Genomic DNA, 116,991 nt, shown 5'->3' with positions numbered 1-116,991 from the left:
TATTTCAAATGTTATCACTTCTTATTTTAGTAATTTTTAAGTTTAAAACGTACACATAGTAACTAGATAAATAAATATTTAAAAACCTCCTTAATTAAAAAAATAAACTTTTATAATTTTTTATCATTTATTTCAATGAATACCGTAAATTTTTAACGTGCGTATCTTAACTTATGTACTTTTTACTTGAATTCTTTTGATAATATTTCTAAAAAGCAGTTAGTATTCTTGATAACCGAATTCTTTAACTTCAACTTGAACATTGAGTAAAAATAAACTGGTAGTAAGTAAATAAGTAAAAGTTCACAAAAAATAAGGTTTAATATTTACATTTTATAAAAGTCTACTGGTAAAGGTTATAACTTAAATTGTTATTAGCTTAAGTGTCAAAAAAGCGAGTGAAAGATAATTTGATAAAAAATAACGTATTAAAAAAAACTTTTTTGTTATTTATCAATAAAATTGTTAAGCATAATGTAACACTTTAGATAATGATAAACTATACTAAATATACGTTTAAAAAAAAAACAGGTTTCTATTGGTGAACAAAAAGTATTTTTAAATATCATGGTTAAAATTTCAACATGAATGTTTAACTAAACTTAAAACTGTTTTTACTTGAGAAAAATATATCTAATGAATTGTTTAATACTATAGATTTAAGCCTCATATTGTATTGAACTTCTTTTTATTTATTAGTTTTTATCTGAATCAAAAAAAATTATATCTATTGTTTAAGATAATTAATTAATCGTCTTTAAATATTTATAACGCTACTAACTGCTAATAATATTTAACAACTACAACAAATTTGTATTATCATCACTGATTTAGTCACTATGTTAAAATTAACAAGTTTTAATAAAAACTAACATAGTTATTAATATAATTTTAAAATTTTGTAATTTGATTTGTAAAACCAGTAAAATCTCACTACAGTAGGCAAATAAGTAAGTAAAGCACCTTGAAATCAAGACAAAAAAAGGATACCCTACTGAACACTTTTTGCATTTCAGTTTATTCTTTAATAACTATATGTTTTGTAGTCTACAGGGTTGCCAAAAAGCTGGTTTTGATAATTTGTGCAAAGAAAACCTAGAATTTGATAAACTTTGAACAAAAAAAAACTAGAAATTTAGATTATATACAAAAAAATTGTATTACTTAAGTTTTTAATAATATTAAATAACTTAAAGTAAAATAACAGTATATTTTTACATAATTTAAGACGGAGACGGGTCAGTTTTGCACAAATGGTCAATTTTACACGAGAGAAAAAAATATCGACCAACGGTTAGGAGTAACAGTGAAAGTTTAAAATAGAAGAAAAAAAAATACTGACCAAGAGTTTAGGGTAAGAGTGATAATAAAAAATAAAAGTTTAATTAATAGAAAGTAAGATAAGTTTTAACCCGTGCAAAAACGTCTCTTCGTGCCTTTTTGATACGTATCCATTTAAGACAGTCCTTTACCTTAAATTTAATTTTACACTAAAAATAGACTAAAATACTACTTTCAAAAACCTGAAAAAAATTGCTATCGTATCTTTTTTATTTATTGTAAAGAATTAACCGTATTGAGACCATGTTTTTACTTGTTATTACTTTTATATATGTATATATATATCTGTTGTATAAATCTAATTTATGCTTTCTAATAATGGAGTCTTGAATATAGTAAATTATGGTTTCTATAGTTATTGTTGTTAAAATACTTTCCCAATTTATGGTATAAACATCTCAGGACTTTCTACAATAAATAGTAGTTCTTTTTATATAGAATTTGTTTAAATTCAGTTTAATATTTTTTTTTATAAATAACAATTTAAACTAAGTTTTCATACTGAATCTTAGATTATTTTAAATGCAATAAAAACCTATGTTTTGTGAGTAGTTTTTTTTTTGAGTCTTTGGTTTATTTTACATTTATAGATTAAAGAATTAAGTTTCGATTTCAATGTTTTTCTCTTACGTGTTTTCTAAATAAGTAGCTCGGGTTTTGAGTAAGCTGAAGTTTTGCAGATATTCAAAATCAAGTGCTCGTGTATTTTGAACATTTATTTGCAATAAACACGTTTTCGTAAAAAAAAATAATGGAGCTTAACACTAGAAATCAATAGAACAAGAATTATAAGCTCTATTTTTATTTTTAATTTATTTTTTTAATATAGAATAAACAAAAAAAAAATTAATTGGACTTTTAGGTCAAACAAAGTTTTTGGTGTTTTGTATTGAATCTAAACGAAAAATGTCATACTTAAAAAGCAAAAAGAATCGTGTTTAAAATTTTTTTAGTCTAAATTGAATAAGAAATGTAAAATCGATTAAATTTAAAGAAGCTTGTTTGTTTTATATAGAATAAGCAAGAAAAAAAACTAGTTAGACTTTTCGATCAAAAAAAATGACGTTTTTGTTTAATCTAGACTAGACAGAAACCTTAATATCTATATAATAAGATTTTTCAACTTTATTTTTCAACTTCACCCACAAACAGTCGCTTCAGTACTTTGTAATTTTGTCCGCTTGGTATGATCTCACCAGCAGTTTTTCGCGACAATGCCTGCCTGATGAGTCCCTTATCAGGACGAAACCGGTCGTAAGTTGTCTTGGATATCGCTGTTGATAATCGTATGGTAAAACCTTTAAAAAAATATATATTTTGTGACCTAAAAATTCAACTAATTTTTTTCTTGTTTAATCTATATAAAACAACTAAGTTTCGTAAAAAAATAATGAAGCCTACAATTCTTATCAAACTTAGACAAAAAACATCTTAAACGATTCGTTTTGCTTTGTAGATATTACATTTTTGGTTTAGATTGAATAAAATCATCAAAAAACTTTTTTTTTTGACCTAAAAGTTGAACTAATTTTTTGCATGTTAATTTCATATAAAACAACTAAGTTTCGTAAAAAATTAATGGAGCTTACAATTCTTACTAAACTTTGACAAAAAACACCTTAAACGATTCATCTTGCTTTGAAGATAGTACATTTTTGGTTTAGATCGAATAAAATCATCAAAAATAAAAATTTTGACCTCAAAGTTCAGGAAAAAGATCACGAAGTATATCGTTTAAATTTAAAGACTCTTATCTTTTTGATTAAAATAGATAGTTCTTTAAATTTAATTTTAATATTTATTAATTCGTTGCAATATTTTGATATAAATAAAAACGTCATAAATATAATGACGAATTGTTTAAGATGTTTTTTATTTAAAATAGATAAGAATTGTAAGCTAAAAGAAACTTAGTTGTTTAACAAAAGAAAATAACAATATTTTTGAAAACATTTTTTTTTGATGATTTTATTCAATCTAAGCCAAAAATGTAATATCTACAAAGCAAGACGAATCGTTTTGTTTTTGTCTAAATTTAATAATAATTGTAAGCTCCATTAATTTTTTACGAAACTTAGATGTTTTATATAGAACAAACAAGCAAAAAATTAGTTGAACTTTGAGTTCAAAAAACCCAAAAAAAAATTATGATTTTATTCAATCTAAACCAAAAATGTAATATTTACAAAGCAAAACGAATCGTTTAAGATGTTTTTTGTCTAAATTGATCAAGAACTGTAAGCTCTATTAATTTTTTACGAAAACTTGTTTATACCGAACATCTGTTCAAAAATGCAAATATCTGATTTTGATATCTTCGAAACTTCAGCCTCCCCTGCTGCGCAATTACGTATTTTGAGTCCGGATTTCGCAAAGTAGTTTGTGGCAGTTTTAAACTTTGACTTTAAAACTATGTTTTTTTGGGCCAGTGTAATTTACTGTATAAATAAATTTAATTAACACAAATTTGGATGAACAGATTTACAACATCAAAAAACTTATTAACCAGAATTACTTTAGTAATATGTATTCAGTTTATTTGTTTTATAAATGTTTACAAAAACAAAAGTTCAACAAATAAGTCTCCAGAAAACAAATAATAAGTAAAAAAAACTAAACTGTTTTTTTCTAAGATGAAAGTAAGTAAATGAAGTTAACTCGTTTTTATTTGAAAAATGTATTTAAGACTGGTCTGTATTCGGATAAAAACTAGAAAATCTCACAATACACCTTAATATATATTTCGCTGATCATAAATTTCTAAAATTTAACATTAAATAAAAACAACCAATAAGTTTTTTTAAGTAAATTTTTTTTAAAGTATATTAAATTGGATTTTTGCTGTTTAAAATATACTACGCAAAAAAAAAAAAGAAGTTTGTACTTAACTGTTAGTAAATTGCAAGTCTAAACACACTTAAAAGGTAAGGAAGTACAATATTCTTTTTACAAAAGTTGAAGTACTTGTTGTAAACTTTAATAAACGATTTAAATATTGTAACTAATTATTTTAGTTTGTTTAACATGTTATTACAATTAAAATGCTATCCAATCTTTTATGATACTGTAGTTGTGTCTAATAAGTTAATGTTTATTAACTTGTTAGAATTATAAGTATCATAAGCAATTAATACTATTTGTGATTGATAGTTATTTTCGAACACCTATATTTTATACATTGTTTATACTTAATGAAACTACACATTTATCTTCTACTCTTCATCTTCTATTCTTTGAAGTACTTGTTTTTTTATAATATAGTAAAACTGTGTTATTATTTCATTATTATAAATATAAATTTAAGCGTTTGCTAATAAAAATCCTAGCGAAACAAGTTCACTGTAATATATAATAATAACAAATTCAAACAGTACTCTTTATTTATTAAACCAACAAATGTTTCTGTGTGTTAACAAGTTAAGACACTTAAACGGAGCTCTGTAAAAAACAAAAACTGTGAGAAAGAATATAAGCTAAAGTAGGTAAACAAAAGAAAATAATGCTCGCTTAATATATACTAGTAGTTGCTATTTAAATATAAAATATGCAGTAAATTAAAAACAAGTTTAGAAAATATATTCAACATAAAACTACCTTATATTTGAACAAAATAAATTTAAAAGTAAATACATTTGTAAATAGATAGAAATAGATGTAATTAGATAACAAACAAGTAAAAAAAAAATACCAAATGTTTTATTTTATAAATTGTTTTGGTGTAAAGGTTTATATACTGTTTTGATATTATTTGAAAGTCGCAAAAAGTAAAATTTAGTATTCAAAACTAAAAAGCTTTACTTTTAATTTATTTCGATATTATTTTTTACCAACAAATCATGTTATGAGTTCATGTACTAAATTTAACCTTTTAGTTTCTACAAAAAGCTATTATATGTAATGACGTCTTGCTTAAAAACTGTTTAAAATGTTATCCAACGTAAAACATACAACACCAATCGAACCAAACTATCGTTAGTCAACATTAAACACATTAAGTCGAGCAACAAATAACCTTGAGCTCAATAGAGTTAATTGGTTTCAAAAATCTATTGATCTTTATCTGTAGAATAGCATTTCCCATTAATAATAAAATGTCTAATATTTATATCAAATGTCTCTTAAAAATTTGTTATTTTTCCATAAAACTTAAATTATAACTTAATGTACAGAAAATTAGTTCGTTACCAAGTAACAATAAAAAATTAACACTAAATAGCTCAAAGTTTGATTTATTTATTTTTTGTCAAATTAAACTTTTCTTGCTGGGTTTATAATGATTTTACGAAAGAGTAAAAGCTAAAAATACAAAACTTTCAAACAACGATGGTCACATGCGTATCGGATCTAAAATATCAAGAGTCACGAACCAACGAAAATGCAAGCTCTCGAGATCAACAGTTCAACTTTATTCGAAAGGAGATAGACGTAAATGTCGATTTTTTGAATGTTGTTGCTGTGCCAGGCGAAAATTTCTCGGAAAAGTCAAGAATTTCAAACAAAAGTTTGACTTATTTCTTGGATTTCTGTGCTTGTTTGGTGGACTTTCGTGTGCAATTATTTGGTTGTACGATCTGGCTCAGTGGATTCTTGAAAACCCGGGAAGAACCAGCCAGGAATTTACAACCACAACAATGGTTTTTAGTTTACTACTAAATTTAAACAAATAATTTAAATTTACTTTAAGTTGTTTTAAAAGCTTACAAGAATTTTTTTCAGAACTTTTTTGTTCCTTTTACAATTCTAAACAAGTATTTAACTGTTATTTAAGACAAAACAGTTGAATTAAAAAACAACCATTTGATGTTTCTGTTAAGTTTTGAAATTTTAAAATTTTTATTTATCAAAAATGCTTTATTTTAGATTTTAGATCTGTTTGCACTACAAGTTTTTTTTAAGTAATTGCCTTATACCTTTTTGAATAAAAACAGACTAAAAAATTTGTTAGTTTTTCATTTAAAAAAGAAGCTTCTTTTCATAATAGTTTTTAAAATATAATTAAAAGTTAAATATGATTAAAAAAAAAATTTTTTTGTTGTAAAAGTATAAATATAATAATTAAGCTTTTAAAACTTCTAATAACTTTTTTTATTGTACCTTTTGTTATGTGTTAGTATCACTAATGCGTTTTAGGTTTATTTAAAAAATTTTAAGGAAATATGATATTAAAATAACCATATTTTCGATAGATTTTGTAGATATTGGAGTAAAAACTTTAAAATAAGATTTTTTTTTCTTTATTAGTCGGCAATATGTAACAAATTAATTGCAGACTTTTTCCTTACAGGCATTCCATATTACAACCATATATGCATCTATACATGAATACATCACAGCCTTAATTCGACCAAACAGAAATCAGTACAAATTGTTGTTTTTCGCAATTAGTAAGTTTTTATTTTTAGCTTATCAAAATTTACTTAGTCTTTGAAAATGAAGCATATAAAGTATAAACTAATAAAAATTAGAACGCTGTGCACACTATACACACCGTTTTTTTAGGTACAAGCTCATTGTTTTACTTTTTTTAATGGAAATTAAACTACAAGTTTGAAACTAATTTTTACTAATTGTGGTTATCTAATTTTTATTTAATGTTTTGTTTTAAATTTAAGTGCTCTTAACAAATCTGAAAAATACGTTTTACTTATATATAAGAGAAAAATATTTAAAAAAGAATAGAACCAAAAGTCTATAAAAGACATCCAAGTTAACTAAAAATTAATAAAAGTATACTAAGTTAATAAAAATACAAAGTTGTTTTTATTTTTCAAATTTATAGCGAGTAGGATGTCTTATGTCAATATTAACTCATTAGTTCGCTTCATTTTTCCTTTATTCTTTGTGTTCAAACATTATTACATCTTTAAGAAGTCTGAAAGTTTGTTTGACCGGTTTTTATTTATATTGACGTTTTTTGTTTTTTCTATAAACTATCAGCCAAAACAAAAGTATACATTATGTGTGCTAGTTTTGACAATTTATTTTCACTTACATACTAGCACTAATGTTTGAAGTCGTTAGGATCTCTTTTCATTCTTGTTTTTTGTGTTGATATACGATTTTAAATTACATACATTTAACCTCAATCCCAGTATAAGTTTTAGTCATATTCTTTATTATTATTTTTTTAAATAGCACTTTCTATTACACAATTCTTTTTCTTTAGAAGGAATTCGTTTTTGTTTCTACAATTTCCAGTTATACTTTTGATGTTTTCCTTCTTTGAATTTTCGAATACTTTTGTGCTGTTATTCTTTAACTCGTTTTTAATACAGCAGTAACTAATTCTAATGTGTTTTGTTCTTTATTTTTTTAAATTGCTTTTTATTTAAATATTATCCAATCAAATTATATTGTCTGCTTATATTGGTTTTAAATTATTTACAAGTAGAACCAAAAACTTTTTTTTCTTAACCTTTCTTCTGTTTGAATCATAACTCTTAAGTTTGATACGATTTATTAAAAAAACAATAAACAATAAAAAATATGCTAAAGTAAAGTAGCTTAAGCTCAAAAGTAAAAAAAACTAAATTATGAGTGTTTTTTAATGTAAAGACGGTGTATACCATGGAAACTTAAGTTGTTATAAACCTATATATTTCCTAGGTTGTTATAAACTAATTTAAACAATCATTTTTTAAGTTTAAAACATATTGAAGCTTAATACTAAAACCTTAAAGAAAGCTAATAAAAGCTTTATATAAACAAAATTAGTGAAATTTTAGTGAAAAAAAAAAAACAATTATAAAATAAACATTTTTTAAACGGTAACAAATCAAAGTTTTGTTTGCCCGATTAATTAAAAAAAAAGTACACCATATTTAAAAGAACTAAAACTACTATCTTTCTTCTAAACTTTATTTTATTTTTACTAGTTATTAAAAGTAAAACATAGCTTTTTTTAAATCAATACTTTACGTTTCAAATTTACACTTTGTTTTTTTTTAGTTTAAATTATCAGTGTACTAACGGCTCCTACGTAAGATTCTTTTCTATTCAATACGTTTTTCATTCCTTACTTTTCGAAATAAACAAAAGTTAATCGTGTAGTACTTTTTGGTATGTTAAAAATAAATTAAACTTTCGAGATAGATGTCTTATTTCATTTTATTTTGATGAAAATATAAAGGTTTTTCTTGATAAATTTTTTTTGATACTTTTTCTACTACTTATAATTATAGCATACTTTACAATATAAATCTTAAACATTATCTAAGTTATAACTTAATCGTTTTTACAAATGTGGAGATAAACTCTTTTGCTTTAAAATCTCACATTAGATTAAGCTCAAAAAAAAAAAACTTTTATATTAACTTTAAAAATGTAGCCTTAAATATTAATCAATAAACTAGTAAATAGTAATACAAGTAGTTTAAATACTTTTTTTATGTACATTAATATGAAAGTGAAGAAACAAAAGTTACTATTTTATTACAGTGTAAAAATTTGTTTTTGTGATTTTTTTTAAACTATTGTTTTAATTAAAAACTTTTTAAGTACATTTTTATCCTGTTAAATCTTATTACTTGTTTTGTCTTTCGACATTTTTTACCACTCAGGCTTTACATAAGTTGCGATAAATTCCAGTACATTTCAGTAAAAATAAAATTCTAAAATTTATATTTTTCACAGTTTTCAACATTTCTTTCTTTGTGATGCGTGTAATTTTGGAGCTTAGTTTCATCAACGTTCGCTATGAAAAGTATTATAATTGATATGGTTTGAATTAGTGGTAATGAAGATAACTTAAACTTATTGATTACGTTTTCAGTTTTATGAGAACTGCTACAATAAACAAAAACACAAGTTTTAAAAAGTTTTTCACATTAAAGCTATTGAAATGATTAAAACAAAATTAATCATAAATTTATTGAATATATAAGAAAATGAATATTCTTAGTAATTGAATGTTCAGTAACAAATTATGCTTCTAAAAAGGTTAGACTACACAAAATCCAGTCTCTTTAAAGACTGTACAACTTATTAAATATTTAATTTAAAAAGTCTTAAAAATGTATGAGTTTCTAACTTATTAATTAAGATTTCTATAACTTCGATCTAAAAAACTACAACATTTTTTTATCTACTGATACAAGTTAATTTTTCTAGGTTAAAAAAAACAACAATATTAAACATAAGTGTTTATAAGGTTTTAACATAATCAAAAGTTACAATTTTTTATCTATATGGATTTGTTAAATTTGTTTTTGTGATTTTTAAATACTTTAGGTTAGTTGGTAACATACTATTTCAGTATTTGCTGTTGTTTTTTTTTACGTTATAAATAAGTTAGTCTTGTATTTCTACGTTTTAAACTATCTAATTTTTGAAAGTAATACTAAAAGTTAATCATACACTACATGTATTTTTTATTTTGAATCAAAAAAGTTTTAGATGTTTTTAACGTATTAAAATATTTCAGTGTGTATTTGAATTACTTAAAATAATTTGATGCAACAAAATAAATAATATTGCTTTTTAAGTTTACACAAACAAAACTATTGCAACTTTTTTTAAAATAGCAGTCAGATGATTCATTGCAATTTGTTAAAATGTTTGGTATCGTTGAAATACTAAGCTTTAGTAGTTATAAAAATGGATTTATATGTATAATCTGGCTTAGAAAACTATAAAGTTTTATAATCTTAATTTTTAATATTTAACTTACTTACTTCTGAAAAATATTTAAGGAAAAAAATTAAAAAAATTTTCTAAAAACATATAATTAAAAAGTTAAAATATTTTTCTTTCAAAAAAAAAACTTTTAAAAATGGCAAGCCTGGAAGCATAGATGCCATAATTTGAGTTTTGTTATCTAGCTACTGTAATGCTATGGGTTTTTACACTTTGATCGACATGTGTCTAGTTTTGAAAAAAACCTATGAAGAAGTTTTAGTTTCACAAACGCTAAACTTAGATTTCGTTATAACGGCTTTTCTTTAGGCAAGTTTATATTTGTCTCAATAGAGTGGCCAAGTAGCATCTCTGCCTAGAAGTACTTAGACACAAATATTTGTGCAATTTAAGAATAGAATTCATATAGTAAGACTCTTTATACTAATATTTTCTTAAATTGTAAACATATGCATGTACAAATTGCATGCAAATAAAATTAAAGTTTATACATTATTTAATATAGTCGTCATAAATAAAGTTTGGGTTAACTTAGAAATTGAGTTTGTTAAACGATAAAAAAAAGCGTTCAAAATGTGTCCTAGGACAAGATAGGTGAACGAAAAAAACCATTCGGTTAGCGAGGTTGTCCAGAAAGTTGTAAATACTATTATTTCTATCTTCGGCATAGTTCTAGTTCTACAGTCTTGACAATAAATTGCAAACAAAGAAAAATTTTTTGAGTTCATAAACTTTAGTAATTCTTATTTATAACGACTCTTCTTTTAGTAGAATAAACATTTAGCTGTGAAATTGCAAACAAATCGCAACTATGGTGTACACAAAGCTCTCAAAAGGAAAAAAAAATCTTTAAAATAAAGTTTGTAGTTAACCTTACACTACTTTTGAAACTTTAAACGAATAGAGATTTAACGCATAATTTATATTAGGGAAAACATATTTAAATAAACTTTTCTTAGCTAAGTTAAATTATACTCATAATAACTTTTAATTAACCTTAGATAATATTTACCACTAGATGAATACTATAATTTAAACTTAAATCCTAATGTATGTTAGATCTTTAATATCAAAAACTTAAACCTAACTCAAATGTTATCTTTGTTAGCAACACTAAATTACCCGCGATTAAAAATAATAAAACCTTGGAAACTATATAGCTGAAATTTAAAAGTGGAACCATCATATTAATCTAAATAAGTTTCAGGAGTTTGATTTTACCAAAATCTAATAAGTTTCCAAATTAATAAAATTACCAGTATGACAATTTTATTTACACCACTTAATAACTGATATTTAGTGTTTATTTGCGTACTAAGCTGAAGTTAAACACTAAAATTTTGATTTACATATATTTGATATTTATAAATATAATCATCAAGTCAATACAAAAAAGTTTTGATTCTTTAAATGTTATATTTGAAGTATACTTAATCTAATATATTATGTTGATAAAGAGTGATTTAACTTGGTCAAACATTTTTGAAATAAGACAGGATTGCCAAAAGACCTCAAATAAAACAATTTAAGCAAAAAACCAGAGTTTGAGAAATTTTGAAAAAAACTAGAAAAGCTTTAAATTATGAACCAAAATCACTAAAAACCCATGAAAACATTTAATTATAAACATTTAAAGTAATGAATTTTGGATTAAATATTAAAAATTTATCATCTAATATAAATTTGTTGTGTAACATTTATATTTCAAAACCGTTATTTACAGGGTTGCCAAACTTTCTTCAGGTTTTCAAAACTTCCTCTAGGTTCCATAAGTACACATTTTTGGGTCTACTTTCTATTTAAAGTTAAGTTCAAGGTAAAAAACTGTGTTAAATAGTACCAAAACATTGAAAATATACTGAAAAGCTACTTCAAATGTAATTTTTAATAAAAAAAGTTATTGATGATGAGAAAAAAAAAATTATATATGGTAGATTTTTTGCGTCAAATCAAAATTTTTTTACTTAACATGTAAAACTTGTTTAAAATTCCAGTTTTTTTTTCAAAATTTCTCAAATTCCAGGTGTTTTAGCCTAAATTGTCAAATTCAGGTTTCCAAGTTTTTTGGCAACCCTGTATTTACCTTAAACTCAGTTTTATACTAAAATAGACGAAAAATTGTACTTTCATAAATCTATAAAAAGTCAAAAACCTTTTGCAACCCTGGTACAATAATTATACTTATTTACTTTTTTAAACTTAATAAATATATAATAATAAATCAACTATTTTAAAATAGTGTCCATGTTTGTTATAATTTATGTTGCAGCACAAATTTTATTATCAGTAAAGATTAGTAATTTTAAAAAGAAACTACATAATTTATTATAACGATATTATAAAAAAAGATATTTACAAATTAGAATTCAAAATGCAACATTAAATAGTTTAAAGAAATTGAAGCATTGTAATAATATGGACTTCTTTTAAACCTTTTAAAAGTAGTTGATGAATTAAAAAAAAGAACTGTTAATAAGTCTTTGTTAAGTGCATATACATAACTAATAGCGCTACTTTTGTTCATAAAGTGTTGATGATTTATTATTTATCTTTTCCTAATGATTAAACCGTTAAAAATCAAGAGACAATAAAGTAGCACTTGTTACTTATAATATCAAACTGAAGTACCATTTATTTTGAAATTAAAACTAAAAAGAAAGCTAGTTGACGAATTTATAAATACATTTTTTACATTTTGATAAAATTAATTTTTGGTAGTTTATTATCACTTCATTATAATGATACTATAAATAACTAAGAACAGAGCAAACAAAAAATTAACTTTGACAAATCAATTGATAAAACTTAAATTACAAATTGCATAATGTAGTTACAAAAAACAAAATTAAGTTTGATAAACATAAAGCATAAACAATAACTAAACAGATAAAACCAAAATAAAATTAGAAACTTTAACAGCAACAATGAAATAAATCATTTATAAAACGTATATATAAACTTTAGCAATTATTTACAAATTCTCAAACAAAACTTTTAAATAAGGAAAGGGATAATTGCTTTTCTAGCACGAGGATAACTTGAAAACTCCTTTTTGTAATTTCTGTGTTTGCCAATCGCCCACATTGTCATTTGGTATAAGCCCAAAGCAGCAAATATTCCGGAAGCCAAGCATGACGTCATAATTGTAAAGCACACCCATGAACCGGCTTCATAAGTGTAGTTGGGACAAGACACAAAGTTGAACAAGCTGAACGTATTATTCAAAATATGATGTTAAGAGAAAAAATTCTCAAATTTACTTTATTTTATTACCAAAAACTAGAAAATTACTACTTTATTTTCAAAAAAAAAAGACTTATAACACCACAGTAGTAAAATAATAATTTTAAAGTAGTTATTCAAAGTTTTACTTTTTGTAGTGTAAGCGGTGTATATAATTGTAATTATATAAGACAGCTTTTAAACAATAAACTAATGTGATTAAAAAACGAGCTTAAAACATGGATTCAAATATACTTAAATTGAAATGCAATGTATGTGTTACTTAAATTTTATTTACATACTAAAATAACCTTGAAAAAGGATTTCCATTAGGTACAGGTATCTGTCTTTGTTTGGTGCCTTCCTTGCGCAGATTTTTGAAAAGCATATGGATAGAAAAGTTACCAAGTTGACAAAAAATAAAGCAAACCAAAGCCACTTTAACCTTAAGTAAACAGTTAATAATTAAAATTAGTCAAAAGCATAGTAAGTATTTTGGCTATGAACAACAGAAGTCAAATTTTACCTGAGTATCACAAGGAGCAGTGTAAAGAGGATGATTTATCAAGTACGATTGCCATGCTGCAAATGTCCAATAGTATGTACAATTTTTAAACAAATTAGCAATTGGCATTGTTCCATGGGAAAACCTTTTTCAATTTAAAATACATTAAACATACATACAATTTAAAATAAGAATTGCAAAACAACGAAGGAAAAAATAAAAGATAGCAAATGAAAGAAATCAGTAACAAAAAATTATTATGACTATCATTATAAAATGATCTAATTTAATGTTACTAAGTATCTAATTTATCTCATAACAAATAAGTATCAAACTAATATCAAAAATCTTTTCCAAAATGTACGTTGAAAAAGTAATTATTTATTTAAAAATATAAAAAAATTACAATGTATAAGAAGAACAGTAAATTTATTAGCAATTTTTTTTTTTTAATTAATATCTTACTTCTGATATTTTTAAATTTTTTAGCTTTTTCCCATGTGTGATAAAGTAACCATAGTAGTCAAGCATTACATAATAACAGTATTGTACTTTGCAACTGTTAGTATTTTTGCGTCTGGAGACCCTTAACCCATGTAGAATTATTTGATAATCTTAGTAATTAAATAAAAAAATTGAGAGCACTACTTATCAAGTATAACTTTTCAAAAATACTTTGCAAAATATAACATATTAATATTTATAGTTTCTTTATGTAGTTAACTATAAAAGTACAAAAAATATTAGTTTAGTTACACAAGAAAAATAGTACTTATTTAAAGATATGACATTACTCATTAAATCATCTCTAAACACTAAAAATATGGGCTAACTTTGAAAAACACTGACCTCAACAAATAAAATAACCTGCGAATTAAAATATTTAACAGTAATTATTTAATAATAAAGAAAATAAATAAATCATTATAGTTGCTTTTTTTTAACTTAATTATTACAAATAAAATGGTTTTCAACAAAACACCAATTTATAAAACAAATTTGAAAAACATACCTATGCACAAACTTAGTTTCCAAGAGTCTTTTTATGTAGTGAAAAGAGTGACACAACATAGCTATATAAGCTGCATAGGATACATTAGAAGACTCAGTTCCATATATGAAGTTTGGGCGAAAGTAAAAAAACAAGTACACAAATAAGGGACCTAAAAAAGACATTAAAAAAAGTATATAAGTAAGCAAAATTTTAAGAAACTTTAGAGCTCACTGAAACTAAACTAAATCAAACAAATACTATCATTTCATAAAGTTAGTATAAAATATTAAAACAAATATCATTTATAGTTAGGTTTAAATCTTTCTTTTTGCTTTGATTTTTTTTTTACAACTACACAACTCAACTTCATAAAAATTAATCTAACCAGTTTAAAAAAATAGTAACATTTGATTACAACAAGTATTTGACACATGAAAAAAAATCAAACACATAATAGTAAAATAACCTGCATATTCAGCGTAAAAAACAGTAGACCACCCAATCTGGGGACCTAGATCTTTGAAATAGATAGACTCATCTTCAATGACATTTTCAAGAACATCAGAATCCTTTAACGACTTTCCTCTGAATAAACAATAAACTAAACATTTTAATATAAACAGAATTTTAACTACAGCCTACACAATTTTTTTAACTTCCATTTAAAACACAAAAATAAACAAATATGAATATTCTCATAAGCTATTTGCATGTTACAAACTAAGTGAGAAAAAAAGTAACTAACTTTTTTTTTGAAAAAAAAAAAAATAACACAACTTAAAATAAACTTAACATATTTGATTTGTAGTTATAAAATTACATACAAAAGTTTATTTATGTGTTTAAGAGAATTGTAAAAATTAAAAACTTAAGAAAAGTAAACATTCAAAGGTATGCAAGTTAGTTTGATATCAATACAAAACAAAAGACTATATATCTAATAGAAATGGTTATCAAAACATAACTTGTCATGTAAATATTAACATAAAAGTAACATATATAACTAAGCACAAAAAAGTAATTAGAATAAACTTTTATATCTTTCATAAATTGTTTACTTATATGTTTATTTGAGAAGTGACCCATTAAAATCTTATAAAAGAATTTGAGTTGTCAGAATTTTAATTATCAAAATTTAAATAGTCACGTAACCAAACTAATGATAATGTGTAACATATATAAGTTATTTAAAATATATTTTTTAAGCTTATATCAAAAACTAAAACAAAAAAAACTAACCTAATAGAAGACCTAAAAGACTGTCTACTTATATATTTAGATGGGAATTTTTTTTGATACAATTCTTTTAATTGACTGATTGTTGTTTGTTTTTCAATATCATTTAAAGTAGTAATTAGCTTTCTTGACTTAGCATTAAAAACTTTTAATTCCATTATAGTAATTTTTTCAGAAAATGACTGTATAAAATATGCAATATTAAAATTGGATAAAATATAAAAACTATAACTAAAAAATTGATATTTGCTACAATTTTTTTTATAAAATACAAAAACCTATTTTACTGGGATTAATTAACCAAATGTTAATATTAGATTACAACTTCTTTACAAATTTCAATAACATTATGACATTGAAGTCTTTTTTTTTTTTTTTTTTTAAGGCTTCAATTTTGTAAGCAACAAACTATAACTATTATGGTAAACTTAAGTTCAAACAATTTTAAATTTAATAAATTTAAAGTAATAGTTGAATAAAATAGTATTTTATGACTGTATAATATATGGTGTTAAACAAAGTGTCTGCAAATCTTTAGTTGTTTATATAAAGAAATATTTTTATAAGAAATTTAATGGTAGTAGCTTATACTTTGAAAAATGCAATTATACATGCTATTTTATGGTAAAATCAAATATTTGTTAATGCAAAAATTAAAACTAAAACAGTATTGTATCATTATGACTGTACTACAATGTACAATATGTCTCTAAAGTTTTAATTGTTTATACCAGGGACCAGCAGGTCAAAAAGGAATAATTTCAATATGCTTAAAAAGCTTACTTACTACCGAATTTTTTAAACAAATAAATTTTGACAATAGATTTTTTTTAAGATAACACTAAAATTTAAAATATAAATTTAACAAATTTATATTAAATTACTTGCAATAAAAGTTTAATTGTGTCCCATGGTTTATACAAAAAGTTGTTAGTATTGAATTTCAGATAGTACTAGCTTACTTGTAACTAAATTTTTGAGTCTCAGAAAATGGAGCTGTAGAAGACATTATTTTAGAATGACAAGTAATGTTTAGTAAGTTGACAGCAGTTTGTAACTAAGAATTGTACAGTATATTTTAATTCAAAAAATAGTTAAAGAAAAAAGATCTCAATTAAATTATACACAAAAATGTTGAAGATTTTTTTGTTCACTTTTAAAATTATCAATCATGTTTATTTTTAATCGGAAAACTAACCTTATACTTAAGAAAAAATATTCTAACTAGCACAAGTTTTGCAAAAAAAAAATCAAACTAGCATAAGCTTTCCAAAAATTAGTTATCCTGAGTTACCTGAGTGTGTAAAGAGTGTTTTGTGGAGAACTGAGTAACTTTCAATGCTTTTACCATAAATAGTTCAAACTTAAAGATAACATAATTGCTATTTAGTTAGAAAATTTTAAATGGCTACTTAACAAATAAAAAACCTGATTTAGTAGTAACCATGTATTCATAATGTATTGTCATAAATTTTTTTTTAATAAAGTTTTATAAGAAGTCAGGAAAAGGTTAGTTAAACTGTGTAATTACCATGAATATTATAATATAAAAATAATACTAAGTAGACACTTAGTACTTTACATAAGTTCAATACACATCAGGAACATCGTGTTTTTCTTAAATATTTTGACAAACTATGCTTGTTAGATTTAGTACTATAATAACAGATATAAAATTACTAATTTACAGATATAAAGATAAAAAATATACTTCTCAACACTTAATTATCTAGAATACTTAACAAATTGATAATACTACTTTTTAAAAATGCTAATATAACAAAAGATAGATGATGTGCAGACGAACTGTATGCATATCAAAAATAATAATAATACTTTTGTTGTTCAGATTAAAACAATAACTGCTGAGTATTTTAACTACAATAACTTGTATATGTTAATTTGTATTGTTTTATGTTCAATTTTTTATTTATTGATTCCGTATAATTTATTGTGTATGTGGATTTACTATTGAATTATGTTATATTACTTAACTTTATACTAGTTTTAAGCAGTATAATTTTTGTTTTTATTTACAAATATATGACATAATCATATTAAATTATTATTTGTGCTAACAAACATTTAGTGCACTGTTTTAAATAACAGCCTGTTACTTTTTAACTTGTGATTTGAGTATTTAATCAGTTATAATTTAGTCTATCACAAAGATTTTTGCAGCAATCACATAATTGAATAGCTAGTGTAGTATTTAGTTGCACTAAACACTTGTTTGGATCTTTAGCTTTTCCCACATTTTATGTTTAAAATGATGAGATTTAACGCCATATGCTAAATAACACCATTAAAGGTTTATTTATTTAAAATAATAGCTTTTTTATAATTAACAGGCAGGTGAAACTACATATGTTGAATTATGCTTTCTTAACTTTTGCACAACTTAATTAAGACTAAAAAGTTATGTATATAAAATTTCAGAATTACAACTAATTGTTTGTTAATATACATCCTAACAAAACATGTTTGCTGGAGTAGAAAAAACAATTTGCTCATTTTTTTTCTTTAATTAACTAAGATATGTTTATATCTCTTATAAAAATTAATACAGTTCACTGCAATTTGTAGTGTATTTATTTTTCAAATAAACAACTATTCTTTAATTTTAAATTCAAAAAATTTTTAATCAATATTTATCCCTGCAGATTCATAGAAAACTTTTATATTTTTTAATTACCACATAATAATTCCTAACAGATATTTTAATAAAGATATTCAGCAAAAAAATTGGGAAAGTCTACAGAACCAAAGCCTGGACTTTCATATGCTCAAGTTAACAAGGTTTGATCATACCAATTCGATCATCACACCACAAGCTTTTGGGTAGACTGAGACCTGCTTCAACTCATTAGTCAGTCACAACTGAAAAACTCTAACTCTAACCACAAGCAGTTTATACATTCAAGAAGCAACCATTTGCTGGCATTGATCAGCGACATCTGCATTCTCTTTTGCTGTCCAGCGTTTAATAAATTGTCCACTAGACAAGACATCTGGTACGCTTGTTCAACAAAAAAATCAATCAACAAAAAAATTGGTGAAAGTCTACAGAACCAAAGCCTGGACTTAGTCAGCAAAAGAGAATGCAGATGTCACTGATCAATGCCAGCAAATTGTTGCTTGCATGTATAAACCGATTGTAGTCAGCAAGTTTTTGGTTGTGACTGACTGATGGGTCCTATTAAGGACAACACCATTCTCAGTTTACCAGAAGCTTGTGGTCTGATGATCGAATTGGTGTGTTCAAACATTCTAAAGATATTCAGAATATATATGTTTTATAAACTGAAATTTATTTTTTTTAATCAAATAATTTTAATATAAATATAATATAGTCATTACTGAAATAGTTTCATTAAAAGATCTTGAATGATAAAGTACAAATAAATTTTCTGATAAATTTACTTTAAGTTAAACAATGGTAATTGTTAGCAAACTGTAGATTATTTGTATGCTCTAGTAAACACAACTGATACAATTTAAGTTTGTATTTTCAGGGCAATAAGTTCATAATTTATTTTAAAAATAATGATAAATATTGAAATTACAACTAAGCTTGGCAAATAGGTCATGATAAAGAAAACTACACTTGAAATATTTACAGACTTTGGACTTTTAGAGTACTTAAAATTAATAACTATTATTTTAACTAATGTTTAGTTCGGACGAAGTTGTAGATTAGCTAATAATCGTTTTCTTGTTAACAAATAATACTATTTTAAATATTTATAAATTATAAGAAATAAGTAGGAAGTGTAATATCTGTTTATATTTTTTTGTGCATAATTTAAACATTATGCGGTACAATTAAATAAAAAGAAATTATTTTTAGTACAATACTCTTCATTTGAATTACACACTTTGGAGTTTGGACAATGCTTTGTGCTCGACGGGGGTAGCTTCAATTTTCACATTATAAAATTGGTAACTTTAAACAACATTAAATTATTTTTTTTTTTTGAAACGTGTTGAAATTCCACTACTGTTTTTAAATTACATTAAAATCATGCAACTAATTTGCATATTTGCTGAGTCAGCAAAATATTTTTAAAGCTTTTTTCAATATTTTTTTTATATTTATACCCTTAACCCTAACCCCCATTACCCAAACATAAAAATAAAACCAAATTTTTTTTTTTTTTATTAAAATAAAAAGATATACAAGAAAAATATTTTGCTGACTCAGCAAGTATGCAAATAAGTTGCATGATTTTCAAGTATCAGAAACAGTAGTGGAATTTTGAAGCTACCCCTCGACGGGAAGTGCCTAACTAAAAAGTTTCAACACGTTTCAAAAAAAAAAATTAATGTTGTTTAAAGTTACCAATTTTATAATTTGCTTTTGAAGGATATACTATAACTATAGTTTAATGAGCTTAGCAATAAAAACGAATCATTTTTGAAACTAGAAGGACTAACTACAATTTTGCAAAGTCTCTGTTAATTTGTTTTACAGTAAACATGTTACGATATTAGGTAGATGCAGATAATTATGCATAAGAAACACGGGAAAAAGGCGACCGATTATATTATCAAAAATTTATTGAGATAATTTTTATAAAGGCATATTTAGTAATCATTTTTAATATGGCTAAAGCAAAGAGAAGCTTTCTTAAATTTCATACATAAAATTATCAATAGCTTCCTGTAGAGGACAAAATAAATTTGTTACTATAAATGATAAAATTAGTAATGTCTTTTAACATAAAGTTCAAGATAAAGCAAATCGTTTTTGTATTTTTTAGGAACAGTAAGTATAGCATAAAGAAGAATTTCATTAGATGAAGACGAAAAAGTTGATGTTAAAAAATTTTTTTCTTGAAGTATTCTTAAACGTATATATATACTAAGTTTTTAGCCGTAGAAAGAAATGTTTAGCAAAATGAAAGCTGATTTTAGTAAGTAACATTTTAAACTACAATTAAATTCCGATAATTATCAAAATGTTTAAAAACTGCTTTTCAAAAACATCAATAAGCGTCAGTCAAATTTAAAAGACAAGCTAATATTATATTACAGAAACGTTCTTTAAACATCTACTTTAGTCTAACATTCAATAATTGTTATTTTTGTTTTATAATTGTATATAGTTATTGCTTTCTTAAGTATTTTTTGTGATGCTAATGTATACTATGATGCATTTTGTTTCTAAAGTATTAAAACTTTTTAAGAGGATTTTGAAATATTTTTTTTTATTTTTGTTTCAGTCATATGCTTTATAGTTATAAACTGAATCGTTTATATTTTTGTATAATTTTTACTGTTTGTTTATTTTTTTATCGTTTCTTTTTACTTTTGGTTTAGTTTTACTAAATATAAGTAGGCTTAAAAAACAAATTTTTAATGTGAGCCCCACTGTAAAAGTTTCATACTCAATGAAGTGGGTACCTAAAAAGTCCGTAACAGGTCACTTTTGCATGAGCGTCACTTTTGCACAGCGTTACTTTTACACGAGTGGACACTTTTGTATGTCGACTCTTTTGCACAAGCTTTATTTTAGCACGACGGAGTACTTTTGTACGGCGTTACTTTTGCAGGGAACAATTTTGCGCGGCGACTATTTTACACGTAGGGTCTTTTGTGCGTGGCGTCATTTATGCTAGGCATTACATTGTTACATTTGCACGGCAACATTTACTTATCGCACTTATACTTTTATATTTTATTCTAATTAAGATTAAAAACATGATTAAATTGATTCGTAGTATGTTGTTATAATATTCTAGGTAAAACTTCGTGCAAAAAGTGACCCTAACGTGCAAAAGTGACGCCTTGCAAAAGTGAAGGTTTTATATTTTGTTTTCATTAAGATTAAAAGTATGATTATATTGATTGTTGTTACAAAGTTCTAGGTAAAACTTCAAATAAAAACCAAAACTTTCCGTTACGATTTCTTAAAAAAATCATCACATTTTATTCTAAAATAATTTGCGTTTAAAAGCGAAGTTTATATAAATTGATGAAAATAAAACTTTAAATTTAACTTATTTAAGTTTTCTTTTTAGGAATTAGACGCTGTGCAAAACTGAAGCTTTCAAATTTTATTTTAATTAGGACTTAAAGTATGATTAAATTGATTCGTAGTATGTTGTTTTAATGTTATACGTAAAACTTCAAATAAAAACAAAAACGTTAAGATTTCTAAAAATCACTAAATTTTATTCTAAAATAATTTGCGTTTAAAAGCAAATTTTATTTAAGTTTATGAAATATAACTTTACATTTCATTGATTAAAATTTTTGTTTTAGAAATTAGAAGCGTGTAAAACGGACGCTCGTGCAAAAGTAAAACTCCGTTCAAAATTGACCTTCGGTTTAAAATTTCGCTGTGCATAAATATTTCCGTCTAAATGTAACGTCTTGCAATGAGGTCTCCGCGCAAAAATGTCACCGTGCAAAGATGTTGTCGTGTAAACGTGAACCTTCGTGCAAAAGAGTCGCCATGCAAATGTTTCCATTTGTGCAAAAGTGACCCTCTGTGCAAAATTGTTTACTCGTGCAAAAGTGAATTCGAGCAAAAGTTTCTTAATTCAAAAGTGACACCCACCCAAAAAATACATACTAAGAGAATAATGATTATATAAAACTTCTTCAAATACCGATATTATGCTATGCAATATGGTTTAAAAAAAAACTTTTATGTTTGTTGTTTTAAGTTCTAAAATTTTATCATCATTAAAATTAATTTCATTAAACACAGAAAAGAAATCGACGCTTATAATAATGAATATAACTTTTAACATATGTAAAAAGATCTCTTGGTAAACGAATCACATGCCATTTATATACTTTAGCAATTTTGAGCTGCAGAAAATTTATTTCTAAAATTAGAAGTACTAATATTTTTAAAAAGTAACAATAATAAAAAAACACAACACTTAACCCAGTAGAAATTTCGCATGATAAATAATAGCATTTAACTGGTAAATGCAACAAGTTTTTAAAAGTTGTTAAATAAATATTATTGCTAAAAAATTAAAAATTAAACTAAATATATATATTTATACATTAAATTAACATAATTAAGTATAGCAAAAAATTGCAATTATCGAGACTGAATCATTGAGACATAAACTTATTTACTGTAATTTAAGGGTCTTCAAGATATGCACGAAGTTTTAGGGTGCAGAGAAAAATTATTAATGTTGTTTGTTATTTTTATTTATTTTATGCGAATTAAATAAATCTTAAAGTAAATTTTAGCCCTGGTAGTTTATTTTGTTTTTCGTTTATTAACCATTTTGGTGAGAGCCGATCATTTCTAACCCGCCTTCATTTCTAACCCGATCACTTTTAAGCTGATCACTCCTATCCCGATCAATTCTAACCCGACCTATTCAAATTAGATCATTTCTTACTCAACCAGTAAACTTTTTATCTATTTTTAGATTTCTTTGTTCAGATTTTATTACAAGAGTGTTCTTTTTGTGAAATTTAATTTTTCTGTCTAAAACATAACTTAGTGTTTATGTTAATCTACTGAAAATATACTTTTAATAGCAATTTTAAACTTTTTTTAAGGTAATAATTGTAAAAAAAATAATATATCAACTTAAGTACTAGTTCAAGTCGTAATTAAAATACTTTGGATATAATATAAACTTCAGTAAACGTTTTAAAAAGATTAATTAGATGATATTTGATAACCTTCGAACTTTTAACGTTAATAAACAAATCTGTTTAAGTGATTATATCTAAAGATTAACATTTTTCACTAAATAATACAGAAGTGTTCTAAATTGTTTAATGTTTGTTTTTATTCCATTATCTAAATAGGTCTGTACAAGTTGTAGAACAATTTGTGCAGGTTTTTAAGATTAAAGTGAAAACTTAAAGACTATAAAATGGTAATAGATTAGTCAACAACTATACAACGCTTGCGCTAGACTTACAACAAAGCTTATGGACTGTAATATGAAAATATTTGTATCTGACCATTAAATTTGTAACAGTTTAATTTTTAAAACTTACTTGCGTTAAAATGACATTCTAGTTACCTAAATGAAAAGAATATATAACTTAAATGTAGTTAAAACAGCTTACTTTAAGAATTCAGCAAGGTAGAATTTCAAAAAGAATTAAATAATCTATTAAGTCATATTAAATCAGAAAATAATGTTCGATTTAAGCAGGTTTATATGAAGAAAAATTCAAAATAAGGAAAACAATTTGAAACTACAATAAGTCAAACTACAATTTATTTAAATTAAATCTATATAAACTTTGAGTTTTGGTCAAGATGAAGTAAATATATTTTGATACAAGAACAATTTTATTAAGATTAATTTGGTTTTAAAATAAACAATGATTAAAATAAATCTAAAATACAACAAATTTTTACTGATCGGGTTAGAAATGATCGGGTTAAAAATGATCGAGTTAGAAATGATTGGGTTAGAAGTGATCGGGTTGGAAACGGTCGGGTTAGAAGTGATCGGGTTAGAAAATAACCGGGTTAGAAATGATAGTATACCCAATTTGATACACGTGGTCAATTTTACCCAACAATTTTATTTTAAGCTGTCACCCTTAAGCTTTCTTAACAAAGCATATTAAATAAAAGAAAAAAAAAATTAATAAGACTTAAAAAAAAAAAACATATTCAATCAGAAGCGCTTTGCTACTGCGGCTGATATGGCAACATTTGACCATCTTGACATTTTCTTAAGAATTGAAAAACTTATCTAATCTGCTAAACGAGAAGTAGTTGAAATGCATATTAGATGTTCTGGGGTTTGTAAAATAAATAAAACCATCTCAGGCATAATTCACTTGAGATTTAAAACTTGCACGAAATAAACTTGGGCTCATAATGAAAACAACCACTAAATTGAATATTGGGATGCACATTTTTTTCTAGTTTAGTGTGCACAGACATTTATCAGCTGAAAGACCAAGGATGTAAATAATAACAACAACCAAAGATAAAGTTGTTATAAGTAATTTGCTAATACATGTAACAAGATGCTATTTGTTTATAACAATAGTTTATTGTTTTTTTAGTAGCACTACCTCATTTAAACTGGGAATATTTTAGGATCGCCCTGCTATTTTAGGTTGTAAGGTGTTCTAATTATTGTAATTAGCTAGCGGCTATTAAACTCAAAAGATGTTATAGAGATATTGACAATGTAATGTTTGTAATTTTTTTTTTGCAAAAAAGACCCTAAGATTTCTTTTTATGCATCTTGAGTCTTGAGCAGTCATGTTATAATCAAGATGCCAGTTAATTACAGCTGTTAATATCAGCTGTTTACTATAGCAACTAAAATGCTAAAGTAACAATTTGTAGCTAACTTTTTCACATTTTTTACCTTATATTAAAATTTCATTAGTTATTTTTATATTTTTTGTATTTTTTGTATTTTTTATTTTATTTCTTTTGTTTTAATAAAATTAGTAAAAAGTTAACTTTTAAAATTTTTAATTTACATTGTACTATATTATTATAACATTTTGTTTGTAAAATTAAAACAGTATATCATATTAATTTTATACATAAGCTCTTTCTTTTATAACAAAAATAAAGTTCTTTAACTTAATGCTTTAAAAAAAAAAACTTATAAAGTACAAAAAAAATTTTTCTGTGATTTTAAGTTTTAATTAACATTTTTGTTTACTGACTATAATTTTTTGTATCATGTGTTTAAAAAAATACATAATTTCTTCAAGGTACCACAAATTAAAATGTTTCAACATCTTAATATATTTATAAAAGTTTTTAAATTTTAAGTTTTAAAAATTTTCAGGAAAAGTTCTTTGAAATATTAATGATATGGTTATACTTAATAAAAAAAACAAATTAATATCAAAATGTTAAAAAATATATTCATCCTCCTATGATCTTAAAAATCAATTTTTTTTTTCTTTTATTTCTCATTAACAACAACTTTTAATGGGCCATAATAATTTTGGTTAAATTCAATCTATAAAAATAGAACAATTAAACCAACGCCAGGCTTTAAAAACAAGTTTATTGTTAATGAAAAATTGTTTTTAGATTTTTAAATGTAGTTAAAATTTAATAATATATATTATTTTTATAAATAAAATTTTCAATATAATGGTGAAACTATTTTTCATCCTTGTTATTAGTGCAACATAAACCTTGGCAAATTATTAATTTTTAATTTAAATTAATTTATTTTTAACTACATTTTAAAATCTAGAACAGTTCTATTTATTAGAGAAAAGATTAAACATTGCATGTAACATATTGAGGTGAATATTTTACCCTTATTTATGTAAAAATATTAAAAGACAGCTATTCTACAATATACTATAAATAATTAAACTTAACTATGAAATTCACCTCTTTTATAATTTTTTTTAAAATATAAACAATTTTGAAAAAATTATAAACAGGTAAATTATACACATAAACTTATTACCCAAAACACTAAACCTAGTGTTAAATTAAAATGAAATAATTCATTCACCTAAAAAAAACAATTAAATTTTAAAATATGCTAGATAAACTTATGTGTATTATCATTGTTTTACTAAGAAATGCTACAGATTATCAAACTGCATACAAAAACTGCTTGTTCAAGTAGGGTAGTTTTAGAATATTTTAATAGAAACATTTAGCAGTTTTATAAAGGATATTCATTTAATTTTACAAGATGAAGGCATTGATAATTAATTAATTTTGTAAAATTCTTGGAAATTTTTTCAATTTTAATCACACTTTAAAGAATTTTAATTAACCTTTTACCATTCAAAGACTTGTTTTTAAATATAAGGAATTTAGTAAATTTAAACTGACAAAATCTGGTATTTTTTTTAATTTAGTCAAATTTCCTGACTGTTTTCAAAAAAAGATTTACTTTACTATTCCTGTTACTTGTTTTTATTTTTGCTTTTCCTGAGTTTTCTGACTTTTCCTGACCTTGTTGCAAGTCTCTTAATTTACAAAACTAGTTGTATAAACCTTGAGTTGTATACTAAAACTTTCAAATATAATTTTTTTTTTTAATAAATTACCTAATTATAATAAAAAAAGACTCAATGAATTTGCCATATCAAAAATTTAAAATAGAATTCATCTAAGCAAATATTAGTTTCAAGTTTGTTAATAAAAATATTAAATTATATTAATAAAAGGAATTAATAAAGCTTTCAATTTTATATTTCATCTTATCAATAATTATAAAATTAGTAGTAAATATTTTACTCTTATTTATGTAAAAAATATTTAAAAACAACTATAATATAACTACAATAAACTACAATAAACTAACTACAATAAACTAACTACAATAAACTACAATAAACAATAAACAACAACTACAATAAACAACTATAATATAACTACAATAAACTATAAATAATTAAACTTAACCATGAAATTCACCTCTTTTATAATTTATTTAAAAAATTTAAACAATTTTGAAAAAATTGTAATGAGGTAAATTATAAACATAAACTTATTACCCAAAACACTAAACCTAGTGTTTAATTAGAATGAAATTATTTATTTACTTAAACAAAAAACAATTCAATTTTAAAGTATGCTAGATAAACTCTTGTGTATTATCATTGTTTTACTAAAAAATGCTACAGATTGTCATACTGCCTACAAAAACTGTCTGTTCAAGTAGGGTAGTTTAACAAAATTTTAATAGAAACATTTTGCAGTTTTATAAAGGATATTCATTTAATTTTACAAGATGAAGGCATTGATAATTAAGTAATTTTGTAAAATTCTTGGAAATTTTTTCAATTTTAATCACACTTTAAAGAATTTTAATTAATTCTTTACCATTCAAAGACTTGTTTTTGAATATAAGGAATTCAGTAAATTTAAACTGACAAAATCTGGTATTTTTTAATATTTAGTTGAACTTTCTGACTGTTAAAAAAAAAAACCTTACTATTCTTGTTATTTGTCTTTTTTTTTCTGCTTTTCCTGAGTTTTCTGACTTTTCCTGACCTTGTTTCAACTCTGCTTAATTTACAAAACTAGTTGTAAAAACCTTGAGTTGTACACTAAAACTTTCAGGTATAATTTTTTTTTAGATAAATTACCTAATTATAATAAAAAAAGACTCAATAAATTTGCCACATTAAAAATTAAAAATTTTAAATAGATTTCTACTTAGCAAATAGTAGTTTCAAGTTTGTAAACAAAAATAATAAATTATATTCAAATTACTTTTAAGTGAAATCTATGTCTTGATAAAATAATTTATAATGAATCTTAAAAAATTATAATAATCAAACTTTATTTTCAAGTTTAAAAATTCAAATAATTTGATAAAAGTAGGATATAAGAAAAAAAAATTTGTCTATTTCATCTAATTTTTGGAAAAAAAAATCAAATAATAAATTAACTTAACATCAATTAGTTCCAAAGCTACAATGTTTTTAGTTTATTAACCATTTAAATAAGTGGAAGATACTTTTCTTTAATTTTTCTAACCAAACATTACCTACAACTATAAGGTTAAAAGGTAGTTATGATTAAATTAACAATAAAGTGACTAAAATTAACCTTATGAAAATAAAAAACATAAACTTACATTTAAGGCATTCATATTTATAAAAACAATATGGTTTTAAATATGTTGGTGTAATTGAATATATGAAACTTTTATGTTCTCAACTTGTAAAATACAGCTTTTTCTTTCATAAGAAATTTTAATTCTATTGCCGGGGATTTTATTTTTTTATTCTACTGCGGGGATTTTGTGCTCTCCGATTTAACATCTCTGGTCTTGAGTATAAAAAGTTATTTTAAGTTTAGTTTTTATTTTCTCTTATTTTTTTTTAACTATAGCCGTTATAAGTAAACCTTTTTTCAGTCTACCTATTTAAAACATTTCCTTTTAAACTTAATTCTTCAAGACTAAACGCTTGACAATAAAATCTTAATAATTTGTAGTATTTTACTCAGTTAGATTCATATAGTTCTGAACTTTTGATATTGCTGGCTAAAGTTTTTTATCTTAAAGTGATCTTTATATAAGCTCTTATAAATCATGTTACTTTAATTCAGTCTTTGTAGCTAAAACTCACCACTATTTTTTAAAGAACACAGAGAAATTATCATAACATTTGAAATTATGTTATCAGTTTTAAAAAGTATGAACTATCACTAATTTTTATTGTCTTAGGAAAAATAGTTTGATATTTTTATCTTTTTAAAAGAAAACATTTTAATAAAAAATAATGGCGTAGCGTATCTAAAAAAACATATGCTTTAAGATATTCTGAAAAATTAATGCTAATCTAACCACATTTGACTTTAAAAAAAAGTTGAACAACTCCAAATGCAGTTGATTTTTATTTGGTCAACCTAATAAAATTATATATGTTTACTTGGTTGTAGCGCTAGTAAGTTTTTAAAAATTTAGTTAAATTAAATGCATATAAAACAGTTTACGTCTTGTCAGTTTTTAATAGTAAACTGTTTTGAAATGCTTGAATAATTATAAGTTTGATTTTTATGTACAAATTAAAATTAACAAAAAAGAAATGTAAGCATTATAACATAATAAATGACCTTTAATCTGAAAATGATAGGTTTTAAAACCTTAGAAAAACTAAGATATATATCTAAACATACATAAAAAAATTACTTCAAGTAATATATGTACTGAGTCATACAAAAAGTTTGACAACAGTTCATATTAATATTAATTTTTTTTTTTTGTGTATAGATCAATTAACTTCAATAAATTTAGCAGTCTTAAAAATTCCATTTAATTTTTTTTAGTTGCTGTGCCAATAAATTACATATTAGAAAATAAATTTATAAATAAATTTAGTTATTATTACTTTTTATATATGTTTGGACCACTAGGTTTTGATCTTGCAATGTACAACTCAGAGAGTTTTCAAGGCCGTCATTAGGATCCCTAGGCCATCAGATCACACGGTTTTTTTATTAATCGTTTCTGAAGCTTTTTTCAATCAAGTGCATAGGTTTATAAAAATACAACAAGTTAGATAAATGAAAATATGATAATAAGTTAGAAAAGATGTTATTTAATTTGGAATATAATTTTAATTATTTTTTTAATTCTTGTCTTATGCAAACATTTAAAAATATGAAAATAAATCTGCAATGTTTTGTACTATAATATATTTGTCTACTTATATTTATAAAAGAAGATAGTATAGTTTATTGAACCTCAAAATATTTGGTCCTAGGTCCTGGTGCACGAAAAAGTCCTTTTGGTTATCCAGTCCTCACCACGGATATATTTTTAAGTCTTGTCCAGGTCAGATAAAATTTGTTTAGAACTGTATAAATATAGTCTTTCTGCCTTGCAGCTAGCTTTACTTAAATGTAGCAAAATATTTTTCATAGCCTATATCAATGAAAAGTTCTCTTAAAGCAGGGGTCTGCTGCCTTTTCTAGGTCACAAGCTACTTTTTCTATAATTTTTTATTTAGAAGCTTGCACTATATCAGAGGTCAGCAAACTGTGGCACACGAGTCACACAGAATTTATTTTTTTCAACTAACTTGGTATAGTTTTGTTTTCAAAAAAATATTTAAAAACTTGTTATACTTAAAAGGTAATATATTGCCGAAGTTTTTTGTTGTTCAAAAAAAAAAGTAAAAAATATGTTTTTAAAGCATATTAAAATTGTTTCCTTTCGACCTGCAGACCCCTGCACTATATGTATATAAAAAAAGAAGTCTTCATTGGGCCTCAAAAAGTGTTGACCCTGTATATTATTAACATATAAAACAAATAGATAGTTCATCACATTCACTTAACAAACAAAATAGATAATAAAGATGAAACTATACTACTAGATTTAAGATTAAAATAAAAACTACAAAACAGAAGTGTTGATCATACTTACTTAGTAGGCATACCAAAAAAATAAGACTTAACAAAAAAAAAAGAGGACTACATACAAACATTATGGAAAATCATTTTAGTTTATTAACAGTTTAAAAACAATAACCTACTTGTTTTTGTTTAAATTTAAGTGCTAGAAAATAGACCTAGTCTTGAAGTTAATCCGTATATAATCCAACACTTTACAAGCAAGACAAAATAAGAACTTAAGGCGATAATACTGTTAATGCTAGAAAAATAAAACTCACAGAAATCTTGCTAGGTTAGAATAAATTAAGGTTAGAAACAAACTGGTATAGTATACTAATTAAAAGTTCGTCATAAAACAACTAAGGCTGTATTTTTTTATAGAGTCATAAATATATAGCAATTATCTTTTTTTAAATTTTTTATTTTATTATACTTTGGAAATAAAGTTATGTAATTTATATTTTTTTTAACTAGCATGTGTTTGTTTTTGTTTTTTCTTCAAAGATAATTTATTTTATGAGCTTTTTTACTTAATTGTTTTACTTTAAGTCATTTGATTAAGTTTAATACTTTAGCACTATAATCATATTAATGGATAGTCAAGATTTTGATCGTCAAAAAAAATTGGATGCAGGAAGAGTTAAGGTATATGTTTTAAAATAACTATTTGTAAAAGTAAATAACAATTTAATATCTGAACTCTAGCTTGCACCAAGTAGTATGTACAGGAAGAAATCTTTAAATTTTTATACTGTTTTTGATGACTGTTATTTAGAATTCATAAAGAAAAAATCCCAAGTTGCATTATAGTTTTTCTAAAATTTTTAAACTTTATTGATATGCCTTTATAAACTTAAATGATAATATTTGTTGAATGTTTTAGTTTAAGAAATACCAGAAGAAGCAGTCAAACAAGAATGCAGTAAAAAAGTGTGAAGACGAAGAATCATCCTTTTCATCAACTTCAAGTTTGTGTTTTTGTATTTTTATAACACTGTATATTTATTTTAAAAAAGTTGAAATTGTAGTTTTTTGATGTTGAAATAAACTGTTTTAGTTTATAATAGATACTTTACCAAAAAAACAGTTTAAATTTAATATAATTTACATTAAAAAGTTAGTTATTAAAAAATATTAAAAACTATTTTTATAACTACTCAAATTATTTTATTCATTGTTTTTTATTTTTTAAACAAACTATACTACATACTATACATCTTAGTTAATTGTATTTATACTGTTAAGTTAATTATATAATAGTTTGTTTAAATGTTTTTTTTTTGGAATTAAATGTTACTTGTTTTTTAAACTTTAAAAAAGTTATGAATTTAAAATATTTAAAACTTCTAAATCCTCTACAGTTTAAGGAACCTAAATTATATGATAAATGAAAAAAAAGTTTCTCGTGTGATTTTAAATTTAGTTTTTTTTTGCATTGTTCTCCATATGTTTTAATAAAAACTTACTCTATACTTACTATGTAGAGTTTGTACTTATGTTTAAGCTTAAATATGGGATTCAATATTTATTTTACTAAAATAACTGTTTGGACTTCACAAAGGATGTTGATTAAATATATTATATATATAAGTTTACAATACCGTAAATGTCTTTGATTTAAATGTTAAATATTATTATTCTTCTTATTATTTTACTTGTCATTATATTAATTTCGAAACTTAAAATTTTAACTTTACAATAAATTCAACCTCTAGATTAAAATTTAGTTTGTTTTGTTTTAAAGTAAAAACATGTTTTTATTGAATTGTTTAAATACTATTTTCCATGACATATCTTTTTAGACTTTTTATTTAAGAACTGACAAGGTCTTTGAACGATACTTAGTTTGCATAATAAAGTCTTGAAAGAATGAATATATTTAAATTTTTAATGTGAAAAAATATTAGAATACAAGGCAAAAACAGCACTTTTTTCAGGTAATCAGAAGTTGAACAAAATAATACCTCCTAGATCAGATGAAATTGTTACTGATCATTCCTCAGATACTTCCATTGATATTGTAAGTATGATTTTTGTTGTTTTGTATTGGAACCATGTAGTATACGAAATAGTTCATATAAAGAATAACTAACTATTAAAACTATCTAGTTAACAAAATATTATTTTGATCAAGTTAAAAAAAACGTTAGTGAAAAAGAAAATTTCAGAAATTCATGATCTAAATGCCTACAACTGTAAATTAAGCTTATATTGTTTTTAGAATATTGATAGTTATTAAATTATTATAAAAAAATATTGTTAAACTATTACAAATGTTGTTTTATGAGCACTTTGAACAAAATGCAATGATTGTTATAAGTAAGAAAACAAGTTGTTAATAAAACAAATATGCTGTTGTTAAAATTGTGTTAGTGATCTTATATTTAATTTAGGATCATTTTGAATTGGATACAAATTTGATAAATTACAGTAAACTGAAGTCACAAAATGAAGCCCTTTTGGGTAAAGGTTAGTTTTTACTTTTTATTTGATAAAAGAATCAATAGTTTAATATCTTTTAAAAGCAATAGCAGTTTACATAAAGTTTCTATAATATATAACTAGTTTTTTCGCCAATAAATAAAGTAGTATTTTGATTAAACTTAAATTTATTAGTATTATTATCTTTAGTTTACCATTCTTTATAAAATGCTTAATCATAGCTTTCATTTATATTTTTTCTATATTATATGAATTTTTTTTTTTGTTTGTTTCAGTTAGTTGAAAATTGATAAGCTAAGATTATTAAATATATAATTATAAGTTAGAATCCTTAAAATACATCTTTATTTCTAAAATAGCTATGGTGTTTGTGTAACATTAAAACTTTTTGAGCTATTATGTACTTAAAAAGTAGCGAAAGTCTAAAAGAAATCACCTAATTTTTAAACTAACTTCAAACTGAGTCAGCTACAGTTGAAAAGTTAAGTTTAAAATATTTTTCATTTTTTTACAAAAGGACTGTGTGTATATTAACTTATTTAAGCTAATTTTTGTTGAAGTATATAATGTAACTTGGTTTTAGCGAAGAAAAAATAACATCATAAATTTAATTTTATAAAGTTAACATTATTATAAATTTTTATGTTAATTTTGTTTTTAGTTAAGGCACTAAAAAGTAACAACGATATGAGGGAACGTGATTGGGTGAAAAAGTTTGATGAGGTAAGAGAGAAGATCGCAGAGCAACATATTTACACTGACAAAGTTAAATCTGAAGTTGAAAAAAAGTTGTTACAAGTTTGTTCACATTAATTTCACATAACGAGTTATAACTTGAGAAAAATCTTTATGTTTATAGGTCTTCCTACAAAAATAAAAGTGTATATAGACTTTTCTAGTACTAACTAATTTTAAATTTTTATTCTATTTTTGAATCTTGTATATTATGAAATTGAAAAAGGAAATTAGATGCAAATGGTTTTCATTTAAAACTGTTTACAATCGTTGTAATATGATCAAAACGTTTTTTAGTTATTAATTTTGTTTTTATTTTTTTACTAATTTAGAATTTCTACGAAATAAAATAAACTCAAAATATGTTTTAAATGTGTTAAATTGTTAATATAAAAAAAATCACAATTCATTATACCCAAATTCGTATTTAAGTTTTAAAATTAGTTCATTTAAATTGATTTTGTTTATAAATCTTTACTTTAAGGATTTAGCAAATGTTCATATAGTTTTTTAGATATTTATTATTAAAAGATTAAGTGTACATGTAAATATATTTTGCCGTTGAAACCTGTTTTGTAAAATTAGGAATTATTTTTTTAGAATGAAGAAAACTTATCTGAGGCTCAAAAAGCATTGGAGCTAAGTGAAAAAGAGAAAAACAAATTAAAGTCAGAAATAAGCAAATTTGAACAGTCAAATATAAATCTGCAAACTCAAGTTTGTCAATCTATTATATAAAAGTGTTTTTTAGCTAAAATAGAAGTCATAAAATTGATTTTAATTTGGAAATAATCATTTGTAACCTTAAAAAGATTTTAGGTCATGTTAATAAAACTACGTTATATGTTTTAAAAGTTTTACAGTTATAATCTTTTGATGTTATTTAGTATTAATCTTTTTCGAAGTTTTTCGAAACATTTTTTTAAATCTATTTAATTAGTTGTTATAACATATTATAACATATTATATTGCCTGCTTTATGTTGTTTTAAAAATCCTGTTTTCCGATCGTAATTATGTTTTATTGTTTAAAGTTTGAGTTATGTAATAAGGTAGTTGTTAATTAAGATTATTCACTGTAAACTGTAAGAAAATCTCAGTTATCAAAAATTTGTGTAACTTTCATGATTTAGTTTATTGTTCACTTCAAACCGTTTTCTCCATTCAAACAGTTATTGTTTGTATATCAAGCAACGAACCTTTTTCATGTGCAAAATCGTATAAACTTTTTAGTTAGTCTGCGATTAACTTAATTTCTACCTATTTTAATCCTTTATAAATTTTCAGACTATTTTTGTGTTTCTAGTTTTTCTATAAATGTCTTTTATAAATGATAACTTTATATAGGTTTAATTTATGGTGTTTGTTTATTTTACAAAGAGAAACTATATTTCCAATTTTTTTTAAAGCGTAGAGTACTCTTATCAATGATTTTTCTTTATTTTAGAATTTTGTACGAAAAATAAAAGTTTGAATATAAATAAATATGTTAGATAAAATTACAGGTAAAGGAATTAAGTTTTAATATTACACAAGAAAAAGTTTATAAAAACAATTTACAAGAAGAACTAAATAAAGCGAATGACGAAGTTAGCCGACTTCAATTTGATAAAAAAACTTCTGAGCAAGGTTTATCGTGATATTCTTTTATTTTATTTTAATTGAATATTTAGTTTTTTAATTCGTTTCTAAAATCAACAGTTAGTCAGCTGTTCCAGAAAAACTCGGGCAAGCAAATTTCAAACCTCGAAAATGAGAAAAACTTACTCAAATCACAAATGACTGAGATGAAATCAAAATGTGAGAGCTTTGAGTCACTTCTTTCTAAAAACAAGGTTTGAAATTTTAAACGGTTTGAAATAAAGATAAAACTAACAGCTGCTAAAAACAAAATTAAAGTAAAAAAAGAAAACTAAGGCGATTTATATGTTATGTTTTAGTAAAAAAAAAACAGTTTAAATTTGAACTTTTACATCCTCAATTAAAATAAATTAGTGTTCAATAGTATTTTAATAAATTTTATTTTTTTAATCTATATATCAGGAATATGAGCTTACAACGCAGAATCTTAATGCTCAACTTGCTTTGTTAAAAAGTCAGCTCAAGGACTTTAAAATATCGAAAGAAAAACTCATTATTGATAAAAACAAACACTTTGATGAATTGCAATTACTTATTAAACAGGTAATTTTTCTATACTAATCATATTTAGGTATATAATGAACTAAGCTATACTACTATTACTTTCAGTTGAACAAAGTTTTATTAATTTTCGTTCTTACTTTTATTGTATAAGAACTATAACAAATTAGTTATACATTATTTTAGGCAGTGTAGGATAATAATTGTATACTTTAATTTTACTCAGTAAAATATTATTAAGTATTAAATGTTTTAGGTTTTAGTTTTTTCCCAAAATAATAAATAAGTTTTTAATTTTGTTATTTTGTTTTTTATATTTTATTAACACATAAATTTATATTATTATAAAAATTTTACTTCAGAAGTTTTGAATTCTAAATACCAATAAAAAAGTTTAAGTTATAGCGCCAACAAACATAATAAACTTAAATAATATTTTAGACTAGCGGTTCTCAACCTTTTTTTTATCTTTTAACCCTTTTCGGAAGGTTATTACCAAATATAACTGTTCAAAATATAGTTTTAATTGTTTGCTAACAAAAGACCCTAGTAAAGTAACTTCACTGGAATATAAGTAAAAACAAATTATACAGTTATCTTCCTTTATTCTACCAACATATGTTTCTGTGTGTCAACGAATCAACACACTTCAACTGGGTTGTTAATAGGAAAGATAACTCTAAAGAGTTACTAAATTTACCCTCAATATACAAAGTAGTGTTCAATTTTGAAGATGAAAACTATATTTTTTGACCTTTAAGCTTATTAAATATAAAAAGTTGCAAATTTTCAAGAGTTTTTTAAGCTAAAAAATTAAAAACACAGTTAATAAACACTAACTTACATAACTTGTAATAAAGAAAATTTACCACTAGGGGTAAGTTTACCCCAGGTTAAGAATCGCTGTTTTAGACCATAATTAAAAGCCTCAAGTGGTAAAACAAAAACTTGAGTTCTTTTTTAATGGTTGAAATACTTTTGTTTACTAAGTATTTTCAAAAATATTAAAGAGCTTCAGCAACAATTGTAAACAAAATAAATAAATGTTGGTCGTAATATTAATTATATAGTCTAATATTTGAAAATGTTTTATATTTTTTTGCATGTAAAAAATAAAAAGAGCATTTCTTATAAAAAAAAACTTTTGCATAAGCGATAGTGAAATATATATATTTAGTTTTTCTTTAATTGATTAATAATTAAAAATATATTTTATTAGGAACGTGTTAGCTTGAAGAAAATTTTTTGATTTTAGTTTATTTAGTGGATATACAAAAATTGAAATTTTATTGTTGTTAAATTTTTTTTTATAAATAGTTTATTTTATCGAAAAAAAAAGTAGTTATTATATACAAACATTTTGCACAGTTATATAAATGTATTTATTTAGAAAATAACCATCTATATTTTAATAACAAACAAAAATTTTTCTTCTTAATTTTTTTGTGGACCTAAAAACTTTTGGTTAGTTAACAATTATCTAGTTATACCTCAATCTTCTATAGAAATACAAGTGTTAAAATATGTACGATTACTTATAAAAATAGTATTTTATTTACAGCTATAAAAAGTTTTACCGTTAGATGTTGCTGTAGGTCTCTTTTCCATAATGTTTTATGGAAGTCTAACAGCACTTTGATCTCTTTACCGGACTTTAAACAGTTTTACGTATTTTATTTTTTTATTAAATTGTATTTTATTATTATAAAACTGAAATATAACTGATTTACTTAAGACTTACAAATAAAATGTTCAAGTTAGACACAAATTATTTAAAGCTATGAAAAAATAAGGTGATCTATTTATAAGTAAGCAAATAAGATTTATAACTTTTGTATTTAGTTTTAAAAATTTATTGTTAGTATTTTTTATATACTAGTTTATTACTTCATCATGCGCAACTTTATCTCATTTAAGTTAAAAGTAAATTTAAACTTTCTATATAAATTTGTATTCTCAAAAAAGTTAGTTTTGCGTGAAATGTAGTTTGCAAAAGTAAATTTATTTAAAAATTGTTTTAATGAATTTTTATTAAACTGTTTTAATATAGTTTTTAAATGGCTACATCAAAAAAATGTATCAAAATAATTAATTTAAAATACTCAGTTTTCAAAACATGATTAAAACTATATAGAAGAAACATGGTTTATAAAAGGTTTTTTCAACTAATAAATTATTTTAAATTTTTGAAAATAAACTAGAACGGAGAAAAAAAAGCGTAATTTAAAAATATGTATAAAAAAAAAAGTTTATACAAATTTTGTAATTGAACTAAAAATAAATTACTCCAACCTGTTCTAAATAAGCTTTTTGGATTTTTCTCGATACTAACCAGTTTTTATTATTGTGGAAAGACAATGGTTGTTTATTTACATCCTAATTTATTTATTCATATTTTTAACAATATTAATTTTATCTATATCATAAAGTAATATTTGAAAAGTATACATATTAAAAAAAAAAAACATGTGTTTTAATTGTTCTTTATGTGTATTATTCCAAATATAATATGTACAAAATATCATTAAATTAGGCCACTATAAAATATTTATATGTTATATGTTGAAAAACGTGCAATTATATAAAAAACAATTAGATGCTGTTTCAACAAGTTTTAATAAAAAAAAACTAACTTATTTAAATCAGATTTAAATTTTACCTCAATTATTGCATAGTAAGTTGTTGAAAAAATAACTTCGGTAGGGTTTGATTTAATTTATAGTTGTAAACTTTATAAAAAAATTTTAAAAATTTAAACAAATTCTCACAACAGTAGATTAAGAAATTTTAATTTTTTAGGAATTTTTTATTTTAACACTTTATTTTTATTGTCGTTCATAAAAAGTTAAGTTTTGGTTAATATTTGTTTATAAAATTTATTTTATTAAATGTTTAGTATGATGTAGGAATAGTAATAATAGTTTTTGAATTTTAATACATTTATACATAAATTAGCAAACTATATATTTGTAACATTATACTAATTTACATTTAAATTAATTTAGCAAACTTTCGATTAAAGTATTATAATGTAAAGTTTTGACTTGCATATCGTATGTGAATTGATTACTTAATCAAGTTAACGAATAATGTTTTGTTGCACAAAAAAAAAACAAAGTTTAAAAAGAAATTATATCTCATTATTATAAAAATAAACTAGTGTTAATTTTTTATGTTAAAAACGGTTTTTTAAGTTTCATTTTTCTCATAATGTATTGCAGTTATTAAATTTTATGATTTTTTGCTCTATAATTTTTGTACTATAATTTTTAAAAGTTCTGTAATTAATTTCAGAAATCCGAAGATTTGAACAAGTTACAAATAGGTAATCAAAAATTACTTGAAAATGTTCATTTGAAGGAGAAGTCTTACGAAGAAAAAATAAACAATTTGCTTGCGGAAAATGAAATTAAAATTGACTTAATTAAGAAAAAAAAAGATGACAAAATTAATGAGTACAAAGTAAATTTTACACAGCAAAAAGAGTCAATTCTAGCTAAGCATCAAAAAGAGGTTAACGGTTTTTTAAATTCGTTTTATATTATTATGACAATTTTTCGTTGCTTTTAAGTTTGTTTATATTAAAGTTTTAGGTAAATAGTTGTTTTATTTTTCTTACATCGTATACTGAATTATTAAATACTTATAAATTTTACATGAGTTACTTCGCTGTTTAGCTGTTTAGAAAAAAAACTTTTTTTCTTAAAATTGCATTTTATGCAATCTTTTTACAGTTTATGAAGAAATATTTTCATTAAGCTATGAATGCAAATCTAGCTTTTCAAGTGTAGTTTGAGTAGTTGATAAGTTTAAAAGGAAAAGCTTTAAGTATAATATAAGTAGACAAAAGTTCTCGTTGTCGTTCTAATTATTATTTATTAGTTTTCAAAATGTCAGCTAGCGAAAGTGTGGTATCAGTTAAAGTTTCTACATCGAAGGAAAATTCACATGAAAATTCTGATGACGAAAAAAGTTCTAAAAACCTTTTTGCCTCAACGTATGATAGTTCTTACGGTACTAACGAATATCTAGCTTCTGAGTTTATTAACAGTATTGTTGAAAAGGTTGCTGACAATCAAGAAAGTTTAGTCTCGAAACAAATTGTTAAGCCAGCTTTCGAAACAAATATTGCTAGCAAAAATTCTGAAAATACTACAGCTTCTTGTAGTTATAAATCGGAAAGAAGTCCAAAATTTGTTCTTTTAAATAAAGCATTATGTCCTTTGACTAGTAAAAATCTTTTATGTTCCACTAAAAGTTCACTTGAATTTGATCCTTTAATGAAAAAACATTTAGAAGCTGTACAAACAGAATCCGAAGTAGATATTAGTTTATCAAGCGATTCTGTTGATGAGTCTTCAAGTTTCGATTCTGAAGAAGAATTAAAGCCCTCTAAAGGTACTTTACAGCGTTTTAAGGCTGTATTAAAGGAACTGAAAGGCTCTACAATTACTAAACATCAGACAGAAACTTCTTTAGCGACCAGAGAAAAAAATAAAAGTTTTAGTTTGACTTCTAAAGAAGAATTGTCACTTATCGATTGTAAAAATTCGGACAATTCGATTTCATCTCTAAGCTGTACTGACCAACTTTATAGTTGTGAAAAAGTTACTTCTTTTGAAACTTCCCAAAAAGGTTTCAAAATTACGGTTTTGCATGAAAATGTTGATAATAAAGAATTATCGCAATCTAAGAATAAACATCTACCTTTTGAAAAGAAACACTTGAATCAAAAAAAATTAAGTTTATCAGTTAAGAATAAGCCAGAAGATAAAGTCAATGTTAAAAAAATTCAACAATGTGATTCGTGCAAATGCTATAATTCAAATAGTTGTCTTCCAGGAAGCATGAACCGAATTCTTAAGTTTTACAGCAAAAAAACACCACATCAGCACGAAGTTCAATCTAGGTCTAAGCATAATGATTTATACAATAGTGAAGATTGTTGTTGTTTGTGTCACTTAAAAGATAGTATCAATAAAAGCAAACTACGAAAGCTTCACGTTGAAAAACAATCAAAGTCTGAAAAAAAGTTATGTGACTGTAAAAAAGTGTGTGTAAAACTTCTTAAAAAGGTGTTTTTAAAGTTTTTTTGTTGTGTTTAAAACTGCTAATAGCATAAAAAAAACTTAGTTAACCATTTTTATACTTTTAACAGCAACAAAAATTACTATTGGGTCTAGTAGCATAACAAAATATTTATATAACATCAAATTATAAAAGTGTTCTACAAAATATCGACTAAATGTCATTTAAGAAAACATAAGTTATTATTATTATTTTTTTTTTATTATTGGTAAATAAACTTGATTGTTTGTAACAGATGGAAGAACTTCGAAAAGAAGCAAATAAGCAGCTGAAAGATGCAAAGTGCACTATAGATAAAAAAAAAATTTTAGATATAGAAAATATTAAACAGGTAGTGTATGTGACAATATTACAAAATTTAAAGTAGGCTGTTGTATATTTTAAAATGTTTACTTTATGATTTAAATTATTTTCAACTTTGAAAACATTACAATAAAAGTCTTAAAATTGGTTACTCGCATTCTCATAAAGCTTCTTACGTTACTTAAATAAAACTGATTTTTTTTAGAATAAGTATTTATTTAAACTTATTAGATAACGGAAAAAAGTAGAGCTCGCGAAGTAGAAGAGTTGAATTTTCAACATAATGAAAACATTAAAAAGTTACAAATGAAACATCAAAAAGCATTACAAGATAAAGTACATGAATTAAATAACATTCGAATACTAAGTGAGGAACGGATTAAAAGTGAACTAAATGTTAGCGTTTCTATTATAATAAAAAAAAACAATTGTAGTTTTTAGTTCTTGATCATATATGCATACAGCGTACAGTAAATTTAGTCTAAAGTTTTAAAAACTATTACTTATGCTTTGAAAACCACCATTTCTTAAAAGTCACATTGTTAACTGGTAAATAGGTAGAGTTTGACGCTAAGCTAGAATCACAGCTTGTTCTTTTGCGACATAAGCTAATGAAAGAAAACGATATTAGCCAGCTTGACCTTGAAAATAAGCATAAAGAGCAATTATATGAAAAAAATGATGAACACAAAAACGAAATTGAACTATTTAAAAAAAATTACCAAAAACTTTTAGACGATCAGGTAAAAGCTCAACAATACGAAATAGACAACCTAAAAGCAAAAAATACAGGTTAGTTGTTATTGTAAATAAATTTAGGGTGTTATAAATAACCTAGTACTTGATTGATTCAATACTTTTTGATGATAACGCCTAAAATTTTTATTAGCAACTGATGTATTATAGAGATTTTATTCAATTAGATCCAAGTACAATAAAAATAATCTTGAAAGTTTTTCTCCTTGTGTTTATACTAGTTGAAAACAGTCATTCTTCAATTCATAATTAAAAGTATAGTGTTAACGTATTATAAAAGTTTATTATAGTTAAAGATGTATAGTATTTTCAATAAATTGACTGAGTTTTAGTTTCATGACAATTCAAATTCTGACAAATTAATTAAGCTTAAGACTTTAAAAAACATTAAAAGTCAAAAAAAAAGTGTATCAGAAGGTCCAATATAAATTATGATTGTAGTGTAAGTTAAAAAAAAGTTTTATCGCTAAAAATGTCCATACTTATTAAATTTAATAAATAAATTAATTTAACTTATTTTAATTTCCTTGACCATTTCTCAAAAAGAAAACGGTTAGAGTAGAAAAAGATAAAAATGTACCAAAAGGTCTAATTAAAGTGATAGTGTTGATAGATATAGGTAAATATTATAATGATATTAAAATATTTTAAATCTAAAATCATGAAGATTTTTCAAAATTTTAACTGTTCTTTTATCCGGAGGAGACACTTGAGTATCTCAAAGACCATAGAGAGTTTTTGTGAATCAGAAAATAAAGAGTTTAAAATTTCCTGCACCTAAGTTAATTATATTGGATCTATTTTAGCTATTATTCTTTTGATAACTAGTCAATAATGAAAAGTTTGAACTATTAATTATGTTTTTTGCTTTATTTTATACTTATACTATCCTTTCTTAAGCTCCAACACAGTAGTCTAACTAGTAACATAATAATTAACCAATATATATCTATAAATATATATATAATATATAAGATGTAACGTTATAAGGCGTTAAATCCTGGAGATCCTGATAAGCTAAGCTTATCGGAATGTATATCACAGATGTTCTTGTGCTAAAACTTTATTTCAACTAACGGCGTTTCACTGCTCTCAAATAAATTTAAGAACAGATCTACGGAGTCTATAAAATGTTAACACACATTAGAAAAAAAGCAGAAAAAAGCATGTATAATTATGTATAGTGTTTATCTAGGTAGTAACTATAAATGGACTTTATGGTTTAAAAACAAAGTTTGGGATAAAAGCATAAAATTATAAAATTATCTACAAAAAAAACAAATTTAATAAAAGTAGGCACTAACCTCAAAAAGCTCTAAGAATAGGCAGGTTTTAAAAATGAAAATTAAATTGAGTTGTGCAGAAATGTTACGTCATAATAATTTTAACAAATTATTCAATAATTTATACAGCTTGAAAACATGAAGTATTAAACTTGCAAGTATATGTAAGTTTTGTGAAATAAATTAGTACATAAGTAGACAGAGTTATTTAAAGTAGAATCGTCGGTTATGGGGACAGATATTCGATAAATCTTGCCGCTTATTCAGAAGTAGGTCTTTATCTTCTGCTGCAATTACTGCTCTTTCTGTATTGCAAGTTGGGCAAATTCTACTTACTCCGTTGGATGCATGTTTTATCTTTGAAACAATACTCCACTCCATGTTTGGCCTTTTACCGTACCTGTGAAAAAAACTCCAGACATAATCCGATAAACGCGTGCTTTGTTTTTTATTTATATTTTTAAAAGTATGTTTATGATTAGCATATCTATCCTTGAAACTACCTGCTGTACTTCCGATATAAATTTTATCTGGGCCCTTACTTTCAACTTTAACTTTATAAATAACATTTTTAATTAAACAATTACCTTTTAATGGGCAGTTATCTTTGTTTAATTTACGGCAATTACATGTTTTAGGCATATTACTTAACTTATTACTATTAGGGTTAGTTGGTTTTGAATATTTATTTATAGTTTTATTGTTATGCATTTTGCTTATACTTTTAGCGCTATTGTCGCTTACTTGTTCTAAGTTTTCTTTTATCATTTTAGAAATACTTCTAGTTATACGTTGATTATTATAATCTACACTATTGTTAGTACTATTGATATCGATATTTTCATTATCATTAACGCCGTTAGTTGAAATAAAGTTTTAGCACAAGAACATCTGTGATATATAATATATATAAATTTAAGTTGTTACTTAGTTAAATGATTTTATATTGACATCAGAACATAAGGAAGAAAGTGAATCATTAAGGTTATGTTTAGAAGAAAAACTTGTAGAAAAGGATAAGTACATAACAGATATAAAAGAAAGCTTTAATGAGGAAATCAAACAAATGAAGTTGAAGCATGAACATTCTGTTGTTAGTTTGAACTTTAGTTATCTTTTCCCAAACCAAGCTAGATATATAATGTAACTTCAAATGTTAAACTTTGAAAATCTAGAGTAACTTGTAATATAAAATAAAATATTTTGTTGATGTAAGTTTTTGTCTAAGTTTTACATTAGATAATTAGTTTATATATTTTTAAGTATTTTTATTTTTATAATCAAAGCAAAAATCCAGGTTAGTTAATAGTATTCAATTTTTTTTTTACAATATTTTGTTGATAATTTATTCCAGTCATAATGATTATCTAATAAGACAAAACCATTAAAGGTTATGTTGTTTTACTTATATATGCAAAGCTTATATTAATATATTGATAATAATTTTTCTGTGAATAAATTAGAAACTGACTATAAGAATACTTTAAAAACTGGTTTCAATTAAAATGTTTATTATAGTTAATGTTTACATTAGATTGAGTTGAAGGAAGTTCAAGAATCTAGTTCGAATGAAATAGAACTAATTAAAGAAGAACTTAATAAAAAGTTAGAAGAAAAAGACAATGATTATCGCGTAAAATGTGAAGAATTAGACAATCAATTTAAAGAATATCAGCAACTACTAAAAGAAAAAGACTATAAAGTAAACCAAGTTTAAAAAATAGTAATTACTTTTATGCTAGCAAATGGCATTAAAATAATCTTACTTTGATTGAAATTTTATTTTCATTTAAAAAAAATAAATAGGAAGTGATTATAGACTTTTTTATCGACCACAATCCGATTTTTTTAGTATGACATCAAACCGCTAAATTTTGTAACTGTGTAATTTTTATTTTTTTATAATACAACTCAAATAATAATTTTATTATTTTCAATATAACAGGGTTGCTAAAAAACCTAGAATAACCTGGAAAAACCTGGAATTTGACAATTTAAGCTAAAAAACCTGGAGTTTGAGAAATTTTGAAAAAAAACCTGGAAAACCTGAAATTTTAAACAAGTTTAATATGTTAAGTCGTAAAATTTCGATTTTTCACAAAATGTCTATCCTATAGATAATTTTTCTTTTCATTATTAAAAATTTTATTTATTAAAAAACACATTTAAAGTAGCTTTACAGTATCTGTTCAAAGTTTTTATACTATTTAACACAGTTTTTTACCTTAAACTTAACTTTAAACTAAAGATTGACACAAAAATGTTTGCTTTTAAAAACCTGAAGGAAATTTTTAAAATCTGGAGAAAATTTGCTAAAACATTTGGCAACCCTGATATAACTTTCATATGAACGACTCCCATGATTTGTACAATCTTTATAGAAACATGCTAATTAAGTCAAAAAATTAAAAAAAAAACTGATTTTAAATTGTCAAATAAATTTTAGATACTATTTTTGTGTGAACGGAGGGTATAAATACGTAAAAAGTAAATCTTTGTATTAACATAAAATATATTTTTAAAAAACTTATTCTGATCATTTACAACAGTTTTGTGAAATACTTAACTATTTCTCATCAGTCCTATTTTTAAAAGGTAAGGCTGTTATTATTGTAAGGTATTAATGGCTGTTAAAAATTAATAGATAAGCAACACTTATTTAGGATACGAAATGAGTTAAATGAATGGAATAATATAAAAGAAAAGTTACTTTTTAACCAAATAGGCTTACTTTCAAGCTAGTTTAATATAGTTACAAACTTATTCCTAATTATGAATAAAACACACTTTGAATAAATGCAATTTATTTTATTTTCAATAATAATTCTTAGCTCTGAAGAAAGAAACTATTAAATCACGACACAAATAAAGTCTATAAAAAGTATTAACAATCGTAAAGTTATATAAAATACTAACATCAACTCCGCGATGTAGGCGTTTTCTTGATTCTCTAAACTTGAAGTAAAACGTTGAACTTAATCGAAACTTATTCGTAACGCGGAATAACTAAGCAACTAACGCGCATTTGAAAGACAAACGCAAATATATACGCATAGAAATGAAGTTAACTCCTTAAAATAAAATAATTGTTTGTTTTTAATACTGGAAGAACGTCACGAAAACTGCGTAAAACAGTTTACAACATCCGCTTTAAAATAAGAAAATGAAATGTTAATATCATTACAACTTTTTTTAAACTAACAATTTGTAAATCTCGATGTAAATCTCTTTTTTCAAACCACTGTGTAAAAGCTAGAGCAGGGTATCCCCAAGTGGCCATATGGCTCAATGATTTAGGGGGCCATAAGCTGCAAAGAGGTACCAAAGGGGGGCCGTGACTAGTAAAGGAGCCATAGTTTGAAACTTACACTAGATATTATTGAGGTAATGATGAAGAGCAAAAAAGAAAAAAAAAGTCTTTTAAGGGTATATTTAAGAGTATTTAAGGGTATATTCGAAACTTATTCTAGATATTTTGGAGTTGATGGTGAAATGCAACTAGAAATTACGGAAAATATAAAAGCTAACTTTATACTATCGCTTCCCAAAGTGGGCTATTTAGAAAGTTAGGGGGCCATAAGCTGCAAAGGCAGGGACAATAATGTTAAAATTTAAAACTTTACTATATATTCTAGAGGTTATGATAAAGAGTGAAAAAAGGTTTTAAGCGTATTTAAGATAAGTTTTTGTTGAGATAAGTTAAGTTCTTTTTTAAAAGCGGCATAGCTTTCATTTTTTTCAAAGGGGGCCTTATGAAACAAAGGTTGGGAAACCCTGGGCTAGAGTGTAAACTAAATACTAGATTTTGTATTAAAATATTTAGTAAATAGTAGTGTAAAAAATGCAGATTACTGAAACTCAAAGAGATTTCGACAAGCGAAACACAGATGATTCAAAACAAATAGTTTTGGTTCAACAGCAGCTTGAAGCAAAAACACTGCAGTTTGAATCGTTGTCGATAAAACTCGAAGAATTAAATCAACTCTTGAAAATAAAAACACAGGAAAATGTGGACCTTAAAGAGGAGCTTAATTCAGGTTTTAATACTTAAAACTTTTTTTCATGTTTCAATATTTAAAAATATTAGAAAAATAACTCAAAGCTAGTTTCAACTATAAAAATAGTACTTTAATTTGTAAATAAAATAATATTTTCTCTTAAAGAAATTATAAACTATTATTTATCATTTTTATGTTTTTACAGTAAATTAAAACTTTTAGGGTGTGCTACTTGAATTAGAATATTACTTTAATTGCAATTTAAATAGATTGAAAAAGTTAACTGTTAAATCAGAAGATCCAGTTTAATTTAAAGTACTAACTGAAATTTAAATTGTTGCAATTAAAAAAAAATATTTTAATACTTTAATGTAGGTTTTTGTAGTTATAAAACTTATAAAACTTTTTATTTGAAGGCAGTTAACTTTTTGTTTTGTTTTAGTTTATTTTAAGCAAACTTAATTTAATAGTAATTGGTTTTTATCTTTTATATATTGAACAAATTGTGTTCTAGGAAAAGTTAGAATGGAAAATGAACAAGTTTTGTTAAATAAGTTAAAGTTAAAAGAAGAAGAGCTTGAGAATAAAATTGATGAAATAAACAAGGAAAATGAAAACCAGATGGAGTTTTTGAAAACAGAGTATGAAGCTGTAAGAAATTTTAATATTTTACAAAATAAACGGTTTATGCGTTTTTTTATAGCATGTCACTTAAAAGAACAGTTTCGTTTTTTGAAGTTTTCGAGAGTGTGTGCTTTAAATTGTACAAATTTTATGCTAGCTTTGAAAAGTTGTTGTTTTTACTTACACTTTTTCCAATTCTTCTTTAAAGTCGCACAACAAACATTATCATTTCAAAACAAATTTGTATATTTAAAACTAATGTTATTAAAATGTTAATTTTGAATTTATCATGTGACTTTAATAATAGTTAAACTTTTTTAAAAAGACTGTTAGTCCGTTAGTTTTTGTATTTATATAACTTTAATCTTTTGTTTTATATCATATGCTAAAAGTATATTTCAAAAATAAAGTTTGTTTTGTGAGACTCGCCAGAAGTTATTAATCTATTTTAGTTACTTTTAAACCTCTTTTTACTTATTATTATTAGTAAGTATTAATCAAATAAATTTATTTTGATTTATTATGACTAAGTTTCGTTTTTTGTGAGTAAATTAAGTTTTGTACATTTAAGTGTGACTTTTTTGAAAAAAAAATTACTTTATTAGATGATGAATGAGGAAATTGATGTTAAAGATGATAAAATAATAGACCTTGAAAAATCACTTGAAAAAGAAGGAGAAGAAAAAAATGAGCTGCTTTTACAGCACAAACTTCAACTTGATCAGTTAAGGTTGTTATTAAAAATAATATCAAGTTTGCCACACACTCAGGCTATTTTGAACTAAAAAAAATCCGATCAATTAGAATTTTTCGAGATTTTTTGAAAAACTTAAATGTTTTTTAAAACCTAAATGCGATTCCGTCAATTCAACCTTAGTATAAGTTATTTTTAGCTAAGTTTATCTTTACCATTTATTTCTTTGTAATTCTACCATGTCGATTTCAATTATTAGGTAAAATTTTCTGCCTTACAGCTAGCTCTGCTGTAATTAAGATTTAAATGTTTTGACAAAAAAATTAGAATTTTGATGATAAAATCAATAGTTTTGATTATAATTAAATTAAAATTTTCAAATTATCGTAGCTTCTTATATTTTATTATAAGTTATTTTATATTGTTTCAATCGTATATGTACTTTTATATTTCTCAAATCAATGGTTGTTGTTTACAATATCTACTTTAAACTTTTGCATAAAGATAAAAATAAACATGCTATTCATACTTAAACAGGTCGAAAAACAAAGAACAAGTAGAAGAATTAAACGCAAGTTACGAGGACATGCGGGCGAAAGTGCAGCAGATGGAAGTGAAATTGCACGGCATCAACACATCGCTCGTCAACCTCGATCCTTCCAACGAGTCTGCTTCTTCCGAGTATGATTCTAGTGGCGTTTCTGCGTTAAATAAAGATTATCGCAGGTTTGCATGCAGTATGCCCAACGCTAACAACATGTAGTTGAGCTGTGCGATCTTTTTCGTTTACTTTTTATTTGTATCAAACTTTTGTTTTAAGCATTGTAAAGTTGTGAACAATGATTACAATTTAAATACAAGTTAAGGTACAATATATATCTAAAAACTGATTAATGTTAGTGTTTACTTAAAAAGTTATATTAGTTCATAATCAACAATTTTTTTTGAACTGGATTATAATAAACTATGTTTACACAATGTTAATATAGTAAAAAAAGTTTTTCATTTAATAGTGTATTTAGAAAAATGTTTTTTGATCGCACAGTTTCACTCAAATTTTTTTTATTTACTAAAAACTCCTAATATCAAAAGTATAAATTCTGCATGAAAATAATTTATGTCTAGTAAAGGTTTTAGTTAAATAAAAATTTTAACTAGTTAATTGACAAGCTTACAACATTACATTAATATTAATTCATATACATATGCTACTAAACCATTAATTTTTAATTGATTCCATTTTTTTAGTTTTTGTTTAATATCAAATTTCAAGCAAATGTAAACAGTTTGTTGATTTATAAATCTGTATTAAGAATTGTACTAGAAAAATTAATGTTGTGGTGATCGGTTTTTGTTGTTGCTTCTAATTTGTGTCTAAAGTCACTAAATTGTTATGCCGCTTGATTGTAGTATTTATGTGATTAATATTAATATTTTAATTATTTATGGTTAGATAAAATAATGAATGATACTCTTACAGCTCAGCTAAAGCTAAATAACTTTAAGTCATTAGTAGTATTAAGTATAGAGTAGTATTTTATATTGATGTTCCAGTATTTACTGTTTGTTCATTTTATAGTGTTAAACTAAAATACTTTGTTTAAGTTTCTTCCCTGTATTTAGCAGCACTTAAATAACTGGTTCTTAAATGTACAGTAGGTTTATCGACAATGTAAGCACATTTTACCCAGACAAAAGTCGTGCCTTATGTGTAGTGTCTGCATTTTAGTTTTGAGAAAAAATTGCCAATTTACACCAAATAATAGCTAATATCTATTTTTAGAAATAAAATTAAAGTCTATTTTGGAACTACTAGAGTTTTTTTTTCAGAAAATAGTTTTGTTACATTTGTATTAATCATGCTTGTTTTAATACTTAACCCATTCTTAATTAACGTCATGTTTTTGTTTATAAAAACTTTATTTGTTTATAAAATATCATAGTTTTAAAAAAAAAAACTTTTTTTCACTAGTTTTCAAGACTTAGAGCGTACTTTATATAAGTGCGTACCTCTTAAAGCGCTTACCTTATCGATGTTCCTACTGTGTTGTTGTTAAATAGAGTTTTTTCTATTAAATCATAAGATCAGAAATGAAATACAGCTAACTGATGTCACTAAGTTATTATACTTACTTTAATAAAATACAACCAAATTAAAAGTATACTGTTAAGTTTAAAAATATTTTTTTTCTTCTAATATAAACTTAGTCTGGTTTAGGATAGTCACTTATGCTTCAAAGAGATATGATGCTGTAAAACGAATAACTTGATAAAACTATATAACAGTTTTTCTTAATGTTAACTATTAGCTAAAATTTTAATAGTAAAAATGTTTATTTTGTACTACCTTTAGTTAGATTAAATTTTTTTCTAAATATAATATTAATAAAAATTAAAAAAAACAGCTCTCTCAAGCTCACGAGATTGGCTGATATATCAGGTCTAAGTGACGTTATACAAGAATGTTCCTCTACTTCATCTTCGAGTAGTGACAGTGGGAAACAACGCAGTGACGGCGTCAAAAAAAGTATGAAGACATCTTTCGAACATACGAACTTGTGCACTTCAGTTGAACACGAGATTACAACATTAAAAAATAAACTGGACTTTATTAATTTGAAGTTCGTTTTTAAATTTTTTTCAAAAATTAAGTTTAAATTGTAAACAATATTTAAGTTATATCAAATACATACTAGTGTTTATTTATTTTTTATTTGTTGAAAATTTATACCGTTTTGCAGGAGTTTTTTATTTTCTTCATATCAATTTTTTGCGTTGTTTACTTAAGTTTAAAATTTAAATTTGCTTTTAAACAATCCATACAGATATAACATATGTGCTAATATAACGCATTTTAATTAAAACATGTATTGTTGATTTTTTGTTTGTTTTTTAACTAATTTTATTATATTTTGAAAGTAATAAGTCACAAAACAATACTATTTCTAAATTATGTAATACGAATTTGATTTAACTTGCAGTTCTGACAAGCATCAATCTGAAAGCGAAGTATTAAACTTGACTTCTCAAAGCAGAACTACGCCTACTAATGAATCTGTTTATTACCAAGAAGATGTTGATAAAATAAAATCTGAACATGAGCAAGGTTTTATATTATTTTTATCATTATTATTATTATTAATATTGTTACTATTTAATTCTTAAAAGATCGCGTAATACGTTAAAAAATTAGTAAGAGTAAAACTACTTCTGGTCAGTTTATTGTTTAGTATATGTTTAAGAATAATAGTTTAATCAAAATAGAATCAATGGAAATAAAGGCAAAACACCAAAGGACGATCGCTAATATCAGGCTGAAGTGTGCGTCGGACACTGCTCAACAGGTTTGAATTTTTATATGAGTCTAACTTTTTAAAGTTGTATCTGCATTAACAAGTATCATAATCAAATTTATTTTATGTACTTGTTTAAAAATTAGTTGTTTGAAAAATGTTCAAATTAAGAGTGGAAATCAAAATTTGCTATCATTAGTTTTAAATTAGACCAATATCTCTAACAAATGGCTTTTCAAGAATTTATGAACATATTGTATCTGTAAAAATTCTCAATCACCTCTTTGATAACAAATTATTAACTAACAAACAGTTTGGTTTTGTCCCAAACCGCTCATCAACCATTCAACTTTTAAAATGCTTACATTCTTGGTCAGTTCCTTATCTCAAAAATGAATTTACTAAAGTAGTTTATACGGATATTCAAAAAGTCTTTGATTCAGTATCACACGAAAGATTATTAAAAATTTTAAATCAGTATGGGCTACATGAAAACTTAATTGATTGGTTTGATAACTTTTTAGATAATAGATCACAATGGGTAATCATCAATAATACACTTTCTGACTCTTTGAAAATCTACAGTGGAGTACCACAAGGTGGTGTAGTTGGTCCCCTTCTCTTTTTAATTTTTATTAATGATATTTGTTCAAACATTGATATTAAAAGTGAGTTAAGCTTTTGCAGATGATGCCAAAATCTTTAGTCAGTCAAATACTTTATTACAACTATCTTTAGATAATATTTACATATGGTTAAAAACAAGAAAGCTAAACTTAAATCTTAGCAAATGTAAAATTCTAACCATTAACAAAAAAAAATCTTCTCCAACTGACCTCTTAATCAATAACATCAAGTTACCAGAAGTTAAAGTTTTTAAAGATTTGGGAATTTATATTTCCAAAGATTTAAATAGAATGAACATATCAACTATCTATATAAGGTTGCACAAACTACATGTTATCAATTATTAAAAAGTTTTAAAACTAATTCTGCATCAATTCTGACGAAACTATTTAAAACATACGTTCGCCCTAAACTTGAGTATAGTACCCTAATTTGGTCCCCCCATTTAAAAAAGGATATTAATAAAATTGAATCTGTGCAAAGAGGTTTTACCCGTCATATTTGTAGTCGTTGCAACATATCTTACACATCATATAATGATAGAATGATTAAATTTGGTTTGGAATCACTAGAATATAGAAGATGGGAATTTGATTTATTAACTCTTTACAAAATTATCAATGGCAAATATAAAAGTTTTTTTAACCAGTTTAATAGTTTTTCCCAAAATAAATATCAACTAAGAGGAAATAGTTTGAAAATAAAATGTAAACATGATTTTCAAAACAGTCAGTGGCAAGGCGCATTTTTTCACAGAGCAAAAGCTATGTGGAACAGACTACCTCAGGATATAGTATCTTGTGAGGGGGTTGAACAATTTCGTTTAAAGCTAAAAAGATTTGATTTAAAAACAATAAATACCAGTAAAATTCACTAATTTTCCATTATAAACAAAAGGAAAATATTCTTTTCCCTACGCCTCCCTCCTACAAACTATTGGTTTCCTTATTTATTTTGTAATTATGAGTTTTGTTTTATAAGCGATGATTTTAGACAAACTTCTTTATTGTGTGTACTAAGTAATATATAAGTTTGAAATTTTTCAAATTGATTTTTTTTTAAAATTTAGTTCATTTGTATATCATATTGTGTTTAACTTGGTGTTTTCATTCAAATTATGTTATTATATATATATATATAATTTATCTTAAAGTGTTGAAAATAAGTTTATTTTCTTTTTCTCATTTTGTGTGTCCTGTTTAAGTGGCTCAGGTTTTGATGCCTGAGTCCAACATTGCACAATAAACAATATAATATAATAATATTATAAAAAAATTAGGTGTTGCACATAAACTTTTTAGAAATGAAAGAAAGGCAAATTTGGTTTTAAAATCATTGGTGTTAGCAATAGTTAACTAATAAATTTAACTTAAAAGTGTAGAGATTCTGAAAAATTTTTAAACTTAAAAAAAAATCTTGATTAACAACGCCTATCTAATTTTTTTTCTGAAACTTTTTATTTGATGTTTCGTCTTCAAAAAAAGTAATTGGTTTACAATGTGCTGTTACAAACTGTTGGTTAAATTAAAGCACTGAGTTTGTAATTTTGTAGAAATTTACAAATTTATAACTTTAGTTTAAAACTAATTAGGCACGAAAATGTTTTGCAATATAAATACATCGTTTTAGATAGACGAAGAGCTAAAGACCCAGGAGATACAGCTAAGAAACGAGTTTGAAAATGAAATGAAGCTTTTTGGACAACAGCTCAAAAATGAATTTGATGAAAAACTTTTGCAAAAAGATGAACATCACTGTAATGGTTTGATATTATATGTATTTGGTTAATGATCGGTATTTAAATTAATTTTTTTATGAGAATTAATTCTTTTCCAACAGCTTCCAAATCAATAAACTCTTATCTGAGTACTACAGATTGAAACGAATATAATAAATTTAAAATAACTTTATTAATTATATAAATTTACTTAGTTTGTTGTAGAGTTAACTAAGCAAACTTTACTAGTAATATTATTTTGAAATGCATAGGATACATAAGTTAAACTCTTCTAATTTCTCTAATCTTTGAAAATATCTAAAATATTATTAGAGTATCAGAAATTTAGAGTTTTAGAAAGTTTAGAATACAGAAAAATCCTATTTTTATTTTATTTGTTTTCTGATACGAATTTTATTTATGCATTTCTTAATTTTAAACTGCTTGGTCAGCATGAATAGCCATAATGAGTGACAACCTCGATAGTAAAAAATTACTTTTTTGGCCAGGGTTATATATCTTCAAAAAAGTTTAACTACTAAGAACTTGTTTAACTAAGTAGAAAATAGATTAACATAGCTTGGAGCTTAATTTATGCAAATGAGATCACATTAATACATTCACAGGCTATTTAAAATTTCAATTAACTTAAATTTGTAGTAGAAAACCAAATTTTTAGTATCACATAGTGTTTTAGAAATTTTAGAAATGTTATACTTAAAATCATAGGCTATCGGTTGAATCAACATAATGTTTTAGCTTTTCAAATTTCATCAAAGTGTACTTTTTTATTTTTTAAACTCCTCTTAAGAAATAAAATCAGATAGTAAGCTCATACTTTGATAACATAAATGCAAAATGCAAAAATATAAAATTCCGCCTTTTAAAAATAGTCACTATGCTTGCCTACTTATCTGCTAAAATCGCTCATAAGGGACGCCCCTGTTGGAAAAAGCTTCTTTTCACAGCCATGTGAATTTCTATAACTAATTTCCCTTAGTATTGCATAATTTTTACAACTTGAGAAGCTCTTAGTATATTTTTTTATAGTTCCATAAAAATTATCAAAAAGGAATTTTCCGATTTTTAATGTTTCTAAATAGACATATAAAAGTAAAATATTTAATGAAAAAAAAATTAGAGAAGTTGATTCAAGAAATTAAAAAAAATTTCTTCACCATTTATTTTTTAGAGTTAAATCAACAAGCCGATAAGATGTCAATCGATTTGGAAAATAGAATCTCAACTGTTTTGGAGGAATTAAATATCACTCATCAAGTTAGTTTGCTGAAATCAGCTACATTTCAAGTGTATCAGGCTAAAGCCGCAAAAACTACTTTGCTATTTCTTGCAAGATTATCATTGTATGTTATTGGTATTTTAGTAAATGTAAGATAGAGAAAGAAAAATGCATGTTGTAAGTAAAAATTATATATATATATGTATATAAATACAGTAATGTTAATTTATTTATCTTGTTAACAGGAAACAATAACAAAACTTCGTACTGAAAACGAAGAAAGGTATACTTTATCAATAAAGCATGTTCGAGATGAAATGGAGTTAAAGTTATCTGAAAAGCAGAAGCTTTTAGAGGAAAGCTTGACGTGTAGAAAGCAATTAGAAACTTCTATTGACGAGTTATTAAGTTTTGCTTGAAATTTTTTTTTTGTGAAAACAGCTAATATTTTTATAAGTTTATGGTTCTGGGTGCACGACAATTCAAATCTAAAAATTAGATTTAATATTTCTTATTTATTGCAAATTAGATTTTTTAATATGTTTTTGTTTTCAATTTTTTCTTTATTACTATAATCTTAGTAATTATACCTAAATAAATATACATCTTTTCATAATTTGACATATGTCTAAATAAAGCTTTAAACTTACTAGAATATGGCCAATTTAATAGTTATAAATTCTCTCTTTCTATTAAAACAATATTGTTATCATAATCCTTACAATTAGACCTACTTAAGCAATTTTGATTTTTAAAATATAAATTAGTTTTTGAGATGTGGAAAGTTTTATAAAAAATTGAATTTTTGTAATTTGATTAGTCACGTGACCATGGTTTTTTATCCGTATACTTGTAAAATATATGAAAATAGTTTTTATTTTCTTACCAGATAAGTTAAAACTTTACTTCATAGTAAACCAGGCTGACTTTTTATAAAATTTAGTTGTAGATTTTTTGATTAGAAATATTCTTAGCAGACTTATAAATTAGAACCAGCAAAGCCAAATTAAAAATAAAGTTAGTTTGCGACTTACTCAAAGCAATAAAACTGTTTTTTAAGAAAATTTATAAATTTTCAGCCTAAGAAACAAACATGAAAAAATAAAAAACTTGTACGAATGCTTACTTGAAGATTTAGAAAAGGGAGAAAGCGATTTCATAAAGTAAGTATATTTTGACAGTATTTTTTATTATAACTAATACTGTGTTTATGTTTTTTAAGTAACTTTTAAGTTAATATATTCAATACTACAAAAGTTAATTTGAATGTATGAATTTTTAAAATATTAAGGTTCAGGACAACTTTTATTAGCTTTTGTCAAAGAAAATTTTTTGATAAATAAATAAATTCAGCATATAATCTTCTCTTTGCTTATAAAAATATATTAAAAGAGTATTACTTATTATATAAAAGTGACATATTTTATGTATACCACATAATTTATCGACATATATGATGTTGTTTGAAATAAATATTAAATAATTTTATAATTAAGAAAAGAACAACGTTTGCACTATGAAGAAATTGCCGAAATTAAATCTAACTATGAGAAAAGCTTAGAGGAAGGATTACAAGAAGTTAAACTAAAGTATGAAAAGGTATTTTAAATGTAAAATTAGCTGATTCAAGTCTATTTTACTAAAATTATCTAATTTTAGAAAATATCCGAACTTCAGCTAAAATGCGATGCTCAGTTAGATGACGAAATGATAAAATCTAGCAATACAGTTAGTGAAAAGTTTCAGCAAGATATTGCTATTTTGAAAAGTTCCCATGATCAAGAAGTTAGTTTAAAGTTTTTTTATAAAGTTACAAATTATCTGAATTCATAATAATATGCATTGAAAATCTTACTTTTATGTTTTTATTAACCATAAGTATAATCTGAACGTATTTCAGCTAAAAGCAATTGCTACACGTCTTATCGAAGAAAGTGAATCAAAAAATGAATACAGAAATAAAAATGTTGGTTTGCGTTTAAAACTCATTGGTATTATGAACCAAATTTATACTATAATTAAAAAGTAATTTTGTTATAAAAACCAAAATGTACTTTAAAAATGTTTTTAGGAACAGTTGAAAAATCAGATAAATCAAATAAAATTGAAAAGAAACTCCGAATTAGAAAATTTAAAAAATGATCTGATAAGAGATCACATGGAAAAGTTCGAGGTATAATTGTATGCATTTGTAATATTTTCTATATATATTAAGATAAGCAAAGTCTGTTATTCTTAATCTTTAAACAACCATAACATATTATATTCTGAAAGAACTTTATCTTTTGTTTATATAAGTTTTTGTTGCTGTATTGTTTATGATAGAAAATCATTGCACTATAAGTAGTTAATTAGTTTTGTTTTTATAGCAACTTATATATCAAAAATACTTTTTTGCTTCGAAGGAGGTTACTGCGAAACTTGAGCAACACCACAAATTAGAAATGGACGAAGCTTTGCAAAATGACAAAGCGGAAATCGAAAAACTAAAACTAAAAATATGTGATAAAAATAACCAAATTTCGACAATGCAAGAAGAACAAGCTCTCGAAATTGAACAGATTTTGTCTAATTACATTAACAAAAGTTTGAAATAGTCTTGTGTATATATGGGTTGTTATTAGCATAAAATAACCATATAATATTAAATACATTAATAAAACGATCTAACTTTTGTTATATGTCATGGGTAAAAATATAAATATTTCATTATTCGTATACGTTTTAAAACTTATTAGACTTTTGGAGGTTCAAACATAACTTATAGAGTATTCTAAGTCCGTTAACGTGTTAATTTTAGTATCATTTTTTAAAATTTTAGTTAGAATGTTTTAACTAAAAAATATTACCTTTTAAAAGCAATTTGTTATACCTTATTCAGCATAGCAACACATTAAGTTCAAAATTTAAAAAAAGCTTAAAACTAGGTGACTATGAGTACGAAATAAGCCAGATGGTAAGCAAGCATGAAAGTGAGCTTGGTCGGGTGTTAGAAGAAAACAAGTTGCAAGTTGCCAGCATCGACCAATCACATCAGCTCATTGTCGAGAGCGAAATGAACAAGGTACAGGCCGAAATACAGCGTAAAGTTGACAGCCTCGATCAGAGGCACAAGGAAAATGTAAAGAACATAACATCTGCTTACGAGGATAATAAAAACAAGCTGAGAGCGAGACACGAGCTGGAGTTAAATAATATTAAGACTGAGTTTGAACAGAAAATTTTTAAAATAAAAAGTGAAATGGACAAAAAGGAAGGCGAGAAACAAAATTACTTGAACTCACAAGTTGACCAGGTTTGTTTAGATCTGTTTTTGTGAAAACAATAATATATGAAGACTTTTATTAAACTGTCTTTTACATTCAATAATTTTTAAATTCTTAAATATAGTATCTATGTAGAATTAATTAAAAAAAAATCGAAATGTTATAATTTTTATTATATGTACAAAGAGTATTACAGTATACTTTTTAAGAAGGTGTTTTTTTTTTTAATTTGCATTAAATAGTCTATACGAATAAGTTTCGTGAACTAAATTAGACACATATTTTTATAGTAAGCGAAATTTGTATATTGAAACATTTGTTTACAATGAAAAATTTTGAGGTACTAAGTGTAAACTTTTCCAATTACAGCAAGTTTTTTAAAAACTATATCAATTTCACTAATACACTGTTAACTTTAGCATAAAACTTAGTATTTTATATTATTTTTAATATTTAAAAAATTCCCTTTCTAGTTGTCCGAAAATCTTTTTCGATTGAACAACGAATTAGAATCGATGCAGCATTTACGTAATGAACTTGATGAAGTCATGCTTAGAAAAAATTATCTTGAAGAGTTGAACGTAACATATTTAGATAAAAATAAAGAAATAAGTAACGAACTTAAGTCTGAAGCCGAAAAACGGGAACTTTTATCAAATGAGGTAAAAAGTTAATAATTTTTTAGAACATTAAACTTAAAACTGCATACAATTAATCATCTTTGATTACATGTTTTTAAAGCTTCATATTTCCTTTCGATATTTTGCACTTTTGAATGCCAAGCAATTAAAGTTAGAAAATAAAAAAACAGGTAAAGGCTTTGAAAACGAAATATAAGGATGAAGTTGAAGATTTAAAGAATAGAATGGAGTTTGAAAGAGCTGAATACGAGAGCGAGTTAGATAACCTGCAGGTTGAATTAAACCAATCAAAAGAAAATTATAAGGTATAAAATATGATAAAATATTTGTTTTTAATTAGTTATTTAAAATAAAAAATAAACTTTAACTGTTTAAAAAAATTGTTTGCATGCATTTTGCAAATATAATAAAGTTATAAACTAAATAATAAATATTTGTATATAATTTGTTTCGTTTTTTGAATTGATTTATTGAATTTGTTTAAGTTAAGTTTTTAAATATATAAGATAAACTACATTTTTTGTTAATTGTTTTTAATTTTTATTTTAGCTGTTTATATTTTAGGAATTAAAAGCTGAAATGACAAAGAAAAAAGTGAAAGTTCAGATAGTTAATAAATTTACCGAACTGCTATCATTGCACAACAATGATATTCAAAATTCAGAAATTGATGCTGAACAAAACTTACAAAACTTTATTGACAAAAAGTATGTTAGATTACAGTAAATTTTTTAAATTGGTATATTTTAGATATTTACATTCATAACTTTAGTTGCTATTAGTAGCAGCAATTTTTCACTCTCTGTAAAAACTTAAAAAGCATTGTTGATGTAAATATGCTTTAAAATTTAGTTAATATTTAATAAATAATCATGTTGTAAAAATGTATTAAAGCAATAGAAAACGTATTCTGTTAAGTATAATAAAATTATCTAATACTGTTATCATAATATAATTAAATTTTACTTTTAACAGAGAAAAAATAGATTCGTTCAATAAAAACTTGGTAACTACATTAGAAAAACTATATGAACTTAACCATAAATGCGAAGTAAATATCGGTGAAAAAATAAATAATTTGCTCGGAACTTCTAATGATCAATCTGGTTAATTTTATTTCTACTTTTTACTATTATTAATTTTCAACACGGTTTATTACAAGTTTTTTATTTAGCCTTCACGGATTTTTTCCTACTTTCTTTAAATTGCAATAAGCTTACAGCATAAGTATTCACTTAGTTTATAAAATCAGTAGAAAAAGAAGAGCAATTAAATCAAAAGCCTAAAGATATTTTGTTCGATTGTACCTTGTCTTCAAGTAGTCTTGACTTAATTATGCAGTCTGGAGCTCATTTAAATGATTCAGTTGATAAACTAATTGATCTTTTATATACCTTAAATAGTCAGGTATTTTTTAAAGTTTATATTTATTGTTACTTTTTAAGTCGTAGTTAATATAATTTTAATACTTATTATAAAAAGCAAATTTTATATTAATAACTTTTGTATCATTAATTTATCTTTCAAAAAGTATTTAAATAAACTTTGTTTTTTTTTTTAAATTATCACAGTTAAATTTAAAACTTATTATATTATTTAAAGCTACATATACGTAGTATATTCTATATTTTTATTATTTTAATCTTTTTTGCTTAAGAATTTGTTACAGTATTTATTTTTACAATGTTTTTAGTTTTTTTATGCATAAACAAAACTATTAAATTAGTGTTACTATCGGACCTTCTACAAAATTAAAGTCCATATTAACATTTATTTTACTAGAACAAAGTTTTGATAAGGTACTGTTTTATGCAAAAACTATTTTCTTTAAGACTTAATAATCTAAATTCATTGATATGGATAACAGCTGAAAGATTCACAAAAAGCACAGACTTATCTTGAAAATCAGTTAGAAACGTTTTTAATGACCCAGAAAAATAGAACAGCAGTTGATGAAGAGATTATAAACAATGACGTTAGCTCATTAGAAAAAGCAAAACGTTTGTTGATAAAATTTAAATTGTTTTTTGTAAAGTAAGAAACATATGAAACATAAACTATTTTCAGAGTTGTTAGTAGAGAAACTTGACCTAGTTCAAAAACTAAAGCAATCTTTGTTCGTATCTGAAAGGAATGAAAAGGAAGCTCTGGAAAAAATTAAAGAATATGAAAAGGTGTATGCTGAAAAGCAAGTAAAATTGAATGAAGAATTGAAACTTATTCAGTTGCAAAAGCAATCACTTGCACAAAATCGTGAGGAATCAGAAAAAAGTAAAGTTTTCTGTAAATTTTACCAATAATATTAAAAAAAATAGTTGATAAAAGTTTAAATTGTTTTGAATTTACACGTTTTACACTTATCCTCTGTCTTTTAAAATACTATCTGTTTTTTTACGAATGTTTATAGTTTATAGTATGCTGGCCAAATATTACTACCTATTTTATAGTAATTTAAAACTTTAAAAAATTATTTTAATTATTTCTTATGTGTTACATAGTTAAAAACTTTGTTCATAGTTATTTAATTTAAATTAATGAATTAATTTAATTTTTGTCTACATTTATTTTTGTATCTTAAATGTACTATGCTGTATCTTACTGTAATAAAATCAAATTAAGTTTTATCAGTAATGAACTATTGTTTTGCTACTAAAGGTCTACTTAAAGCACTCGAAAAGCTTCACCAAGAAAAGCAAGAGCTAGAAGTTGAAAAAGAAGAAGAAAAGTTGAAATTTATGAATAATATGAAATTGTTAGAAGCTGCAATCGATGAAAATAACGAAAGTATTGAGTTAAACGAAGAAAATTATCTACAACAAATTGAAGATTTTAAATGTCAGGTAAATATTTCGAGTGACTAATTCGAGGTATTTGACTAAATACAAGTTTTTTTGTTTCATATACTAAAAACGTTATAGATTTATTATCTTTATTATTTCATCTAAATTAATAGTTTAAATGGTAACAGTTTGTAAACTAATACAAACATATATAAAAAGTATTTTTTTGTTTTAAATTAATGATTTTATAAATCTTAAGGTTGAAGCGTTAAACAAAGAGGTCGAATCTCAACATAAATACTCCCAACAACTACAAGACGTGATTGAATCAGAGAGAAATGAATTTGAACGAGAAAGAGAAGTGCTTAATGAAGATTTTAAAAAGGCCAAAGAACAAACTAGACAAGAATTCTTAGTTAAGGTTTGATTTATAAATCAAGTACTTTTTAAGTTCTTAAATAACTTCGAAAACAATCTCGACATTTATACTTCATTTTACAATCGTATTTATAATCTAATTTAATGATTGTTTCGTTATAAAAATAAAAATTCGTGAGGTACAGTATTACTTTTTTTTTCAATGGTTTAGAAAATATTATTGCAATATGTCTAAACTTATGCGTAATCAAGTAAAAAACATTAAATTAGAAAAGTAACGATCAGATTTAAAACTTTAGTACATTTTTTATTTATAGGTAGTTAAAAGTATTAAATTTATACTATAATGCAATTGAGTCATATTACAAACTTCTTAGATATACTTTTGTACGGTTTAAATTTATTAGAAAACATTTTATTTTATTGTTATTACAATCTTATTATTAATTTCAAATAGAAGTCGACCAAAAGGAATAAGCTTACAAACTGATTTTGTTATATAGCTTTAAAGAAATAATTGTACAGTATTTAAAAAGTAATAAAAAGACTTTCTTAGTTTTAAATGATTATCTTCAGTTAATTAATTTTGGTTTACTATTAGTGTTACAATTAATAAAGTGAAAAAGTCAAAATCTTGTAAAATTAAACATTTTACTGCTCATTTTTATCACAGTAAATATATTTCTTAACACTTAAAGTTTAAATGAGCTATATAAGTTTAAATTAAGATCTATACTAGGTCCCTTTATTTTCTTTAAGTTATTGGAAATAAATATTTTAAATTCACAAACTTTAAACTTTTTTAATGAAGCATTAATACCAAGAAAATTACCAATGTAAAAAAGTTTCAACAGCTATTAATAGACATCGAGTTATAAACAAGCTCATTGTTTTTTCACATTACATTCGCAATAACATTCGCAAACAATTTTACTATATCCCAAATTTTGGTAAGCCTAAAGTTTCTTTAATAACCTAGATTACTACAGTAAAATTTTATTAAGCTAATATATACTTTGTAGAAAAACAAAACATTATTTGGGTATATTTAAAATCAAAAAAATGTTCTAATTTTTGTTTTTATATTGTTTTAAACTTAAAGTTTAAAGCTTTTAAACTTAAGTTTTTAACTTTACACTTATTTTGCTACATTTTTTTTACTACATCTGTTCATTAATCTTTATTCATTAGTTTTTAAACTCGAAAAATATGGTAGTTCAAGACTTATACTGTGTACAAAAGATTATTCTATATATCTTTATCATAAACATAGCTTTATTTTAAATTTTATGCATAATACTTGTAAATAGCTATCTGATTCAGACGAGGAGAATAAAACACTTGTTGATAGTTTACAAGAACAGGTAAAGTAGTTTTGATTATATGCATGTTATGTGTATTAACGCTTGAATGTACTTACAAAGTTTTCAAAATTGAAAAACTCAAAGTATCATATTATAAGGAATGTTTAATAAAAGTTCTTAGGGCTTATGTTTGAAAACGTATATATTTGAAAATATAACATTCTCTACTACTATTCCCAGCAGTATTACGCTTTTATCAATGTGCGTAATAACAATCAGTGCCTTCAAGTTTACTATATGTGATGTTTATTGTCATTTTGCAGTTGCTTGTTTTGTAGATATGTTATCTGCAGCCCTAGCTGCTTTTTCCGCAATTTCTTCTAATAGCAATGATCAAATATCCAAAAATGAGGTTCAAAAATTAGTCAGTTAAACGTATTGTTCAAGTTTTAATGTTTTAAAACGAACTTGTTTCTTTTTTGTTTTTATACAAATGATCTATTTATTATTTTTCGTATATTTGGAAGTGAAAAAATGTAATTTTTGTTATAGGCTTTAGTTTCAGTATTTCTAAGTGTTTTTTAAGCTACCTATACTAATATTTTTTATTTTTAGTATTTAGCTTTCTAGTTTTATAAACTTGTTATGTTATTTTTAGACTGAAAATTATTAACTTAAAGAGTCAATCTTAAACTCTTTTACATTTTCTCAAGCTCATATCTAATCTCAAGTATTAAAATAGATAGCTATTGATTTTTTAACTTTTTTTATGCAGGTTAAAAATTTGAAAGAAGATCTGTTGTCTAGGCAGCAACTTTATGAGAAAGATTGTACTGACTATAAAGCTAAAATTGATTCATTAACCGATGAATTAAATGAAAACAAGCATAAACTTCAGCTTTCTGAGAAAGAAGTAATGATAACTTATTTTAAATTAATATGTAAATACAATTATGCGTTAAAATAACTTAACATGGTTTTGAAATATGTTAATCAATAATATAAAAAAATTGGTTTTATTCAAGTTTTTAATTTCTCGTATATAGAAAAAAAAGGTTTATAAATAATGTAAGATACCTTTGCTAAAAATTTTAATTTTAGTCATTTGAATCTTGGAGAATTGAAAGTAAAAAGTATCAAAAACAGTTCAAACTAACATTTTAGTTTTCAATATCTTTACCTATCATTTTTAACTGTTTTAGTAGTATATAAAACCAAGCAGAATTTTTTTAGCAATATATATTTTAAGAAAGTTCTTGAAATAGATTAAGTCTTTACACGACGCACTGACATCAAAAGAAGAAGAGTGTGATGACGTAATTAGCAGGTTACATGCTCACGAGCAACAAGCTTTGACGTCACAGAAACGGTTGGAGGAGTTAGAACAGGCTGTGGAGGATCAGCGAATCCTTATGTCGAAATCACGTGACGTTAAAAATACTATTATGTCACAAAGAGACTCAGTGAACCTTGAAAAATACGAACACGATATGATCAACAAAGACAATCAAGTTTGTTAATAGTAAACAAACTTTTAGTATATTCTTAAAGTTTTTGTTTCCTGATTGTAAATGAATTGCTGTTAACATAAACAGTTTAAAAAAGTGCTCACTTAATGGGAATGTTTGTTTGATACGAGGATTTATTCCAAGTTATACGTATTTTAGTTGTGTAAACCATTTCTACATTAAAACAAAAATATAAGTATGGTACCCATACACAGATTAGTTTGCTCATGGAACAAATGAACGAACTTCGTAGTGAAAATGGTGAAAAAGATCATCAAATTGAAAAATTAGTTGATGATATTAAAAATTTGCAGAATGACAAAAATAAAACAACTGTTTCGCAGGTTATTCATGTTAGAATAAAAAACCATACAGTAAAGAAAATGAAAATTAAATAAGTAACACTTTTTTATTTATTTTTGATAAAAAAATAACAGCATCTCAAGTTTATAGTTTTTGTAGGCTTCGTAAAATCTTTGAAATTAGGTTTTTTGTTGAAGCGTATTTGTTACCATCTCAATAGCTTTTGTTTCTTTATGATTTTTTTTTTAAATCGTAGTCTTGTTTTTCTAACTCATACAAAAAATGCTTTTACATATACGTTCAAACATACACATGTAATTAATATTTTGATTTATTGTTTTTATTTTTAGTTATATATTTTTCGTACTTATTTTTAACAAATAATTTAATAGTCAACAATGCTTGGAGATGAAACTTTCATGTCTTTCGAACAATTTGACTTATCGAAAATAGAAGATTTTGAAAATGTACTGGAGAGTAAAAAGAACGAGTTTACCAACATTTGCGAAAACCGAATGAAGCAACAAGAAGAGTTCGTTTAATTTTTTGTAGAAGTAAAAACTGTATTAGCTTATATTTTGTAATCTTTTATTTCAACAGGCAAATAATTGAGCTACAATTAGAACTAAAACAAGCTGATGAAAAAATACAGCAACTTACAGAAGAACTAGATCAAAGGTTTAGTTGTTTTTGCTTATTTATATTTTAAACATTGAAGGCCACAACGTTTAAATACACATTGTAAAATAAGAGAGACGACTCAGATCAATTACAACTGTCTATAAATTTAAAGAGAAGAAAAAAGATTGCATTAGTATTAATATATATGTACAAATATTCTTATAACTTTAAATTTAGTAAAAACTTATGTAAAATTGATTTAAGAATAATTGCTGTGAATTAATTATTGAAGTGAAAAATTGCAATCTTTTGGTTTTGATTAATTTACGCCATTGATAAAACTAGAAGTCTGTCTGACGACTTGAAGACCTCTTCGTGTTGTGTTCAAACCGATCAAATAGTACAAGTAGAAGTAAGTACTCAATTAAACTATTCACAAATGAGCTTAAATGAGTTGAATGATTCGACCGAAGATTTTTCGCGTGCAAACAGTAGTTTGACTTCTTCCACATCAAAAGACGGTGATGGCTCAACCAAAAACATCGAGTTTTTAAAGGGGGGATTCAAAGAAGCTGCTGTTCAATTTAACAATTCTGTAGAAGTAAGCCTTATTTTGTTTAAGTTTTTTACTTTTAAACACAAAGCTATCTTTTTTGGTACTTTGATTAAAATTTTATAACTTTAAAAGCTATGTCGTTAAAGTAATTATATTTTTTTAGATTTGTGAGCAATTGAAAGACGTTCAGCGCGAATTTTCCAAGTTATTGGAAGAACACACCAGTCTTGAACTCAAGTATGAAGCCCAAAAGAAACAAGCAGAAAGTAAAGTTAACAACGACAAACAAATAAAAGACTTACAAATTTTGAATGAGGAGCAGAATATCAAGTTCGAAAATGAGCTAAATGAACAGAAATCACTTATGCTTTCGAAAATAGAAGAAGAAAAGAAAAAATTTGAAGAATTCGTACGAGAAAATTTTAAAGATAAAAAAATAGTTGTGCATAAAGACAACAAATTCAAAGAAAAGATAAATCCGGTAGAAGTAGAAAATGTAAGTGCTTGGAATATATCCATACGTAGATTCGTTAATATTTTGAAACATTTACCTAATACTTAACTGCCCGTACTTTTTATTGAATAGTGTAAACTTTTATGTTTTTATTTAAATGTTGTTTGTTTATTTGTTATTCAAGTGTACCTCTTAGGTCATTTAATTGGTGTATCATACACATTTATCTTAAGAAAAAACGAGAAATGATAAAAAAAAATTATGCTTTTGTTTTTTTTTTCTAATAATTGAAAAAAATCAACAGTCATCATCAGCTGAAAGTTCACGCAGTTGTAGTGAAGATGAAAGTTTGCAACTAGCTTCAGAAGAAATTGATTATAAAAATCAAGTGATTTATATTGTGATATACTTTTACTTGAGTAACTATAACTCCGAGTAGTGATCAATGATTTTATAACATATATATTTACAAATTTAGTATATAATCCTTGATGTTTTTATAGTATTTATAATATTAAATAACTTTAAAACTAAAGTTTAATAGTTTTTAAAGTAAAATCACATATTTGTTTGGACACTTCTTTAATACATTTTAATGTTCTAATGGTTTTATGATTTTTTTGTTGATAACTTAATTCCATAAAAAATTTTCTGATTTAAATAGCTTTTGTATGTAGGTTAAATTTTAGTAAAAAAGTGCCTTAATTTCGACTATTTGTGCGATTAATTCATATTTTGTAGTGAAGAGCAATCTTTTTGGCTTTATGTTTGATGTATGATTTAATTATGTTTTAATTTGCTTATGGTCTAAATTCAAATATAAAAGAATAAAATATTGTTTTATATGGAATTACATTAATATCCGATCAAAATGAAATATTCATTTAAAATGAATTTAATCAGTACTTTTATATTGTTAATTTTAATGACACAGTTTTTCAAAAGTTTTGATATTTTTTATGTCAAAAAGGTTGATATAAAACGAATTAATTTAGTTTTTTGTATTTTTTCAATGCACAAACAAAAATGTATATACTATTTTTTGGGAAGACATGCTTGAGTGAACACGATACAAAAAAGTTATTTGTAAAAAACGTTCTGACTATAATGTTAAAATGTGATTAGTATTATTTTTTTGTTGTTTAATTGATAACGTTTACGATATTAAATTAAAACAAAAGTTTTTGTTATTAGGATACTAGTGTAGACTATATCAAACCTGATGAGTCAATTCAAGTTGAAATGGTTGAGCAAATAAAGAAAAATTATCAAAATGAAATAGAAAATTTAAAAGTTTGTTATTAATCATTGCAATATAACAATATGTCATGTTTGTTACTTGTATTTTGATCTAGAAAGTTTTTTTGATATTTATGATTTTGAACTCAAGTCGTAAAATATTTTGCGAGTGTAAAATTTTATAAGTCTATTTAACTAAACGATAATTAAAAAAGAATATCCCTAAAAGAACATTTTTGTTGAATTTTAGTAATTTTCTAACAGCAAAAGTACGATGAAAGTTTGGGAAAACTCCAAATGAAAATCGAGCAGATTGAAAACAGCCGTTCAGAAAAGCAAGGCAATCAGCCGCTAGTTGCTCAAAAATTGCAAGAAGAGTTGCAGCTCAGCGAGCAGGCAGACGAGAAACTGCTGCATTTGTTCAAAGTTCTTCAACATTCTGCCAACAACTTGCACGATAAAACAGATGATGCAGCTGACCAAAGTTGTTTGAGCGACCAAAACTACGACGTGAAAGATGACTTAATTACGAAGATGTTTAAAAAACTGACCGGTTTGACAACTGACGTACTTATTTTATCAAAAGACAAAAGTGATCAAAATATCAAAGATGAGTCTAGGTAAATTTGAAATCCTAAAATAAATATATGATATATTATTAAAACTTTAACATTTAAAGATTATATGACTCCATTAAAATGTTTGTTACTTAATATGTTTTTTTATATCTAATTACTTTATCATTCAAAAATCAAACAGTTCAGAGTCAAGTACTGAGTTGGATTTGGAAAAGTCAACTTCTTTATCAGCAAAAAATAGCTCAAAACTTCAACAAAGTTTGTACCCTCAAGTTGGTGCCGGTGGTGATATGCCTAACAAACCGTTTAACGAAGAGAAAATTAGCTTGCAAGAAAACAACGATGCTTTAAAAAAGCTTCTTAACGAAACAATAAACTACAATATTAACAATGTAATTTCATTTGAAATCAATTATAACTAGATGAAATAGTTATAGATGAAATAGTTATGTGTAATACATGTAGATTTAAACAAAAAAAAATCAAAATCTTAAGTAAAATGTATAGAGTTTTCAAGTCTTTTTATGTTTTATAAACAGAAGTACGATGACTACGACGTAATAAAAAGACAAGAGTGGCGTGACTCTATGTTGATTCAAATTCGCGAAATTCTGAACAGTGATATGAGACTTCTCATTAATGAAGTTAGATCCTTGATACGTAGCTCGCAAAATGAAGATGTTGATAACAATATATTAAAAGAAATTCGCTCAAAACTGAACAGTTTAAAAGTAATTTGAAAAGAACAATTTCATGTTTTGAATTACATAAAATCTATATTTGAAACATGCATTAACAATGTATTTAGTATTTTTTAAATCTAAAACTTTGACTAAATCAATTTTAAAGTAATGTTATAACTTTTTATAGTAGTAAACTTGAGATACTTCTAAAATACTATTTAATCCAGTTAATGTATGATATATTAATCGAAAAGTAAATAACTACTTGGTTTAAACCTTGCACTAAATCTAACAAAATTAAAAAATGTTTAAATTTTAAATTTATTATAAAAAGTTCAAGTTTTTAGACATAACAAAAAGTTTTTGTGCATAGTAGCCATGATAAATATTTTAAGTATTGCAATGTACTTAAAATCATAGTTTGAAATTGTATAGGGTCGATTTCTACATTTTAGGTAGAATTTATTTCAAGGTAATAAAATTTAAAGTAACTTTAAAGTTATGAATAATAACTAGATACATTTTAGTAAATAATACGGTTTAGAATTAAGTATGATTGTTTTCATAATAATTGTTGTAGAAATACATACATTACATATATTAAAACATCACTTAGTTATTTTAAAGTTTGTAATGATAATTTTTAGTTAAAATTGAAGTGTTGTTTAACTATATTGCCTTAGTTTACAATAATTAATACTTGTATTTATTGAATACTATGTATTTGAATGTTTACCGTAATTAACTTGTACATAACTATACATATTAAGTTGAAGATTAAAAGTACGGCTTTGTAAAAGGTAATAAACACATAATTACAATTGTTATACTATGGAAGTTTCTCAAAGTAATTAGTACGATTTTGTTACAAATGATTAGTATATTTTATTTGTTTACATAACATAGGTCTTTACAGAAAATAATAATGTTTAGTTCAAATGTATCATATTTTATTTTTCTAATCAACTAACTAAAACTAAATACATATATTTTATTAAGAAAAAAAAATACTGTTTAATGAAAAAATACTCATTTTATTGCTAATTAAATTTGACATTGATTTAAAATTTCAGGATAAAAGTTTATCTTCCGACGTAGAAAAATTGCTTTCACGAGATAGAGATCAGTTAATAAATGATCTGCATGGTCTCCATAGAGAATATTCTGAAAAATCTGCTAAGGTATTTAAAAAGTAATTATATTATTAAGTAGACATAAAGTAATCGTTTTAATTTTGTTTTTAGTTTGATGTAAAAGTAAACGAACTGCAAGATAAAATTAAACTGAAGGATGACCAAAACCGTCAGATTCTTAATGACTTCAATCAAAAAGGTTACTTTAAAACTAATATTGAAGTGTATATTTTCTGTTGATTAGCAATAGAAATATGTTGTTTATTTTTATTAGTTTGCACCACTACTTTTAAACTGTAGTGTTCACTTTTAATCAGGTATGAAAGCACAAAAAAAACAAACAATAATAATATTTAAATAAAATATTTATAAACTGATTAAGATTGAATTAGAGAGTTTTTTGTTAATGTAGGTTTTAGTTTTTTCTACAATTTTTATTTGAAAATTTTTGTATTTTTGGTAGTGCAATTGCTTCAATTAAAGTTGAAGCAATCCGAAATAATAGAATCTGATCTGAAAAGATCACTAGAGCATGAAACATCAAAGTCACGTGAATTCGTAGACACGCATCACCGCACGTGTGCTAATATGACCTCACAAATAGAAAAACTTCAGCTGCAACGCCAGCAGGCCGAAGAATCGAATATTATGAAAATAGAAATATTAAGGTATATAACACTTTTATGAAAATCTCATAAATTACAAGTATACAAACTAATATCTATTCTTAACCAACTTATGAGTTTTATTTAATTTCTATTAGTTTGAGTTTTTTATAATAGCTAGTTCAAAAGTTGTAAATATTCTTGATAATTATTAAGTTTGAAACCAAAAATTTATTAAACTTGTTTAAATAATAAACTAACTATTATTATTAAATTTGTAAAATTTTATAAAAAATACATTGATTTTTATACAGGAAAGAAGCAGAAAAGAATGAAAAAATCCTCAAAGACACTTATAATAGTTTAGAGCAACTAAAAGAGGAAAGTAGAAAAAAGGAAAATGAAATAATAAGAAATTGTGAAAACATTAAAAGAGAACTTCAACTTCAGAAAGAGGAAGTTATATGCGAGCTCAATCATCAGCATCAAATGCAAATAAGTGTTAGTTATTGTTGAAACACATTATAATCTTTAACAACAGTTGAGGCTGTTGTTTATTTAACATTGTGAGTTCCTAATGAGTTTATTTTTAGTATTAAAACACTTGACAGTTTTTAGTTTTCGTACTTGAAAAACTATGCTATCTAGGTAGAAGTATTTCTAAATGGTATAATTATATAATTTAATTTTATATACTGAATTTTCTCAGCTTTCACAACTTTAAGTCGATTTGAAGGTAGTGTTATTTAATATATTTACTTGATCTATTTTTTCGTTTTTATTACAATTATATTGAGTTTGTTTTTATGTCAATAGACACATACAATAAAAGTAACTCAAGGATATAATTCAGAACTTATTTTAAGCAAAGCTTAGAAGTTGCACTACAAAATCAAATCTAAAAAATAAATTTTAAATGATCTAGTCAAACATGATTTTAGTCACTATTAGTATAACTTGAAATTTAAAAATTAAACATAATTAAAATTTGCCCCTTAACCTACATAAAAAAATAATTATTACTATTTTAAAGTTTTTAACATATTTTTTTTTCATTCTTACCTACTAGCTTTGCGGAATATCTCAAATGAGTTTATCGATTTAGATTACATCATTATAATTCTATTTGACTAGAACTTATCTTAGAATATAAGTAGTATTATAAGTTTTTTAAACAGTTAAAACTATTTAAAAGTATTTAGTATTTATTTGAATAAAAAACAGGAGTTAAAATTGTCTATTAGAGATGAGGAGGTGAAAAGAAACGAGTTGTTAACCAAACAAATGGTTGAAGACACGAGGCGTAAAATTGAAGCAGAATTGACGGAAGAACGTCACAAAAGAGAAGAAATAATTCGTACTAATGAACAAAATCAAGTAATTGCAATTCAACGAGCCACCTTAGATCTCAAAACCAAGTTTGTTTGATTTATTGATAAACTTTCACAGTTACAAATCTAGTTTAATATAGTTTTAGGTTTATTAAGTACTGTTTTTTAATTTTACATATTAGGTTTAATTAATGAAAACTTATTAAAAAAATTTTTTGTTTTTATTTCACGTTAAGTTCATACGGAAATACTTAATACAAAGTTAAAAAATCTTTTTTTTGTAAACTATAAAAGAAGTATTCAAATCATTAATTAATCTAAATCAATTTTAAGCTAATTAAATTTAAGCTAAGTATGTAAAAAGTATCAATATTTTAATTCAATTAATTAATCATTTAGTTAACTTAGTCTTTTTTGGTGTATTGTGTTTTTTATGTAGTAAACTATCATATAATTATTTAAATCCAATGTTTTTTGATTAAATAAAAACATTTTTAAACCAATAGGTACCTTTTGATCATGCCGTTATTTTTTATATAAACATTTATAAATGTTATTACATTTTCACCAATCCCTTTTCTACTGCTATCAATTGTTCAGTATTAGCATCGTTTAAAAAAAAACTTATTAATCTTAACTACCTTGTTTCTATCAATATACATTTAATAGTTTTATGTCAGTTATTAGTTATATAAACTGTTATAACCAAATTATTTTTTTCCTGCAAGCTCTTCATTGGACATAAGTTTAAATTGGTTAGTTTGTAACTATCTTTTGTATGAATTGTTGTTTTGTTGTGTTTTTGTCAGTTCTGTAAATGCTGTATTAAAATATAAAAGGGTAGTTATAAAAAACTCGAGTCACTTAAACTGAAAACACAAAAAGAGAACAAATAAGTTCTTGATATAAATAAAATGAAATACTCACAAAAAAAAACATTAATACTTACAAAACTTAAGCTGTTATTGCATTTAAAAAAAAGGGAAACTTGACAATTTTAACTTTATGTTCAAAAGTTTTTGTGAAAGATGTTATAAATACTATAAGAAATTGTTTTTATTTTGAAAAATCTGTTTCTGTTGAGTTGTATTTTCTTTAACATAATTTTTATAACTTAAATAAGCGTTTTTTTAAGGTGCGATAAGTTGGAAGTGTTACTTGAAGCTGAAAAACAAAGATGTTTGCAGTTACAACAAATGATTGAAGATGAAGCCATTAAAATCTCTGATTATTGTAAAAACAAGGATAATAAGCACAAACTACACATAGATAGTATAAATGAACAAGGAATAAAACAGTTTGACAAACTAAAAGCTCAACTGAGTTAGTTTCTATTAAGTTGTGCAGATAACTTGTCCAATTTTTAAAAAAAGATTAAAAATTAAAACTTCTAAACTAGTTAAACCATTTTTACTATATTTTTGACAGATGTAACTTCAATTTTTCCTACTTTATATCTATTAGTTTTTAAAATACTTTACTTATTAATTGATAAATTTTTTAATATAAATGTTTGCTCGAGCAGATGAACAACTGGCTGAAAAGAAAAAGTTGGGAGAGCAGCTCGAGCAATTACGTGACTCAAACATGCAACTCAAGCTGTTAACGTCACAAAGCATGTCTTCCTTGGATGATGACAAAATTAAAAATCAGGAACGTTTTAATAAACTCCTGGTTGAAAAAAATAATATTGAGGTTTGAATATTAATTGCAAAGTTTAAATGGTGTGCAAAAAACGTTTTTATCAAAAAATAGTTTTGTTGTAATGTAGTGTCCTGATGACTCCTTATATAGATTAATTATTACAATATAAAGCTAAGCTTGGTAGTTTATTCTAAATAGGGTCTCCTTGTAATGTTAACCTTTGTACTGTTAAAAAAGTTTTACAATTTATTGCACAATAAAACATACAAAGTTAATACACTAAAAATACATATAAACACATAAATATTCATAACAATAATAATACTCAGCTTAACAACAAATCAACAGGTGACTTTGGCAGTCTCCATTCTACCATAAACCACGTATATTAAAAAGAATCATATTTAAGCAATATTTTGTAGATTAATATTTTATAAAATTAATTTTTTGAAATATTTTTTTTTTATAAAGTGAATTTTTCATAGTTATTATTGTTGTGTAACCTAAAAACCAATTTTTACAAATTTTTCTACCTATAAAAAAAGACTATAAAATTTATTGTATCATTAATTAGCAAATCGGTTATTTTGTTTAAACTTTTACAAGAAAGTTGTATACTTTGTAAAAATAGGCTCGACTGATGGAATGCCAGCATCATTTAAAAGAAAATAAGGAGAAACTCAAAGAAGAAATCAGCCGTAATACTCTTCAAAATCAACGCCTTTTACGTCATACTGCTATGCTAAACAATCAGATAACAAACCATGATAACGAGGTAGCACAGCTTCGAAATAAACTTGTTAAAATCGAGGGTGAAAATGAAAAGTTACAAACAAATGTTGTTGTGTCAGGTGAATTTTTTTTTCGATAGACATTTTATTTTTTAAAACGTATGAAGATATGACCTCAACCTAAGTTAATAATTAATATTTGAAAAAATTTAGAATTACTTGATAATTAATACTTCTCATTAAATAGAATGAATTTATGTTGTTTATTCCAAACTGTTTTGTTAACCGTTTTTTTAATAAAAAAATTTATTCAAGTTCAAGTTAATTATAACTTAAGTTTCTTCTGGAAAATGTTGCGTTCGTTTCAAGCAAATTAAAATATAAATAGTTTGTATTTTTAAGCAAATTGTTTTCTGGCATAAAACTTGATCTAAATTTGTAAATTTTTTTTTATGTTGTGATTAATTTAGAACTAACTAGAATTATGTATTTAAATAAGTACAAGAAAATTTGATAACTTATATAAATTTAGTACTTAGACTTTATTTTTATTAATGTTTTGAAATTTTATTTAACTTATATCTCCACAGTTGATAATGGAAATAAAAACCTCCGCCAGATGGCAACAAGAATTCACAAGTTGTACATGCAGTACATGAAGAGCGAGTCGTGTAGAAAATCGTTGGCATATCAGAAGAAATATTTGCTCATGCTTATTGGAGGATTTAAAGTTTATATACTTGTTGTTACAGAGAGTGTTTATTTTAAAATTTACTCAGTGAAAACTAGTTGAATCAAACTTAAGAACTATTGATCATAATGTTTATCAGAAGTTAAAGTTTTTGCTACGTTGTACTTACAAAACACATATAAATAACACTTACTTTAGTTAGAATGCAATATATTCATTGTAATTAGTTGGATGTTTATATAATATTTTAGATTTTAGTATAATTTGATAACTGTTTATTATCGTACTTTTTTACTCTACAGCATTAATTGACAAAACAAAGTATTATTAAAACACTGTTTTTCTTCAGACTTATTACTTTTCAAGAATAAAATTGATGTGACTTCTAAAAAATGATTCTTTTGAAATATTGCTTTTAGGATTCTGAGGAAGCAACTTTGGCATTATTAGCACAAATGGGAGCATACCCTAACGACGACTCGATTATACGGAAAAGGTACAAGTCTCACGCTTCAATAAGATCACAGTGCGGTAATTTGCGTGGAATATCAAAGTTCAGATCTGTTGCCAGAGTTTCCATTGCTTGCACTAGGTTTTTTGTGAAAAAAATTAGTTTACATACCAATGAAGTTTATAAAAAACTATAAATATGATTTAATGAATAATGATATAATGTAACAAATAAAATTATTTGTTTTGTTTAAAACACTTACAAAATTTTAATTTGTAGGATGAAATATTTAGTTTCAAAGTGGGTTCCAGCCAGCAAAAATCTGACTTCTTGCATTGAAAATAAACACGGAGTTAAAATACAACCTCATTTATCAGGTATATGTTTTTATTTGAAAAGTAAATTAATTATTTTGCAAATCTCATAATTTTTTAACCTTGTTTTTAGAAGTTCCAAGCTTAATTTTGTCCACACGTGGGTGCTACAGATCATCATCTTCAATATCTACCGGTAGATTAAGCGATATTTCCAGGTATTTTTACTTTTACTGTTCGCTAAAAAAAAAATTCTGAAATTTAAAGCAATTTTAATTTGGTAGGAGGGAAGAATCTTACAGCAACTCTTCTAAACGGACACCTCAACCAATAGAAGCATACTTAGAAAGTCTGGGCAGTATAAAAAAGACTCTTGTTGATAGTGCACCTTCTGTTACATAAAGGTGTCAATTATTATTTTTACTTCTTTTATATAAAAACTTCACTGTAATTTGTTGCTTATATCAAGGGTTCCTTATTTTTGCACTTTTTGTTGTTTTTATATTATGTTTTAAGTAAAATTTTCATGAAATTTTATTATACCAAAGATTTTCAATTGTTTTAGCCTTTAGTTCAAGTAAGTATTTGATAAGTTGAATAATTATGGCACGGTTGCACAAATTTTCATTTTGTCACAGTATTAAAATTAATCATAAAATAAAACACTTTTTTTAAATTCGTCTTTTATATATAACTGTTTGAGTTTATAGTTTTCTCGTACAAACTATTTTAATTTTTTATGGTTGAAATTATTCCAGAAGTTTGTTAGAGAGTTAAAAGTGTTTACAAAAAATAGATTAGTTGTTTTATTTGGTTGCTTATAAATAAGTGGCTTAATAGAGTTTAAGGAAATATTAGTTGAATCATTTTCTTAGTTATCGTGCTATTTTTTATTAAATTTTTTTAAAACCAATAAAAAACTTATATTTTCTGCAATAAAACTTGTCAAACGTACGTCTAAGTTTTTATTATATACTAACAATTTTGCTCTTAAAAAACAAGAGCTAATTTAAAATTTCATAAACCATATATTTTAATATTTTACTAGATTTTCAAAGCATTTAATATTTGTTACTATAATTTTTGGGTTCGGGTTTATTTGGTCAGCACTTGAGCCCATAGAAAAATTGGGACTTTTTGGCTTTTTCTAGTCTGTGTTGCTTATCTCAAAAAATACATATAGTTTTTATACTAAGATTATTTTAATGCTCTTCAGTGAATTGACTTTAGTAGTTGGGGTGTTTGTTTTTTATATAAACTTGATGTTTTTGGGATATTGGCAACTTTTGTTTTTTTTTTCAGTTTTGGATTTTAATTAAGGACTTATTTCTTAGTCAATTTCATTTAATCTAAAAAAACTGACGAATAAAAATGTTATTGTTAAACATTACAAAAAAAAGCTTATTTATAACTAAGAACCACAAAAGGGTTAATAAATTATTTTTGTCTTGCTTAGCATAAAAATATCTTTATTTGTAAGTGATTTTAGACTTTCTTTTTTTGACTAAGTAAAAACATAATCAAAGATCAAAACTGTAAAAACCAAAAAAGGCTAATATGCCATCATTGTATTTTATTAAGTTAAATCTTTACAAATGCTACAGATACAAAGATCTTCACACTACAGTCTATAAGCTATGCCGTAGGTCTAGCGCAAACGTTGTATGATTATTGACTAATCTATTACTACTTTATAGTCGGTTAGTTTTCATTTTTAGCTAAAAAAAAACACAAATTGTTCTACAAAATACACAGTCCTACTAGGTAATGGAATTAAAACAGACTTTAGGCGAACTTGATTTTTTTTTCTATTTAAAACTAATATTAATTACGAGATTATAACCATTCTGAATTTTACGTATAAAGAGTTGTGTAATTTAATAAAACGGAAAAGCATGAAATGTTGACTTACCGTCTAGCTCAGGGGTCGGCAAACTGCGGGCCAATTGCGGCCCTTGGAGGGTAAATCTGCGGCTCGCGAGAATGTAAATGTGGCCCGCTGAGCAAAAATATATTTTAAGTCTAATTTTCATTGTAAAAATGCTGTAGTTTGTTTAAATTTGATTAGTTTCATTTGAAGTCCCTATTTAACATTTTGAAACAATTAAAAGGCTTCACTGCTTTTGGTTAAAATTGTTAAAAAGACAGATAAGCATTCGAGCCGTGTTTTTTTTCTCAGTTTTATAATAAATTTGACTAAAAATACTTGTATTCAGTAAGTTATCTATATAAATATCTTAAGTAAATGAACAAAATGCAAATGTTTTCCCTTGTGTACAAAATAGACAGTAATCAAGGAAAACTTCATTTCTTTACAGTTTATATATTTTCTTTAATATGTAATTTATACCTAAGATATTCTATCACTATATTAAAGTGTACACAAAATCATTAAAAATAACATAATAAAAAGAAATAAGGTTTATTTTATTTATATTTTAACAAATTTTCAATGTTGTATAAGTTTTCTGTGTACTTTAAGTTAACTCCTATGCACATCAATGTACAGAGATGTTCATTTTTAAAATACTTATAAAACTTTATCTAAGGTAGATTAAGTTCAATTTAAGCATAATTTTCGATTATAATTGTTTTTACATACAATATCTAAGAGTCCACAGACACATTTAAAACAATAAATATGACATAATTAAATTAGTTTTTGTTCAGTATACAGTTTTTTTTACAAACAAAATTTTTTGGCAACTTAGTTAATTTCTTTGCATTGTACACTTATACACACAGATGCTCTTTTTTGGAAAAACCTATTTAAAACAAGCTAAATTTAGGGATGATAAGTTTGTTGAGTCTGTGTATTACCAATCAAAATTGTTTAAATTTAAGCAAATAAACAACTTAGCATTGCAACACACTCAGACTAATTCAGGCTAATTTATAAACTCTTTGAAAATCATGCCAATTTAGGAATTTTTCAGTTTTTGACTTAAACTTTTTTTTTATTCTTAAATGTAAGGATACTTTTTTGATCACTCAGGCAAGATTTTTTGCTTTGAAGAGTGGCAAATTAAACTTATGATGTATGTTTTGTTCACTTCACAGTTTTAGTTATGATATATGTTAAGTTTTAAGTCTTGCAGCTGCTAAAATTGGAAATATTACTTTATTATTGTTTACATACAAATGTAATCAATCATTGTTGCTAAAAACCCTTAAATTTTGAAAAAACTTGAAATTTGACAGTTTAGGCTAAAAAAATCTGGAACTTGAGAAATTTCAAAAAAGACCTTGAGTTTTAAACAATTTTACACGTAAAGTAATGAAACTGTGACTTTACACAAAAGATCTATCAAACAAATATATTTTTTGTTCTCAACAATTTTAATGATTTAAAAACACATTAAAAGTCGCCTAACAGTATCTTTTAAATGTTGCTGTACTATTTTAGACAGTTTTTTTTACTGTAAACTTAATTTTAAACTAAAAATAGACTAAAAACTTGCACTTTTAATATCATGAAAGAAATTGAGAAAACCTGGAAAAAATTTCTTAAAAACCTATAGCAACCCTAAAACTGTTTACATTCTTTCTAAGAGTTAAAAATAGCACAAGTATTTTTTGTTTGACATATGTTATTTATATACAACATAGGATTTTTTTTTCAGAAAATAAGTAAAAATGGTAATTTTAAGTATAATGACCAACTGTTTTAGTTTTCTTATCTTTAACAACCCTCGTATGTAATCAGATTCATATGATTTCGCAGTAAAATGTTCTTAACCTTCTTAATAAATGCATATAAAACCTTATACAGAAATTATCATAGTTATAATTTCAATCACAAAAATAAATTAAAATATAAGTTTTTTTACAACTTAGGTACTTTGTTTGACATGTATTTTATACCTAAGTTTCTCTTATAAATTTTTTATCAATACATGTTATATTTGAGTGTACAAAATTTTTTGTATAAAACAATAATAAGAAATAGTGTTTATTTAAATTTGGTTTTGACTAATTTTGATTTTTTAGAAGTTTTCTGTGTATCTTAAATTTATTTCTACGCACACCAATGTACAGAGATGCTCATTTTTAAACCAAATCTTAAACAATACTTAAGTTATTAAAAACAACTCAAACAAATATTCTCAGATGAGCAGCATTTGTTGTTGTTTTCATCTTAACAGATCGTGTAAAGTCCTAAATTGATTTATTTGACTTTGAAATATCAGAAATTGCCTGAAAGGGACTTTTTGTTGTCACTGAAGAGATTAACAAATAACTTTTACTACCACTAACACAAGTTCTTTGAAAAAGTTTTAAAATCTAAACGGTGACACCTTTTAAGTATTTACTTTTGCCACTTTATAACTTACCTTGACAAATTTTTCTGTAAAGTTTGTAGTTACTGAAGATAATCATGTGCTTTGTTAAAACTGACTTAAGCGATTTTTTTTTTAGTTTCTCGCAACAACTCCTAATTAATGTTTTGTGATTTTTATAAATCGTCTTATATTTTTAGTTTACTCTTTTTTATAAGCAATATTTTCATTGCAGATAAAGCAATAATTAATTGCTACAATTATCAATAAAAAAAGTTTTTCTACTTCATTTATGGCTTAACAAATTTTTATATTATCGTTAACACTATTCAAGTAACTTAACTGTCCATTGAAGCTGGCTCACAATAACTTATTTTTTCTGTATATATTTATTTCACTGTCAAAAAACTTCGTTATTTCTTTATTTCGTGAGTTTTATTTAAAACAGGGTGGCCAAAAAAGTCAACTAGTTGAAAAACTCACACTTGGTTAAACCTATTTAAGAGATTTTAGAAAACAGTACGTGTGAAATTTTTATTTCAAACACTTTGAATAAATCTTTGAATTCTCAGAATAGTTTTTATGACTGCAGTGAAGTTTGTTAATTATAATTTTTTAATTGTCGTTTTAAATATTTTGTACTTTTTTATGGTGATACTTTTGTTAAGTATTAAACCTTTTGTTTTTCAAATGAAGTTTTTGGCTTTTTTAACTTTTAATAAACTCAGGCTGGTTTAATGATATTCAGACATTTTTGCTTTTAAAGTGGCAACCATTTAAAAGACTAATTAATTTTTAATAGGGTATTTTATTAAAGTATTCAAGCATTAATTATTTATTTAGTTAACCAGCTACTGAATTTTTTTTAAAGTGCAAATTTCAAAACGTAAAAACTATTTTCAGCAGTTGACATTTTTTAAATTATAAAAAAGTGGTTGACAATACAGAAAATATATAAAAGTGACTTATAGATGGTTTTCAAGCTTAGTTTTTTTAGAGAATTAGTTTTTAAGTAAAACAAAAAATATATTAAGATTTTCTTATCAACTTTTAAAGATAGTATATAGTTTATTAAGTCTTGAGTATATTAGTCTATGTAAATTTTATTCCACTAAATATGTATAATTTAAATGGGTAATCTATGTGTAGCTAAAAGTCATTAAAGATAAAAAACTGAATAAAAATAAAAGTTTTTTATTAGTGTCACTAAAACTAAAACTGCGGCCCGCGAAGATTTTGGAAACTTGAAATTAGGCCCGCGAACACCAACTGCCTGACGACCCCTGGTCTAGCTTTTATTACATTATTAAATTTATACCTAAACCTAGATCAAAAAATATTAATGACACTCAAACAGACTTGTTTATTAATATTACAAGTCCGAGGATGATAAAATATCGTCTAGTGCATCTTACTGAAAATTTTAAGTTAACTTAATATAATATATTTAATTGTATTCGAGCTTTTTTTTGTTAAAATATAACCAAGTTAAGACTAATGTTTTTATAATTTGTTATAATCTTTACTTTAAAAATTGTAACAGCGTAAGCACAAACAAAACAAGAACGAATAAAAAGATATTATTAAAAAAACAATAAAGTAGTTAAACTAAGTATAATTATGAGCAAAAGCTTGTAAAACTCTATTTTATAAAGAAAATCTAATTGTAAAAACAAAATATACATCACTTAAGTAATAATTTAAGTCGTAATTAAAGCATTTTGGATATTATATAAACGTCAGTGAAAATCTTTAAGAAAATTAACTAGACGAGATTTGATAACCCTTGGGAATTGTTAAATTGAAAAAAATAGTCTGTTTAAAAGGTTATATCTAAAAATGATTACTTTCCACTAAATAAAACAAAAGTATTCAAGTCTGCTGATTTTTTTAAAGTTTCCTTATCTTAATATGTCTGTGCAAGTTTTAGAATAACTTCTGCGTTTTTTAAAGCTTATAGTTAAAACTTACTGACTATAAAACAGTAATAGATTAGTCGACAACTATACAACGCTTGCGCTAGACTTACAGCATAGCTTTTAGACTGAAATATGAAGATTTTTGTATCTGAATATTATATTTGTAATGGTTCAACTCATTTAATCAACTTTCTTTAAAAATATATTCTAGTTACGTAAATTACAAGATGATGTAAATAAAATAAGTTTATAACAGCTTACTTTAGAGTTCAACAAAACAAATAAAAAAATATTAAAATCTAGAAAATTCAACAAAATCAAAAAAAAAAAAGTTTTAAGCAGATTGATATAAATAAAAAGTCAATATATGAAAAATAAAATAAAATTATTATAAGTTATAACAAACTGATTATTAAGATATTCTTTTTTATTAAAACTGCATAAACATTAAGTTTTGCTTATGACAAAGTAAAGTATGTTTTAGTTTAGCAACAATTTTGTAATTATTATTTAGTTTTTAAAATATATAATTATTAAAATAAATCCAAAAACAAACAAACTCTTACTCATCGGGTTAGATATGATCGGGTTAGAAATGATCGGGTTAAATCAGGCCAGAAATAATCAGGTTAGAAATGATCGGGTTAGATATGATTGGGTTAGAAATGATCGGGTTAGAACATATCGCAGGTTAGAAATGATAGTAAACTATAAGTTTTAGAACTGCGAGTTTAAAGACGATTTATGACATACTTTTAAAACAAGTTTACATTCATTTATGAAGTTGTGGCCAAAAGGCATCTATGGTATGGGGTTATAGTTCAAACATTTATAGTTTCATAAACGTTTAGAATATTTTGAGTAGTCTATTATTAAGTCACTAAAATGTAAAACATGGAATTACTAAGTTATTCAGTAAACATTTTTTTTTGCTGCAGTGTATGTCAAATCATGTTAAGAACTATCAAAACTATGGTTTGAAATAATTAAAGTAAATGCTTTTTTTAAAAAGTGCATTGAAAATATATGTAGACTACACAGTAAATTATTTTCTTTTAAGAAGTGTACTTTTTAAGAGACACTTTTTTACACGAAAAGAAAAAAAACATATAAAAGCTTTTTTAGTTTGCATTGGGTGTTATGAATAGTTAATGATAAGTTTTACTTAGCATTATAGATGTTCTTTATGTTTTTGAGAACTATCAATATATATAATATAACATTATGAAAATTTTGTTTATACTTCTGTTATTTCTTTAATACTTTAAACAAATAATAAATTGTTGTTATACCATCGGCGGTCCAAGACTCGATTTCTAAATTTTGTACTACCCTGATAAAAATGAGTAGAAAAAAAATTGAATAGTTGCTTAGTCTACTTTATAACGGAAAGTTAACTTAAACTTTCAGATTTTCGAGTAGTTTTTACCAGTCAAATAGTTTTAATTAAAGAACTGAAGTTCTTTTTTCAAGGTATGTAGTTTCAAAAACTACTTTTTAAAAAATAAAATTAGTCATTAAAAATTTTCATAAATTTTATAAGTAATTTTTCAAAGGGACAGTTTTTTTTCTAATAAAAAGTTTTAGAATAGAATTTATAGTAAAAAAAATAAGTTTATTTTAACTAGATACATTAGTTGAAGTAATACTTTTATTTAATCGTTCTAAAGAGTAATTTAATCAAATGTTTTGTAAATGAGCTGCTTAAGGAGGCTATAAGCTGCAGAAGGGGAAAGACATAAGGCATTAATTTGAATTTTATACTAGTTTTTTGGAGTTGACGCTGAAGAGCAAAATAAGAGATTTTAGGACTTTTTAATACTAGTTTTATGAGAGAGGAGGCCACAAATTTTATTAATTTCTTCAAAGGAGGGCTTATGAAAAAAAAAATTGGGAAACCCTGCCCTAGAACCACTTAAACATATGTGCTGTAAGAAATTTGTAACTGTGTAAGTCATTTAAACTAACGTTCGATTCAAAATATTGTTTTGCCTTTTATTTTAGAATTATAACTATCAGTTATAATAAAAACGAATATAAAATAACAATGAAGTTATAATATTATATTATAAAGTATTTTTATGCTAGATTAAGTTAAATTTTTAGTTAGCGATCTTTAAAAATAAATATTTGTTAAATCAATCTGATGCTTTTATTATAAAATAATGTTATTTGAAAAAAAAAAATTATACAACAAGATTTTATTAGACTTATTTTATTGTTAGAGTACTTTTTCAATAACAAAAAAGCCTAAAAGAAGATTTTTTTTGTAAACTTTTTAAAAAGCTTTAATTATAAATATAATTAGAAATTAAAAATTCTTGGTTACTATTTTAAAATCTTAGTAAAAACTATGGTTATTAGAGAAACATTAAAACTAAATAAGTGTACTAATATTAGGACAAAAACCAAAATTCAAACCAAAATATAAACTGAAATTATCTCAAACGAAATCAAAAAGTACAAAACATCATATAAAACTGTTGTGGAAACCGACAATAACAAATACTTCAAATACGTCAACGGAAGCATGATATCAAAATTTGTACATAGATTGAAAATTAAAGCCAAAAGTATGAGATTGAGTGGAGTACTAGGTAATCAACAATACTTTAAAGCCAGGTTTAAGAAATCTGCTAGCTATGATAAAAGGAAACTTCAGAACAAAATAAAGATTATTATAATAGAACAACTCAACAAATGAACTTATGTCGCGTATTTCTCTGAAAAGTGGAGTCTAGCGGCAATTGGCTAAAATAAATAACTATAGTTATTGAATTTTAATAAGATAATTTTGGTTTCTAATTAATAGAAATTTAAAACAAGTGTTGTACAAATTTTAGTAGAACTTTTCTAGTATTCAAAACTAGTTTTGTTTTTTTTTTGCTTCAAGTATTTAAAAAGTTATTTAAGTTCAAGTGCAACCTTGCTATTTTAATAGAAAAGTTACTAAACATTCATCATTTTTATTTTAAAATGATATGCAACAACTACAGAAAAATATTTGATTTTGTTATTTATTTCTAGTCTTTATAACTTTTTGTTAAATTTGATATAGTGTCTGTCAAGAGTGAAATATTTTAATCAAAAGCACAAAACTTTTGATTTTTTTTTGTTTTAAAGTAACTTTTTACGCAAAATAAAATTAAAAAATGTTTAAAAAACTGCTCACAAAACTCTTTTTAAAAGTTTGAATATATTTACTACTAATATATGTGCTGTATCAAACATTTTTAAAAAATAAAAACCTCAGTATTTTCTAAAATTGCCTTAAAAACACATCTGAGTTTTTTAAAACAAAAAATAACAAAAAACCTAAAAAAAAATATTATTTCCGCTTTTCAATATTTTTAATTTATGTTTTAATAGAAAACATATCATAGAAGATAAAAAATCTAAAATGAAGAACTATATACATTCAAGTGTTTTTGTTTAATTATTGTAAGAAAAAGTAAAAACTTAATTTTATATGAAGATTTTGTTAAATATTTAATAATAAAGTAACTTTTTTCAATAAAAATTATAATTTTAAACAATTTTTGTTTTGATGTTCTTTAGAAACCCAGTTTATTATCACATTACCTGAGTGTATTTTCACTATCTTTATAGTATTTAGTTTTTGATTTACAATAACATTTAATGTGCAATTTTAATACACTAAAAAAAACTTTTAAATAATTTAAAAACAAGTAAAAACGTTCATAATAAAATTAATTTAAATACTTTATTAATTACATATTAGGGAAAGTACCATTTGAGACATACCAAAAAAGTTTAAAATAAAAACAAATGTGGCAGGGAGGATAACTATTAAGTTAAGTTGAAACCTTTAAAAGTATTTACATGATAAAATATTGTAAAATATATAAAACTTTTACCACATTTTAAGTTGTAGATTTTTTTGTTTATATTATTATTTATAAAAATGTTCATATTTTCCTTAAGTCTGGACAAGACGTTAAAAGGTATCCAAATGGTGTGTGTGACTTGATTATCAAAACATTTTTTCGTGCACCAGGTCCTAGGACCAAATAATTGAGATTCAAAAAAAAAAAAGTATTATTCAGGTTGTATAGTTTTAGATGAATAGTAAATAAATAAAGTCCCAGAGCTATCATCAAGTATTTTAATTTTGACTAAAAACATGCTTTATAAAAATTTATTAAACTTAAATTCATTAATTAAAAAGTTTGTTATAATTGATATACTAAATAGGTTATTACTTATTTTAATGATTTAAATCTGTGCTATCAATACTTTTTGTAGGGTACTAAAATTTCAACTAGCTTTTTAGATATCAGATATCAAAGTTGGTGACTTTAAGGCCATTAGGTGGTGAGTAATTTTTTGTTTACAAAAATTTTACAACAAAAAAAAACTTTTTTTGTGTATTTTTATTTTTTTAAATTCTTTTTGACAGAATTTTAAAATATTCCAAGGAACATTACCTGAAAGTTTGAGGTATTTATCTCAAAAAATGTTGGAGGAAATAGATTTTCAGTGATTTCTAGTTATTTGCTGTTTTAGTTTACTGGCTATATCTCAAAAAATATTTTAAGTTTTCAAAATCTGTAAATAGCAACTTGTAGCCTAGTCAAAACTCAATAATATAAGACTCAATTGTGAAAAATGTGTTTTACCCCCTATGCCCTTAAAAATGTTATTGCACTGAACTGCAATATTTTATAAAATAATAATGGTTTCTACATGAAGCTTTAAGTATAAGCTATGAGTCAATTGATATAGAACCTAAAATTTTTAATTAAACATTGAGGTATACTTGTTTTTTAATGTACCATAAATCTTGTAGGATATATACAAACATTTTTTTCATTGAAGACTTTCTTTTATAAACTCACTAAAAATCTATCTGATCCTTCATTTTTTATACTTCAAACTTTCAGGAAATATTTAACAAACTTTAAACTAGTTTGTTCTTAAGAAAGGAATCGATTCCCGGCTAGGAAGATAAAATTATATTTAAGAATTGTAAAACTTATACACAACTAAGTATCTATGCTACACACCTGTTCATGTATAAAAAGCTTATTCAATTAAAATGTTTGTTTCATAGAATTGGAAATATTCCTTTCATAGTTAGATAAAAAATCATACACTAACAATCAAAAATAAAACAAAAAATTAGCATTTGATGAGCAAAAGAAGAGTCTTTTACAGTTTTGTTACAAAAAACAACTAAAAAGTTTATGAAAATCTTTTTTTTTTAATTGAAATTAGGCTGAGAATCATTGCTTAGAAGCACTAGTAGAAGGATTACTAATATAAAAGTCTTTTTTTTGACTTTTTAAATTTAACCCTTTGATAAGGAACAAGCTGATTTCTCAGACTATGTATTTTTATATCTATAAAATTAATTTGTACTTAAAAAAAAATTAAAGAAGCAACTTTCAGATAAGTTACAAATCGTTAAACTGAAGTCAACGTGTAAAAATTGCCTAATGCCCTCAATAACAGTTCATTATTACATGTAGAGTATTTAGCAAATCTAATATATTATTTTATTTTTGTTAATTTACATAAGTGAATGAAAACTAGATAAATTTATATAAATACTTTAGTAATTTTTAGTTGTTTTTGTTTACCACTTTTTTAGATGCTTCTTCATAAATTAATTTAAATTACAAATACTATTTTATAAAACCAAACTGATCAAAAATATCTTGCTAGAAATATATTTTCTCTTTTTATGAAATAAGTTTATGAAATAAAGTACTATTTTAAGGACAAAGTTTTTTTTATTGTTCATTAAATGTTTTTAAAGCCACATGAAGTTATTTGTAGCAAAATGTGTAAAATACTTCATATCATTTAATCATATATGTGTTCGATTATTAGAAAACATTTAGAGATTTCTACTTCATAAAAGGAGAACAAAGTTAGTATAAGTAATGTAAGTTATATATTTTTTTGGTAATGTGTCAAAGTTGCACGAAGACAAAATTGCACGAGGTTACTAAATTTCACAAGGGGATTAAATTGCACAAATATACTTATGCACAAAGAAAAATTTGCACAAGGGCACAAAATTGCACAAGGGAACTAAATTACACAAAGACAATTTTGCACCATGGTCAATTTTGCACGAGTTACATTTTTGCACCAGAGTAAAAAAAAACAGAATAAAAAGAAAAAAAACTAAACTATAAATTAATAAATAACAAAAAAAATTACTGATTGAAGTTAAGGGTTATGGGTACCAGTGATAGTATAAAAAAAACTATAAAAAAAATAAAAGTTCAATGAAAAAATATTTGACCCGTGCAAAAATGTCTCTGTGCATAATTGTCTGCTTGTGCAAAAGTGTCTTTGTGCAAAAGTGACCCTTTGTACAATAGTATCTTTATGCAATTTTATCCCTTTGTGCAATTTTGTACACTTGTGCAAATTTGACAGCTACCCATGTTTTTTAATACTAAATAAAAAAAAGTTTGTGTTTTTTTACTTATACTTTGTTTAGATACAATTATCATTATTTAAAAGGTAAACAAGTTAGTCAGTCAAAAATACAACTTAACTAAAAAGTGGTCCCCAGTTTAAAACAAGTCTTCAAAAAAAAGTTATTGTAATTAAATTTAATTAGTTTAAATAGTTAATAAAAAAATAAGTTATTATGAAATTTTATTGTATTTTTTTTAAATCAAACTATACGAGCTGTAAATAAATTATGATTTTTTTAATAATATAGATATGTACTAATAAACAGGTTTATTTTTTTTGTAAATATGCTCTTTCAATAAGTGAACTACAAAATTTAAGAAACAAAAACTCTAAAAAGTAAGTTTTCCAAAAAGTTATCAGTTACGGATATACTTATCTTTTATATACTTTCATATTAATTTCTTATCTAATATGCACTTTTAACACCTTGATAATTTAAGTTTTATCAAAATAAATTTTGTGATAAATAAAGTATTTGCATCTCAAAAACAACAGTTTACTTTTTATTAAGCTAGTAATGCTATGCAGTTTAGTATTTTTTAATTAAAGATGTCATTAGTGTTAAAAAATTTGTTAAGAACTTTTTTGTAAAAACAATTTTCTAATTTTTTTAACTTTTTTGTTCGAGTTTTTAAAAATTGCTTCATTTTTAAAGTAAAGTTTGTTCATTTTAAATTTTAATAATGACAAAAAGATGGAACAAGTGGAAAGGTGACTGTGTTTTTTTTTGGCAGTGTTATTGCTATTGTTTTTGTTGAGTTATTTATAGCTTACAAATATTTTTCAATGTTTTTAATTCAGACTTCTAAGCCCTTTTCATTTAAAAGGCTTTTTTTTTATAAGATAAATTTTACTTAGCTTTCCCATTAAAGTGTATGAGTAATTAAAACAGTTTATCTACTTAACTTAATGCAAAAATAATAATTGTTTACTATTTTTAGAAAGGATGTTATGTGGGGATATTTTACCTATGATAAGTGAAACTCGGCAGTGTAACATTGGTTCTGATAATGCAGAAATTGAAGAAAAAGAAGTTTTTATTTTTGTATAATTTTTTAGAATTTTTATTTAAACATATATTTATTTTGAATTTAAACAATCTAAAATTTTTTTATTATTTAGCTGTTTATAAAATAAGCTAAATATGGTTATAATTAATAAAAATTGCAACTAGATTAGTTTATTATGATTTTTTTTTTGTTTAAACCTTACATAATAAAAAAAAAGATAATTATTTTCTTGTTATAGGCAAATCTTGAACTCTTAATTCAAGCTGTTGCTGAAGAAAAGAACAAAATTGAATTAAATTTAGAAGTAAGTTATGGTTTTTTGAATTATAAATCAAAGAGTTTATTTTAATTTAGGTATACTTACTTGTATCAACATTTTTTTCATTATTATGTTTAGTAAAATACAAATAAATTAATTTTAAAAGCTTGTAATGTTTAAGCATGAAATTTGAGTTAAGACATATAAAACTTTTTTTGTCAAAATTAAAAACAAAGGTTTTTTGAATAAATAAGTTTCTATCATAAACGTTTAGAATATAAAAATACTTAAAAATATAACTTTAACTTGAAAAAAAAAATTCATATAGTACCTCTGTAATCTTTTTATAATTTATATATTTTCACAAATATACTTATTTTGTTTAATAAAGAAAACTTCTTTTGGTAGTTTGTATTACTTACACAAAGTAATACAAACGTTTTTAATAGTTTAGTAACACTTTCTATAAATATTTTTTTATTTTTTTAAAATAAAATAAAACCACTTTCTTATGACTAACAAAGTAACTATACTTTTATATGTATGTATGTTTATAGTTTGATAAATAAATAATTTTATCAGGAAGTTCGGGAAACATTAGCAACAACAAAAAATAAGCTTGATGAGTGTGAAAAAGAAAAGAAGTTTTTGACTGAGCAGCTTAATAAAAAACACCCATCTGTGAGTACCTAGACTTAATAAAAATATATGGAGAAAAATAATCTAAAAGTTAAAATAGTTATTTTAAATATTTTCTTATGACTGTTTTTATTTGTTTTCATAATGGTGTTAGGAAAATAATTCTAAAAGGTGTCTTAATTAAATCATGTACAATCTAAGCCATAGGTTAGCAAACTGCGGCCTGGGGTCCAAATAAGACCTACCGAGCAAAAGTTGTTTGTCTTTAAGCTAAATGACTATTAATGAAGCAAAAGCAAGCTGAATTACTTTTATAATAAAAGTTAACACATGCGCTCTTTTTTGCTTGAGAGTGGACTGTTGTCTACTTTGCGAATCAACATAATGATTAAAGTAGACTCTTTTTGGACTCCACAAATAAATTTCTAGTTATTTATGTAGGTTGAGTCAAAAAAACAGGCTACCAAAACATTTAAAAGTACATGCATAAAAATATTATGCTTTTCAGATTTTTTAGTTTACATAAACTGTCAGTAAAAGTTTTTTAAAAATATATTTAAAAGCCTATTGGTATAAAATATTGTTAAAAAATAAAAATGATAAGTGTGTACAAATTTTGTTTTTACAAAGGATCACACTGCTCTATCACGAGAATTACATGTTTGCAAGGAGAGAGTGCGAGAATGTGAGGACGAGATTAAAGATCTCATAGCTGAACGGAATAACACTAAAGTTAGTAACTATAAACAACATGTCTTCAAAAAGAAAAAAATAGTAATGAAGCTTTAAACTCAAAAGTATAACCGGACAAAATCTTTAAAAAATAATTCTAAAAAATTAAAAGTATTAAGTCTTTTAGATTATTAAAATAATGTTGCGCTGTATTGAATGCAAATATTTGATCTTTGATTTAATAAAGTATGTAATGTTAAGTTTTTGATAAAGTTACTCCATTCATAGTATAAAAATTCTCAACTTTTAGTTTTTTTAATTTAAAGTCTGTTAAAAGTTTTTTTTTGTTTTTTTTTTTATTATATTTCATTACTGATATACTAGTACCTTAACACAAAAAATGTGATTTTATTTTAATTTTAGTATTTTTTGTAATTAAAAACAATAAATAACCTATATATAAATTACAATTATTTTATATATTTTAGCTATTATCACAATAGCTTTGGAGCTGAGTTAGTAATCTTTTTACATATTTATAAACTGTTTGCATTAAATCAGTTATAAGTTGTCAATAAAATAACTTTCATCTTAATATATATTTGTTTTATGATTTATTTTATATTTTTTAAAAATATTTGTATCAACTTCTCATTGTTTTCTAAAAACTTATAGAAATATTAGCATTGTTGATTCATATCAAAACTAAACCGTAGTCATGTACTAATCTGCAAGCTTTTGTAAATAAAAACAACAAAATAACAGTTGCTAATGAATCACTTGGAGTCGTTAGTGGCACGACATGAAAGGTCGCTGCGTGCCACTGTGGTTAAAAGGCAGCAGCAAAATGGAGGAGCTAGCTCTGAAGTTGAAGTTTTGAAGGCCCTCAAAGCACTATTTGAGCATCACAAGGCTCTTGATGAAAAAGTATTTCTATATGCTTTTTCTTACAAAATTATTAGTATGCACAAAATTTACTAATAATCAGTGTATGAAATAAGTTAAAGAAAAAAATTAACATAATAATTAACGATTTTTAAATTAATTAGCATGTGTTAATTATAACTTATGGGTGTTTTCTTATACAGGTTCGTGATAAGTTGAAAGCTTCCATAGAACGAGAAATGCAGCTTGAAGAATTGTACGAAAATTCGAACAGAAATGTTAGTTTTAATATAGGGGTACACTCATTGAAAAAATTCTTTATATACATATATTTTTACTCCTTTAAGAATGTTTTTTTTTTATAAATTATTCTTTAATTTTTGTACAAACATTCAAAAATAATAAGATTTAGTTCTTTTATTTGCTATAGTTGTGAACATGTTTCAACTAAATAATTAAGATTGCTTGAAGCTTTATAACGAGAAAATGATATAGTTATAGTAATTAGTTTATAATACAATATTATTCACAAATAATAGTTTTTATTATTCTTTCCTGTTGGTTTATTTTTTTAGTTCGTAGTAGCAGATGTAAACTTTTATAAAATTGTTAATATTTTTTTCATTAACTAGTATTAATACTATTTTATTTAAAAGGTTGTACAAAATACGTTAAATTTCAATAATGTTATGTGATATAATAAAAGATAAATAGACAAACTATTTAAACTTTGTTGATAAACAATTTTGGTTAAAGTCATTCAACCAAAATGTTAAGTTTATAGAAATATTAACCATAGCTATTTCCAGTCTATATACTTGTTTAATTATCTTTTAAATCTACACTGATTGACTGTATTTAATATTATCCAAGTAAAAAACTAAATTATATAAGTTTAAAGTACCAATTTTTAAATTTTTAGTTGTAAAAAATATTATTTAAGTGTAAATGATTTTTTACTCAATTTGATTGTTTATTTTTTCACCCTAAAAACAAAGTTCATTTGTATACACTCGAAATAGATTATTTTCAACAATCTAGCTTTCCTACTTAAAAAGTTGACAATCTTGTAAAGTACAAAGACCTCAGCTATTTCGTAATATATATTAGTTTTGAGATATAATTAGTTATAAACTAAAGTTGGTATACAGATTATATTGAGTCGAACTTTTTGTTAATTTTATTTGAGTATAAAACAGATATGCTGTGTTATTTGTCCTTGACTAAGTATTTGTGCTTGAAGCTGTTTATCTAAACTTTCTTTTTCACTCCCTTATTACATTGAAACTAAATTAAATACTTTGTATGCGTTTTTTAAGTCTTTACTTAATTTTAAAGATTACGATTAGACACCAGTACTACTGATAAAATAAATGTTTTGATATAGAAAGTAAACACAAAGAAAAGCTTTTATTTTGCAATAGTTTCCCGAAGTTTTGATGAATAAAGCATGAATTTGAGCAAGCGCACACATATGTATATATATCGCGTAGTATTGATCGTTTAACTTATTCAAAGTCCATATGCTAACTGCACAAAGTTTTTTTTTTCCTGTTTTGTCTTTTTCTATCATTAACGTTTTGCGCCACTTTTTGACAAGTTCCGAAAAGCTGTTTACGTTACTTTTGTGAATGAAAACCTTTTTCTGAGGGATGTTTTGATGGTTTATGCATTGTACATAAATGAAATTTTTATTTTTAAGTAATCTTTGCTTTGATGTGCATGTGCTGTATTTCCCGTTTTAAAAATAAGTACAAAGTTTTTGTTCAGTAAAATCACTTTCATATCTTTCATAAATATTGCACTCTAAAAACTACTGCTTCTCTTTAGTATGTTTATATATCTAATAAAAAACGGTATGCCCAAAATTGTGGAGATGACAAAAACAATAAGGAAACATACAAGTTTTAATTACTATAACATTTATTTAATTACTGCTTAAATTATCCTATAGCTTATTTATTATATGAATGCTATTTTAGTAGTATTTTTTTGGTAGTAACCAAAACTTTATGTCTATTTTACTTATCAATTGTAGTAAACTTTACCAACTGTAAAAAAAAACTTTTTTTTATTTAATTTTACACGATACTCTTTAAAATAAATAATCTTATCAGGTATTTACATTTTTCTCGTTTTGATTTTATGTAGCTTTTGTACTAAGTTAGATTATAATTCAATATAATTTATCTAGGAGTTTATTTCATAAATGAAAATTAATAACTACTTTATGTGCTTGTGATTAGATTTTCTACTTACTCAAAATTACTTACATATCCTTTCAATCACCTTTTTTGCTACTATTTAAGGTATAATTAATTTAAACAGAACAAGTTATTAAAGGAACAAATAAACCAAATGAAGATGCATCAGAAGTCTAATGAAGATATTTTGAAAGATGTCAATGTAGCAGATTATAATGAAAACGGGAAAAAAGTATGTTGCTTGTTTTTTTTCGCATATCTGTACTTTTTAATCGTTCTTATTAGTGTTTGGTTATTATTACTTTTACTTTAGAAAAACGGTAAATAGTTATTATTTTTAGTAATCTAAAATTTTAAGGAAAAAACTGGAGAAGATGGTGATGAAACTCAGCAATCACAAGTTGAAATACAAGCTTTAAGGGTGGTTAAGTTGCAAGAAAGTAAAGAAAAGCAGGAAAGCGAACTGCAGCATGTAAGGCAAAGAATCACCTACCAGAATAATAAGTGTGTATATGATGTTAATAATTTAGGCCAAAATCTGATTTTTAACCTTCTCATCAAAAAACATAAATATAAGAATATCGATAGTTTTCATTTTTTATTTTAGAATTCAAGAGCTCGAAGAAAACTTAGACACTGCCAGAAAAGATCTTATAAAATCGGAAGACTCGAACAATCGTTTGCAAAAGGAAAATCAAGAAGTATACTTGTTTTGTTTACCATTAACTGTTTTTTAACTATAATACAATATTTTCAGATAGAAAAAAAACATCTTTTAAAAAAGTAGTAGCATTTAATATACATGCTGTTACAATTGATATCGGTTGTTTTTAAGGTACAAAATGTCCAGTATAAATAAATAAAAAAAAAAGATTTGAAAATTAATTAAAACGCTAAAAAAATGTTTTCAAAGCTTACATTGTTTGTTATTTGATAAGTAAAACAATTATTAAATGGTTTCATGAATGATAATAAAAACAGACATCGACAGTCCGGAGAGAATTAGAAGAGAGAAATTTACAAATAGAGCACAGGTACATGTCTGTTCAGCATGAATTTAATAAAATACAAGGTATCAACGATCATCTGCGAGGGGAACTTGTTAACAGAGATGCCAATATTAAAAAAGTTTATTTTAGTACTTGTTGTATTCCAAAGAAATCTTTTAGTTTTTCCTATGAAAAGTTGTGACTAGCTAGATGTATAAATTAGATGCATCGCTTATTGTTTAAAAGCAGTTTTCAATAAAAAGTAAATTTATTATACTGCAATTGTTTAATTGAAACCTTTTTTTGTATAGCAATTACAATTTTTTTAAAGCTTAGCTTTTTTAGCTACTAACACAAATTTTAACACTTTAGCAAACGAAAAATGATTACTTAAAACTTATAGAATCAAAATTAGTAGATTTTTTAGTATAAGTACTTTTTAACCATTATATTTATTTTCGTGCGTTTTCATTGTTTTTATTTTGCAGTTACAAGAACAAAACGAAGTTTTCATACAAAAATACGAAACCGCAGAGAAAAAATATAAGCAATCAATCAGACGTGTTGAGGCTCTTCCAGAGGTATGCTTATTAAATAAAGCTTATAACTTTAAAAAAAAAAATGATAATTCATAATTTTTAAAAGTGAATCTATTAGCATTAATAAAATTTTTATAATGAATAAGCATTACTTAAAAATATTTTAAGTATTAAAGGAAATATCCAATAAGTAGCAGTTAATGTTTAGTTGTTTATTTTTTGTTTAATTTTACTAAATATAATATTTACTTTAACGTCTATAGAATGAAGTTTTGTAACTCGTATATTTGAAGTACGGTTTTTGATATTACGGTTTAATTAAGATAAAGATATAATAAATTAATTTAAATTAGTTACGCTAAGTTTTGATTCAAATAGTATTTGGTAACGTACGTTTTTATTCAATTAAATTTTAGTTTTTCTAGCTTTGTTTATATCAATTTTTAACAAGCTTAAAACCATTTTGAAAACTTAATTTTGATCTTGTTCAGCTAACTTTTTCCTACTTAAGTTTAAATATTTATTTTTAGGTTTTAAATGTAGATAGATTACTCATTACAGTATTTTTTGTTAATGAAGGATTAATTATTGTTTTGCACGAATAATATACTAGGTACATAACAGTTTTTGGTTATCTAATCATTAGTTTTTGTTTACTTTATACTAACTCCTCAGAAGCTTTTATTTATTTGTTTTCTTATCGTTTTTCCCAACTATAAAAACTTTAAGCAAAATGTTTAAGTTTACTAAATAAACGCTTATTGTTTTTACACAAATTTTCAAAACTTTATTAACATACTTCGTATAAATTTGTTCACTACTTTATACTGCTTATAAAATTAGTGAATTCCAGTTAATGAATAAAAAAATATTGGTTATGACGAGGTGCTGGTTGAAAATCAACCACTTATAAAACCATTGTAGAACAGTGTTTATTTATTTTTAAATTTCTATAAATAGTCTGCTTAACAAAAGTATAGAGGCATACATAGCCAACTTCTAATCTTTAATTTTATATTTAGTTTTTACACATATATTGAATAGTAATATCACTGTTGTATAACAATTGATTATGTGTTAGATTTTAGTTTCAAAAAGAAGTTTCATAAAAATATTGTATAAGTACGAAAACCTTAAAATAAACGCACATATTGAACAGGTCGAAGCTGAACTTGCCCAGCGAAGAGCAGCTTTAAGTCAAGCAGAAGAAAGACACGGAAGTTATGCCGAAAAAGTAAAGTCTCTCGAGGAGCAACTTACGGTTAAAAATGAAGAAATATCGAGGGTGAGCTTAAATCTTAAAGTAGCAAGTTATTCAGTACTGACTTTTAACATTTTAAATTTTACCGAATTTAGACCTGGAATATGACAATTTAGATTAGAAAAACCTGGAATTTGAGAAATTTTGACAAAAACCCTGGAGTTTTGAACAACTTTTACATGATAAGTAGTAAAATACATGTATCTATCGTATAGATACTTTTTTTTGTCATCATCAAAAAACTTTTTAATTAAAAAACACATTTAAAGAAGCTTTACAATATCTTTTTAACATTGTTATACTATTTAACACAGTTTTTTACCTTTACTTAATTTTAAACTAAAAATAAACCGTGAAACGTCTAAATTTAAAAACCTGGAAAAAAAAGTTTCCCGAAAAACACTTAGCAACCCTGTTATTTATATAAATTTTATTGGGTCTTACTTACACAATTCAAATTCTTTATTTAATTAAAATTTTAAACTTATTTTCAATGTGTTTTAAACAAAAAACTTTAATCGTAAAACTCCAAATGTTGAAATAAATTCAACATTGGTCGTTGTGTTTAATTTTTAGTCTCTTATATTTTTATATGTAGCAATGTTTAAGTTTTTATAACCATTTCTAATTATGAGATTCGTTGCTTAAAATAGAATTTTCTAAATAACTTTTAAATAAATTTTTTTGAAGCATAATACAGAAAAACTACTATATAGATTTTATTTTAAAACTCTAGATTTTTAACTAGCAAAATGATATCAAGTGTTACCTTTTCAGAAGCAATGTAATAAAAAAAATATCTAAGTACAAAGTTAAAGAAATATATTACGGCCTTTTTATAATTAATATTATATAAGTATTATTCATGCGTTGGTATATTTTAGCATTAACAATAAATATGTATTTTCAATGATCAAAACATCATTTATAACACGGCTGTTGAATTTGTACATTAACTAGTTTTTCTTTTCTGATTTTGCTGTTTGTTTTTTTTTGGCTACTTTTTCTGAGTTTCGTTTGACATAATATTAGGCTCGTCAACATCAAAAACTCAGTATAGACAACATCCAGCGACTGACGAAAACAGTTGACAGGCTCATGGTAGAATCTGAGGAACGGCTGAAGTTGAACCACAAGGAAAAATTATCGGCGCAGAACGAAAACGTAAGATTTGTTGTGACGTCAAAGTAATGAATGGCTTATACGTTTTTTTTGTTTTGCTAAAGTTGTTGCAAAGTGTTGCTACACTTGATTTGCTTACTAATGTTCAAGTTTAAAAGTTTTTATTTTATAGTTATAATGTATTTTTGAAATAAAAACAAACACTGTTTACATATGTTTCAAGTTTAATGTTTGATCATCAAAATATTTTTAGATTAAGTCATAAGAATATTCTTTGCTTTTGTTTACATAAAGAAACGAAGTTTTTAATAACAAGTATAAATAATATAAAATAGTATATACATAGATATCAGTTCATTTTTACTGAAACTGTCATTTTATTGGTAGTACAAAAATTCCTTTAAAAAAATTTTTTCAACTATTTTTATAACAAAATAACTTTTTTTTTAACTTTTCCAACAATATTAGAATTGCATGTTTTTTGAACATTGGTATTGCTTTTAATTTTTGTACATTATGGTGTTAATAGTTAAACGTATTTCGGAGTTTAGTATTAAACATAAACAAACTTTGTTTTTTTTTTAATTATCCACAGTCAAAAAATTTCTTTTATTCATTCTATACTGAGAGCCTAAGGTGAAATTACATGAAAATAGTTTTGTTTAAGTTAATTTTTACAGACTTTAAACACTAGAAAAAAAACTTTGAAATTTTTTTTTTATAATAGTTTTAACATTTATAAATTAAATTTTAAACTTAAAATTTAATTAATCCACAGTCAAACTTATCTTCAACCACCTGTGCTGCCTGTATCGATTATTTTGCTTTAGCATCTGTAAAGCTTAACAATTATTTTACTTGTTGCTTTTTTGCATGGTTATCAAAATTTAAGTAAATAGATTTATTAAGATCAAAAGTGTACATTCATTTGATATATTAACGTTTTTATTCTAAACATTTTCGTATGGTTTGTAAATAATATAACATACTTAAATTGTTAATAAGTACAAGAAAAACATAACTGTTGTATGAAACGATTATTGTTAAGTTTAAATTTTAAGGGATTTTAAAACTGTATGTTTAAGTATGGTTCACATGTACTCGATATTTTATTCTTTTTTTTTTTAATTTCAAAATATTTAATGTACATTTAATAGTGCATGTACTATTTTATTTAATTTAAATTTTTTCGTTGTTGTTTACTACGTTTAAGTATTGTTTTAGTTGCTTTATTTTGTTATTCTAAGTATTCTGTTATAAAGTTTCGCTCGTAATTCAAATTTGGGTAATACTCTAGTAAAGATTTAAAATACCCCACTTTCTATTAGCTGTATTTAGGTTGGCGCCAATTTTTGCTTTTCAATTTAAAAAAATACTATTTCTTAAAAAAAACATTTATTTTTAGTAAGCAAACACGTAAAAAGAAAGCTAAGTAAGTAAAAAAGAAGTATTTTGAAAAGAAGTTATAAAGTTTAAAGTCGTAAAACCTATCTTCTTGTTTTATTACATGGTTTTTTACTTACTGTTGATTACATTAATAAATACTTGTTGTTTTATTAAATAAAAAAAATTATTAACCAGATAATTTTTTTGTATATACTTTTTTATTATCAAATATTTAACAGCAGTGTAATTTTAATACCTTAAAAATAAATTACACCGCAATAGAAATGCATATCGCTATAAACTGAATATCTTACAAACTTAATTTGTTTAGTAAAAAAATGTGTCTATAAAGAAGTTCTAGTAGTAGAGTTAGAAAATTACTTATGCTTTTTTATTTTGAGAAAACAGTTAAAATATTTTTATTTATTTAAAGTATCATAAATTTAACGCAATAATATTTTCTGAAATATAGTATATTTTATTATTTACTTTTTTGATTGAAAATATTCTTTGAATTAGCTTGGGAGTATCATAATATTTTGTGCTGATAGTCCAAATCAAAATAAATATTAAAAATATATTTTAGTATATGTAGTAAAGTTTTGTCTTCTACCATTTAGTTGTTGTAAACAGCAGTAGTCTTCGCGTTGTGTACCTGTGCATAGACATTATTTTACTTTGCACAAAAATTAAAGTGATAAAAAAGGTTTAAGAATTTATTAACGTAAATATTTTTGTATTTTATAATGTTTGTTTTTTCTTTTTTTTAAAGCCAATTAAAAACAATAATAACAGTTGTTTTAGTTTGTTTATTTAATAAAACTATCATACCTTTAAAAGCTCTTTTTCAATTACAGTTTTCATTTTTAGTAGCCTAGTGTGCACAAAATATATTTTTAGTTATTTACTGTGAACAGCCTATAAAAAGTTGAAAACCACTGGTATTTAGTTTACTGCATATTCAGCATGCTTAGTATTTTTATATTACTTATGTTTTTTTTATTGATTTGTAATTATAAACTATACTTTATTTAATCAAAAGTAATATTTTTTTAGAACCATCTGACAGACAATTTAGAAAATATGAGTAAACAGTTCGAAGATGTACAAGCTGAAAATGTATGTTAAATAATTTATTAGATTATAAAAAAATATTTGTAAATCCTCAATGATTTTTTATTCATGAAATAAACTGTTTGTTTAGATTATATACATACAGAATGCGAGTTTAAAATACTATGTTACACGTTGTGCAATAAACGCTGTTTTTTTAATTAATGCTATTTGAACCTAACCCGACAATATTGCCTATTTTAAATAACTACATTGCTAAAGTTATCTTTTCTGTTTCTTTTAAAACCCAACTCAGTTTAATGTCTGACATCTTTCAAAAAATTTTATAATCAGTTTATTTTTTAGGATCGTTTAAAAAAGACAATTGAAATGCTGAAAACAAGTTTAAACTCCAAATCAACAAATAGAGTAAGTTTTGTTGTTTTAAGTTTATATTCAATAGTTAAAATAGTTATTTAAACATACAATAAGTTATGTACTTAAAAGATATATAGTTAAAGTTTTAATAATCTTTTTACCACGGTTTCCCAAACTAATTTTTATAATTGCCATCTTGGCATAAATAAATATAAAGATTGCCCCTTTTTATTATATATCGCCCCTTTAATAGTTACCGCCTCTGATAACCAAAATTTTAATAATCCTTATAGCTAAGGAGACGACTACGACCACTTTGGGAAACCATGTTTATAATGTTTTAAAACTAGCTTGTTTCGTGATATACTTGTATAAACTATACTTGTTTAGTTTTTGTTGATATGAAATATCATTTTTTGCTGATAAAAAATTTGCCGATACTTAATAATTTTTCATAGCTTGATCAGTGTTAGTTTGTGCGCATAAAATTATAATTTTGCAGCCCCAAAGCAATTCAACAAACTATCCGAGCAACTCAGTCACGTTGCTACGAAGCAGCAACAGGAGCAAACACGTGAACAACTACAACCAATCATCATCGAGTATTGTCGCCGCTGGAAGCACTCCTGACCTGACGAGGCACCGAAGATTGGTTGGAAATTCTTCGGGAGCCATGACTTTGAACGCACATGGCAACCAGCATTTGTTTTCCATTGACTCTTCCCGGCAACACGGTGGAAGTGACAACTTGATCGCCAGTTTTGATCGTGACAATGTTCCTCATTATGTCACTTTACGGTTTATTATATGATATATGTTAAAAAATAACAACCGAAAGTACACAAAACAAAAAGTGTTATAAACAAAGTTTGCATTAAAATTAAAAAAAAAACATTTTAAATAGGCGCTCTTCAAATGAAAGTAATTACACGCGAAGCAATCAAGATAGTAACCATCTTTTATCTAAGCCAACTTCTTTTATGTCAGAACATAAAAATGGTTAGTTTTATAAAATCATTTATAGTTTTTGATTAAAGTGATTTTTTTTTCCCAATAATTTAGAATGCAAAGTTTTACTTTAATATATATTTTGTACACAATTTAAATTAGCTTCTATTACAAAAACAACAATGTACTAAATTTTTAGCATTTTTCTTTTTGTAATGTATGTTATAATCTTTAAAGACTCCGTAGAGCTGTTCATATTTTATGGGCAGCGAAACGCCTTAAGTCGAATTAATTATTTGCGTACAATGTTCCTAAATAGTTTATATAATTTCTTTGCATTATGTTACTAAACTTTCTTCTTTTTTAGAGTTTTCAGTGTTTTTAAGCTATACATAAAGTTAAAAAGTTATTTAACCGAAATTTCAGATAGAACTGTGTTTACTTCTTCAGAACTTTTGTCTTCTCCTCGAGCGTCAAGTCCGGCTAGTTCAATCTTACAAGCTAATAAACGAGAATACTATGATCCCGAATCCCATGTTGAACACCTTAACTCTAAACTAAACGCCATTAATAGAGAAATTAGGTTTAAACAAGATATATAATTAGCTTAATACATTACTACTATTGTAAAACTGTTTTCATTATAGATATTACTGTTGTAATACTAAGTTGCAACTATTGTAATATATGTTTTAAATTTATGTTACTTTTAAAATAAAAACAATTTTAGTTAAACTCAAACTCAGAAAATTGTTGACGTTTATAGCACTTAGAAATGCCGTTAGTTTTAAATAAGTTGAAAAATTTTATCTTTTTTTTATATTCCAACAAATATGTTTCGTTTTGATCTTTTATTAGCAAACATTATTAACAACTAATACTTTTGATCCTTGTAAATCATAAATATCAATTTTTAGTGAGCTCCAACATCAAAAACTTGCAACATCTTATGGTGATAGTTGCATACTAGAAAACGATATGGAGCAACATGGTGGGAGAAGAACCATGTTCCAATTAGATAGTGGAAAACTTGTATTTCCTGGATCTGATTATACTGAAGTTTGTAGTGTAGAACTAGATTATATATATGAAAAACCTTAAATTAGAATGTGCTGTACATGCACTATTTGTTTAATGTAAACGTTTTCTTAAAATTAAATACTTCTAACTTTTTTTACAACAAAACTACTGACCAGATATAATATCAATTAAAAAATTGTATAAGTGCAAATTTGTCACTGAAGCAATTTTTTTCTATTAATTTTTTTTATAAACTAATCTTAAAAACTGAAAGTCGTGACAAACATAGTTGACTAAAAAGAGATTATTTTTTAGCCTTCAACATCTTACATGAAAGCTTTCGATAAGTTTCCTTCAACTGCAAGCGATTTGGGTGCTCACAAAATGTATGTTGTTAAAAAATTACTCTAACAATTACATAAAACAAGTATCTACAACTTTTGATTTTTATGAGATAATTGATAGTTAAGAAAGACTTGTGCTAAAAACATATTAAACTCGTTATTGTGTAAGTATATTCAAAATAACAAAATAATGGTTTATTAATACAGATCCTAACGAAGCAAGTCGCTTGAATGTTTTGTAAAAACAATTAGTATAGTACTTCTGTTTATTAAACTAACATTTGTTTCTCTGTGTTAAACAATACTGCAAGGAAATTTGTACTGCAAGGAAAGGTTCGAAGATAAAGCAGATAAATATTAGTATTAAATAAAATATAAGTCAAAATTATTATATATTAATAATTAATATTAGATACAATACATGTTATGTAATTGAGTTTGCTTTTATTAATTCATGATTATTGATTTACTCCATCTTTTATAACAATTTGATTACATATCATATATTGTATCTAATATTAATTATTAATCCATAATGATTATGTTTTATTTTGTACTAAATACACATAATCATCTTCTTTATATTCTATTCTTTTCTTGCTTTTATTTACTTATAGAACTCCGTGGAACTGTGTTAACTTATTTAACACAGAGAAACATGTACTAGTTGTTTAAAGAAAGGTACTGTGCAAATTTTGTTATAATTGTGTAAGTTAACATTCATAAATCACAATTTTCATTCCATTAAGTAATGTTCAAAAATTTTCTAGCTCTTCAGAAATGTCTTACTCTGTAGATGATATCATAAATGCATCACCTTCCTCGTCGACAACCTCTTCTTCAAAACAGTATAGTGATAGAGGTATGACGTCACAAAGCAAGTCTGGTGGATCTAACGGAAGCATGAAGAAGAAAAACACAATAAAACATTCGATCAGCAAATTGTTTCATAAAAACAAAGACAAAGTTATTAGTTTTGTTTACTAAACGATTTAGTTTATTAAGAGTTTAAAACTGTTAAAAAAAACAGATTATGTTTTAAAATGCTGTTTTTTTACAAAAAATCCATATCTAGTTAATACTTTAATGTTTCATATCCCAACAGAATTTTATTAGACATAATGATTAAGAAACTGATAGTTATTATTTTTTGAATTAGCATTTTATCTAAGCTTTTATCGCAATTTTTTTAATACCAAAGTTTAATATATATGTTTCAGTGTACGTGAACTACTTTAGCTAAACTTTTTAAACACGTTTTTTTACTCAACTTGTCTAAAAACAGTCTTCGCGTGGCAGCAACCATCGAATCAACCAAGCTGACACAACATTGGGTGATGATTCTGCAGAGTGTGCATCTGGTGACTCAACAATGAACCTGATTGAACAGCAAACTATCTCAAATACGATGCGCCTGAAAGAAGAAGCAACCCTACAACAAAAGTTTTTAAAATTTAAATATTACTTTACTTTGTTAGTTTACTAAAGTTTTAAATTCTTTTTGGATTAAATTTTGTTGGTGTGTATTTATAGTCTTAAGCTTTAGAGCTCGTATAGTGACTAGTATTCAATGATAGTACCTTAATTGCTTTTGTTTTATTTTCAAAGCAGTTGCTGTTGCGTTTCTGCCCTTCACAACGAACATTAATGTCCACAGATGTTTCCTTTAGACTACTATGATTTTTGTTTGCTAGTTCTTGTTAAATTCAGATTTCTATTTAAAAAAATTGTTTGTCATTGTTTTGTTATTTCTTTTTAGACAGCATCATTGTCCATTGAGATGTATTGCTTTATATAAGAACTGTTAAAAAAGGTCTCTTTTAAACTAATAATATTGTTTTAAATCCTCGTTGTTTAAAATGTTATAACCTTCAAAAGTTTAGATGGTTTATATGATAACTTTTAGCATAAGTTTTATTATAGTTTACTTTATAACCTATAATTATCAAAAGAAGATAAACTTTGTATTTGGAACTTTTAAAATCATTTGAGAGTAGACTATGTTTTTTCAAAAATTGTATTTTTTGTAGAGTTTTATCTTAGCTATAGCTACTTCAAACCGGTTAACAAAAATCTTTCGATATATAAAGGTTTAAAGTCGCTAAGTTCAATAGGTTTCTTATGGAAGGCGCAAATGAAAAAGGCGACAAAAAATTTTAAGAAATTTATCTTCATCTTATTTTTTGACTAAACTTCTCAAGTATTTAAAGTTAGTCCATTACTTACAAATTGATTTACCTGAAAATTTTCTGTTAAATTTTATTAAGTTAATGTTTCCAGAAAACTTGAGGCCTCAAACTAAAAAATTAAAAAATAAGTTTTACTTTTATTAAATCTTAAAATTTCTCAGAAGATTTACCATAAAAAATTACGGTTCATACATTTGTATCTGAAATGTTTTACAAAAATGACTACCTCTCAAAACTTAACTGAAGTTTTCTTATTCTATCAAAACTGATTATAGTTCATACTTTAAGCTTTTATATACAAGCCAGAGTTAATATTGAAAAAAATCTTTATCTTCTCTTGCCCTAATTGATTTCGACGGAGGTCTTTAAGAGCAGAGGAGGAACTTTCCAGACATGTTAAATGCTTAACTTACCTGTCTGTAGGTAACAAATTAGTAGGCTGCCATGTCTAATCATAATGTGAATTGTTTTTTTTTTAATGAGACGACAAATCAAAAATGTAAAATCTGTTTTAAGTAACAAAAATAAAAACAACTTTATTTAGATACAGAAGAAATGATTGAAAGTTTTGCGAAAGACAAAGTTAAAGTGATAAAAATACCAGAAAAAGCTTAATTTAAATCAAGATTAGGTAAACAGAGTTTTTTTCAAGTTTAAAATTACAGAGAGGTGTAAGCTTTTTTTTAGAATTTGATCTCATTAAAGATATCTCTAAATTAGCTAGCAGTTTCTTTTTACTGTTTTTTAGATAAAAGGTACACAGTCGGAGAATTTGTTATGTGTTTTATGGAAGACCTAAATTAAATAAGAGAAAAACGAACGTATCTTCTCCTACAGTTTTAAGCAATCGTTTTTAAACTTTATCAGTGTAACCTTTATTTAAATGATAATAAGCTTTTGTAAAATTTAATTTAATTTGAGAAATTTTCTTACAAAAAAAATATTTTTTTTATAATGCAAAGAACATTATATTAAAAAAAATAATTACTTGCTTGAAAATTAAATGAAAGATTAGCTTTTAGATTTTTTTAGTTTCAGAAAATCATCAAAAAAAATATCTTCTTTATATACGTGTGTGGTGAATACTTTTTTTGAATGTATCTCGAAAGTTAGTTAAAATTGTTAAAAAAAAAGTATATAGTTTGAGCTTTCAAATAAAAACTAGTATTATTTTTTATAAAATATTTTAGAACTGCTATATTGCCTTTTTATTATTTAAAGCTACACTTTAGATTTTTTTTGTACTTCTAGCAAAAATTTTTTAGTAAAAACTAAGTTTCATACCGTGATATAAAGTTCTATAAATTTTTATTGCTTTTCATTACATATTTATTGCTGTAAAAAATTTATCATTTCGAAATTTATTAAAAAATAGTATATGTTATCTGTTTTTACTCTTTCATTTGTTTTTATTATAGAAATTAATGTTTATTTTCACAGTTTGTTTGTTTAAGATAAATCAAAAGTTTTTTTTTGTTTTAATTAAAGTCTTTTTTTTTTAATTTATCTATTCTAAAGAAAAGAATAAGAATATATCTTTATGTATCTATCAGGTGTAAAAACTTTACTTTTTTTTTTTAGACATTTAAATAATATATTTCTTACTAATATTTACACAATTTCTGGTATACTATCAAAATCCACCCGCGTTCAAAATCCACCCGATTTTTTTTTCTTATCAATTTATTTTATATGTTTTATGCTTTTTTTTTTTGTGTATTATTTATTTACTTTTGACTATCACTGCTAACCCTTACCCTCGATCGGTAAGCGGTTCTCGAATTTGACTGGGTAGATTTTGGTCGCGGGTGAATTTAGAACGTGTCCCCAATTTCTTGATGTCAAGCATTGTAGGAAATTTTTAATAAAAGCTGTAAACTGTTAAATGTAATAACTAATATAGTTTTGTTTAAATATTACTTCCGTTTTTAAAACTGTATATAACTATTTATGCAAGACTTTGTTCACCTTTGGTAAAACTAAATTTAAAACTTTTTTTTACTTTGAAAAAAAAAAAATACAAATATATTTATTATTTTTGTTATTTATAAATCTATGTATATATATTTGTTGACTCCGCGTTGTGGGAACAAATAAAAAAATCAATTTAGTTTAAATTTAATTAAATCAAACAAGTTTATAAACTAGTTTTAACTAATGTTTAGTTTTTTCTATGTAAATACTTTGAATTATATTTTTATTTATTTTATATTATTCAGACACAGACTTTTAGAACATGTACGTGAAACTGGTAAAGCATTTTCAACATGGGACAGTCAAACTATCGTAGCTTGGCTAGAAGTAAGAATAATTTTTTACCTCTCATTTAATGTTGGCGAAGTTTTTCAGTTTAACAAGTTATATTTTCTTGAAAATTTATAAAAAAGTTATTTAAATTTCTTGTTTCAAGTTACGTATATTTAAGTAAAACTAGTACAAACTTATAAAAATGCAGTTAAAATAATGTCCTTTATTGATTTTTACTTACTTATAAATTTAGAGTAAAGCAAAATTAGATTTAAATAAGTTTGTACTAGTTTTACTTAAATATACGTAACTTGAAACAAGAAATTTAAATAACTTTTTTATAAATTTAATAACGGTAAACTGTAATTAGCATTGAAAAAAAAATTTAATTGATGCAATCCAACAAGTGTAATCGTCAACAGTTATGGGTTGGGATGCCGTCGTGGTACGTGAACGTGTGCAAAACCAACATAAGATCGGGTGAGATCATGGCCGGGCTGTCAGACACGGAGATACAGCGGGAAATCGGAATCACCAACAAGCTGCATCGGTTGAAGCTGAAGCTGGCCATTCAGGAAATGATCAGTCTCACGTCGCCATCAGCTCCACCTACCTCCAGAACTGTTTGTGCATTTTTGTTATATGTTTAATTGTTTTTTTTTTTTTTGTAATGTTTGATACATATTAGAGTTATTAAAATGTGGTAACAGACGACAGGAGACGTGTGGATGACACACGAAGAAGTTGAAAAATTATCTATTTACACCAAATTTACGGTTTTCCTTGTAACTTTGTTGTAATTTCAGTGTTATATTTTTTCAAATTGAAATGGTATAAATTTAATTGTTATTTGTTACAAATTTTATCAAAGATTACTGTTTGTAAGTTGATTTTAAATAAAATTTAATCTTGGTTAAGCAAACTGACTATTTGTTGCATCGTGCATTTTCATTTTAAAATATCTCAGCTCGCTTAATTTCGAAAAAGGTACAAGCTTTTTTTTTATAACAAAAATTTTATAATTGAGTTAGATGAATTACTGTTAAAGGTATAAAAACAGTTGTCAGTGCATGCTTTATAAATGTATGTCAATTTTTGTGTTGTAAATTATTTATTTTTGTTGATAATTTTAAGTGAAATAAAAATTTATTTTATGTACATAATCTTTTAAAACACGTTCTGATTTTCATGTTACTATACCCTGATATCTTGAATATAAAACTAGTTGTGTGACTTACCAAAAATTTAGGTTTTTAAAACTTTTTACGAGTTAACTTTACTTTTAGAAAATCAAACTAGTATTTGTATACTGAAATTTTTTCTTATATTATTTTTTTATTGCAAGCCTGGAGATTGCGGATGGTCTGAGGTTAACAGATTTCTTGATTGTTTATATACTATCATCATATTATCAGTTATTTCAACTTTTATTAACGATAATAAAAATACTTCAAAGTTGTGAAGTTTCAGACTGTATTGTTTTTTATTTATGTTAGTTTAAACTTGTAAAATATTTAAACAGATGATAGATTCGTACTGTTTGTTTTTCATTTTTAACTGTAATACAGTTTTTATTTGTTCCCATTTTAATTTAATTAAGGCAAAATATTATTTTTCAAAGGTTGGAGAATCTTTAGCTTTTTATGTTTAAACATTTTGTTTCCGCCAACAGACGCTAGCCTATGGTGAAATGACACACAAGTGGATCGGTTTAGAATGGCTTACCAGTCTTGGTCTGTCTCAATACAAGGCATACTTCATGGAGTGTCTCGTGGACGCTCGTATGCTTGACCATCTTACCAAAAAAGACTTACGGCAACACTTGAAAATTGTCGACGGTTTCCACAAGTTTGTTTCGAAATTTTCGTTTTTAAGTTTTTCACTAAAACATTTTAAAAGTGTTCTTTAATTGTTGTGGAATGTTTTAAGCCAAGCTTTTGTTTCTTCAATACTCTTATTTAAAATAAAAATAGTCACGTTAGGTTACAGTCTTATAATGTTTAAAATGATCGAAACATTAATAACTCGTATCTTTTGATAGAGTTAACGACTGTTAAAGTTTGCACTGTTGAACTCCGACAATACAAATTTTAATAATGTTGTGTTATTTGTTGTATCTTTTTAATATATGTTAAAAAACAAAAATAGTTTACGACCATAATTTTAGATCTACATGCATTTTCTTTTGTAAAGGTTTATGCTATATATTTTTTTTAGTATACTGTTTAAACTTTAAAAATAATTTTGTTAATTAGACCTAAAAGTTCTTTTTTTTAATTAATTTTACTTTTTGAGATCGGGACCACTTTAAATTTTTTTAGAGTTAAACTGTCCGAATTTAAATTGTCATGTAACACTTTTGACTTGTATATTTTTTACGATATTTCGACTTAACAAAACTGGATAGCATGAAGTTGTACATCATTAAACTATTTTGTTCTCTTCGTTGTTTATACTTTTATTTTTTAGGAGTAGTATGTTGTTTGGAATACAATGTTTAAAGCGACTTAACTATAACAAGAAAGAACTGGAATCAAGGAGGGAAAAGTGTTTTGACCAAAATAAAGGTTAAACTACTGAATAATTGGTTTTCTTCTTTTTTTTATGTAAAAAAAATGCAGTAATGATCAATTTGTACTCACAATATCCATTTACTTTTTTTCCGAGTTTCGTTTTCTTAGGTTTGGTGTTTGAGACTTGCATGCAAATTGCACTTGACTAAATAGATTACTATAACAGACGTGTTAGTTTGGAGCAACCAGCGTGTAATAAGGTGGCTTCAATCTATTGGATTAGGAGACTACACCTCACATTTGCCAAAAAGTGGAATTCACGGAGCTATGATTGCTCTTGATGTCTCATTTGACTCACAATCACTGGCACTTTACATGCAAATTCCTAACAATAAACTACAGGTTTTGGATTAGTTTTAGTTTAAATACTCATGTAACAGTTTAGCACTGTTTTCGTTTAGCACATGTAACTTAATATAAAATTACTTATAGTTACTTATAGAGAACAAAATGCTGTAAACAGTTAAATAGTATTATAAAACTTTAACAATTGTTTGTATTTTTAGTTTTCTTACATTTAAATTCATATAATATACCTAATTATGTTTGATAAAAACTATACTATCAGGCCAGACAAATTCTTGAACGAGAGTTTAACAACTTGGTTTCTACTGGTACTGACAGAAAGCTTCGATTAAATGAGGTATGTTTTTTAATGAATTTCATAAAATAATATTTTTGGTTTGATATCTGACTGAAAGTATTGTTGCTTAATGTTAAATAAGTATGGAAAACTGCATTTCATTTTATAGCTATGTTTGCTTTACTTTTGTTTGAAAAGATAGTTGATTGAACAGTATCACAGCCACAATTTAACTTATTGATACTTATAATACAAGTAATCAATTTAACTTCTTACTATTTTAGTTGCTTCTATCGAAATTATGTTATTTGGTTGTTATGAGCTATTGCTAAACTATATACTAAAATAGAAAATTTATTTTACCAGATTGAAAAATCATGAGCAAAAACAAATTATAAAATAAATTAGAATGGTTTTTTATACAATTTTAAATTATCAATCTGAACTTACATAAGATTTTTAAAAATAAAAATGCAGTTCTTTTGTAAATTAATGTAGATTGTTGTTGTAAAGTTCAATACACTATATAATAACTTAATGATTTTATATCTCAAAACAAGATAAATTTCAGATTCTTATTTAAGTTTAATTTAAATAAATAAGTTTTTGATAAAAGTTTAATGATTTTTATGTTGAAATTTAATTCTTTGGCGTTAAGCATATAATTTATTCATAAAAATAAAATAAATTAAATATTTAGTGCTGTAACTTTTTGTTTTTAATTGATTGTTCCAAGATATTATGATCTAGAACCTAGGTGCTAATAAACAGCAATCCTTTTATCTTTGGTTAAATAAAAAGGAAAATTATTTTTTTGATGTGTAGTAAACTATTTTATTGTTTAAAGTTTCCTTTAAATTTTACAGTAAAGTTTATTAACTTAAAAAATCAGTAATGCTTGAAAAAATGTAGCTTAAAAAATAATTAGTAACTAGGTGTTTAATATGTTGTTTTATTTTTAGAGATTGTTTTTTTAAAACTTTAACTCTACTCTACATGAGCGATATCAATCTTAAAAAAATGTTGAAACCTTATTAGATTTATTAAGCAGTTGTGTTGTTAGATTTATAAAAGATTAAAGATGTAAGACTTTTAAAAGCTACAACGATTTTTCATTGCCTTGTTGCTATATTATCATTGCATGTTCATTGTAAAATCATAGACTAGAAGCTCAGCTAGCAAGCCATCATTCCTCACTCGCACTCTCTCCGGTCGTCGCAAGAAAGGTGAAAGATATGGGGTGAAACCGGGACAATTCAAAACACTGACCCCGCAAGTCGAAGCTAGTCCCATATCATTTACAAGTCAAGGTAGCATAATCAGTGGAATTTGTTACACTTTTATACATCATAGCATAACTTTGTTGTTTGTTTGCCATTTTTAAAGAAATAGTTTTGATACCGTTGCTTGAACAATCATCTGCAATAAATTTCGAAAATTTTTGTACTGTAAGACTTAGAGTTTATGTCCAATAAAGGTATAATAACGATATAATCTTTTGTTTTACCAAGCAGTTTTTGTTTACAATTAAACGACTTTTAAAAGTTTCTTTAGCAATAAGTTATAAGATCTTGTGACAAACCATCTTGGTATAAAGTTTATTCCAAAAACAGTTTTATAAGTAGTATTTTTTTTTAATTAAACTTCTTACTGATAATTTTAAAATAAACCTACCGAGTAGTTAAATAAATAATAAACGCAGATTTCTGTATAATTACAAATACTTAATAAAAGAACTAATGAGTTGTAAATAAATTATATCTATATGTTTATTAATATAGGTAATAAAAAAAGTACTGTTATTATTATTTTTTCTTGTTTTGTTTGTTTTCAATAATCATTTTATTAACTAAAAAACCAGGTTCTGATACTAAATCGACAGAAAGCACAGAAAGATGACAATGACGTTGTGATTAGATGACAATTTTCTTTGTATTTTTAGGTTACTTTTAATTGTACAGCTTTTTTTGTGCGTTACTATGATTGTTAATATAGTTTCTATCATTACAAAAAAATAACGAAAGTAAATTACAAGTTTTACATCTTATATTTTATTTTAATATTACAAAATCATGGGTAAACTTTAAACAAAACATATTTGTTTTAAACTGAAATAAAACTGTTTATGTAGTAAACAGCGTAAGTCCTAAGGTTTAATCATATTTTAAAAATTATTTTTGTCATAAAAAAGTTACTTATTATATAAGCCAAAAATAATTATACCATAGACAGTATTAATTTTTGAAACCGTATTATTACTGAATTACAAATTATTAAATAACAAATATATTAAAGATCGAAGGTGCAGTTTTCAACAAATTGAGTGCTTTTGTGAGTATTGAAGCATTATGAGTTTTTTTTTGAAGTTATACAGTTCCTAATCAATCAAGGGGACTTATATCAGCAATTTTTATAATTTGAACATTTTTGAACTAAATTTCAAGCCTAATTTATGTTTACTTTCTGTTTTCGATAAGTTTATAATATGAGTTTATTTTAGGTAATTTTAATGAAATTTAAAAGTTTTATTCTTTCGTTTATTTATTTATTTTGCCTGGTGAATTTTGTTTTTGAATACCAGCCGTCCTAAATGTATTTTTTTCATTTTCTTAACAGAATTTTCAAACTTTTGTTGAATTACTCACCTCATAGTATATCATAATTACTTCTCGTCGAAATAAATGTTTTTTTTGGCTGCTAAATTTAGTTTTGCGGTAGATTTTAACTGCCGTTTTCTTTGTAAGTTTTGGCTAATTTTTTATAAAAACTTTTATTTTACATTAAAACAGGTGCATTTGAATTAATTTCTAATCTTTTCAAGTTTTATGTCTTTTTTTATTTTCATATGATAATACAGTGGTATTGTTGTAAATGTTTAATAAAAAATCTGCATCAATCCTTTTCTTAATGAATTTTCATAAATAACTGAAACGAAAAATTTATAATCGAAACGAGTTCAATCATTTTAGATCTTTCGGTTTCCAGTTATTAAAATATTCGGATTCGGCCGAATCCGAGTCTTATTTTCAAATTAGGATTCGGCCGAATCCGAATCTCAATTTTGAAATTTGGATCTGTCCGAATCCGAATATCTTAATAACTGGAATCCGGAAGATTTAAACTGCTTGTTATGTAAATAGAAAACAAGTTTATGAATAGTGACTACGTATTATGTTATTACTTATTTAAAAAAAAAAAAGTTTGAACAATATATTAACGTGTTAATAAATAAATACGTTTTCATTTTAGAATAATTTATTTTAAAAGCGAACAAAAAACAAATGTCTTGCTCGAAAAAACATTAAGCTACATACACAAAACTTAGTTTCAATTTTTGATGGCCATGCAAGCAACATTAACAATTAAGTTGTACTTTTGTTATGCAAAATAAATAAGTTATAGACTTTAATAAATGCTTAAAGCAGAAAACAAATCTCAAATAAAAGTCAAAACATTTTACGTTTAAATTAACAGTTAGTTCTTATTGTGACCATAAACGAATTAGAACATAAACTTTTGCAAGTGTTCATATTTATCATACAAAGTGCAATTGAAAAAACATGGAGCCGTAACAAATTGAAATCAATACCAACGGTAGTAAAGGCCTAAGAAAGAGTAGGAGTTACGATTATAATAAAAAGTTTTTAAATTTCACTTAGGATTACACTTTTACCATAACTAAAAAGAAATATAGATTAACTTAAGCAACTGTTTTAACATATAAAACGAACTACTATCGCAAAAGATGTCTCTGTTATACTACAAAATACTATTCTTGTTTTTTCAAGTTGTGCTGGAGAATAAAAGTTTTTTGCCGGTCTTTGGAAGCAATCAATTGCGTTTTTGCTCGTTCAAATTCCCAACTTCAGAAATAAATCATTCAGGATACACAGAAGATGATGGTGCAGCACGAGATTTCCTTGCAAGATGTGGGTATTATGCTTTGTTAAAGGTCCACAAGTTTAAAACTTTATCCTCTTCAGTCTCTGCATTCAAATCTTCTGTAGTAAAAAAGCCTTTGTTTCTGCTTCAACTTTTTTATCAATAAAATATGTTGCTCGTCCTCCTGTGTAGCTGTGTTTGATTCTATTTTAAACAAAGAAAAGTAAGTTTAAAACTTCTTCGGACTAAAATTTACAGAGTGTTGTGGTTTTGGTTTCTCTGTGTCAATATAGAAGAATCAACACCTTGATTAGCCTCGAAACAGATATGCTTTCTAACATTTAAAATCAGCTGCTATTTATATATTTTTTGAGGTAAGAAGGGAAAGTCGAAATCGTAGATCAACAGCTGTTGTGACTAACAGTAATTTGTTTTCATTCAGGTTTATTCAGTTGTTGTTATTGGTATAGAACCTTCTTTCGCAAGCCTCTCCTATATTTTTGGCTAAATTTACAAACATTTGATACTTCTTCTGAATTTTCATAAAAATTAATAAACTTCGTCAGTGATTTTGCATGCGAGGTCACGCTTGAGAGCCATGCATCGTTTTTATTACACTCCTTTGTTACAAAAAAAGGTTCGATCAGTAGAATAATGTCATTAACCAGCTGCCATTCTTCAGGTGTAATATTCGAATCTTGATCGTTTTTATAGTTAGCCACATAGTACCAGACACTTAATTTTAGCTCTTTCAGTCTCTCTAGCATAAGATATGTTGAGTTCCACCTTGTATCTACATCTTGATCAAGAAGCAAGGCTTTTTGTTTGTGCGTGATCAAAATCAACCTGGATCATACTAAAACTACCAAAAACATTTACATTATTCACGGTTGCCACTCTTTAAGTCAAAAAACTGAGTGACCTTAAACAGTCCTGAATCACCTCGAGATTGTTTTAAATCTTTAGAAAAAATTTAACATCTTTTTGGCATCAATAAAAATCAAGTTTTTAACAAATTTGGTTATAAAACAAAGTATAAAAACATTGAAAAACATTACTGTAAAGCTACTTTAAAAGTGTTTTTTATTAGTAAAAAAATGTGATGTTTACAAATTTTTTTATCTATATGATAGATTTCATTGTGTCAAATCAAAATTTTACTACTTAACATGTAAAAATTGTTTAAAATTACAGTTTTTTTAGTGACTTTTGTTCAAAATTCCAGGTTTTTTTTTTCAAAATTTCTCAAGTTTCAGA

At 24.6% G+C, this 116,991-nt stretch overlaps 3 protein-coding genes across 7 annotated transcripts; 2 read left to right on the top strand and 1 right to left on the bottom strand.

The window, feature by feature from the left end:
* Positions 1-12,293: 12,293 nt before the first annotated feature.
* LOC145849165 (very-long-chain enoyl-CoA reductase-like) lies at positions 12,294-16,110 on the bottom strand. The gene is made up of 6 exons (XM_082954265.1): positions 15,936-16,110; positions 15,163-15,281; positions 14,715-14,865; positions 13,724-13,847; positions 13,509-13,642; positions 12,294-13,183 (listed from the first exon to the last, which is right to left on the bottom strand). Exons 1-6 carry the CDS (start codon positions 16,088-16,090, stop codon positions 12,970-12,972), a joined length of 897 nt encoding a protein of 298 aa, XP_082810391.1. The 5' UTR covers positions 16,091-16,110; the 3' UTR covers positions 12,294-12,969.
* A 15,182-nt stretch (positions 16,111-31,292) lies between these two features.
* Positions 31,293-77,847, top strand: LOC145849270 (uncharacterized). Of its 4 annotated transcripts, none has more exons than XM_082954425.1 (66): positions 31,293-31,386; positions 31,625-31,709; positions 32,679-32,761; positions 33,135-33,210; positions 33,845-33,981; positions 34,519-34,635; positions 35,423-35,546; positions 35,619-35,752; positions 35,961-36,101; positions 39,354-39,572; positions 41,383-41,478; positions 41,682-41,846; positions 42,008-42,242; positions 44,446-44,582; positions 45,024-45,191; positions 47,337-47,526; positions 48,002-48,138; positions 48,717-48,841; positions 49,343-49,486; positions 51,211-51,426; positions 51,787-51,911; positions 52,070-52,149; positions 54,355-54,487; positions 55,635-55,720; positions 55,928-56,082; positions 56,762-56,845; positions 57,179-57,281; positions 57,342-57,467; positions 57,583-57,648; positions 57,754-57,855; positions 58,088-58,268; positions 58,610-58,977; positions 59,422-59,610; positions 59,760-59,894; positions 60,154-60,296; positions 60,565-60,695; positions 60,842-60,996; positions 61,457-61,589; positions 61,657-61,872; positions 62,245-62,429; positions 62,629-62,790; positions 64,827-64,964; positions 65,317-65,562; positions 65,775-65,903; positions 66,255-66,394; positions 66,463-66,540; positions 66,829-67,084; positions 67,203-67,535; positions 67,798-67,881; positions 68,688-68,786; positions 68,997-69,352; positions 69,492-69,702; positions 69,850-70,041; positions 71,067-71,174; positions 71,238-71,325; positions 71,590-71,794; positions 72,046-72,232; positions 72,956-73,149; positions 74,198-74,385; positions 74,588-74,757; positions 75,338-75,557; positions 76,028-76,167; positions 76,548-76,720; positions 76,859-76,956; positions 77,027-77,111; positions 77,178-77,847. In XM_082954425.1, exons 1-66 carry the CDS (start codon positions 31,333-31,335, stop codon positions 77,293-77,295), a joined length of 10,077 nt encoding a protein of 3,358 aa, XP_082810551.1. In that variant the 5' UTR covers positions 31,293-31,332; the 3' UTR covers positions 77,296-77,847. The 4 variants fall into 4 exon arrangements, with proteins under 4 accessions (XP_082810551.1, XP_082810549.1, XP_082810550.1 ...); XM_082954423.1 differs by having other exon boundaries at positions 49,343-49,531; positions 60,845-60,996; XM_082954424.1 differs by having other exon boundaries at positions 49,343-49,531; positions 61,657-61,860.
* Positions 77,848-89,802: 11,955 nt separating this feature from the next.
* Positions 89,803-114,738, top strand: LOC145833038 (liprin-alpha-1-like). 2 transcript variants are annotated; one of them, XM_082940567.1, is made up of 34 exons: positions 89,803-89,887; positions 90,493-90,584; positions 90,800-90,865; positions 91,403-91,501; positions 92,090-92,191; positions 92,897-93,058; positions 93,220-93,294; positions 95,345-95,452; positions 95,579-95,724; positions 95,828-95,921; positions 96,202-96,348; positions 96,698-96,790; positions 97,908-98,033; positions 99,042-99,173; positions 101,574-101,636; positions 101,937-101,999; positions 102,451-102,746; positions 102,853-102,947; positions 103,323-103,479; positions 103,814-103,955; positions 104,232-104,302; positions 105,031-105,226; positions 105,546-105,703; positions 108,669-108,750; positions 109,119-109,319; positions 109,407-109,481; positions 110,042-110,065; positions 110,369-110,544; positions 111,166-111,263; positions 111,436-111,611; positions 111,838-111,912; positions 113,015-113,162; positions 113,714-113,794; positions 114,148-114,738. In XM_082940567.1, exons 2-33 carry the CDS (start codon positions 90,498-90,500, stop codon positions 113,749-113,751), a joined length of 3,771 nt encoding a protein of 1,256 aa, XP_082796693.1. In that variant the 5' UTR covers positions 89,803-89,887; positions 90,493-90,497; the 3' UTR covers positions 113,752-113,794; positions 114,148-114,738. The 2 variants fall into 2 exon arrangements, with proteins under 2 accessions (XP_082796693.1, XP_082797419.1); XM_082941293.1 differs by lacking the exons at positions 109,407-109,481; positions 110,042-110,065.
* The last annotated feature ends 2,253 nt before the right edge of the window (positions 114,739-116,991 follow it).

The sequence above is a fragment of the Thalia democratica genome, chromosome 1 (genome assembly GCF_965202585.1).
Source record: "Thalia democratica chromosome 1, ktThaDemo2.hap1.1, whole genome shotgun sequence".
Classification (NCBI taxonomy): Eukaryota; Metazoa; Chordata; class Thaliacea; order Salpida; family Salpidae; genus Thalia; species Thalia democratica.
This window is presented reverse-complemented; position numbering and strand designations above follow the sequence as displayed.

Excerpts from the sequence above, each read along its gene's own strand:
- LOC145849270 (XM_082954422.1), top strand. The coding sequence starts at position 31,333 with ATGGATAGTCAAGATTTTGATCGTCAAAAAAAATTGGATGCAGGAAGA. Across the intron at positions 48,139-48,716 it reads TGAAAACAGAGTATGAAGCT|ATGATGAATGAGGAAATTGA; the intron begins GTAAGAAATTTT and ends TTACTTTATTAG. Across the intron at positions 69,353-69,491 it reads AATATCAAAGATGAGTCTAG|TTCAGAGTCAAGTACTGAGT; the intron begins GTAAATTTGAAA and ends AAAATCAAACAG.
- LOC145849165 (XM_082954265.1), bottom strand. The coding sequence starts at position 16,090 with ATGGAATTAAAAGTTTTTAATGCTAAGTCAAGAAAGCTAATTACTACT. Across the intron at positions 15,282-15,935 it reads TCTTTTAGGTCTTCTATTAG|AGGAAAGTCGTTAAAGGATT; the intron begins GTTAGTTTTTTT and ends TTGTTTATTCAG. Across the intron at positions 14,866-15,162 it reads TTTTTACGCTGAATATGCAG|GTCCCTTATTTGTGTACTTG; the intron begins GTTATTTTACTA and ends TGTCTTTTTTAG.
- LOC145833038 (XM_082940567.1), top strand. The coding sequence starts at position 90,498 with ATGTTATGTGGGGATATTTTACCTATGATAAGTGAAACTCGGCAGTGT. Across the intron at positions 103,480-103,813 it reads GCCATTAATAGAGAAATTAG|TGAGCTCCAACATCAAAAAC; the intron begins GTTTAAACAAGA and ends ATCAATTTTTAG. Across the intron at positions 111,913-113,014 it reads GAAAGCTTCGATTAAATGAG|ACTAGAAGCTCAGCTAGCAA; the intron begins GTATGTTTTTTA and ends GTAAAATCATAG.